The following is a 144,179-nucleotide window of genomic DNA, read 5'->3' as shown; positions in this document are numbered from 1 at the left end:
CCCTGCGCACACATCCTAAGTGGCGCAGTGACCTCCCTGATCAAGCCCGCACCCAACGGACGGCTATCTAGGGCATGAACGGGGAAAGGGACATCAATAGGGAGACGGGGGATCCCTAAGGCTAAACAAAACTTCTTATCAACAAAATTCCCAGCCGCGCCTGAATCTACCAGCGCCTTATGCTGGGAATGAGGTGCTACCTGTGGGAAACGCACAGGTATACATAAATGTGCAACAGAGAGCTCTGGGTGAGTGGGGCGCCTACTCACCTGGAAGGACTCCCCAGTGCGGGACCTGTCGTCCTCTCCCCTAGGAGGCCATCCCCAGCACCTAGCCGTGGTGTGTCCTCCCCGACCACAGTTGGTGCAGGAGATGGACCCCCTCGTAAGCCGACCCCTCCTCTCTCTAGCGCCAGCGCCCCCGAGCTCCATGGGGCACGGCTCGGAGGCGCTGGAGGGTGAAATGGACGGACCCCCCTCGGAACGTCCGCGGGTAGCTAGCAGGTTATCCAGCCTGATGGACATGTCGACCAACTGGTCGAACGAGAGGCTGGTGTCCCTACAGGCCAGCTCCCTACGGACGTCCTCGCGTAGACTACATCTGTAGTGATCGCTGAGAGCCCGCTCATTCCACCCTGCATCCGCCGCTAGAGTACGGAATTCTAAGGCGAACTCCTGGGCACTCCTCTTCCCCTGCCGGAGGAAGACCAGACGCTCCCCCGCCGCTTTCCCCTCCGGGGGATGGTTGAACACCGCCCTGAAGCGGCGGGAGAACTCGTCGTAGGTGATGGTGTCCGCGTCGATCCTCCTCCACTCTGCGTTGGCCCATTCCAACGCCTTCCCGGAAAGGCAGGAGATCAGTGCGGACACGCTCTCATGTCCCGAAGGCGCCGGGTGCACGGTGGCCAGGTAAAGCTCCACCTGGAGAAGGAATCCCTGACACCCGGCCGCGGTCCCATCGTAGGCCCTCGGGAGCGAGAGTCGAACTCCTCTGGCTTCCGGAGCGGGAATGGGCTGACTTGCCGATGGTGCTGGCAGAGAGGATGGCGGTGGAGGAGTCCCCCAGCCTCGGATGGTGGTGATCACCTCCTGCAGTGCGGACCCCATCTGCAGGATCTGGTCACTCTGTTCTCGGACCCTGTCCTCCAGCGTCGCCTGGGCTGCTGCGGCTCCTGCTGATTCCATTCTTGAAGGTGTGTGATTTTGTCAGTGATGCTGTAGGTGGGTGTAGTGGTGGAATCAAGCGCAGGACACCGAAGTACAGTCCAACAGACTTTAGTGAAATTCCACAAGGGAAAAATGAACAAACTGGCCCGAAGGCGAAACTCCGCACGTAGGCGGACAAAACAAACGGGCGCACTACACAGGTGCGTAAAACGCTCCAACACAGTGGAGAGATAGCTCAACCGAGCGAATAATGTAAACACGTCCAGTAACGCACGACAGACAATAAAGCAATCACACACAACACTGGACAAACACAACGAGTAACTTATAGGACGCTAATTAACCTAAACGATAACAGGTGTCACAACAAACAGACAAAAGCAAACGAACATAGAAACATGCAACGATATCAGCATATATAATCAACATATAATCCAACATATAATTTGGTAACTTGTCGACAAGTTAAAAGGCTATTTACTGTATTGCAAAAGTGATATTGAATTGTGTTTGGTTGTCAACAAATTCCAGTCTGTCTACAAATTAATAATTTATGTATTGGATTTATGTTCCCATCTCAAACAAGAATAGAAATGTAAGAATTGGACTAAATGAAATCAAAATGTATTTAAAGTGCATTTAAAGTTTTGATTTGATTTAGTCCTATACTTTAACTTCGATTTTTGGTTGAGATCGAGACATGAATCCAAATTATTAATTTGTAGACAAACTGGAATTAAAGCCAGACTCAGTGGCACAGATGGAACTATCCAAGCAGAAGATACAGTATGTCTCATTCAAATGTTGACATTTGGTTGCGTTGACAACCAACTACAATTCAATATCCAGTTGGTCTACAAATCTAATCTAATCAAACTTTCAATGCACTTTAAATAAAGTTTGATTTGATTTAGTCCTATTGTTTAACTTAGATTTTGGGTTGAAATGGAGATGTGAATCCAACATATTATTGATTAACTTGAAGATTAAATTTGAAATAAACCAAAGATTGAAACCCTATGCCTATATGTATTGTCTATTTTTAGTTTAACCCTGTGTTGAATTGAAACAATGTAGAAAATAGTAAAAATAAAGAAAAACCCTTGAATGAGTAGGTGTGTCCAAACCTTTGACTGGTACTGTATATGGACTTTCATTGGTTTTTGGATAAAAAATGCCAATATTAGCAGTTGGTAGCATGCTAGATAAACAAAACCAAAGTGTGGATTGCAGTCTATCCTTTTCCATACACTACTTTCAAGCTAAGGAAACAAATAACCCACTGGGCACACACTGGGTGAGTTAACATTGTTTCCACGTCATTTCAATGAAATTACCTTGAACCAATGTGGAACATACATTGAAATGACGTCTAAGCCCAGTGGGAAGTATTTTTTTTTTATTTGGGTGAACTCTTTAAATACATTATTATCTGCATTGGACCTTGATTGACACGTGGGCTAAATTATTTTATTCATACTGTATCTACTGTAAACACATGTAATTTAAAAGTTGTGCTATTGACCTATCACATACTTGTTCCTTAACCTTAGTGGCTGATGGTATACAGTGCATTCAGATAGTATTCATACCCCTTGACTTGTTCCACATTTTGTTACGTTACAGCCTTATTCTAAAATGGATGAAATTGTTTATTTTCCTCATCAATCTACACACAATACCCCATAATGACAAAGCAAAAACAGTTTTTTTTTTTTTTTTTAGCAAAGTTATTAACAGCTGAAATATCACATTTACAATAGTATTCAGACCCTTTACTCAGTACTTTGTTGAAGCACCTTTGGCAGCGATTACAGCCTTGAGTCTTCTTGGGTATGACGCTACAAGCTTGGCACACCTGTATTTGGGGAGTTTATCCCATTCTTCTCTGCAGATCCTCTCATGCTCTGTCAGGTTGGATGGGGAGCGTCGCTGCAAAGCTATTTCCAGGTCTCTCCAGAGATGTTCGATCGGGTTCAAATCTGGGCTCTGGCTGGGCCACAAGGATATTTAGAGACTTGTACCAAAGCCACTCCTGCGCTGTCTTGGCTGTGTGCTTAGGGTCGTTGTCCTGTTGGAAGGTGAACCTTTGCCCCAGTCTGAGGTCCTGAGCTCTCTGGAGCAGGTTTTCATGAAGGATCTCTCTGTACTTTGCTCCGTTCATCTTTCCCTTGATCCTGACTAGACTCCCAGTCCCTGCCGCTGAAAAACATCCCCACAGCATGATACTGCCACCACCATGCTTCACCGTAGGGATGGTGCCAGGTTTCTTCTAGACGTGACGCTTGGCATTCAGGCCAAAGAGTTCAATCTTGGTTTCATCAGACCAGATAATCTTATTTCTCATGGTCTGAGAGTCTTCAGGTGCCTTTTGGCAAACTCCAAGCGGGCTGTCATGTGCCTTTTACTGAGGAGTGGCTTCTGTCTGGCCACTATACCGAATAGGCCTGATTGGTGGAGTGCTGCAGAGATGGTTGTCCTTCTGGAAGATTCTCCCATCTCCACAGAGGAACTCTGGAGCTCTGTCAGAGTGACCATCGGGATCTTGGTCACCTCCCTGACTCCAGGAAGAGTCTTGGTGGTTCCAAATTTCTTCCATCTAAGAATGATGGAGGCCACTATGTTCTTGGGGACCTTCAATGCTGCAGACAGTTTTTGGTGTTCTTCCCCAGATCTGTGCCTCGACACAATCCTGTCTCGGAGCTCTACGGACAATTCCTTCGACCTCATAGCTTGATTTCTGCTCTGACATGCACTGTCAACTGTGGGACCTTATATAGACAGGTGTGTGCCTCATGTCCAATCAATTGAATTTACCACAGGTGGACTCCAATGAAGTTGTAGAAACATCTCAAGGATGATCAATGGAAACAGGATGTACCTGAGCTCAATTTCGAGTCTCATAGCAAAGGGTCTGAATACTTATGTAAATAAGGTATTTCTGTTTTAGTATTTTTATAAATGTGCAAACATTTCTAAAAACCTGTTTTTGCTTTGTCATTATGGGGTATTGTGTGTAGACATTTTAGAATATGGTTGTAATGTAACAAAATGTGGAAAAAGTCAAGGGGTCTGAATACTTTCCGAATGCACTGTATTTGTCACAGGAAACAAACCTGAGAAAGGAATCTAGAGAGCGCAGGATCTCAAAAAGTCCCACAAGCATGCCAACTGTGTGTCAGCTATGCAGTAGTAGTGGGGTTTTACTCCAACTCAGGACAATGTGGACTGGGTCGCATTCATTAGGCACCAATTGGATGAAAGAGGACTGAAACAGGGAGGGACTAGCTGGACTTGACCAATAAGAAAAGCTCATGTTTGTTTTTCATTGCAAAACATTTAAAAATGTTGCATGCCCTAATGAAAACGACACTCTTGTTTGCAGTTGGAAACCTTTGGCTTGACTACGCCCCAAAGTATTTGGTCCCACATTGAAGCAACAGCTGTGGGACTGAAAATGTCTCCTGAGTGGCGCAGTGGTCTAAGGCACTGCATCGCAGTGCTAGCTGTGCCACTAGAGATCCTGGTTCGAATCCAGGCTCTGTCGTAGCCGGCCGCGACCAGGAGACCCATGGGGCGGCGCACAATTGGCCCAGCGTCGTCCAGGGTAGGGGAGGGAATGGCCGGCAGGGATGTAGCTCTGTTGGTAGAGCATGGTGTTTGCAACGCCAGGGTTGTGGGTTCGATTCCAGTATGAAAAAAAACTCACTAACTGTAAGTCGCTCTGGATAAGAGCGTCTGCTAAATGACGTAAATGTAAAGAGGATACGGAATGTGTGCTTGGTTATATGGCGAGGGAAACAAATAGAGAGACCTATTGTGAACCACAGTCTTTATTGAAAACAAGTCATTTGTCGCTGAAGGATCCCAAATAAGTGTTTATTCTGGTTCTTCCATAACTGAACCAACATTGTACTTACTATACCTATAGCTTGGTCCATATTCAGTGGGGTGAAAATTTTCTGAAACGGGAGGCTACCTGAACTTTTACAATAAGACAAAATACAGATTTCTGTATTCTCTGGTGGCACATTCTGTGGTGGCAAAGCAGAAATTCCATTCTCACTAACAAAATAATAACTTAATTGGCTGTCAAAATATAATGTGTTGTCAGAACTGTGCAAATAAAATGATGATAAGGATTGAGTGAGTTGTTCGATACCTGGACAACTGTAAAACCTGTGAAATGCCTCACAATTACCTTTCTCACTGTAGTTATGGCTGCAGTTGGGTAAGTAATCCCACTCTCGAGTTTGTACTGTAGACTAGAAAAGCCTTTGTCCTTTGAGGGTTGTAGTTAGTCATTTGCTGAGGGGACAGTTTTATAGAGTTCTTTTTTAAATCGCATCTATCGTTATAATGGTAAACGTCACATTCAGAAATTCACTATTATGTTTCTCATATACTTAAGTTAAATTATCATGTCTATTTAGTGTGCTCACAGTATTAACCCTATAATTCCTGATACCCCAGCAAAAATCAGCTTTTCATTTATCTGACCTTTCATTTATTTGCATGTCCAGCCCTTTTATTTATCCTCACAATTAAGTGTTTTACCATTTTTTATTTTCAGGACAACCTGGGCTACAAATAGAACACAAAACAATTTCACAAACAGTTGCATTCATTAGTTTTATTGACAAATGTGAAGAAAAAAATAAGGTCAGCCAAACAAAAAACTTATAAAAATGAATTTATAGGAATGCTGTACGTACAGAAATAGTTTGCTCAGTGGGAAATTAATATCCAACTAGTCCGTGACAACTGTGTGGAGTTTGGAGTTTGTGACAGCAACTATGTGAGCTTATTACAGTATTCTAGACACTATGGCTTGGGATTACGTATGATCCTCTATGTAGAAGAACCCCTTACCTTTAATTACTCTTGTGTAGCATTGGATTTGTAATCACACAGACTAATAATTGGTACCAACGGATACAGAAGAAATAGACAAATCCAATAGTACAAGTCTGTAGCTCAAAGGTGTTAGAAGTCCTAAATCACACCAATGCAATAGTGGGACTCATTGGTTTAAAATTAAGTTCTTAAGAAGTTGTCAGTTGAAGCACCTGTTGAATAAATGAAAATAAAGGTATATGAACACAAATGTGTCTATTCTACCCTGTGAATGATCAATCGATGACATCCATCTGTAAAACCTTTCCTGTTGTTAGGTACAGTATGTTACCATACCGTATACTGTTGTTTTTACGGTAATTTACAGGCTGCCTGTAAGTTACCATAAAACAACAGTACAGAGCAATACTGTAATCTTTTTTACTATAATTGTAATGAATGAATAAATTAAATTGGGGTGTGTACTTTACAGTATTTTACCGTAATTGCATTGGATCAAGCAGGTTGGCTGCTAGGTCATGTATTTACATATTAATGCCCATTTGGAAGCCTGTGTTCAGGCCTCTAGGAGTGCAAGTGATATAAAATACCAAATGTTGGTATTTTATATAAATTGCACTTCTAGAGGCCTTAACAACAGCTTCCAAACTGGCAGTGACTATAGGGCAAAATAGACCAATGGACATGGCAAATTTGATACTTGCTGCTACTCCAATCTGTCCCCTATGCACATTTAATTGATTGTTGGGGCACTAGTACCACATATCAGTGAAAATGGTACAGCACTTTCACTAACGGTTGGCACAAATGTAGCCTCTTACAAGGCAAGCAATTTAAAATATGTCAATGAGCCAGAAACAGCAATACCATGAAACCCAACTAGTTGTCAAATGGTTTTTGGGCGGTCCAAAAATACGGTACGGTAGTGTATTCTGTGGGGTGGAATTACAGTACCATTCGAAATACAGCAATTCTTTCCCTGCCCACAACATTTTCCCACAATACACCATAATTGACAGTATGCTGCAGTATAATGCTTCACAGTATTTTACTGTTGATAAATGTACAAATGTACCATATTAATCACGGTTTTTCATTACAGTGTAATATTCTGTGTAATTAATTTAGTAAATCATAAAAATGTTGTACACACCTTGTTTGGTTGGTTCACTTCAGACCTTGCTGTCTCTCAATCCTACAATGCTGTGTGGTTACAGTAATGTACTGTTAAACCAAAGTTTCTTTGGAATTTACGTTATCATTTACTGTTTACGCCTAAAATCTCCCAAAGTGCATTGTCATTTACGGCAACTTACTGTAAATAATGAATACAGTACTCTACTGTCAGTTTTATTGTAAAATACTGTCAAAACAACACAAAAGTTTTACAGTGCCCTTGTAAGCCTCATTGACCAAAGCAACACTGGTGTAAATGACCATGAGTGAGGAGGTGTGTGGGCATGTGTCAGGTGTTCAGGCCCACGTGAGCAGGAAGAGCTTCAGGAAGTCTGAGTGGCTATGAATAGCATTTGGTGATGGCTTGAATCCACATTGACAGGAAATTAGGTTCTCTGGCTGCCCAGGGCTCCGTTGTGTGTTCCACTAGGTAAAGCAAATGTAATGCTTGCCCGACTACTGGTTTCTGTAAAAACAAACTTTTTTGTTGAGTTTGCACCTGTTGTTAAAGACACAATCTGAAACGGTCCCTGTTCAAGAGTATCTGGGTCGTTCCAAGAAATGAGTGCCTTTTGCGTCCCTTTGCTATTTTAAGTAAAAATTGTGCACCAATATTGCATTTTAAAAGCCTGTTATATTCAATGAAGTGTTCTTTAATATAGACCACATGGAGAATTCAATCAATCTGATTTTTAATATGAATAAAGACTTGCTAAAGTGCCAAATGTCTGCATTTCAACATGTTCCTCTGTGCACCCTCTGATTTCCTTGAAGATTTTAACCCGCTTAATCCTAGCTAAGAAGCTATTTTTGATTCTTTTTGACCATTTTAATTGAAAACAATCACAGTAAGGTACTTAATTGTTACCCAGACATTTTTTGATGTTGAGATCAAAATGGCTGCATTGGACCTTTAAGATCAACCCTGTTAGGTGAACTGAACTCTTGTTTTAATATGGTGAAACTATTCCTTATTTTTTTTCATTAAAAAAAAGAAACACTGAACATCAAATTTTTTGTGAAGCTTGCATTCAATTGCCCCTCCCTGTTGCACACAACAAGCTTCCATTCCCCCAGTCACAAGGGGATTCATGGCTGATTTAAGATGAAATCATCAACCCTGTTATGGTCAACCCTGTTACTTTATTTGGCACTTAATAGGCACTTACTATATTCTTTAAAAATAATTAACATCTTGAATTGGGAGAACTTGTTTTTTATTAAGTGAACACGTGCTCTTTATGACAGAATGTTAAAATAAGGTGAAATCAAATGTTTTTTTCACCAAGTTACACATCTCAAAAGGCAACGAATTGGTGGAACGACCCAAAATGCATTTGGTGCCTAAATGTAATGTACTCTGAATCATGAGGAACAATCACTTAATATCGAGAGGAAAACAATATGAACAGTTTCAATTGAGTGCTGCTATTTTCAACAATGTACATGACATGAATAAAGTGAAGGGAAAAAGTACTGTATATCCAAATAAGAATCGACTTTCGCAAGATGTGGGTCTGTATTGAGGCCTGCAAACCCTTCTTTGCTGTTACAACCTTAAACACACTCGTCTCCTTGTTTTTAGGGTGTTAAGTTAGAGCCATTACATAACTTGAGTAACAAGAGTTAGATTCAGGGGGACATGCAATTTGCAGGTTCACAAAGCTGACACTGTCCAGACCAACGGTTGCCCTAGAAAAAGAGGAACACACTGAACCGGTCATGGCCACAGACCTCCCTGGTGCTTTGGGCCAATCTCTGCAGGTAACACACATGTAATTATCAAAACCGATAACTGATGTATTCAAAAGGGCTATAATTATATTATATGTTCTGTTCTTTTGTTCATTCATGTAAGGCTAAATAATGATAAATTGTGTCTCACACTGCTACCATATTTAATAACAATAAGTAGACTATCCATATTTACTCAAAGTATTTATGTATTCAATGTATGTTTGTTTCATTCAGTCATTTACAAAACTTCCAGTTCAAAGTCGTTTTCCACCAGTTCAACCTTTACAATCATGTGTTCGTTGTTAAGTGTTTCTTGTTTTCTGTTGGTTGAGATGATTGGTGGTTAATAGACAGGTGACAAGGAAGAAAAAGAAAAGGCAGTGCCAGGCATTGGGTTCTAGGATGCGAACAGCGAGGAGGGAGAGGAGTTAAGTGCCGAGGGAGACGGTGTGTCGAGGAAAATCGGTGTCAAGTACAAACAGAATGAGTTGTACTCCAATAGTTCTGAAGGTGAATTGGACGAGAATGAGGATTAATTACCAGAGGAGGCAGGTGTGGTGAGCCGAGCTTCGCACCGATGGTCATGATAGAGATGATTCTGGTCCAGTAGAAATTTTGGGAGAAAGTGGACCCTTACCTTTCAGCTGACCAATATGTGGTTTCAGGTTGGGTGAAAAGGGAGTTGGGTACTGTTGAATCGGTGAAGGTAACCCGAAGTGGACTGAAGTTGAAGATTCCTGGTGTCTGTGACGGCTGCCGTTTGGTGCGACGCAGACCCGATGGTGAGCGAGGGGAAACAGAAGAGTCACTGTCTGTCCTTTTTAGTTTTGATTCTGAGTATCTACCTGACAAAGTAATTTTAGGATATATCAGTTATCCCGTAAGAGCATTTGTGCCGAACCTACTACAGTGTTTCAGGTGCCAAGCTTATGGTCATGTTGCAGCAGTGTGTAGGAGGGAGATTCCTATATGTAAGAAATGTGCAGGAGGGCATGGGACAAAGAAATGTGTAGTATCGGTGAAATAAGTGGTATGTGTTAACTGTAGGGGTGCCAATGTTGCTGGGGATCAGAAGTGTCCGGTGCGAGTGAGGCAGGTCTAGGTTGCCAGCGTCAGAGTTGTACAGAAAGTGTCGTGTGCTGAGGCAGTTAGGAGAGTAGAGGAAGATGGGTCAAGGGTGAGGGATCCTAAGAGGCGCCCTTTTAGCGTTCATTGCCATGGTTATCAACTGTACCGCAGAAATTGAATGTAAATCAGTGAAAAATAGGTGTTGTGGTAGCAGCTGCAGATAAATACTTGGGGTTACGAGATTTTACTGCAGAAGAGATACACGGTGTGTTGAATGTATGTGTCCCGTCCTCCCAGGCCGTCAGCCTGGTGTAGGATCAGATACGGTCAAAGTAGTGGAATGGGGTGCTGTAATTATTTTATTTTCTGAATAATATGAGTTGGCAAGGTCATTTTCTTTCCTTTTCCCCTTTATGTATCACAAAGTGTAATGGATTTACACTCCAGTCCAGTTTGTGGCGGTAATGTACCATTTTGTTTTAGAAGTGGCTGGAAGGACGTGGGTGGAATGGCGGATGGCGAGATGACGAGAGGCAGAAAGAAGGGTGCTAGGTACAAACCGTACAGATCTACATTGCTAAGTACATGTTCCTCTCCAGAAAACACTGAGCGGTGGCATGGTGGCAGGTAGCCTAGTGGTTAGAGAGGCGAGTCAGCAACCGGAAGATTGCCAGTTTGAATCCCGGGTCTGCTGGGAAGAATCTGGCGGGAAGGGAGCTAGCAATTGAAGGGTTGCTGGTATCAAATCATAGATGCCTGCTGTTGTGCCTTTGAGCAAGGCACTTAACACCCCACAACAACAGCTCCTTGGGTGCCCAGTGTGGCAGCCCCCTGCACCTCTCCAAAATGTGTATATGTACAGTGCCTTGCAAAAGTATTCATCCCCCTTGTCGTTTTTCCTATTTTGTTGCATTATAACATGTAATTTAAATGGATTTTTATTTGGATTTCATGTAATGGACATACACAAAATAGTCCAAATTGGTGAAGTGAAATGAAAAAAATGACTTGTTTAAAAAAATTCTAAAAAATAAATAACGGAAAAGTGGTGCGTGCATATGTATTCACCCCCTTTGCTATGAAGCCCCTAAATAAGATCTGGTGCAACCCAATTACCTTCAGAAGTCACATAATTAGTTAAATAAAGTCCACCTGTGTGCAATCTAAGTGTCACATGATCTGTCACATGATCTCAGTATATATACACCTGTTCTGAAGGGCCCCAGAGTCTGCAACACCACTAAGCAAGGGGCACCACCAAGCAATTAATCAGAGAGGCAACAAAGAGACCAAAGATAACCCTGAAGGAGCTGCAAAACTCCGCAGCGGAGATTTTAGTATCTGTCCATAGGACCACTTTAAGCCGTACACTCCACAGAGCTGGGCTTTACAGAAGAGTGGCCAGACAAAAGCCATTGCTTAAAGAAAAACATAAGCAAACACGTTTGGTATTCGCCAAAACGGATGTGGGAGACTCCCCAAACATATGGAAGAAGGTACTCTGGTCAGATGAGACTAAAATTAAGCTTTTTGGCCATCAAGGAAAACACTATGTCTGGCGCAAACCCAACACTTCTCATCACCCCAAGAACACCATCCCCACAGTGAAGCATGGTGGTGACAGCATCATGCTGTGGGGATGTTTTTCATCGGCAGGGACTGGGAAACTGTTCAGAATTGAAGGAATGATGGATGGCGCTAAATACAGGGAAATTCTTGAGGGAAATCTGTTTCAGTCTTCCAGAGATTTGAGACTGGGACGGAGATTCACCTTCCAGCAGGACAATGACCCTAAGCATACTGCTAAAGTTTAATGGGAAACATTTAAATGTCTTGGAATGGACTAATCAAAACCCAGACATCAATCCAATTGAGAATCTGTGGTATGACTCAAAGATATTGACTTTGGGGGGGTGAATAGTTATGCACGCTCAGGTATTCAGTTTTTTTGTCTTATTTCTTGTTTGTTTCACCAGAAAAAATATTTTGCATCTTCAAAGTGGTAGGCATGTTGTGTAAATCAAATGATACAAAACCCCCCAAAAATCAATTTTAATTCCAGGTTGTAAGGCAAGAAAATTGCATAAAATGCCAAGTGGGGTGAATACTTTCGCAAGCTCAGTGGCCAGTTAATTAGGAGCACTGCATCGGACCCCCCTTTGCCTCCACAACAGCCATTCTACAAGGTGTCGGAAACGTTTCACAGGGATGTTGGTCCATGCTGACGCAATGGCATTACGCAGTTGCTGCAGATTGGACGGCGGTACATTCATGCTGCAAACAGCCCGTTCCATCTCATCCCAAAGATGCTCTATTGAGTTAAGGTCTGTGGACTGCGCAGGCCACTCAAGTAAACAGGCAATGTTTTTCCACTCCTCAATTGTCCAGTGTTGGTGATCGCTGGAGCCACTTTTTCTTGTTTTTAGCTGATAGGAGTGGAACCCTGTGTCTGCTGCAATAGCCCATCCGTAACAAGGATCGATGAGTTGGGCATTCCGAGATGCCGTTCTGCACACCACTGTTGTATTGCGCCAATATTTGTCTGTTTGTGGCCTGCCTGTTAGCTTGCACGATTCTTACCATTCACCTTTGACCTCTCTCATCAACGAGCTGTTTTCGCCCGCAGGACTGCCGCTGACTGGTTGTTTTTTGTTTGTCTCACCATTCTCGGTAAACCCTAGACACTGTTCTGCATAAAAAGCCAAGGAGGGTGGCCGTTTCTGACATACTGGATTTGGCGCGGCTGCCACCGACGATCATATCACACTCAAAGTCGCTTAGGTCACTTGTTTTGCCCATTCTAATGTTCAAGTCGAACCGTAACTGAACGCTTCAATGCCTCTCTGCCTGCTTTATAGGAGCAATACATTTTCGGGAACGGGGGGGGGGGGGGGTGTAGCTAATAAACTGGCTGGTGAGTGTATGTGTGTCTTACGGAGGGGTTGGGTTAAAAAAGCGTAGGTCACATTTCGGTTGGACCTTGCGTGCAATTGAACAATAAAGTGATCTTAAAAAAATATATTTAAGAAAGGCAATGGAAACGCGAAAGCTCAGAAATTGAACCTGACAAAAGTGAAGAGAAAGAATCTGCGCCGACAGGACAGTTGAAGGCTTCTGAGCCTCACCCCAATGATCAGGAAAATGCCTGAGATGACTGACCCATTGGGAGTATGATTCATGGAGAAAGTGGATCCATGCCTTTTGGCCGATCTGTTTGTGGTATCAGGCTGGGTGAAGAAAGAGCTGGGTTCTGTCAATTCGGTCAAAGTATCCAGAAGTGGACTTGTGGTGATTTTTTGTCTGTCTTCTGACCAGAGGGAGAGGGCACTACGTGTTACAAGCCTCCGGACAAGAGCTGTGTCCTGCTATCCAGAGCAGAGAGCCACTGAAAGGAGTGATAACTGGCGAGTATAGAGGTGGATCAACTGAAGTTGAGGATCCCCGGTGTCTGTGATGAACACCATTCTGTGCGCAGACCAAGTGGCGAGCGTGAGACTGACCCTGTCTGTCCTTCTGAGTTTTGATGCAGTGTTCAGCGGATAAAGTCATGCTCTGGCATATAAATTATTCTGTGAGAGCTTTTGTTCGGAATCTAGGACGGTGTTTCAGTTGCCAAGGTTATGGTCATCTTGCAGCAGTATGTAGGAGGAAGATTTCGAGGTGTGAGAAGTGTGCAGGAGGGCATGGGACAAAGGAGTGGGTAGTTTCGGTGGAAAAAGTTGTGTGTTTCAATTGTGGGGTATTTGGTATTTGGTATTTAATTAGGATCCTCATTAGCTGTTGCAAAAGCAGAAGCTACTCTTCCTAGGGTCCACAAAAAACATGAAACATGACATAATACAGAACATTAATAGACAAGAACAGCTCAAGGACAGAACTACATATTTTTTTTTCTTCTAAAAAGGCACACGTAGGCTACATATCAATACATACACACAAACTATCAAGGTCAAAAAAATTGAGCAATATGAGATGGAGCAGAGTTCCATGCAATAATGGCTCTATAAAATACTGTACGCTTTCTTGAATTTGTTATGGATTTGGGGACTGTGAAAAGACCACTGGTGGCATGTCTGGTGGGGTAAGTGTGTGTGTGTCAGAGCTGTGTGTAAGTTGACTATGCAAACAATTTGGGATTTTCAACACATTAATGTTTCTTATAAAAAGAAGAACTGATGCAGTCAGTCTCTCCTCAACTCTTAGCCAAGAGAGACTGGCATGCATAGTATTTATATCAGCCCTCTGATTACAATGAAGAGCAAGACGTGCCGCTCTGTTCTGGGCCAGCTGCAACTTAACTAGGTCTTTCCTTGCAGCACTTGACCACACGACTGGACAATAATCAAGATAAGACAAAACTAGAGCCTGCAGAACTTGCTTTTTGGAGTGTGGTGTCAAAAAAGCAGAGCATCTCTTTATTACAGACAGACCTCTCCACATCTTTACAACCATTAAATCTATATGATTTGACCATGACAGTTTACAATCTAAGGTAACGCCAAGGAATTTAGTCTCCTCAACTTGTTCAACAGCTACACCATTCATTACCAGATTCAGCTGAGGTCTAGAATTTAGGGAATGGTTTGTACCAAATTGTAATGAATACTCGGACAGAGTGGTAAGATCCAATCGCAGAATAGCGATGCTTTATTAAAGTACAGACAAGGGAAAGGCTTAATCGTGGTCGGGCGGGCTGTGGTCAAAACCGGGCCAGGCATAGACAGGCAGGGGTACCAAAGGAGCAGGCTTAGTCGTAGTCGAGGTCACAGGCACAGGATCCGAGAACGGTAATCACTGGGGTAGACAAGTAGAGGATTAAGCAATACGGGAAGTCAACTAACAAGGCACTGGTCGGATACACGGGTAATCAAAACAACAAACTCTCTCTCTCTCACTCGGAACAAAACGCTTAGCAAGTCACAATGGAACAATACCTCGCGCCGACTGAGCTTCTGAGCACACCTTAAATCCTATACTAATTACTGACAGGTGTGCTCAGAACTCAGGTGAATCAGATCGAGTCTGATGACTCCCCCTCTCAGTAGATCGGGGAAGTGTCAGACTCTGTCTAGATCCTGCCAAACAAAATAGATGGTGTCCTGTTCATCCTCCAAAGGTGGTGTAGTAGGTTGTTGAGCGATTGGTGGATACATCGGGCTATAATGGACAGGTTTCAGCAGGGAGACGTGGAACGTAGGCTTTATCCTGTAGTGTCGAGGGAGGAACAGACGGCAGGTGACAGGGTTAATACGCCTCTGTACTTTGAAGGGACCAATGTACCTGGGTTGGAGCTTCTTGCAGCTCCGTCGGAACCGCAGGTCTCGGGTAGACAGCCACACTCGTTGCCCGGGTTGATAAATGGGAGTAGGTCTCCGGCGTCAGTCGGCGTCAGTCACACCTCCCTACGTTAAACGTAGGGAGGTGTGAATGAGTGAGTTCTGAGCATACTCTACCCAAGGAAGGAATCGACTCCACTCTTGCGGTTGCCGCGAACATTGTTGCCGTAGATATTTCCCAATTTCCTGGTTGAGCCGTTCTGTCTGCCCATTGGCCTGGGGATGATATCCGGAGGTTAGGCTAACCGAAATGCCCAAGCGTTCGCAGAACGCCTTCCATACCCGGGATACAAACTGGGGTCCCCGGTCGGAAACAATATCCTCCGGGACACCAAACTGCCGGAACACCTGGGTAAACATAGTCTCAGCCATCTGAGTGGCGTTAGGCAAACGGGTCATAGGTACTAACCGACACATCTTGGAGAAACGATCGATGACCACGAGAATTACAGTATGGCCCTCTGATTCAGGTAGGTCGGTAATAAAGTCCATAGCAATGTGCGACCATGGTCGTTGAGGAGTTGGCAATGGCATCAGCTTACCCTCCGGTAGTGCACGAGGTACCTTGGACTGGGCACATACTGGACAGGATAAGACATAGTCTCTGACGTCATCTGCGAGGGAATCCCACCAGTATTTTCGGCTGATGAGTCGTGTAGTTCGAGTGATTCCAGGATGACCAGATCCCAGCGACGTGTGGCACCATTCCATCAGTTGAGGGCGAAGAGAAGCTGGCACAAACACCTTAGACTCTGGGGTTTCTGGAGGGGCTGGTTCCGCTTGTAAGCTCTCCTGAATCGTGTCATCAATAGCCCACCTCACCAGTCCAGCACGGTAACTCATGGGGAGAATAGTTTCTGGCTCCACAGGTCTTTCCGTGCGCTCGAACCGTCGGGAAAGCGCATCCGCCTTACCATTCTTGGACCCGGGGATATAAGACACAGTGAATCGGAACCGGTTGAAGAATAAAGACCACCTGGCCTGTCGGGAGTTCAGTCGTTTGGCGCTGTGAAGATACTCCAGGTTGCGGTGGTCCGTGAGCACCTGGAACGGATGCTCTGCTCCCTCCAACCAATGTCTCCACTCCTCCAGGGCTAACTTCACCGCCAGTAATTCCCGATTACCCACGTCATAGTTCTGCTCGGCAGCATTCAATTTCCGGGAAAAGAAAGCACAGGGTCGTGATTTAGGCGGCTCACCTTGGCGTTGGGATAACACGGCTCCAACTCCAACCTCCGAAGCGTCCACTTCCACGATAAACGGTAAGGTAGGGTCCGGCTGACATAGAATAGGAGCGGTGGTAAAACGTTGCTTCAGCGTCTCAAACGCACGCACTGCCCCCTCCGTCCAGTTCAGACCGCGACCCTTGTAGCTGGTCATCGCCGACAGAGGCGCTGCGGTTGTGCTGAAATTACGCACGAACCGTCTATAGTAATTGGCAAACCCTAAGAACCTCTGGAGCTCCTTCACCGTCTTGGGTTGAGGCCAGTCTTGTACCGCTTGCACCTTAGATTCATCCAGCTTAACACCGTCGGGAGTGAGTATGGCCCCAAGGAAGGAAATCGTAGTGACGTGGAATTCGCTTTTTTCTGCCTTCACAAACAGAGAATGTTGTAGGAGCCGATCCAGAACCTGTCATACATGGGACACATGTTCACTCAGCGAGTTAGAATATATGAGGATGTCATCAATGTATACTATGACAAATCGATCAATCATGTCTCTGAAAATGTCATTCATGAATGCCTGAAATACTGAGGGCGCGTTGGTAAGTCCATAGGGCATGACACAATATTCGTAGTGTCCTCGATGTGTGATGAAGGCGGTCTTCCATTCATCCCCCTCTCTACTACGCACCAGATTGTACGCACTCCTGAGGTCCAGTTTACTGTACATGGAGGCCTGTCCCACCTGTTCAAGGGCGGCTGGAATCAAAGGAAGGGGGTAACGATTTTTTATGGTTATATCGTTCAACCCTCGATAGTCGATACAAGGACGCAGTCCGCCATCCTTTTTCTTCACAAAGAAAAAACTGGATGCGGCGGGAGACGTCGATGGGCGAATGGCCCCTTGCTGTAGCGCCTCATCAACATACTGACTCATCGCTTCTCGTTCAGGCTGTGACAACGGGTAGATTCTTCCACGAGGAGGTGTAGCTCCGGATAGTAGATCAATCCCGCAGTCCCAGGCCCGATGAGGTGGTAACACGGTAGCCCTCTCCTTGGAGAACACCTGCGCGTAATCCTGGTATTCTGTAGGGACCACAGTAGACACCGCACCCTGCGCATCCTCCACAGTAGACGTTTTGCACGGTAAATTGAGGCACTCTGCCCTACATACCTCACTCCAAGCTGTGATATCGCCAGATTTCCAGGAGATGACCGGATCATGGAGGACGAGCCAGGGGTGGCCGAGAACTAGTGGCTCCCGTGGAGCGGAGATGACGAAAAAAAAAATGTTCTCCTGGTGTATGGCGCCCACTTGTAACTTGATCTCCCCGGTACGGTGCGTAATGAACCCAGTGCCCACGGGCTCACCGTCTAGTGCGTTGACTCGCAGGGGAGGTTGAATAGGAATAAGTTGAACTCCCAACTCCTCAGCAAGACCCATATCCAGAAAGCTGGCCGCCGCTCCGGAATCAATAAGTCCTTCCAACCTGCGCACTTTCTCTCCGACAGATAAGGTAACAGGTACATACATTTGTTTAGCTGTAATGTTCAAAACGGGAGTCTCACTCACCGGTTTGGCCGTTCCGAGGCGATATCCTGAGGTACGGTTAGGTCGTACCGGACATTGACGCACGAAATGACCCGACTGACCACAATACAGGCATAGTCCGTCTTGCCGACGTTGTTGTCTCACCGACCCTTGTAGAGGTGACCGTCCCAGTTGCATAGGTTCCTCCTCAGATTCTCTCCTCCGCTCTGTCGCTTGCATAGGACCAGTGATCGAGGGCTCCCGAACTGAGGATGCCTTGTGTTGCACTATAAGATTATCAATAGAGATGGCAATTTTGATAAACTCATGTAGCGTAGTGATATCTCCTCGACAAGCCAACTCAGTCTGTACGTCTTTGCGCAGCCCTCTACGGAAAACTGTGAGCAAAGCAGTCTCGCTCCATCCGCTACCGGCTGCTATAGTACGGAACTCTAAAGCGTAGTCGGCTACTGTGCGACGGCCCTGCTGAAGTTCGCATAGCCGATCTCCCACACTACGCCCAGATACTGGGTGGTCGAACACCTCTTGAAACAGTCTCTTGAACTGAACTTCCTCATTCAGCTCGGGGACCTCAGCTGCCCAAAGCGCAGTAGCCCAATCCAGTGCTCTTCCCGTTAGCAGAGAAATCATGAAATCCACCCTGCTACGGTCATCGGAAAACATGGAATGATTATACGACATATACAGGGACATCTGGAGTAGAAACCCCTGACATTTGCCAGGTTCCCCGTCGTACCTTGTCGGTATAGAAATCGGAGGTGCATGACGAGGACTGACCATACTCGGGGTGGTGCCTTCCGCTGCACCAGCTTTGAGTAGCTGTAGGAGTTCATCCATGCGCTTCTCCTGTATCTCCCATCGCCTCTGTAATTCCGCTGGATCCATGGTAATGGCGAGGTATTCTGTAATGAATACTCGGACAGAGTGGTAAGATCCAATCGCAGAATAGCGATGCTTTATTAAAGTACAGACAAGGGAAAGGCTTAATCGTGGTCGGGCGGGCTGTGGTCAAAACCGGGCCAGGCATAGACAGGCAGGGGTACCAAAGGAGCGGGCTTAGTCGTAGTCGAGGTCACAGGCACAGGATCCGAGAACGGTAATCACTGGGGTAGACAAGTAGAGGATTAAGCAATACGGGAAGTCAACTAACAAGGCACTGGTCGGATACACGGGTAATCAAAACAACAAACTCTCTCTCTCTCACTCGGAACAAAACGCTTAGCAAGTCACAATGGAACAATACCTCGCGCCGACTGAGCTTCTGAGCACACCTTAAATCCTATACTAATTACTGACAGGTGTGCTCAGAACTCAGGTGAATCAGATCGAGTCTGATGACTCCCCCTCTCAGTAGATCGGGGAAGTGTCAGACTCTGTCTAGATCCTGCCAAACCCCGATCCCTTACACAAATACAATGCTCTTAGTTTTAGAGATGTTCAGGACCAGTTTATTACTGGCCACCCATTCCAAAACAGACTGCAATTATTTGTTAAGGGTTTCAGTGACTTCATTAGCTGTGGTTGCTGATGCGTATATGGTTGAATCATCAGCATACATGGACACACATGCTTTGTTTAATGCCAGTGGCAGGTCATTAGTAAAAATAGAAAAGAGTAGAGGGCCTAGAGAGCTGCCCTGCGGTACACCACACTTTACATGTTTGACATTAGAGAAGCTTCCATTAAAGAACACCCTTTGAGTTCCACAATCTTCTTATTATCAATTTATTTCAACCAATCATCAGTCATTTGTTTCAGTGCAGTACATGTTGAGTGCCCTTCTTTGTTTACAGAGAAATAGCATTGTATTTGGTCAAACACAATATTTTCCAACAGTTTGCTAAGAGCTGGCAGCAAGCTGATAGGTCTGCTGTTAGAACCAGTAAAGGCCAATTTACCACTCTTGGGTAGCGGAATGACTTTGGCTTCCCTCCAGGTCTGAGAAAAAATACTTTCCTCTAGGCTCAGATTAAAGATATGACAGATAGGAGTGGCTATAGAGTCAGCTACCATCCTCAGTAGCTTTCCGTCTAAGTTGTCAATGCCAGGAGGTTTGTCATTATTCATCGATAACAATAATTTTTCCACCTCTCCCACACTAACTTTATAAAATTCTAACTTGCAATGCTTTTCTTTCATTATTTGTTTGTTGTTGGCATTTCCTGCCTAAGTTTGCCCACTTTGCCAATTAAGTAATCATTAAAATAATTGGCAACATCAAATGGTTTTGTGATGAATAAGCCATCTGATTCGATGAAAGATGGAGTTGATTTTGTGTTTCTGCCCATAATTTCATTTAAAGTACTCCAAAGTTTTTTTTCCATCATTCTTTATATCATTGATCTTGGCTTCATAATACATTCTTCTTATTTTTGTTGAGTTTAGTCACACAATTTCTCAGTTTGCAGTAAGTCAGCCAGTCAGATGTGCAGCCAGACTTATTAGCCACTCCTTTTTCCCCATCTCTTTCAACCATACGGTTTTTCAATTCCTCATCAATACATGGAGCCTTAACAGTTCTAACAGTCAGTTTCTTAACAGGTGCATGTTTATCAATCATTGGAAGTAGCAACTTCATTCATTCATCAAGTGCAGCGTCTGGATGCTCCTTATTAATCACATCAGACCAATAAATATGTTTAACATCATCCACATAAGAGTCACAGCAAAATCTTTTGTATGATTTCTTATACACTATTTTAGATATAGCAACCATATTGTGATCACTGCATCCAATGTGTACGGACACAGCTTTAGAACAAAATTTTACAGTATTAGTAAAAATGTGATCGATACATGTGGATGATCTTGTTCCTGTAGTGTTTGTAAACACCCTGGTAGGTTGATTAATAACCTGAACCAGATTACAGGCACTGGTTACAGTGAGAAGCTTCCTTTTGAGTGGACAGCTTGATGAAAACCAGTCAATATTCAAATTCCTAAGAAAGTAGACCTCTCTTTTTACATCACATACACTACCTATCAAGCATTTCACACATATTATTTAGATACTGACTGTTAGCACTTGGTGGCTTATAGCAACACCCCAAAAGAAAAGGCTTTAGATGTGCCAAGTGAACCTGCAACCACAACATTTCAATAACACCTGACATAAGATATTCTCTAAGCATTACAGGGATATGGCTCTGAACATATACTGCAACACCTCCCCCATAAACTTTTCTGTCTCTTCTATAGATGTTATATCCTTGTATTGCTACTGCTGTATCATCAAATGAATTATCGAAGTGAGTCTCAGAAATGGCTAATACATGAATGTTATCTGATGTTAGCAAGTTATTGATTTCATGCACCTTATTTCTAAGCCTTCATATATTAATATGGGCTATTTTCAGCCCTTTCCTGGGTAGCTTATTAGAGCTAGACATAATACAGAAAAGCACAAACAAAGCAAGAGAAAAATATATACATTCAGCAGTCCATTAATCCATTGGTGTGTGTGTGTGTGTGTGTGTGTGCTGCGGGGTTGAAGCTACAAACCCATAGGCTTGGCTCTCTCATCCCTTCCAGGCTTCTGGGAGGGAGGGTGGACAATGAGCCTGTCATAGCGGATGTAAGCAATGTACCCATGCGCTCTGGCAGCTTTCATGGCTGGGATAAGTTCTTTCCTCTTCTGGCGCACAGCTTCAGGATAGTCCTCGTTGAGGAAGAAAAATGTTCCACTCAAGTTCTTGGCTCTTTCCAGAACAGCTACCTTGTCCTTGAACCTCAGGAACTGGGGGTGGCCATGTTGCCTGGTGTACGAACTGTTAGGGCCAAAGTAGTGGGAAGGGGTGGTGGATTTGTTGGGGATAGTGGTATATACAGTATCTAGGGTTAGATGGTTGTTCAATTTCTTTTTTCCCCCTTTTCCCTTTTTTGTGGACAAAATGTGCAATTCACTTTCCGACCTGTGAAAAGGCCAAAATACACAACAACGCGTCTAGAAGAAGAATAAGTGTGTAGGTTGATAGGGCATGTTTGAGTGGTAAGCCGATAGTAACCGACTGTAGACGGAAGTCCACAAGTAAAGTCGGGGGAGGGACATACTGTATGCACCGACAGCAATTCGGATAACTTCTGCTGATTCTAGGAAACCTGACAATGGCAGACATGGCATTCGCCTTTGTTATTGCCGATGAAGTGGATGCTATCGAAATTCCACTTCACCTACACGAAGCTGAACATGATCAACATGGCCCAAGGAATGAATATCCTGATAAGGAAATTAGATACCAGCCCAAGCTCTATCTAACATTCACAAGTCATATTTCGAGGAAACCATCACAAAAATACAAAACCAGGTAGTGAGTGCATAGGCTACTAGAATGAGAACATATAGGAGTTTTTGCAGCATATGGGATATGCACTTCCTCATTATTTTTTGTGATTGTGCAACATGGAATGTAACAGATGTGATTAAATGGAGTCCACAAAGATTCCTACTGTATGGTAATTGATTGCATGTCAGCATCACTACAGCCTGCAGTGTATGTCTTTAATTCTCAAACTTTATGTTGCTTTTGTCAGTAAGCATGTAAAGCATGTACATTTAATCACATGAAGGACAAAACACTCACTGTACAGAAAAGGATTAGACTATATAGAGTGCATTCGGAAAGTATTCAGACCCCTTGACTTTTTCCACATTTTGTTACGTTACAGCCTTATTCTAAAATGGATTAACTTGTTTTTTCCCCTCATCAATCTACACACAATACTGCACAATGACAAAGCAAAAACTGGGTTTTAGACATTTTTGCACATTTATAAAAAACAACCACCCTGAAATAACATATTTACAACAACAACAAAAAAAGGTCAAGGGGTTTGAATACTTTCCGAATGCACTGTATGTACAGTTCACATAAGTTACTGGGTAAACAATATGAAAAGGATTAGACTACACATGTACATCAGTTCACATAAGTTACTGGGTAAACAATATGCCAAGTTACTGGGTAAACAATATGCCAAACAATATGCACTTGGTATTGACCCCACGACTGGTGTCTGGGGTACTTGCTCATTCAGGGGCCGGTTTCCCACACACAGATTAAGCTTCTAAAATTGCCAGTGTAGAAATCCCCTACAATAACCTGATGTGTAGCCTACAATTTGTATTACATTTTATTCACACTTAATAGACAATTAACGCATTTGAATTTGTTTGGTGACAACAATATTACAGACAAGACCAATTGTTGGCTATAACATGGAACTCAACATTACAGTAACATCTAGATAAATATATTAGCTATATTGTCGCAAGTAGGATATTTCATTTATTTGTGTTAGAAATTTGGATCACATGTAGGCCTATGTAATTAGATTGTAAGGATGTGAGGATAAATATGTATTTAAGCTCTAAAACAGTAAACATGCATCAATAATAACCAATGATAGGCGGCAACATCAACCATTTATGAGCATGTAGTGCCTTTTGCTTCCAAAAAACAGAAGGTTGTCTCCCACAATGATTTGGTTCCGACTTCAAGTTGCAATTGGTGAGGAACAACTGCAGACATTTCCAGTTAATAACTTTAGATCACACGGTTGTTGTAAAGGTCATGCAGTTGACTTGTAGCAAAGATTATGGATATACTGACAAGATACGTCTCTCCGTCCTAACAATGGGAATCGTTGTCCACAAAGCGCCACGGCTGTCTAGCTCCCGCCTATCCTTTCTTTGGATTGGTGGATACATCTCATTATTGTAATCCTTTTTTGAATATTCGATGAGGGTTGTTGACGTCAACCGCCTGTATTCAATGGAGAGAGATGCTATGCTACTAGCCTCATGCCATGAATATGCATAGCCATCTCGAGGCAACTCCAATATAAAGTGTTCTTTCTCAAAGTTGCCGGAATGTCACAGGTCCTACTTATATCAGTACACTCGTAACAACGTAAGCAGTACGAAACTTCTATTCGATCAAATAAACCTCATGTAGCAAATAAACTCTCTCATTGACCTCCATACAAAAACTCCTTGCTTGGTGGGTGAAACAATGAAAAAACACCACCTGCTGGAGGGAGACAGATTTTCCACCTAGTTGGGCCTCTCTCTTCCTCTTCCTCTCTGCATGTAGTCAAAAGTCAGACAATGTTTATGCACATAATGCAACACACTTTGAAAGGAGGTGACCAACGTTGGTCAAGGTCTTGACAAAAGTGATCCGCTTGAACCAAGTGGTCAGGGTTCTGGTGTAGAAGCACGGTTTCAACTGCTCCTATAGCTTTGCTTCGGTACTGCAGTTTAACTGACACTCGGCCCAGAAAGACCATTTCCATAGATGGCCACATAGAGATGTCAGATTTGAAAATTCCTAATAAGACACTTTAGTCATCACCATTGTGCACAAAACCCTGAATTATCCATTGAATTGTTCAAATACTTGTTGCTGAGTCCGATTTTTTTCCATCACTCACAGCCAAAGATATTACATGTTATATTGATCCAATGTCTGCCATGTTTTTGGATGACATCATCGCTGCTTCCTGTGCACACTGAGTGTGCATGTGATGTTAGCCGGTATAAACCTGATGCAACTTGGATATAGATTGACCATGAATCAGGGTATGCAAGCGTGAGTAGATTACCTTGAAAACAATGACATTTTAGTCATTTAGCAGACACTCTTATCCAGAGCAACTTACAGTTTGTGAACACATATATATTTTTTTATCATTCTGGTCCCCCGTGGGAATCGAACCCACAACCCTGGCGTTGCAAACGCCATGCTCTATCAACTGAGCTACATCCCTGCTGGCCATTCCCTCCCCTATCCTGGACAACACTAGGCCAATTGTGCGCTGCCCATGAGTCTCCCGGTCGCGGCCAGCTGCGACAGAGCCTGGATTTGAACCAGGATCTCTAGTGGCACAGCGATGCAGTGCCTTAGACCACTGCGCCACTCAGGAGACAATGGTGGGACATCTTGGATGCAGTCTCCAGTTGTTATTATACCTCAGTGGCTCGAATGCCCCAATGTCTTTAAACCTGAGGGTGCCCTGGGTGTGTTTTCAGTTGCCAATGGTTTGTGCTTATTTATTGTTTAACTTTCTTTGCAGTTTTAAAATAAATCTACAACATTATTCTCAGTCATTGTTTTAAGCCTTTTGAAGTGGTATGACATGCTGACAGCCTTAAACAGGAGTCACTTATCATTAATTGTCAACCTTCTTTGAACGTTAATGTAACATTTTAGATGAGATTCGGACATTGCGTAAAGTTACGCAAAATACGCCAATGTATGCGCCTTTTACGGTATGTAGGCTAAACGTCACTGTTCTCTCGCTCCTCCCTCCCGAACCTCCCCCAATTCCCTCCTTCCCCTCTTCCATAGACCCTAATAAGTGATAAACTCTGGGACAGAAAATGGCGACGGCGGGGAGCCGGACCTCGTCGTCAGGAATATATGAATCGAATAACGGCACAAACGTTGGAAGTGGTCCTCAGGGAAACTCAAGCACTCCTGGTCTTCCAAGCTGTCCCGGAAAGGCGAAGAGTAGTACCGGGGAAAACTCGCAATGGAGACGTAAAAAGCTACGGAAAGTCCGAAGTGTGGATCTGGATAAACCTGAGTCGCAGCTCCTTTCTCCCGAGACTGGGACGGCTCCGATATCAGCGCAGCTGCACTTCTTGTCTATTTCCTCGCCTGGTGCTGTCCAGGCTACTTTATTACAGCAAACTCACCACATTCAGCAGAGCAACTCACTAACTGATCACCCTCTCTCAGATAAAACAAGTAATAGTTTGTCTACAGCCGCTCAGGAATTGTTGAAAACTTATTTAAAAAACAGCAACGACCATCTCAGTCCCGATAATGGTGCTACCCGAACTTCAATAGAAGTGAGCGATACACAAAATAGGTAAGGTTTATAAGATTGGCTCTCAGTGCATGGATGTTTGATTATCATTAATACTTTTTATCTTGTTGGTTGCATTCTGTCAGTTGCAGACATAACAGTTTGTAATTTGTAGCAAGGTGTTATATTGATTTGTGAGATTTCCTCATCTTCAAACTTGCAATATCTAGATTTATTAAATTCAAGTGCGTGTTTACTGTAAAGCATGATTTCTTTATGACAGTAAAACGTTTTATTGGTTTATAAATGATTAATTAATAATGATTATGCTTCTTATGTAGGCTATTTATATTTTATCATTATTCAAACGAATATCCCAATTCCAAGACCAGAGAATTCAAGGTCTGAAATGCTCCAACTCTAATCCAGTAGAAGGACTTTTTGTGTAAACTATAGAGGCAAAAGTGATACTTTTCACTGCCTATTTACAGATGTGCCATAGCAGCACTAGATTGCACTAGCAATTGGTTGTCTGAGAGTAAGATATTTAAATATCCTCACATTCCACTGAGAAAAAACGTATGTGAAAAGCAACAATATTTAAATATAATTGTTTTATTTATAAAATTGTTGGGGTGAAATAATTGATGTATGACAAACTCAGATTTATAGTATGTCACTTGCTTCAAGATGTTATTCCAATTCTGCTGTTGATCCTTTGCTATGCAATGTTCTACCATTCAAATAAATGTACACACACACACACACACTACAATATCTCTCTCAAAAACAATGTGACCTGTCATAATAATGTTACTAATTTACTCCTTGTTTTGTAATGGTTGCCATAAAAAATTAGTCAACTTCTAGATATTTATTTTTGTGAGTAGTGTTTAACAATCAACATCTTAGTGTCAGTTATGGTTCCAGGTTATTTTACAGGGCACGCAGGTGCTTAGGCTCACTGAAAACGTAGATTCTGTGTACCTTTACAGAACGAAGAGCCTCGGTTAATGAGTGATTATATAGTGCAAAGATCAGTGAACATAATCACGTGAGAAAGTTGAGAGTCGCCCAGGATGAATGACAGCTTTTTGGAAAATAAAGATTGTGAGACGACAATTTGTTGCAACATGAGACGTTGGCTTTTGGAACTGTACAGATAATGAAAGATGAATAGGATGTTGAAAGCTAAAGAAATTAATGGAAAGAGAGCTGGATTCCATTGTGGAGTTTCTTGTCCAGGATAATGGGCAAGGGCAAACCATCAGAATTCGCTCACCGCACAAACGTAGAATTCCAACAAACAACTGAACCCCATTCACCGAAGACCCACTATTGGACCTCAGAGGCCCAAACCCTTTTCTGACACAATCGTTTTCAAGGTTGAACTTCAGTCCTCTCTCCGCCTATCCTTTAGAAACAACACGATGAAATATACAGAACATTTAGACCTTTCTGTATTAATACAAGTTAACAGAACAGCATTAATAATTGTAAGCAGCATACAGAAATGTTGGTCATTTCACTAACCACGTTTCCTTCCGCAGTTTTTATGCGAGTAAAGTCATACTGTATAATTTTTTTTTAAAAACACGACAGCTGTGATGGAAACAGGAAGTTTCGGTACAATTTTATAAATGCTGACAGATCATTTGTTCGTTCGAGAAGATGGGATCTTTTTGTGTCTGTAAAATGATTTACGTGAGAAATGGTTGTGGAAACGCCTTTATGCACAAATATTGACATAATAACCATAATATCGAAGTAAACTTGGAGTCACTCGATGATATGGTGTGTGGTCCTCCCACTACAACTCGGGAAACCATGCAGTTTATTAGACTACAGATGAAATAAGTTATGATGAACTTCACAGGGTGGTGAAAGTGCACGGGGATGAGCTTGATGCTCCTTTCAAATAGATATCGAGGGTCTTATTCTGGTGACATGATGATTGATGCTCGACTGCCATTTGACAAATACAGTGCCTTCAAAAAGTATTCATACCCCTTGACTTATTCCACATTTCGTTGTGTTACAGCCTAATTTCAAAATGGATGAAATATATATTTTTTATCTCCCATTACTACACACAATAATACCCAATAATGACAAAGTGAAAACATATTTTTTAGAGGTTTTAGCAAATTTATTGAAAATGAAATACAGAAATGTCTCATTTACATAAGTATTCACACCCCTGAGTCAAAACACGTTAGAATCACCTTTGGCAGTGATTATAGCTGTGAGTCTTTCTGGGTAAGTCTCTTAAGAGCCTTGCAAACCTGGACTGTACAATATTTGCACATTATTCTTTAAAAAATTATTCAAGCTCTGTCAAGTTGGTTGTTGATCATTGCTAGACAGCCATTTTGAAGTTTTGCCATAGATTTTCAAGCCAATTTAAGTAACAAATGTAACTAGGCCACTCAAGAACATTCAATGTCGTCTTGGTAAGCAACTCCAGTGTATATTTGACCTTGTGTTTTAGGTTATTGTCTTGCTGTAAGGTGAATTTGTCTCCCAGTGTCTGTTGGAAAGCAGACTGAACCAGGTTTTCCTTTAGGTTTTTGCGTGTGCTTAGCTCTATTACGTTTCTTTTTATCCTTCCAAGATGGCGTAGCAGTGTGGTCATGTATTGTGTTGTGTCCTTGTGTAAATAGCCAGATTTTTAGTTTTTTGTATTTTTTTTGTATATATTTCTCTATCTCACTTCCCATCCTTTAACCAAATATACTTTCCTGCAACCCGCCTCACCCAATGTGGAACGGATTCTATTATTTATTTATTTTTATCAAGAACCTACGGCTGACTACTAGCTACTTGCTATTAGCCTCCGTTAGCGGTCTTCACCACTGTCCGTGGCCTGCACTACCTACCTACCAGCCAGCTCTGGACAATTATCGGTCTGCACAGCGTGCTATCGACCCAGAGCATATCGGATTTTCTGCCGGAATCACTGAATCACTGGACCTTAACACCGGATCATCGCAACTAGCTAGCTGCAACCGAATGGCTGTTGTTGGCTAATTCACCACTGTCCCGATGCACCAGTTAGCCTTGAGCTAGCCTCGAGCCAGGCCCATCTCCCGGCTATCTACCTCTCTGTCAACCGGACGGGACCTCCTAGTGTCGACACGGAGCCCCGCCGATCCATCATGACTGGTCTGCCGACGTAATCGTCTGATGTGGTTTCAACAGGTTTCCTGTTGCGACGACCACGAAGATCCATCTGCTAGCCCCGGCCCGCTAGCATGCGCAATCAACAGCCGTGCCTCCTGCTCGCCTGTGCTGTAGCAGCCTACAAACTGCTCCCGAACGTATCTATTGCTGTTCACTGGACCTTATGTTCACTCAGCTACACAGCTGATGCCTGCTGGACTGTTCCTTTACACGGTACCCTATCCTGTTTATCTGTTTAGCCTCAACCCAAACTTTCGTCGCCATTACCAGTTGTTGTCTTAGCACTCTCGAATAACACCTGTGATTGCGTTATGCCTCTCTCCCATTTCAATATGCCTAGCCTATTACTGTTTGGGCTAGTTCTTTTTGTACTATTTCGCTGTAGAACCTCCAGTCCCGCTCAACCAGCCTCAGAGAGCTCCTTTGTCCCACCCCCCATACACGCGGAGACCGGCTCAATCGGTACCTCCAGTGATGCTACCTCTTTCATCGTTACCCAATGCTTAGGTGTACTTCCACTGTACTCATATCCTTCCATATCCTTGTCTGTACATAATGCCCTGAATCTATTCTACAACGCCCGGAAATCTGCCCCTTTTATTCTCTGTACCCAACGCACTAGAAGACCAGTTCTTAAAGCCTTTAGCCATATCCTTATTCTATTCCTCCTCTGTTCCTCTGGTGATGTAGAGGTTAGCCCCTGTAGCCCCCAGTATCACTCCTACTCCCCAGGCGCTATCATTTGTTGACTTCTGTAACCGTAAAAGCCTTGGATTCTTGCATGTCAACATCAGAAGCCTTCTCACCAAGTTTGAGTTATTCACTGCGTTAGCACACCCTGCCAACCCTGATGTTCTAGCAGTGTCTGAATCCTGCTTAGGAAGGCCACCAAAAATTCAGACATTTCCATCCCGAAAAACAACCGTCTAGATAGAACTGCCAAAGGGGGTAGCCTGCAGTGCTCTATCATACTATCCAGGTCTGTGCCCAAACAGTTTGAGCTTCTACTTCTAAAAACCCACCTTTCCAGCAATAAGTCTCTCACTGCTGCCGCTTGCTACAGACCCCCCTCAGCCCCTAGTTGTGCCCTGGACACCATATGTGAATTGCTTGCCCCCCATCTATCCTCAGAGTTCGTACTGCTTGGTGACCTAAACTGGGATATGCTTAACACCCCGGCCGTCCTACAATCTAAACTAGATGCCCTCAATCTCACACAAATTATCAAGTAACCTACCAGGTACAACCCTAAATACATAAACATGGGCACCCTCATAGATATCATCCTGACTAATTTATCCTCTAAATACACCTCCGCTGTCTTCAACCAGGATCTCAGCGATAACTGCCTCATTGCCTGCATCCGTAATGGGTCCGCGGTCAAACGACCACCCCTCATCACTGTCAAACGCTCCCTAAAACACTTCAGCGAGCAGGCCTTTCTAATTGACCTGGCCTGGGTATCCTGGATGGATATTGACCTCATTCCGTCAGTAGAGGTTGCCTGGATGTTCTTCAAAAGTGCTTTCCTCTCCATCTTAAATAAGCATGCCCCATTCAAAAAATGCAGAACTAAGAAAAGATATAGCCCCTGGTTCACCCCGGATATGACTGCCCTTGACCAGCACAAAAACATCCTCTGGCGTACTGCATTAGCATCGAACAGCCCCCGCGATATGCAACTTTTCAGGGAAGTCAGGAACCAAATAGATAATCAGTTAGGAAAGCAAAGGCTAGCTTTTCAAACATAAATTTGCATCCTGTAGCACTAACTCCAAAAAGTTTTGGGACACTGAAGTCCATGGAGAATAAGAGCACCTTCTCCCAGCTACCCACTGCACTGAGGCTAGGAAACACTGTCACCACCGATAAAGCTACGATAATCGAGAATTTCAATAAGCATTTTGCCATTGCTGGCCATGCTTTCCACCTGGCTACCCCTACCCCGGCCACCAGCTCTGCACTCTCCGCTGCAACTTGCCCCCCCCCCCCCCCCCCCCCGCTTCTCCTTCACCCAAATTCAGTTAGTTGATGTCCTGAATGAGCTGCAAAATCTGGACCCCTACAAATCAGCTGGGCTAGACAATCTGGCCCATTTCTTTAAAAAATGAGCCGCCGAATTTGTCGCAACCCCTATTACTAGACTGTTCAACCTCTCTTTCGTATCGTCTGAGATCTCCAGAGATTGGAAAGCTGCCGCGGTCATCCCCCTCTTCAAATGGGGTGACACTCTAGATACAAACTGTTACAGACCTATATCCATCCTGCCCTGCCTTTCGAAAGTATTTGAAAGCCAAGTTAACAAACAGATCACCAACCATTTCGAATCCCACTGTACCTTCTCCACTATGCAATCTGGTTTCCTAGCTGGTCATTGGTGCACCTCAGCCGCGCTCAAGGTCCTAAACGATATTATAACCGTGATCAATAAAAGACAGTACTGTGCAGCCGTCTTTATCGACCTGGCCAAGGCTTTTGACTCTGTCAATCACCACATTCTTATTGGCAGACTAAATAGCCTTGGTTTCTCAAATGACTGCCTCGCCTGGTTCACCAACTACTTCTCAGAGTTCAATGTGTCAAATCGGAGGGCCTGTTGTCTGGACCTTTGGCAGTCTTTATGGGGGTGCCACAGGGTTCAAATCTCGGGCCGACTCTATTCTCTGTGTATATCAATGATGTCGCTCTTGCTGCTGGTGACTCTCAGATCCACCTCTACGCAGACGACATAATTTTGTATACATCTGGCCCTTCATTGGACACTGTGTTAACAAACCTCCAAACGAGCTTCAATGCCATACAACACTCCTTCCGTGGCCTCCAACTGCTCTTAAACGCTAGTAAAACTAAATGCATGCTCTTCAATCGAATGCTGCTTGCACCCGCCCGCCCGACTAGAATCAATACTCTCGGCGGGTTTGACTTAGAATATGTGGACATCTACAAATACCTAGGTGTCTGGTTAGACTGTAAACTCTCCTTCCATACTCACATTAAGCATCTCCAATCCAAAGTTAAATCTAGAATCGGCTTCCTATTTCGCAACAAAGCCTCCTTCACTCATGCTGCTAAACATGCCCTCGTAAAACTGACTATCCTACCGATCCTTGACTTCGGCGATGTCATTTACAAAATAGCTTCCAACACTCTACTCAGCAAATTGGATGTAGTGTATCACAGTGCCATCCGTTTTGTCACCAAAGCCCCATATACTACCCACCATTGTGACCTGTACGCTCTCGTTGGCTGGCCCTCACTACATATTAGTCACCAAACCCACTGGCTCCAGGTCATCTATAAATCTCTTCTAGGCAAATCCCCGCCTTATCTTAGCTCATTGGTCACCATAGCAACACCCACCAGCAGGTATATCTCACTGGTCATCCCCAAAGCCAACACCTCCTTTGGCCGCCATTCCTTCCAGTTCTCTGATGCAAATGACTGGATCGAACTGCAAAAATCTCTGAAGCTGGAGACACTTATCTCCCTCACTATCTTTAAGCATCAGTTGTCAGAGCAGCTTACCGATCACTGCACCTGTACACAGCCCATCTGTAATTAGCCCACCCAACTACCTCATCCCCATATTGTTATTTACATTGTTATTTATTTTGCTCATTTGCACCCCAGTATCTCTATTTGCACATCACCTTCTGCACATCTATCACTCCAGTGTTAATACTAAATTGTAATTATTTTGCACTATGACCTATTTATTGCCTTACCTCCATAACTTACTACATTTGCACAAACTGTATATAGATTTTCTATTGTGTTATTGACTGTATGTTTTGTTTATTCCATATGTATCTCTGTGTTTGTTGTTTTTATCGCACTGCTTTGCTTTATCTTGGCCAGGTCGCAGTTGTAAATGAGAACTTGTTCTCAACTGGCTTACCTGGTTAAATAAAGGTTAAATAAAAAAATACATTTTTTTAAATAATGAAAAACACCCTAGTCCTTGTCGATGACGAGCATACCCATAACATGATGCAGCCACCACCATGGTTGAAAATATGAAGAGTGGTACTCAGTGATATGTTGTGTTCGATTTGCCCCAAACGCTTTGTATTCAGCACATAAAGTTAATTTCTTTGCCACATTTTTGGCAGTTTTACTTTAGGGCCTTGTTGCAAACAGGATGCATGTTTTGGAATAGTTTTATTCTGTACAAGCTTCCTTCTTTTCACTCTGTCATTTAGGTTAGTATTGTGAAGTAACTACAATGTTGTTGATCCATTCTCAGTGTTCTCCCATCACAGCCATTCAACTCTGTAACTGTTTTAAATAAAGTCACCATTGGCCTCATGGTGAAATCCCTGAGCGGTTTCCTTCCTCTCCGCCAACTGCGTTAGGAAGGACGCCTGTATATTTGTAATGACTGGGTGTATTGATACACCATCCAAAGTGTATTTAATAACTACACCATGCTCAAATGGATATTCATAGTCTTTTTTAATTATTTTTACCATCTATGAATAAGTGCCCTTCTTTGTGAGGCATTGGAAAACCTCCCTGGTCTTTGTGGTTGAATCTGTGTTTAGAATTCACTAATCAATTGAGGGACCTTACAGATAATTTTATGTGTGGGGTACAGAGATGAGATAGTCATAATTTTTGTTTTTTTTAAACACTATTATTGCACAGTGAGTCCTATTGGCTGGGTGGGGTTGGGGGAATGGGATGGGATGGGAGGTTGGGGGTGGAGGCCCACTTCATTTTTGTTTTATTTTCCTGTATACAGTCGTGGTCAAAAGTTTTGAGAATGACACAAATATACATTTTCACAGTCTGCTGCCTCAGTTTTTATGATGTCAATTTGCATATACTCCAGAATGTTATGAAGAGTGATCAGATGAATTGCAATTAATTGCAAAGTCCCTCTTTGCCATGAAAATTAACTTAATCCCAACAAAAACATTTCCATTGCATTTCAGCCCTGCCACAAAAGAACCAGCTGACATCATGTCAGTGATTCTCTCGTAAACACAGGTGAGAGTGTTGACGAGGACAAGGCTAGAGATCACTCTGTCATGCTGATTGAGTTAGAATAACAGACTGGAAGCTTTAAAAGGAGGGTGGTGCTTGAAATCATTGTTCTTCCTCTGTTAACCATGGTTACATGCAAGGAAACACGTGCCGTCATCATTGCTTTGCACAAAAAGGGTTTCACAGGCAAGGATAATGTTGCTAGTAAGATTGCACCTAAATCAACCATTTATCGGATCATCAAGAACTTCAAGGAGAGAGGTTCAATTGTTGTGAAGAAGGTTTCAGGGCGCCCAAGAAAGTCCAGCAAGCGCCAGGACCATCTCCTAAAGTTGACTGTTGCGGGATCGGGGCACCACCAGTGCAGAGCTTGCTCAGGAATGGCAGCAGGCAGGTGTGAGTGCATCTGTACGCACAGTGAGGCGAAGATTTTTGGAGGATGGCCTGGTGTCAAGAAAGGCAGCGGGGAAGCCACTTCTCTCCAGGACAAACATCAGGGACAGACTGATATTCTGTAAAAGGTACAGGGATTGGACTGCTGAGGACTGGGGTAAAGTCATTTTCTCTGATGAATCCCCTTTCCGATTGTTTGGGGCATCCGGAAAAAAGCTTGTCCAGAGAAGACAAGGTGAGCGCTACCATCAGTCCTGTGTCATGCCAACAGTAAAGCATCCTGAGACCATTCATGTATGGGGTTGCTTCTCAGCCAAGGGAGTGGGCTCACTCACAATTTTGCCTAAGAACACATCCTCCGAGAGCAACTTCTCCCAACCATCCAAGAACAGTTTGGTGACGAACAATGCCTTTTCCAGCATGATGGAGCACCTTGCCATAAGGCAAAAGTGATAACTAAGTGGCTCGGGGAACAAAACATCGACATTTTGGGTCCATGGCCAGGAAACTCCCCAGACCTTAATCCCATTGAGAACTTGTGGTCGATCCTCAAGAGGTGGGTGGACAAACAAAAACCCACAAATTCGGACGAACTCCAAGCATTGATTATGCAAGAATGGGCTGCCATCAGTCAGGATGTGGCCCAGAAGTTAATTGACAGCATGCCAGGGCGGATTGCAGAGGTCTTGAAAAAGAAGGGTCAACACTGCTAATATTGACTCTTTGCATAAACTTAATGTAATAAAAGCCTTTGACACTTATGGAATGCTTGTAATCATACTTCAGTATACCATAGTAACATCTGACAAAAATATCTAAAAACACTGAAGCAGCAAACTTTGTGAAGGCCAATACTTGTGTCATTCTCAAAACTTTTGACCACGACTGTATACTGAATTTATTATTACTTAAACTTTAAAATCTGATAAAATATTATCAATACTTTGTAGTTACATTGAGGGAAAAAAGTATTTGATCCCCTGCTGATTTTGTATGTTTGCCCATCGACAAAGACATGATCAGTCAATCATTTTAATGGTAGGTTTATTTGAACAGTGAGAGACAGAATAACAAACAAAAAATCCAGAAAAACGCATGTCAAAAATGTTATAAATTGATTTGCATTTTAATGAGGGAAATAAGTATTTGACCCCTCTGCAAAACATGACTTAGTACTTGGTGGCAAAACCCTTGTTGGCAATCACAGAGGTCAGACGTTTCTTGTAGTTGGCCACCTCTCAGGAAGGATTTTGTCCCACTCCTCTTTGCAGATCTTCTCCAAGTCATTAAGGTTTCGAGGCTGACGTTTGGCAACTCGAACCTTCAGCTCCCACCACAGATTTTCTATGGGATTAAGGTCTGGAGACTGGCTAGGCCACTCCAGGACCTTAATGTGCCTCTTCTTGAGCCACTCCTTTGTTGTTTTGGGTCATTTTCAATGCCTGGCTGAGGGAAGGAGGTTCTCACCCAAGATTTGACGGTACTCGTCCCTTTGATGCGGTGAAGTTGTCCTGTCCCCTTAGCAGAAAAACACCCCAAAGCATAATGTTTCCACCTCCATGTTTGACGGTGGGGATGTTGTTCTTGGGGTCATAGGCAGCATTCCTCCTCCTCCAAACACGGCGAGTTGAGTTGATGCCAAAGAGCTCCATTTTGGTCTCATCTGACCACAACACTTTCACCCAGTTCACCTCTGAATCATTCAGATGTTCATTGGCAAACTTCAGACAGGCCTGTATATGTGCTTTCTTGAGCAGGGGGACCTTGCGGGCGCTGCAGGATTTCAGTCCTTCACGGCGTAGTGTGTTACCAATTGTTTTCTTGGTGATTATGATCACAGCTGCCTTGAGATCATTGACAAGATCCTCCCATGTAGTTCTGGGCTGATTCCTCACCATTCTCATGATCATTGCAACTCCACGAGATGAGATCTTGCATGGAGCCCCAGGCCGAGGGAGATTGACAGTTCTTTTGTGTTTCTGCCATTTGCATATAATCGCACCAACTGTTGTCACCTTCTCACCAAGCTGCTTGGCGATGGTCTTGTAGCCCATTCCAGCCTTGTGTAGGTCTACAATCTTGTCCCTGACATCCTTGGAGAGGTCTTTGGTCTTGACCATGGTGGAGAGTTTGGAATCTGATTGATTGATTGCTTCTGTGGACAGGTGTATTTTATACAGGTAACAAGCTGAGATTAGGAGCACTCCCTTTAAGAGTGTGCTCCTAATCTCAGCTCGTTACCTGTATAAAAGACACCTGGGGGGGTCAAATACTTATTTCCCTCATTAAAATGCAAATCAATTTATAACATTTTTGGCATGTATTTTTCTGGATTTTGTTGTTGTTATTCTATCTCTCACTGTTCAAATAAACCTACCATTAAAATTATAGACTGATAATTTATTTGTCAGTGGGCTAACGTATAAAATCAGCAGGGGATCAAATACTTTTTTCCCTCACTGTATGTACCTTTTTGTGTTTAAAAAAAAAAAGGTCTTATTTTTTCTTCTTCGGAGTGGCAGCCCACAGGTGCAATATGTGAAATAATGTATTGAAAATATTTGAATTGATATTAATTGAAATATTGTACCTGTAACCCCCCCACCCAACGAAAAAAGGACTAAATTAAATACAAATTTGGTGACACTTTTCTTTCTTTGTACACAATATTTGTGCACTTCAGACTAAACTAAAGGGAGGACTCGATGGGCACACTGAACGGCTCATGTCTCACAAGGCCCTTATTTTAATTTCTATAGAGGCCTAAAAGTTAGTATCTGAGGGAGATTCTATAATGGTAGGTACATTATAGTGGAAATGGCCTACCTTTTTGAGGAGTTGCATGGCTTCACTGTGTATGTTATATTATTTATGCCATTGGTGCTCTACATATCCTGACTGCGTTGTGAAGTTGAGGTCTACTGAAGGAGTAAAGCTATCACTTTCACTGCCTGGGGCCAGAACATCGCCCAACCACGTCCTCAGCAGATCACACAAACAAGAAAAGCTGCACCTCCATTGACTTTTCATCCATATCTTCTCAGCTCAGCCATTTTAAGTTGTTGAAGCTCTTGTTTGGCTCTGTGGTATGTTTACAATGAAACTGGATACAATTCACCGGGGCCTTAACCTCAACTGATCAGTTGGCACTTGAAAGGCTGATGATAGTGGAACCTGACTATTGTGATTTTTGAAGGACAGAAGTTTCCTTTGGAAAAGAAGATGCTGGTATGTGGCCAATGGTTGTTTCCTACCCATCGGGGGGTCGCAATTAATTTGCCTATGTGGCAGTAGTTCTGATATTCTGGTTTACAGTAGGCCGACAGTCTGATGAAGGATAAGTTCTGCCCCCCGTGTAATCCCTACCATGTTTTGTGGTTTAGCCATTGACCTTCTCCACTTTCTGAATTGTGTAATGTCACGTTTCTGAATTGCACTTGTAAAGTTTTAGGCTTCATCATTTGTATTCTGTTAGGGGACCTTTCTACTTCTGATAGACATGCTTATATAGTAGCCTATATCCTTTAATGTGGTTGTCGTGTTTGATTAGTGTTTTTACGCCTCTTTTAAACTCCTCACATCCTTGGCTGTTGGGGCTATTATACTTAACTGCATGAAGATGTCATGCCATTTTAGGTAAACATTGCTATTATCGGCAGCCTCATCTGATCAGGGGTAATTTGTGAAGCACACTTCCTTTGGACTGCACCCCTCCCAGCAATCACAAACTAAACATTTTGGGTGAAAAAATTTAGCTCCAAAATCCCCTCTCCATGCACGTCCCTTAGGATCCATAATTGAGAGTTTCCAGAAGTAATTTCACCTCTCACGTTTTATTTTGCTGACGCTGCTCCAGGCTTAGGTTTAAAACACTGCTTTACTAAATTCTCTTGAGTTGGAGATGTTGAAGATTTGAAGCAATATTTGGGCTTAGGTCATGGTTTTCTTTGGACATTTTCAGCCTGGGGGGCATTATTTCATTCATGTCTTGTCCGATCATCGTGGTGAATGAGTCATAGTGGCTCCAACACTGGGATGGTCACTGAACAGCTAGGGGTAGTGGCTCTTTTGGAGTCTACTTCAAATTAGTAGCTGGCTAACATCTGGATGGAAGTAGAGGGAAAGCCTTTAAAGTGCAAAACCCATGGCCACTTTAAAGAGTATGACCTCACATCAAATCTTTCAATAGATGAACTGCGGATGTCAGTATAGTCATATGCTAAAATGACACAAGCATGAGTGTAATATAAAGAAGTGTGAGTGGTCATCTAAGTGTTGTTAACCTATGCAGTAAGTCGAGGACCATGGATAAGGTCAATGATCAACCGAAGTTCTAGATGTTCCAAAGTCATTAAATGTTGTGGAGGGTAGGCCTCAGTTATGCTGAAAATCAAATGCGTTACAACAAAAACGGAGACCCTATTTTTATTATATAAACACTACCAGTCAAAAGTTTGGACACACCTACTCATTCAAGGGTTTTTCTTTATTTTTACTATTTTATACAATGCAGAATAATAGTGAAGACATCAAAACTATTAAATAACACATGGAATCATGTAGTAACCAAAAACGTGTTAAACAAATCAAAATATATTTTATTTTTGAGATATTTCAAAGTAGCCACCCTTTGCATTGATGACAGCTTTGCACACTTGGCATTCTCTCAACCAGCTTCATGAGGTAGTCACCTGGAATGCATTTCAATTAACAGGTATGCCTTGTTAAAAGTTAATTTGTGGAATTTCTTTCCTACTTAATGCGTTTGAGCCAATCAGTTGCGTTGTGACAAGATAGGGGTGGTATACAGAAGATAGCCCTATTTGGTAAAATACCAAGTCCATATTATGGCAAGAACAGCTCAAATAAGCAAAGATAAACGACAGTCCATCATTACTTTAAGACATGAAGGTCAGTCAATCCGGAAAATTGAAAGTTTCTTCAAGTGCAGTCGCAAAAACCATCAAGCGATATGATGGAACTGGCTCTCATGAGGACCGCCACAGGAAAGTAAGACCCAGAGTTACCTCTGCTGCAGAGGATACGTTCATTAGAGTTAACTGCACCTCAGATTGCAGCCCAAATAAATGCTTCACGGAGTTCAAGTAACCGACAGCTCAACATGAATTGTTCAGAGGAGACTGCGTGAATCAGGCCTTCATGGTCGAATTGCTGCAAAGAAACCACTACTGAAGGACACCAATAATAAGAAGAGACTTGCTTGGGCCAAGAAACACGAGCAATGGACATTAGACCAGTGGAAATCTGTCCTTTGGTCTGATAAGTCCAAATTTGAGATTTTTGGTTCCAACCGCTGTGTCTTTGTGAGACGCAGAGTAGGTGAACTGATGATCTCCACATTTGTGGTTCCCACCGTGAAGCATGGAGGATGAGGTGTGATGGTGTGGGGGTGCATTGCTGGTGACACTGTCTGTGATTTATTTAGAATTCAAGGCACACTTAACCAGCATGGCTACCACAGCATTCTGCATTGATACGCCATCCCATCTGGTTTGGACTTAGTGGGATTATCATTTGTTTTTCAACAAGACAATGACCCAACACACCTCCAGGCTGTGTAAGGGCTATTTTACCAATATGGAGAGTGATGTTGCATCAGATGTCCTGGCCTCCACAATCCCCCGATCTCAACCCAATTCAGATGGTTTGGGATGAGTCTGATGGCAGAGTGCTCAGCATATGTGGGAACTCCTTCAAGACTGTTGGAAAAGCATTCCAGGTGAAGCTGCTTGAGAGATTGCCAAGAGTGTGCAAAGCTGTCATCAAGGCAAAGGGTGGCTATTTGAAGAATCTCAAATATCAAATATATTTTGATTTGTTGAACACTTTTTTGGTTATTACATGATTCCATATGTGTTATTTCATAGTTTTGATGTCTTCACTATTATTCTACAATGTAGAAAATAGTAAAAATAAAGAAAAATCCTTCAATGAGTAGGTGTGTCCAAACTTTTGACTGGTACTGTATATATACTGTAGATATCATTGTTTTTTATTGTATTTTTTTTGTATTGTCACATACACCGGATAGGGTGACAGGGTATTATGTAACATCCCACTTCAGCCCTGCTCCTTTTTGACAGTGAGTGGAGAGCCTTTTGTGAACCAGACCAGAGGATCTCCTCTGTACCAATGTGCAATGCAGGGTCGGTAAAGTGGCATGTGAAATGCGACACTTTGCCTCTCGGGGATAGAACGGACCCTTTGGTGGAGTCAAGGTGAGCCACTGAGCTATTCCCACCGAATCACATGACTAGCGCTCTCACTGAGGCGCTGAGTAGAATGCGAAGAGTGCTTTGATGCTTTGATCTTGTCATCCAGAACTGTCTGGTTTGACCACTGCACCCCTATTTCCACTGCCAACTCCACCATCAAGATATGTTTAAAGGCGCTATGTTTATATTTTGTGGCGGAGATGGCCGCGTACAGATTGGTTTTCAATTACTCAGTGTAGCTTTCAACATTTAGTTTTCAGTGATTAGTTTTAATTCAAGTATTGGGGTTTTCCAGTCCAATAGAGATTTTGCAGAGAAACAATTAATTTTACTAGTATTTATTTGACACAGGTTCACATTCAATTTATCTCCTAGTTTAGAGGTCTTCTAGGACCTAGATGGAAACACTTCTTTGTTTTACAACAGTGTTTGATGCAGACCATTTCTAACAATTTACAGTGCCTTCATAAAGTATTCACACCTCTTGAATTTTCCACATTTTGTTGTGTTACAGCCTGAATTTAAAATTGATTAAATTGAGATTTTTTGTTCACTGGTCTACACACAATACCCCATAATGTCAATCATTTTTTTAAGCAAATGAATTACAAATGAAAAGCTGAAATGTCTTGAGTCAATAAGTATTCAACCCCTTTGTTATGGTAAACCTAAATAAGTTCAGGAGTAAAAAGTTGCTGAACAAGTCCCATAATAAGTTGCATGGACTCTGTGTGCAATAATAGTGTTTAACATGATTTTTGAATGACTACCTCATCTCTGTACCCCACACATACAATTATCAGTAATGTCCCTCAGTCGAGCAGTGAATTTAAATCACAGATTCTACCACAAAGACCAGGGAGGTTTTCCAATGCCTCGCAAAGAAGGGCACCTATTTGGTAGATGGGTAAAACTAAAAAAGCACGCATGAATATCCCTTTGAGCATGGTGAAGTTATTAAATACACTTTGGATTAATAAAAATATTCCAAAACATGCATCCTGTTTGCAACAAGGCACTTATGTAATACTGTGGCAAAGCAATTCACTTTTTGTCCTGAATACAAAGTGTTATGTTTGGGGCAAATCCAATACAACACATGTCTGAGTACCGCTCTCCATATTCTTAAGCATAGTGGTTGCTGCATCATGTTATGGGTATGCTTGTAATCATTAAGGAATTGCGAGTTTTTCAGGATAAAAAATAAATGGAATGGAGCTAAGCACAGGCAAAATCCTGAAGGAAAACCTAGTTAAATCTGCTTTCCACCAGACACTGGGAGATGAATTCATCTTTTAGCAGGACAATAACTTAAAACACAAGGTCAAATCTACACTGGAGTTGCTTACCAAGAATACAGTGAATGTTCCTGAAAATGGTTGTCTAGTAATGATCAACAACCAAATTGACAGAGCTTGAAGAATTTTGAAAAGAATGATGGGCAAATGTTGCACAAGCTTTTAGAGACGTCAAATCTAGACTTTACCGTGAAATGCTTACTTACAAGCCCTTAACCAACAATGCAGTAAAAAAAAAAGAGTTAAGAATATATTTACTAAATAAACTAAAGTAAAATAAAAAATACAAAAATAACAGTAACGAGGCTATATCCAGGGGGAACCGGTATCGAGTCAATGTGTGGGGGTACAGGTTAGTCAAGGTAATTGAGGTAATATGTAGATGTAGGTAGGGGTAAAGTGACTATGCATTGATAATAAACAGCGAGTAGCAGCAGCGTCAATGCAAATAGTCCGGGTAGCCATTTGATTCATTGTTCAGCGGGCTTATGGCTTGGGGGTAGAAGATGTTAAGGAGCCTTTTGGACCTAGACTTGGTGCTCCGGTCCGCTTGCCGTGCGGTAGCAGAGAGAACAGTCTATGACTAGGGTGACTGAATTTTTAGGGCCTTCCTCTGACACCGCCTGGTATAGAGGTCCTGGATGGCAGGAAGCTTGGCCCCAGTGATGTACTGGGCCATACGCACTACCCTCTGTAGCGCCTTGTGCCTCCGAGCAGTTGCCATACCAGGCGGGGATGCAACCAGTCAGACCTAAGGACCCATGCCAAATCTTTTCAGTCTCATGAGGGGAAATAGGAGTTGTCGTGCCCTCTTCACGACTGTCTTGGTGTGTTTGGACCATTATAATTTGCGAATTGGAGTGAGTGTAGGGTTTCTGGGATGATAATGTTAATGTGAGAAATGGCCAGCCTTTCAAAGCACTTCATGGCTACAGATGTGAGTGCTACGGGTCGGTAGTCATTTAGGCAGGTCACCAAGGCGTTCTTGGGCACAGGGACTATGGTGGTCTGCTTGAAACATGTTGGTATTACAGACTCGGTCAGGGACAGGTTGAAAGTGTCAGTGAAGACACATGCCAGTTGGTCAGCGCATTCTCTGAGTACACGTTCTGGTAATCCTTCTGGCCCTGCTGCTTTGTGATTGTTGACCTGTTTTAAGGTCTTACTCCCATCGGCTATGGAGAGCGTGATCACACAGTTGTCCGGAACAGATGGTGCTCTCACGCATGCTTCAGTGTTGCTTGCTTCGAAGCGTGCATAGAAGGTATTTAGCTTGTCTGGTAGGCTTTTGTCACTGGCAGCTCGTGGCTGGGCTTCCCTTTGTAGTCCGTAATTGTTTGCAATCCCGGCCACATCCGACGAGCATCAGAGGCGGTGTAGTAGGATTTAATCTTAGTCCTGTATTGACGCTTTGCCTGTTTGATGGTTCGTCGGAGGGCATAGCGGGATTTCTTATAAGTGTCCGGGTTAGAGTCCCGCTCCTTGAAAGCAGCAGCTCTGCCCTTTAGCTCAGTGCGGATGTTGCCTGTAATCCATGGCTTCTGGTGGGGACAACATCATCGAGGCACTTATTGATGAAGCTGATGCTTCCTGCTGGTACTGGTACTTCCTGATTTAGTTTTTGTTTGTAAGCAGGAATCAGCAGGATAGTGTTATGGTCAGATTTACCAAATGGAGGGCGAGGGAGAGCTTTGTACGCGTCTCTGTGTGTGGAGTAAAGGTGGTCTAGAGTTTTTATTCCTCTGGTTGCACATGTTACATGCTGGTAGAAATTAGGTAAAACGGATTTAAGTTTACCTGCATTAAAGTCCCCGGCCACTAGGAGCGCCACCTCTGGATGAGCATTTTCTTGTTTGCATATGGCCTTATACAGCTCGTTGAGTGCAGTCTTAGTGCCAGCATCAGTTTGTGGTGGTAAATTGACAGCTATGATAAATATAGATAGTGTGGTCTACAGCTTATCATGAGGTACTCTACCTCAGGCGAGCAAAACCTATTGACTTCTTTAATATTAGATTTCGCGCACCATCTGTTATTGATAAATAGACACACCACCACCCCTCGTCTTACCGGAGGTAGCTGTTCTGTCTTGCCGATGCACGGAAAACCCATCCAACTGTATGTCATCCATGTCGTCTTTCAGCCACGACTCGGTGAAACATAAGATATTACAGTTTTTAATGTCCCGTTGGTAGGATAGTCTCGAACAGAGCTCATCCAGTTTATTCCCAATGATTGCAACGTTGGCAAATGGGACGGATGGTAGAGGCGGGTTACCCACTCGCCGACTAATTCTCACAAGGCACCCAGATCTGCGTCCCCTGTATCGGCATCTCCTATTCAAGCGAATGACGGGGATTTGGCCCTTGTCCGGTAGCAGCAGTAAATCCTTCGCGTCCGACTCATTAAAGAAAAAATCTTCGTCCAGTTCGAGGTGAGTAATCACTGTCCTGATATCCAGAAGCTCTTTTCGTTCATAAGAGACGGTGGCAGAAAAATGATGTACAAAATAAGTTACAAAGAACGCACAATTGGTTAGGAGCCCGTAAAATGGCAGCCATCCCCTCTGGTGCCATTCCTGTAACAGACTTACCCAGAAAGACTTACAGCTGTAATCGCTGCCAAAGGTGCTTCTACAAAGTATTGACTCAGGAGCAGTGGCGGCTCCTGAAAAAATTCTCAGGGGGGGCAATTTTTCTGATGATTTAGGTGACCTACACACATTTAAAAAAATATATGTCCAGCAACAACATGAAGACAGGGGCAGCATATAAGTCAATACCAGAAGCATTTATTGACTGATCTCAAAAGTGTTGGCTTACAAAAGCAAAATAAGTTATCACAATAAAAATAATCAAGGGTGTTCTTTCACATTCCTCAACACTGCAGAAACAATATGCATTTCCATAAAACACCTCATCTAATTGTGCCACAAAGTTGACAAGTCCAAGAAAAATACCAGGGTTGGTGGAGCCCTCAGTTTCATCTTTGCCTCGTAAAGCTAACTCAAACACTCCGCAAAACTTCACACACTGGATTAGCCGGCTGAGGATGTGGCGGTTCTTGCTAACCTCATCGTTGTGGCGGCGGACAGCTAGCCTGTATCCCTCATCCAGTTGAGTGGCAATGTTCACTCTCCCCAAAGCAGACAATCTCAAACAGCTATCCATGTGGGTCTTTGACAGCTCATGTTTCTTAATCTTTTCTGAAAGATGGTGCATGTCCGTTACACCAGTCGCTGTCCAAGCGGTGCTGTCTGCCGTGCCGCCTTCAGGGTGAAAGAGTAAGCAGGGGTAGCAGAAGACTGCATTAGCTACATCGCAGCCTGCTAGCCAGGTTTTTCGTTCGTACCAATTTTTGGAAAATCCTCGGGTGTAGGACTTTCCCCCTTTAGTAAAAACCTGTTGAATTATTAAATTTGGTCTGGGAGGTCCTAATTGTTTCGTTGCCAATTTATCTTGATTTGTTCGCCGACAAAAAGGAACTTCTTTCAAAGAGACAATCGAGTTGCACTGAACGCTAGCCATCTTGACAGTAGTACGTGAATTGATTGACGCTGCTACCCGCTCTTTTCTTAGTTACGTTCATGGTTATGTTACGTATGACGAAAGCGCGTAAGTGCAAGCCCTCCCGGAACCCATAGAGATTGTATTGAAAGCTCTGATATTTGAAAAAAAAAGATTTTACATGAGAGTCTATGAGAGACTTCTGGGGCGATTTTCAACCTGACTGAAATCGCCCCAAAAGGGGCGGGGCCATTTTAAGCACGACTTTAGCCTGATTGGACATTTAGTGGCAGATCAGACGTCTAGATTAGAACACTGATAACTACTGTTGCCGTGATATAATTGATTAGAAAAAAAATCCCTTCCTTTTCCCGTTTGGCAGTGCGTCGCCCATATCGCCCTAATGAACACACCGCCCCTGCTCAGGAGTGTGAATACTTATGTCATGTTTTCTCTTTGTCATTATGGGTTATTGACTGTAGATGGATGAGGTATTTAAAACAAATATTTAATACATTTTGAATTCAGGCTGTAACACAACAAAATGTGGAATAAGTCAAGGGGTATGAATTAGGGTTTAATATTTTCCCGGTATTTTACAAATGTTCCATCCCAAGAATAAATCACTTTTCTCCCGGGTAACCCGGTATTTCCCGGCAAAACCGGAAGTGTCATTCAAAAGCATTATAAAATATAAATAAATAATTAATATAAATGAATTAATATATAAATAGGCCTATGTCTGGATTTGATTAGAGCTTTGATCGAAAATTCAAACCTGATGCAACCTGAGCCTGATTGAATACATCTTATGAGCACTACATTAAAGACATTTAATGAGCCCATGCCCAAAAAAGCCCAAATGATTGTGCCATTATCCAATACATAGGCTATATGATATATAGGCTACTGCACATTGCGCACGACAGAAAATCATGAAAGCACATAGATGTAGCAATGGTCTCTTAGGTAAATAAATGAAACAAGCTCCAGTAGGCTAATCTTTTTGACTGTGGATTGTATTAGTGTACTGTATTGTATTATACTATATTATATGACTGGAATTACGCACCTCGTTCAAACCATGATAAAGCAGGGAGAGAACATGTGATTCTGGTGCAGCTCATGCGGCTCACAGAATTACAAGTATAGGCTAGCGAATTTGATTTACATTTTTCGTAATATTTCCCCTAATGTTATTAGCCTACCTTCTCTTTCTCTCTCTAGTGTTGCTTCATTCTTTCCTCGCTTTCAACAGTTAAATGAAATACGTTTTTTTGTCCTTATCTTCATCATTTTAATGACATGCTTGTTACAGGAGTGGTTCGCAGTTCCGGAGCGACCCACTAGGTGTCAACCTCCGACAACCTTAGGCACCTCCTCACTCACAGTCTGGACTAATCATTATCCAATTGGTGTCACCTGTGTGTCTACCTGTTCACCGGTGTATTTATGCCCTCACTTCCCTGTGTTCCCTTGCTCTGTTTTCTCTGCTAGTTTCTCAATGCCCAACAGTACTAATCAGTGTCTGATCGGAGACCTATGTACAGGTACTTGAGAAGTGTTCTCCCTGTTTCATTGTTGTTTTCAGTCGTAGTTAGTATTTCGTATGTTTGCTGTCAGCCTGTTTTTGGAGACCAATTTGCTCTTCCTTTATTTTATTGTGAGAAGTCCGTTATTTTGTATCCTGGTTTTGGGACCACCAGTAAAGATCCTTGTTTCACCATCTCTGCCTACTGCCTAATGTGTATCCTGCACCGCACCTGGGTCACATCTCACACCAACCCTTACACATGCTTGAATAATATAGGACTAGAATGAGATGCAGAAGGCTTTCACTTCTCTTGACGAGGTTCGAATGGTTATGGGTCTGAATAAATAACTGCTATAGCCTACCGGCATTGCGCGTTCGCTCTTCTTTCAAGCTACCCCTGAGTTCTATTGGCTGCTGTATTTAACATTCAGCAAACAAGAGCTCTTCGAATAGTCTATTGGTATAAGAAATGCTAAAAAAATAATAATGTCTAAGCTAAGGAGCCTTTTTTACAGAGGGAGGCCAGCGGAGCACAGGTGCGTGCGTATTGCACAAGAGACAGAGGCTATAACTTAGAAGCTTATTATGCATAACCCATCATTCATTAGCTTAATATAAGGGTAATACTGCATTTAATTTATTACCTGAAAGAGGTAGGCTAGGACATCTACAGTATACAGTGCATTCGGAAAGTATTCAGACCCCTTGACCTTTTCCACATTTTGTTACATTACAGCCTTATTCTAAAATAGATTAAATCGTTTTTTCCCTCATCAATCTACACAGAATACCCCATAATAACAAACAAAAAACAGGTTCTTAGAAATTTTTGCAAATGTATTAAAAATAAAAAACTGAAATATCACATTTCCATAAGTATTCAGACCCTTTACTCAGTACTTTGTTGAAGAACCTTTGGCAGCGATTACAAGCTCAAGTCTTCTTGGGCATGACACTACAAGCTTGGCACCCCTGTATTTAGGGAGTTTCTCCCATTCTTCTCTGCAGATCCTGTCAAGCTCTGTCAGGCTGGATGGGGAGCGTCGCTGCACAGCTATTTTCAGGTCTCTCCAGAGATGTTTGATCGGGTTCAAGTCCGGGCTCTGGCTGGGCCACTCAAGGACATTCAGAGACTTGTCCCGAAGCCACTCCTGCGTTGTCTTGGCTGTGTGGTTAGGGTCGTTGTCCTGTTGGAAGGTGAACCTTCGCCCCAGTCTGAGGTCCTGAGTGCTCTCGAGCAGGTTTTCATCAAGGATCTCTCTGTACTTTGCTCCGTTCATCTTTCGCTCGATCCTGACTAGTCTCCCAGTCCCTGCCGCTGAAAAACATCCCCACAGCATGATGCTGCCACCACCATGTTTCACTGTAGGGATGGTGTCAGTTTCCTCCAGACGTGAAGCTTGGTATTCAGGCCAAAGAGTTAAATCTTGTTTCATCAGACCAGATACTCTTGTTACTCATGGTCTGAGAGTCCTTTAGGTGCCTTTTGGCAAACTCCAAGCGGGCTGTCATGTGCCTTTTACTGAGGAGTGGTTTCCGTCTGGCCACTCTACCATAAAGGCCTGATTGGTGGAGTGCTGCAGAGATGGTTGTCCTTCTGGAAGGTTCTCCCATCTCCACAGAGGAACTCTGGAGCTCTGTCAGAGTGACCATCGGGTTCTTCGTCACCTCCCTGACCAAGGCCCTTCTCCCCGATTGCTCAGTTTAGCCAGGCAGCCAGCTCTAGGAAGAGTCTTGGTGGTTCCAAACTTCTTCCATTTAATGATGGAGGCCACTGTGTTCTTGTGGGCCTTCAATGCTGCATTTTTTGGTACCCTTCCCCAGATCTGTGCCTCGACACAATCCTCTCGGAGCTCTACGGACAATTCCTTCGACATCATGGCTTGGTTTTTGCTCTGACATGCACTGTCAACTGTGGGACCTTATATAGACAGGTGTGTGCCTTTCCAAATCATGTTCAATCAATTGAATTTACCACAGGTGGACTCCAATCAAGTTGCAGAAACATCTCAAGGATGATCAATGGAAACAGGATGCACTTGAGCTCAATTTCATGTCCCATAGCAAAGGGTCTGAATACTTATGTAAATAAGTTATTTCTGTTTTTTATTTTTAATACATTTTCAAAAATGTCTAAGAACCTGTTTTCACTTTGTCATAAGGGGGTATTGTGTGTAGATTGAGGGAAAACATGATTTAATCAATTTTAGAATAAGGCTGTAACGTAACAAAATGTGGAAAAAGGGAAGGGGTCCTAATACTTTCTGAATGCACTGTATAGGCCTATATAGGCTATCAATATTAAATATGATTATCTATTTTAGATGCAATTTGAATTGAATTGATGCAGAGAGAGAATGACTGCAAGAGAGTGCTCACTCGTGCACTGATTTAAAGTAACGATATAGGAGTGTATTAAAACTGCAGCCGCAATAAAAAAATAATTGTTACAATTAAAAAAGAAGTTGACCCCCAAAAGCCAGATGGAGAAGTGTAAATTAGACACGCATTCGGTCTTTATGTTACTGTAGCATAGGCTATGCTGCAGCAAAAGTAGGCCTACCTGTCACAATAAGAAACCATGATGAGATGACAGTTCTACATGCTGAGGAGATGGGCTGTCGGTCCCCACCCTGAGCGTTGATGATTCATCATGCAGTGACCAGAGAGAAGGCTGTAGAGAATCCAGATTTAGACATTGCATATCATTTAACAGTTCCATTTCACGTCATGCTGTTCATATAAATAATTTATTATAATTTACCGGTTTCTCGCAGTTATTTATCCCAGGAAAAGGGAGTGGTTTTGGGCGGTAAATCTCGGTAACCGGGTTCCAGCCATTCAACCCTAGTATTAATATTTTCTGAAGGCAGTAGGGCTGGCAATTGCAAGGGACCTCACGATACGATATCACGATACTTAGGTACCGATACGATATGTATTGCGATTCTCACAATTTATATATTTATTGCGATTCAATACTACGCTTTTATTGCAATTTGATATTCCAAACATATTGCTCACTATATGTCTGCTGCAGAGAGATGAGAGAGCATGGGGAAATTAGTTTTGATCAGTCATGGAAATAGAAGTGCTGAAAACATGTTGTCTCACTATTTAAAAAGAAGAGCTATTACCATGACAAGCTATTTGGCGCAGGTACAGCTGGCTAGATCTAGCTAACGCTAACTAGCAAAATATATCAATAAACAATTATTGTATTTGAGTCAAAGTGTTGATTTATAATATCGTTCCAAAATAATATGTAACTGAATCGATTCTCCCCCTTCACTAAAGATATAGAAATGACATTTTATCACGAAAACAATGCAAACATTGCGTCAAACACTTTTGTTGAAAGGTAGGTATCACTTTTTCCCATACCATAAAACTCCTGGCCAAGGTTTAAGACTTGCCTGGGTAAATGTAAAGCTTTTATAAAGGTGACATGACAATGTTTATAACGAGCAGTTGCTCCGGGCTGTATTCTGAAATGCAGTTGCTAGGCCAACCGGGGCTAGAATGCTCTCAAATGTAATTCTTTACATGGGGGTCAAAAGCCACCTTTTTGTCCTTTGCCACTCTCCAACTCGTTCCGAAAAGCCTAATGCTATTTGTGGTAATTGGTATATGATTTGGTGGAGCCCATACCAGAAGTGAGTTCTTAGAAGTTTATGTTTATGTAATCCACAGAAATCACTTTCTTTGTCTTTTGAATATCTTTGCACTTTTTGGGGGGCACATTTCTTAACTAGGCTTGGGCGGTATACCGCATACTGGGGTATTTGGAAAAAGCCACAGGATGGTTTTTCAATAAAGTTGAAACTATTTATTTCAAGTTTTTTAATTCATGTGAATATTTGTAGCTACTTTTTAAGTAAGTACCTGCAGTCAACTTGTGCAATATGTTAGTAGATAAAGAAGATTGCATTCTTCATTTCACCTGTCACATAATTGTTCATTATGAAGCTTCCCGGCAGTCCCCAGTCACGTGGTGTTTGTTTACAAGCACTCAACAACGAGAGACCGGAGCCTTGTGAGTCACTCACTGTTGTGCTGCACGTGCCAGATGATCTAGTTGCTCTCTTGCTGGATCTCTTGCTGGATCAAGAGCCTTGCTGTCTAATGTTTGTTTTTTGCGTGCAGCAAACTGTGAGTATTTTTCAGTTACTTGTACACTTGTATAGTTTAGGTCAGAGACTGTATAAAATGTTTGTAATGGGATGCTAACCTTCGTATTACAGAGCCTCAGTGGGGTTTCAAAACAGCGCCCCTTGTGTTCGGTGCCGGTATTACCGAATATCCCGGTATGGCACAAGGTCGGTATGAAGGTATGAAAATCTGGATACCGCCCAAGCCTAGATTTAACGGCTATCTTTAACCAAGACCTTATCTGATATCCTTTCCAATGGTCATGCGTTGTTGAGAGAGAGGGAGAGAGAGCGAAGCCTGGTTGTAGGCCTGTTTCTGTGGCCCTGCCCCAGTGAGCTGTGGTAGCCTTGGACTCCTGAGGGTTGGAGGTGGGGTTTACATTTTGTCTAACCAGCCTGCCTGGGCCTCCCCACGGTCACCAGAACTGGCTGTTTAACGCCCGGGTTAACTCAACGCTCAGAGCTGGAGGCCGCCAACAAAAGGCCTGGATATTTCCATCCCCTTTAGGCGTGTCGGCAGGCCTAGGGTCACCCCTCCCAGATTCTGTTTAGTTAGCACCAGGACGAGGCAAACTGGAGATTACATGTGAAAAGTAAACACATGGGTCCCCGCCTTAACAGGGTCAGATTACCAGTTAAAACAACGGGTCTCCTGCAGGCCCTCAGTAGACGCATTCAACACAGCCCACATACACAGAGACGTGTATATACACACACACACACACGTTCACGTGACATGTTCTGAAAACAGGCCTCCAAAAATCATATGTCGCTGACACTACACACAACTGCAAAGTTGAGGCAGCAACTAAGGAAATAAGAACAAAGAGTAGGAAACATTATGTGAGTGTTCTAGAGGCTTATGGAGGTGAGAGAGGCCGGAGTCATATACTGTGTGTGTGTATGTATGTATGTATGTATATATATATATATATATATATATATATATATATATATATATATATATATATATATATATATATATATATATATATCTATCTATATCGAGGGAGAGAGAGAGAGTTGGGCCAGTGCGGTTTCTGTCTGAACGTTCCGAGAGCGCCACTTTCTCCTCCATAGCTGTTGATAAGTGATAATTGACTCTTACGTGTTGTACTGTTTATTTCTGATAGTTTTCAAAACCTATGAAGCTGTCCAGTGAAAGCAGATATGCTGATAGGAGTGGAACCCGATGTGGTCGTCTGCTGAAATAGCCCATCAGTGACAAGTAAGACGAGTTGTGCGTTCCGAGATGCCGTTCTGCATACCACTGTTGTACTGCTCCATTATTTGTCTGTTTGTGGCCCACCTGTTAGCTTGCACGATTCTTGCCATTCTCTTTCGATCTCTCCCATCAACAAGCTGATTTCACTACTGACTGGATGTTTTTTGTTTGTCACACCATTCTCGGTCAACCCTAGACACTGTTGTGTGTTAAAAGCCCAGGAGGGCGGCTGTTTATGAGCTACTGGATCATACCACACTCAAAGCTGCTTAGGTCACTCGTTTTGCCCATTCTAACATTCAATTGAACAGTAATTGAATGCCTTGATCTCTGTCTGCCTGCTTAATATAGCAAGCCACAGCCACGTGACTCACTGTCTATCCATTTTTGTGAACGGGGTGTTGTACCTAATAAACTGGCCGGTGAGTGTATATGGCTCTGAGAGAGGCTATCTTAAATGCTGATAAAGAATGCATGGCTTGTAGTTTCTGTTGAATATTTCAAAAAGACCGGGTCAAGGACACCTAAATATTGACAGGTGCCTCTAACTGTTAGCTGCCAAGTTCTGAACAGCCTTTTGTTAATATATTGCTCCACTCCTTTTCCTGGAACTTTGCTAATGTGGTGGGAAAGAAAACAAACAAGTTGTGCCAACTCTGTTCTACCCAAAGGAGTTTTGAGTCGCATAACTATAGCTGGCCATTTATGCGGATGAGGACCTTGCTTTGAATTGTCTGTAATAAAAGATATATGACTAATGACTTCCTAGTCTTTCTGATGTATTTATACCAAGTAACACTTTCATTTATTACTTTAATAAGGGCTTAATAAGGGCCTGAAAGTAGCTTTATTAAGAATCGTTCAATTATTGAACACTATGAGGCTCTAAGGAGGGGGACGGAAGAGGAATTGTGAGTTACGTGCGCTGGGAGTGAACCCCGAGTTAAAAACAGCGTCAGGCCGGTGAAATGACTGGCGTGTGAGATCCAAAAGGTGATCAGTGGAGGCATACAGTTGTGGAAGAAACTTAAGTGCTCAAAGCTACTGTAACCTCAGTGGGGAATCCTGTAATGTCAGAACAAATGGATCAATAGCTATTGTGTTTCATCGCAGAGGCTGTTGTGTCCCAGATTGGCAAGTATAATTTTACAACCGCATTACGTGTTGATGATAAACTGAAAGTTGTAATAGTAGGTTGGGTGATTGATTGTTATTTTTCCCTCCTGATCCCCTCTGGGTTTCGCCATGGGCGATCCGCTTGTAAACAAGACGGTGTCAGAGCCAATTGATTGGTCCTCTCCCAGGCACATGCTCCATGTATGTCCATAGGGGGGTAGCTGGCAGATCAACACTGGAAAAAAGGCATACATTGTGGGGCCCTCTCTTCTGATTGTGAGCCTGTTTTAACGTAACGAGGAGGGTCCCTTGACTCTACCACTTTACCCCAGAGTGGCAGCCCTCCCCCACCCCATTAGTTACAGCCAGAGCTGTTTATGTAAGGGCTTGGAAATGCTTACTTAGCCACGCCTTTCTTCCACAGTGCGTTCATCTGGGCAGCTGCCTTGGCCTCCACACACTCCCCCAGGTCAAGTTGTTTTGTTTGAAGCCATGTTTCCTCAAGTAGATTGCTGAAAACCGTGGCTTGTGCCTGGCTGAATGCTGCGTTATTCACCTTTTCGCCCTCATTTGAGTATCCCTGCCTTTGACGACATCGAGGGTAGCACTTTTCTTCAACTAGCCACTAGCCAGTTTGAGTGAGTCTCGGAAGACATTACACATGTTGTTCGAGGCTCTGCTTTTATTAGCGAGATACTAGCCTGTCTCACGATGGAGCTGTTGCCTGGTAGTCTAGTCAAACACAACTTCTGGTGGCCTCTGACAGTCAGCCTCACATGCTGCTCTGACTTCACTAATATGGTTTGTTTGCTCTGTTTTGATGTCTAGTGTCTCAGACTAAACGTTCTGGCTGTACCAAAGCTCGTATTTGATGGCACTCTCGCTGCTAGCTGTCAAAATATTGACGCCGAAAGCGACGTCCAACTGATATTTTGCAATGATGTTCTCAGGCCGAAGGGCTATTTGATCACTGAATAAAAATACTACAGCACCATGTATCTATAAAGGTATGAGCCAAATGTGATTGTATGAAAATATCAGAGGCAGGAATAGCCAGATGCACTTTCTAATGTCCTAGGCGAAGCAAAAAAACAAAACAGGGATGGGGAGAGAACTTTGCAGTTCTACTGCAGTGCCAACTTTGCATATTGCTCTCCCTCTCGGACTCTCTCCTTCTCTCCTTTCTCTCTTCCTCCCTGTCAGTAGTGCTGGGGGAGAGGCCATGCATGTAATTCTCTGGGTAGATTTGGCCCAGATTCTCCCATGAATCGCTCTCGCATGTGACTGGGGAGGGCCCGCTGAAATCCTGTGAAATGTGCTGCTGCGGTTGCCTCTGCTCACTGTGAGGACGGATGAGTGGAGCGAGAGAGAGAGTGAAAGAAAGAGGGATAGTTAGAGGGTAGGGGGGTGTCAACCACTGCCCCATGCACTAGCCAGCCTTGCCCTGAGAGGGGCTCCCATGGGGTTCTGTGTTTGGACATTTATTTTGAAGCGTTAGGCGGGAGAGGTGCTTTGCGTTTCATGCATGTACCCCTATGGGCCTTGTGCAGCGCCATTGTTTTCCCCCTGTTAGTAATGTAATAATGTAATATGCCATTTAGCAGATGCTGTTATCCAAAGCGACTTACAGTCATGCGTGCATACATTTTTGTGTATGGGTGGTCCCGGGGATCGAACCCACTACCTTGGCGTTACAAGCGCCGTGCTCTACCAGCTGAGCTACAGAGGACCACGTTAGCTTGCATCTCCCGCGAGGATCCTGATGTGCACAAGGACAGCGGCTCCAAACATTATTTTTATTTATTTATTTTATTTTATTTATTTTTAATTTTATTTATTTTTGTTTTTATTATATATATATTTTTATTTATTTTTTTATATATTTTTATATTTTTATATTTTTATTTATTTTTTTTGGTCATATCTCCGAGAGAGGCCCGCTCATGACTGCAGCAGCCAGTATCTCATCCAATATAAATGAGGCAAAGTCATGGGCAGTTCATGAACTATATCTACAGACTCCCATACTAGCAACACAAGCTCCATTCCGCTGATCTATGTGCCTGTGTGTGTGCACGTGGGTGGAGTGGGATTTTTGGAGTAGCGGGGACACCATTTGGTAACATGATATCCTCGCCGGTCCCACTCCCATTCACAAGGGGGCGATAACAAGGAAGAGTCGCCTTCCCTTGCTAGTAGTAGCTAGCTGGCAGCCTGGCTAGCTGGCAGCTTGGCTAGCTGGCTTTAGCTAGGCTAAAAACATAGCAAGCTAGCTAACCTTTTTAGCTTCCCACATCTCTGTGTGAAATAATCACATTCATACTTAAATAATATGCCCTGGCAAATATTCTTATACTTGCCTTTGTATCCTACAAAATTATCGCAGTTTAATATGCTGCTTGAATGTATTCACTTCCATATCAACTAAACATAGAATGTCATCATGTTTTGGTCGTGGAGAAAAAGCACATATTTCGCAGCTATTTTTACAAGTAGCCTGTAATCTCTAGTTATTACTTCCAAACAAAATACATTGTTGGAGGGATTCTAATAAAGCTACAATGTTGTTTGGTTTATTGTTTGAACAGTCGCTGAGATTATATTTGCTTATAAATGCAAAATAGGCTAATTTGATGCATAGCCTATAGATCAGATCAAGGAACCAAGAAAGCTTCATTGCTTGATGAATACGGCATGGTACAATTTTCATGTGGCACAGGAGTACGTCGAATGTTGGAGCGCACTACAAGGAGGCGCCCCTTTTGTTCCGTTTGCATATTCTGTGTAGACCCCTTAAGAGTGCTCTAACAAATATCCTAGGAACAGTATCCTAGGGAGCAAAGCCAGGGCTGGAAATGGCACCTGCTTAGGTTACCATGATGATAATATTCCCAGGTGAATTGGGAACCTGTGACACTAGCACACTTGGATGTTAATATTTTAAATGGTGGATGCATAGGCTGTCTTGATGTATGAACAATGTGTCATTTTGAGTTCTATTGTGATTACATAGTTTGCAGAAGACAATTTCCAGTCTGTTTGTCCAACAGCTGGCCAGTCGGTTGAAGAATTACAGTCAAGGCCGGCCCATTAATTGCGACAGTCTAATAAGAAAACGGCAATTAACCGAAACGCCTTTGAAATTCACAGAACACGGCATGTGGTTTTACGAGCTTTGTACTACTTATGTATCCACTGAAAGTATTTATTAACTTGGGGAAATTACAAATGTCTGCTAGGTTTGCTCTTTTATGGCCTTTTCTTCTGAACTCCACTATACTCCTGAGGCAGCAAAGTGAATATGTAACATCTGCCATGTTTGCAGGTCAGATAGATAGGAGACCGGTAGCTGTCTACTTTAGCTCCGGTATGACTAGAATGCACGGCAGAGGAAGTCATGTTTTGTTTGTGAAATTAACATTCAAGTGGGACTACACCGTGTAACACTGAACAAAGAAACCATGGAGTCTCATTAGAGAGACATTATTGTTTTTGTGAACTTTAGACCAAGGTTGGCCCTCAAAAGGGCCTCTAGCACAAGTTTGTTTGGTGGTTGTGTGTATCTTTGTCTAGAATGTTCCAGAGACCTTGAGATTTGAGTCTTTTAGCATTATTTGGAGAACTGATGTTCTCATAGTTCTCTGTGGCTTGGGTTTATGTGTGTTCTATTTCATCAGGAGCCATATTGACTGCATTTCCAGCTAGGAAATAGCTACTTTGCATAGTTCTTCTCTTTGCGGCTGCTGTTGGAATGTCTTCTACAGTGTCCTCTACCTGCCGTTGACACGTGCGTTGGGATTGTCCAAGCCTCATTTGAAAAGGGAGAGAGAGCATGAGATTGAGGCCCCCCTCCCCCTCCCCCTCCCCCTCCCCTCCTAAAACCAGTGTTCATCCTGCCTCATGAGCACCACCACCACAGTGGGGGCCGAGCGCTCTGAACGACTCTGGGTGGGAGGAAATTCTCTGCATTCCAGCTACATTCCAGAGCCAAGCAGTGGGCACTGAACTAAGCAACGTGCACACAAAGCTCCCACTTGCCACCTGCGTCAGCTGTAGTGGTATGACACATACAAACTGATTGTGTAGCTACTTTTGTGACTTTAAATTGTATATTGGAAGTTTATCAGGCGAGACCATGGCATGCTGCCTTACTAGCACTAAATTCAGAAGTTAGCTGCACTTAAATGAAAACTTCAGATTATCTCCAAATATAAGATCTAGAGAAAGTGAATACCCGATGAGTTAATTCCGTCAGCACCCTAAATCTTATGTGATTATCAGACATCACTCATGTTAATGGAATAGAGAGATCTTTCAAAGGCAGGGTTACAGCTTTAGTCCAACATTTGATCCATTTCTACTCTTGTATTTGTTTCAAATCAAAACTAGAGAACTCAGCTAGCAAAATCTTGGGAAACAAACTAAATTGCTATTAAATGGGTAGACCTGACATTACTCAAGCATAGTTGGGCATTAACTCTCAACTGTGAATTGAACATGTCTTGTTGTAAGATACTTAGAGGCTAAATTCATTATTTGCCTAAAACTAAGGATTTGTGTGGTTTCATGAGATGAGAAATTGGTAAATATATTATATAACTTCCATAATGTGCATCTTTAAGTGCTCTGAACCAAATATGCTGATACATACTGTATGTCAATGGCAAGTTGGATTAGGTTTTGTTTTCAGAGCACTAAAAGAGCACTTGAGGTCAATCTATTGTAGTCAAGATATCAATATTGTTGTGATTTCAGCAGAGAGTCGATGTTTCTAGAGGTTGGTTGGTTCGTCAAGTCTCCAAAGGGGCGCCCTGAAAGGTACACCAGAGTCCAGTTTCCTGTGTTGCATAATATTTGACATGAACTCAGCTTTTACCTCTTGCATGGTGACCCAGTTACACTCACTAGGGATGGATAAGAGCGTCTGCTAAATGACTAAAATGTAATGTAAATGGATGCGATTTGGACCCAAACCTCTTCAGGCAAGCAAACAAAACATCAGTTTATGTCAGAGAGGGACAAAATGAGTGTGTGCAGATATGTCCAACAGACTCTCTGCTCAAACATTTTCATGGTTTTGGCCTTCTTAATAAGTCGTGGTTGTGTTTGTTGCATCATCTTTAGGAAACCAATTTTTTTCAACATACCTACCAGTAGAATTTCCGCCCAATGACATCACCTCTGTCTGTGGTAAATCCCCCCCCCCCAAAAAAACCTGATTTCCCCTCTTTGCATCAGATTGCTATTGAGGCCCTCAATCAATTTTTCTCTGCTTATCTTACCAACCCTTTATCTGAATTGACAGGGGTGGCAGTGTATGGTTTCAAACCGGCAACTTGTGGAATGCATCTTTCAAAATCTTGTGAAATATCTCAGGTCATGCTGTTGTTTTTTCCCTCGCCTGTCCACATGATCTGAAGCGGAAGTGGGGACCTGCTCCTCTTGGTATTGGTTGACCAGTTTCGGTCTGTCGGACATGTGTGGCAGGATATCTACTTGGACGTATTTCCCCTCGCCGACCTAAACTGCTGTTTTGTTTGCTAATCTGAGAGGCAGTTAATGCCGAAGACAGAGCTTCAACACGACTTCTGAAGTGGCCCTCCAGCTCAGGTTATTACAATTGACGATAGATTTTCATGTTCGTCTAGTTCAGACGGGCCATTTGCTTGTGTTGGAATGGTATGTCAATGGGTTTGTTCCCCCGGACCTGTTGTTTCCCTAGAGAAAGAGGGACTTGTGATAGATGCTAAAATGTCCATGTTCACATGCTCCCCAGCTCTAGATAGAGGGGAATATGGGTGGGCAGGCTACCTGATGCTGAAGATAACATTCAGTAAAGCAGAATTCCCCTCTCAGTGTTTCAGTGGGTACTGTCTTCACTCTTAGGCCCCAATGCCCATTATATTGGGAACACTGCAGCACTATGTCAAAATAGATCTTCCATGGCTGAATCTCTCAAAATGGAAACGATGGACAGAATCCTGCTTTGAAACTGCATTCATTTGATTTCTCTGGCTGTTTACAAGCAACATTGCTGATGTGCTTTGAATCAGCATTAATAAGACTAATGGGTGTAAAAGCAGCCATATTCATCAGCCAAATGGCTTAAATAACATTGATTGATTTGAAAGCACTCATTTAAAATGTCATCCCAATTTAAGGTGCACTTAAAACTACCTCCACCAGGTTGTTTAGTCTCATGACTTAACAAGTTGTTGTGGGGATTGCATTGCCTTTTTCAGTTCAGTTTCAGCGGTCTAACTGGTTCACTACCTTTGGTTCCCAAATTATAATAGAAACATTGCCTCAGATCTCAGGTCAACTTTTATTGGTCTGTCGAGGAGATCTCCCAGGATCCATTAGTTGACCATTGGTTGCTCGCTTAGGTGGTCTGTGGAGTTAGATCACCCACCTCATGGTGATGATGCAAGCCAGCTGTAAAAAGGCTGAAGTTAAGCTACCCCCTTCCCCCCATACTAAAGTCATGGGGGGGGCTGATCCATAGAGAGTTACGGAGGCCTGCTTAGTATAGGGCTTAGGCTATGGTCCTCACAGCATTATTGATAGTGATTCGTTTTATGGGAGCGTCAGATTCCACTCAATATTTAGAGGCGCTGGAAATGTCATTGTGTGTCATTGATTAATTTACGGTTACGCGGAATCAGATCTTTGTCGAGCTCGTTTTCCATGACATATACAGTCAGGTCAATAAGTATTTGGACAGTGACACAATTTGCATAATTTTGGCTCTGTATGGCACCACAATAGATTTGAAAGGAAACAATCAAGATGTGCTTTAAGTGTAGACTTTCATTTTTCATTTATGGGTTTTGTCAAAGTTATTGTATGAACCGTGTAGGAATTACAACCATTTTTATACACAGCACCCCAATTTTAGGTGCTCAAAAGTTATTGGACAAACTAACATAATCATATATTACATTTTGAGTTGTAATACTTTGTTGCAAATCCTTTGCAGTCAATGACTGCCTGAAGTCTGGAACCCATAGACATCACCAGATGCTGAGTTTCTTCCCTGGTGATGCTCTGCCAGGCCTTTACTGCAGCTGTCTTCAGTTCCTGCTTGTTCTTGGGGCGTTTTGCCTTCAGTTTTGCCTTCATTAAGTGAAATGCATGCTCAATTGTATTCAGGTCAGGTGATTGACTTGGCCATTGCAGAACATTCCACTTCTTTGCCTTAAAAAAGTATTGGGTTGCTTTCGCAGTATGCTTTGGGTCATTGTCCATCTGCACTGTGAATCGCCAAGTTTTTAAGCATTTGGCTGAATCTGAGTAGATAATATAGCCCTAAACACTTCAGAATTCATCCTGCTGCTTTTGTCAGCAGTCACATCATCAATAAATACAAGGGAAGTTCCATTGGCAGCCATACATGCCCACGCCATAACACTAGTTCCACCATGCTTCACAGATGAGGTGGTATGCTTCAGATCATGAGCAGTTCCTTCAAGTTGATCTTTGTCTCATCTGTCCATAGGGTGTTGTTCCAGAACTGTACAGGCTTTTTTAGATGATTTTTGGAAAACTCTAATCTGGTCTTCCTGTTTTTTAAGCTTACCAATGGTTTACATCTTGTGATAAACCCTCTGTATTGACTCTGTCATGGGAACAGTCTTCTCTTGATTGTTGAATTTGACACAGATATGCCTACCTCCTAGAGAGTGTTCTTGATCTGGCCAACTGTTGTGAAGGGGTTTTTCTTCACCAGGGAAATCATTATTCTGTCATCCACCACAGTTGTTTTCCGTGGTCTTCCAGGCCTTTTGGTGTTCCTGAGGCCACCAGTGTGTTGTTTCTTTTTAATGTACCAAATAGTGGATTTGGCCACACCTAACGTTTTTGCTATCTCTCTGATGGGTTTGTTTTTATTTTTCAGCCTAATGATGGCTTGCTTCACTAGCAGTGACAGCTCTTTGGACTTCATATTGAGGGTTAACAAATGCCACACTTAACAAATGCCACACTTGAAATCAACTCTAGACCTTTTATCTGCTTACTTGTAAATGAACTATTGAGGGAATAACACACACCAGGCCATGGAACAGCTGAGCAGTCAAATTGTCCAATTACTTTTGGTCCCTTAAAAAGGGGGGGGGGGGGGGACCACATATAAAAAGTACTGTAATTCCTACACCGTTCACCCGATTTGGATGTAAATACCCTCATATTAAAGCGGAAAGTCTGCACTTTCAGCTCATATTCATTATTTAATTTCAACTCCAATATGCTGTGGTAGACAGCTAAAATAATAATAACTTGGTCAATGTCCAAATATTTATGGACCTGACTGTATTAGTCAGAACAGTTTACCTTTTTGTGGCATCGGTTAGTCATGTGGATATGTTTCTTTCCCTTTTAAATGTAACAGTTTTTTTTGTTAGGCCAAATTAAATTGCTGCTTTTTGTTTTGTCTAAAATGTTAGCTATGCTGTGTCTGTTTGAAGTTGTGTTTAAAGTTGTTGTTGCGTCTTCTTAGCCTTGTTTTGACCAGAAACACCAGGCTCCGTCTGCCATTATCTTACATTAAGCAGCAGTGGCTCCGCTGTCCCCTCCAACAGAGGCAGGGATTGTGTGAACAAGCAACTTGATTTTTGGGAGCGCAGAGGCTCATGGGAAAGTGTGTGTGCCCAGCGAGCTTGGCTCTGTGTGCGTGTGTGTGAGTGATGCAGTCTGGGATTATGTGGAGGTTTGAAATGGACTCCCAGCCTGCCGGCCCTTCCACGTCCCACCTGCACAGCCCCACAATGCCCCTTTGTTCCCAGACCACAGCACTGTGGGATAGCTGTTATTTGAGAGGCGATGGCCACACCGCCGACTCTTTATTCAGAGGAAAGATGATAAACTCCTGCTATCTGGTTTCATTGTCCCCACTCACCCACTCACTCACTGCCACTCATGAAATACACACAAGACTTCCCACTAGTCCATAGGCTACAACTTTCAAGGCAGCACACTTTGAGCCCCCCTCTGTTTGCGACCAACATGTCATCCACAGAGGAAAAGCTGGCAAATAACTTAGCGTTACCTCATCATAATCAGTACAACCTTAAAAAAAGGTTTTACAAACATCATATGTGTCCATTACAATCTATGCAAGAATTGGAATGCATGATTTGTCACCAGTAATTGAAAAGGTGAATAAAACAGTAAATACATTATGCTCCATACATACGGTATGCTGTAGTAGAACCGACAACACCATATACAGAAAATAAGGCACTTACTTTGATAGGAACGCACATCCAAAGTTATTATTTGTAAGGAAAACAACAATAAAGGCAATGCGGCACCAGCCAGAAAATGTGCCAGGGGGAAAATGTTTGTGCAAGGCCTGTTCTGACTAGAGATGTGCACTGGGGAAGTGCTTGGGCTGTCGTCGAAGAGAAAAGTTTGTCCAGCTCAGTAAAGCCTCAAGCATAAATTGTCTGCAACAGTGAAATGGGCTACTTCTTATGTGAATTAATGTGAATTAATGAGGAGGCGGAACACACCTCAATTTTTGTTAGAAAATACAACTTGTTAGAAAATAATTTGAAATTGACAAGTTGAAACATAGCCTACAGATTATTAGCAGGCAGAATTCCTTGGTTTGAGGGCAGCGCAGCTCGTAACAATACTTTTTTGGAACAGTGAGTACATTCGCACATAAAAATACTCACACTGTTAGAGATATTTGGAACTCACACGTGAAAAGATTATTCGGCAGACCTAGACCCTGTCACACGTCACTCTGAATGAGCCAAGACGTCTGACATGGCATAAGACAACTAAAATCGTACAGTCTGTGTGGGCCTTAAACTTACACATTAAAATGATAGTTCTGGATTTTGTCAATGAAGCCCTTTATCTACTCTCCCAGAGTCAGATGAACTTGTGGATACCATTTGTTATTTTTCTGTTTGCAGTTTGAAGGAAGTTAGAGGTAGTTTCGCGAGCCAATGCTAACTAGCGTTAGCTCAATGCCTGGAAGTCTATGGGAACAGCTAGCACAATAGCTGTTCCTATAGACTTCGCATTGCGCTAACACTAGTTAGCATTGGCTCGCGAAACTACCTCTAACTTCCTTCATACTGGACGCAGAGACATAAAAATGGTATCCACGAGTACATCTAACTCTGACCCTTTAAGCAATTCGAGTAACAATTAAAAACCATCAACCTCATATAAACGTTAGCGGCATATTGTTGACTTAAACCCCAGTCCACTTCCTTGTTGCTACATCTTCCACATCAAATTACTCTTCAATTCTCAGAACAGGAAGACTCCTCTCTTCCTGTCCTCCCAACCAACCAACCACTTGTTAGTGTCGAACCAACAGCAATTTCTTGCCGCAGCAAGTCGAGCCCCCTATTCAATCAACTAACAGAAAAGGCCAGAGGCATTGATCAGAATGTCAATTAATGATGACTAGTGGCCGCAGCTGGCCCTGGTCTGCGTGTGACTCCCCACGGACATTTGGGTCCAAAGCTTAGCCCGCTGGGTGAGTTCCTTTCAGGATGAGGGATCCACCTCGCTGGGTCGTTCACTCCCTTCGTTAAGTGAAGGGGTGTGTCCCAAATGGCACCCTATTCCCTTGATAGTGCACTGCTTTTGACCAGCCCTGGTAAAAAGTAGTGCACTATATAGGGAATAGGGTGCCATTTGGGATGCAGTGAGGTCTGGCTAACAACGGTATCCAATGGAGGGATTTTCCCTCTCAGAGGAAAGGCTGATATAATTGATATGAGATTTTTACCCTCCAATTTTAATCTTCTGACCGACAACCAATGATAACAGTTTTGTGAGAGACTTTTGATGTTTCGGCTAGATGTGGTATTTTCTTTCTCAGGATATTGTAATTTTCCCAAGTGGGAGGTCTTGACTGGTCATCAAGGCCTTTTGTTTGTTCAATGGCTTAGTAGTTCTAGGGACTTTGTTGTCCTTTTTTAACTTTTTCTATGGTTCGGATGAAATTGAGAATTTACATTTGAAGAAGTGAAAATTGTTCATGAACTCTATCTTTTAATTTGAGCAAGCTTCATGCACTTTTGACCAGTGAGTGACCAGTCCACACCTCCAAGTCTAGCCAATTGAAAAATACTCCAAGTTTGTTGTTGTGGAGCGGTGAACTGACCTGACCACAGCACTCTGAGACGAGAGAGGTTTGTCGGGCAACTCTGTTTTTTTTTAAAGGCAAAGTTTGGACCTGAAAGGGGTCCAAGGGGGAGGCTCATTCACAAAGCAGCATGGGGAGTGCAGCGAACAATGCTGTCAGTTCCCATTTGTATGATGTACTGTAAATCTAACAGGCTCAGACTGCTGCGTCTCCTTATCATAACATCCTCTTGTGTGAGGCGGAATATTTGTTCTGAAGCACTACAACACGACAGCCTTAAACACAGACCGGCCAGGGGTAGGAGTAGGATTTGTTTGCGCTGGGTTTGTATGGGGAAGTATACATAAGTTAACATAATACAAGTGGAGCCCCCAGAGTTCACAAGGCCCATATACGAATGCTCTCGTTCTGTTTGGGGAAGATGGCTGAATCAGAAGGTTCTTGTTTTGCATGAAGTTTGGATCCCATGGAGAAGTTTGTGTTAGGGATGTGACAAATGTAAACATTTTCATAACGTTTAAACTGCTTTTTTATTTTCCTCCGCTTAAACGATAAGAACAAATCATAAAATGACGATAATTCACAATTCAGAAATGGTTCTGCGTATGACCGTTAAGGGGCAATGCTCTACCTACCAGACAGCGCTCACCTTACTGCTGTCCCCCACCCACTCCGCAACGATGGTAGTTAATGCCGTTTTAGGTTCTCTGCTGTGTGCCTCTCCTCCATGTTCTCAGTTGTCAGTACATGGGACTTCATGTCACACTTCTCATCAATGTGATGGCTTGTTGCAGTGCTGAATGACAGCGTGTTCATAGACGTCCAACAATCTGTTGTTAACGCCACATATGGTGTTTGAGTGCTCGCTCTTTGCACTTGCAGAGAAATCATTGTATAATTTCTCCATCCGGGCCGTCACATTTTTTCGACATGGCATCTTTTAGTCTGGTTCTAGATATGCCATTAGGGCACTGAAGCAGGCATCCTCTACCATTGACAATGGCTGCATATCAACTGCAATCATTTCTGTAATCAGCGCTGTGATTTTCTCAATCCGTCCGTTATCGCACTGGTACCAGCAACGGGTTGGTTCTCACAGTGCCTTTTCATTTTGTTTAGGGATTCTTTTTCAGTTAGGGATTTTTTCAAAATGTTAATAATCCCAATTTAATTTCAACGTTTAAATGTCACACCCCTAGTTTGTGTCATGAAACTTGTATTGCCGTCTGTTCATGTAGATTCCCAAAACAGTATGTTTGCGAGAGTAGATATTGGTATCTTGTAAGTAGTTCATTTGAGATGCATTTGGATTTTTTATCATGCTTAATGTTGTGACACTTTCCACTCTTACATTTACACAATCAAAACAGAAGCATACCGTCTTTGTTCTGAAGTCATGTTTTGGGATGGAGTGAAGTCAACCTACAGTATGAAAAGTGGAATCTTGTCATAGCCAAGTGTTTTAGCAGAATTACTTTTATGTACTGGTTTAGAACTTCCCTTCAATAGAGTTTATCGCTGGCACATTATGGAGATTGACTCTTTCATCAGAGAAATGTATGCTAGTGTGACTGACTGCTTTTGAACCCGGGTCTCCAGTGTGACAAGCCTATGTTATCCTGCTGAGCTAAAGCCTAGGCACTAGCTTGGGGAGCTACAGTGAGGGAAAAAAGTATTTGATCCCCTGCTGATTTTGTACGTTTGCCCACTGACAAAGAAATGATCAGTCTATAATTTTAATGGTAGGTTTATTTCAACAGTGAGAGACAGAATAACAACAAAAAAATCCAGAAAAACGCATGTAAAAATGTGTATACATTGATTTGCATTTTAAGGAGGGAAATAAGTATTTGACCCCTCTGCAAAACATGACTTAGTACTTGTCTCCTGAGGGATCTCCTCCCAAACCTGGACTAAAGCATCCGCCAACTCCTGGACAGTCTGTGGTGCAACGTGGCTTTGGTGGATGGAGCGAGACATGATGTCCCAGATGTGCTCAATTAGATTCAGGTCTGGGGAACAGGCGGGCCAGTCCATAGCATCAATGCCTTCCTCTTGCAGGAACTGCTGACACACTCCAGCCACATGAGGTCTAGCATTGTCTTGCATTAGGAGGAACACAGGGCCAACCGCACCAGCATATGGTCTCACAAGGGGTCTGATGATCTCATCTTGGTACCTAATGGCAGTCAGGCTACCTCTGGCGAGCACATGGAGGGCTGTGCGGCCCCCCAAAGAAATGCCCACCCCACACCATGACTGACCCACCGCCAAACCGGTCATGCTGGAGGATGTTGCAGGCAGCAGAACGTTCTCCACGGCGTCTCCAGACTCTGTCACGTCTGTCACATGTGCTCAGTGTGAACCTGCTTTCATCTGTGAAGAGCACAGGGCGCCAGTGGCGAATTTGCCAATCTTGGTGTTCTCTGGCAAATGCCAAACGTCCCACCTGTGGACGTCGGGCCCTCATACCACCCTCATGGAGTCTATTTCTGACCGTTTGAGCAGACACATGCACATTTGTGGCCTGCTGGAGGTAATTTTGCAGGGCTCTGGCAGTGCTCCTCCTGCTCCTCCTTGCACAAAGGCGGAGGTAGCAGTCCTGCTGCTGGGTTGTTGCCCTCCTACGGCCTCCTCCACATCTCCTGATGTACTGGCCTGTCTCCTGGTAGCGCCTCCATGCTCTGGACACTACGCTGACAGACACAGCAAACCTTATTGCCACAGCTCGCATTGATGTGCCATCCTGGATGAGCTGCACTACCTGAGCCACTTGTGTGGGTTGTAGACTCCATCTCATGCTACCACTAGAGTGAAAGCACCGCCAGCATTCAAAAGTGACCAAAACATCAGCCAGGAAGCATAGGAACTGAGAAGTCGTCTGTGGTCACCACCTGCAAAACCAGTCCTTTATTGGGGGTGTCTTGCTAATTGCCTATAATTTCCACCTGTTGTCTATTCCATTTGCATAACAGCATGTGACATTTATTGTCAATCAGTGTTGCTTCCTAAGTGGACAGTTTGATTTCACAGAAGTGTGATTGACTTGGAGTTACATTGTGTTGTTTAAGTGTTCCCTTTATTTTTTTGAGCAGTGTATTTTATACTTTAAAAAACATTTTTTGTCCTCCATCCCCTTGTATCAGGTTTCTTCAACATTCTAAAGGCCCCATTATGATATAATCACTTCCAACATTCCAATCACTGTAAATACAACAATACAACTTTTTACACAAATCAGCTACTTTGAAGCCTTTTTTTAAACAATTTAGACAAAAAGTTAGAGAGTATGACATCTTGGTCTACATCTCTTCTATTCAAATCTCAAATCACAACAGAAATTTCCGCTACGGTCTAACAATACAGCTGTTTTAGTAACCACATCAACATTTGTAACTTTTTTGCAAACAACTGCCGTTTTGACCACTCCCCAACAAGTCAGACGAAAACAGAGGGTGTGAAATCTTCCTCTACTTCTCTGCTTATGAAAACTGAAGAAATATTAGGAATAGCTTCTACCAATCAATAGAACAAGCTGTTTTAGGAACCCATCAACTGCTCTCTTTCTAGATGCAGCAAGTCATGTCAGAAGCTAGCAGATTCATTACTTACCAACAACAGCTTCCAATTCCAATAAATCTACATCATGTTTTGAAGTTCACTTTCCTTGCTTTGTCTAACAACACTATCATGAATCTAGCAAATACGTTTTGTGGGTCAGAGTGCAGTATTTATTTAGTTTAAAGAAAACGTTTGTTTTAGTTTACTTTAGTCATAAGGGAGCAGTGTTGACAAGGCTACTGTTGCCTAGCAATGCTTGACTCGTAGGGAGAGACCATCTTCATAGCTGACCACATAAATACTGACCACAACTCCTGATCACAGCTACTAACCACAACCACACAACTACTGACCATACCCACACAACTGCTGACTACACCTACTGAACCACACAACTACTGACCACAACCACAGAACTACTGACCACAACTACTGAACACAACCACATAACTCTTTACCACAACCACACAATTACTGACCACACAACTACTGACCACAACTACTGACCACAACCACACAACTACTGACCACAACCACACAACTGCTGACCATGTCTAGTGACCACAACTACACAACTACTGTCCACAACCACACACCCTCTGACCACACAACTACTGACCACACATCTAATCACCATACCTACTGGCTACAACTACTAACCACAAATACTGACCAAAATTACTGACCACAACTACTGACCACAACCACACAACTACTGACCACAACTAATGAACCACAACTACTGACCACAAAACTACTGATCACAACCACTGAACAAAACAACTGACCACACCTACTGACCACACAACTACTGAACCAGTCAATTACTGACCATAACTACGGACCACAACCACATAACTACTGACCACAACCACATAATTACTGACCACACAACTACTGACCACAATTACTGACCACAACCACACAACTACTGACACAACCACACAACTACTGAACAACAACTACTGACCACAAAACTACAGACCACACCTACTGACCACACAACTACTGAACCACTCAACTACTGATCACAACCATTTAACAAAACGACTGACTACAACTACTGACCTCAACCACACAAATACTGACCACAACCACACAACTTTTGACCACACAACTACTGACCACTCAACTACTGACCGCAACCACACAACTTCTGACCACAACCACACAACTGCTGACCACATCAAGTGACCACCACCACACAACTACTGACCACACTTCTAATCACCATAATGACTAACCACCACAACTACTGACCACAACCACCTGGCCACAACTACTGACCAAAATTACTGACCACAACCACACAATTACTGACCACAACCACACAACTGTTGACCACAACCACACAACTACTGAACCACAACTACTGACCACAAAGCTACTGACCACAAAACTACTGACCTAACCTACTTACCACAACCACACAACTACTGACCACACTTCTAATCACCATAATGACTAACCACCACAACTACTGACCACAACCACCTGGCCACAACTACTGACCAAAATTACTGACCACAACCACACAATTACTGACCACAACCACACAACTGTTGACCACAACCACACAACTACTGAACCACAACTACTGACCACAAAGCTACTGACCACAAAACTACTGACCTAACCTACTTACCACAACCACACAACTACTGACCACAACTACAAACCACAACCATACAACTACTGACCACACAACTACTGACCAGAACCACACAACTACTTACTCACACTACTGACCACAACTACTGGTCACAAAGACACAACTACTGACCTAACCTACTGACCACAACCACACAACTACTGACCACAACTACAAACCACAACCATACAACTACTGACCACAACTACTGAACCACACAACTACTGAACCACACAACTACTAACCACTACTACTGACCACAACTACTGACCACAACTACTGACCACTACTGACTATTGATGGGCATTTGAAATGATTTCATAATAATATAATTAAAGTACAACTTTTTTAACTACTACAAAAATCATTTTAGAGCTTTAGCAAGCCCCACAACATTACTTGTAAAGTTACAATCTTGTTGACTCAAGACATTTGAGCTTTTTGTTTTTTTATTAATTTGTAAATATTTCTAAAAACATAATTCCACTTTGACATTATGGGGTATTGTGTGTAGATATGTGACACTTTTAAGATTAATTTATTGAAACCGTAATACTAACTAGTTATTATGTTGTGGAACACAATCTTCAAAAAGGCGGTAACCTCAGCAGTGGCACTTGCTTGTAAGAAGCCTATGGCTGTGCAATGGCATAGCCTTGCTTTGTTAATTTAGCAGATAAGACCCTCTTATTTCCCGAGCCCGTATCACAGTCAAGACACCTATTTAATAGTAAAAAAACAAGATGTAATATAACAGAATAAAATAGAACAGAATATTCTTCTAAATGAAAAAAGTTGCCACTGCAAAGTGATGCGCATATCGCGTTTGGAACAGTTATTCTCAAAGAGTCGTCATTTGAAACTGGGCTCAATTTGGCGAGTTGATAGACTGTTTTCATAGTTACAAAACAAAATCTGTCTTCTTTTCGATATATACAGATGTTCGATTTAGTTTATTCTGCCTGTTCTTTGGAATTTTCAAAATGGATGAAGAATTCCACATTGAACACTGCATGGTGATGAATTACGGCCACAACATCTGGTTTGGTGAGTAGGCCTAGGCTTAATGATTCTGATAAAAAATTTGCTTTTTGTCTTTATCAAACAAATGTTTTTGTGTGTTTTCAGTGTGAAACCTGTCTATGTTTAGGGGTGTTATAGCCTAGGCTAACCAATTCTAAATGGCACTAGCAGTTCGCAAAGTAGCCTAAGCGGAAAATAGACAGGATACAATTGTTCCAAAACTGCAGCTCGTTGTAGGAACACCAGTCCATTTTGAATTGGTGATAAACCTGTCGTCATTTGGCAAGGAATTTAGCTTGTGTATCCCATCAGTTAGATATTTTTTTTATAGGCATTTATTTCTGTAGGCCTAACGGGAGCTTGTGTGCGCATTCAGCGGGTATGTGTGTAGGTATTGGTCAGAAACCAATTCAGTGATTGGGACATGGAGGGGAAAGGGAAATTAGGGAGAAGAACTGTGTGATGCTTGGCTTGGTTTCTTTTTTGTTCTGCCCCGCAAATGCACATGCACAAATGGAACACTAATGTCAAAGCAAATTAACGTTGACTTCAAGACAAATTGTTGTTTTTTTTGGGACACATTTTCACTTACCTGTTCAGGCAACCACAAAGCAGATTCCACCAATTAATTTTACAGTATTCAAAGAAAAAGATTGATCTCTGGTTAAAGGTCGAGCTTTGACGTCTGTTCGATTACTCGATTACTCATGCCCATCGCTACTTCTGTTACACTAGCACACTTATATAACATTATATAACATATAACATTTTAGAATGTTTTCTCATAATTGTTCTGAATAGCCGAGTGAATGCAGGGTTCGCACAAGGTGCTTGAGGTGCTTAAAGTACTTTAATTTGGCACTCTGAAATTCAAGTACTGGAATACCTTGGAAACCAGACATTTTCTCAAGTTGGTACTTAAAAAGTACTTGAATTAAAATGAGAGGAGAACAGAAAATTCTAAAATATGTTAATATAAAAAATATTAGAACTACCGATTTTTATTTCCTCATGTGTTTCACGCTCTGGTTGCCAGGCGAGCTCGCTCATCCCCCCCCACACTGCCACTCAGCCAGGCAGGTACAGAACTGACTGTCACATCGATAGTTAAAATGCCGGGCAAATGTAGATTCTATCCTGTCTGGCAGAATATTGATGTTTATGAATGGGTTTTGCCTGACCCAACCAGGGATGTAGTGGAGTGTAAACACCGTTTACGCACCTTTTTATTTGTGAAATAGCGTTTACTCACCCTTTTACTTTGTTAATTATATTTGTTAATGATCATTTACCCACTTATTATTGCGTTGCCTGCGTTGATCAACGCTCAGAAGGCTTCTTGATCAGAGTTCTAATCGCACATACCTCGGCAAACAAGTGAAATCATGAATGATTCATGTTTGCTCGTTATGTTCGCCTACTCCCCCGGATTTGCCTTGTTAGCAGCGCCATTCACCACTCTGTCCAACGGGAAACTCCGCCCACGACATAGGCTGAGAGGTGAAACTAACTCCCTCAGCCCAGCCCTACAGTGGCAAGTAGCAGAAAGACGCCGCTGACATTGGGAATTATTTGCACTGTCTCTATGTACTCCTGCCCTGTCAACAGACACCCCCCCCCCCCCTTATGCAGGAGCAGTTGACTGAAATTAAGCTAGCTATAATCAAAAGATGGGCTACTATAAGTTCTCATAACAAAATACCTTTTCTTTATAGAGAGTAGTGAGACAGACAGTGTTGAGTCAGGCTGCAATGAAGGAGGCAAAGGAGATACACAGAGAGAGGAAGCATTGAAGCAAGCAGGGAGAGAGGTTAGTAGTACAGTGGTTCTCAAACTGGGTGTCCGGACCCATTTGGGGTCCCCTAAAATGTTAATAGTGACCCCTGAGAGAGTCTTTAATCTTATCAAACACATTAATAACTTGTTTCTCTTCAAATGGGTACATAATACAGTATTTTAGAGTCAACTAAAGGCCTTTTACACTGTCAGAATTCACTTTCACGTCATTATGTTGGGACAGCCTGTGGGACATAACATTTTGTGAAATAGGAAGAACATTTAAATAGAAAGACAATTTCATATTATTATGTACACTGAACAAAAATATAACGCAACATGCAACAATTTACAGTTCATATAAGCAATCAGTCAACATAATCAGTACTGACTTACCACTCCTGTATGTAGTAAATAAGTAGTGAGACACGTATTATTGAGTAGAACTTGTAAGGTAAGTCGCTCTGGATAAGAGCATCTGCTAAATGACATAAATGCAAAATGAATTGTAAGTTAGTTTTTTTTTTTCATGAGGTTGTGGTGATATACTGCCATCTGGTGGTGACTAGAAACAATTGCATAATAGGAACGATTACAAATGGATGGTCCTTGAAAATAAATATTAGTGCATGAAAAAAGTACTTGAAGTTGACTTGCCACTGTCTGTACGAACCCTGTGAATGAGACTTGGATGTGTGGTATGGCGATACTACATATTCTCTTACTCTGCTCCCTTTCCCTTTGGCAGCGTTTTGAGCTAAAGCCTAGGCATTAGCTTGGGGAGCTAACGCAAATCTTCAGGTCTTAGACAAGGTTACCCATACTCTGTAGAGTTCTTTAACTCTGCTCTCTCTGCGGGCTCTTTAGTCACGACGTGTTAGCTTCCCAAGCTCCAAGTTTTCAGGTCTTAGACAAGGTTACTCATCATGCAAGCATGGTTCACCAAACCACATCCGTACACTAACACATTAAGCCCACTCTGTAGAGTGTATTGTTTAACTCTGCTCTCTCTGCGGTCTCTCTGTAGTCGCGACATGGAGAGTAAGGACACCCTGCGGGGCCTGCAGAAGATTGAGGACCGCCCCGAGGAGAGGATGATCCGGGAGAAGCTCAAAGCCACCTGCATGCCCACCTGGAAGCACGAATGGCTGGAGAGACGCAGCAGGAGGGGCCCCGTGGTGAGCTGCTGCAGCTTGACACACACACACACACACACACACACACATGCCCGAGCACACCGACACACACACATGCGCAAGCACACAGACACACTCACACACACACACACACACACACACACACACACACTCAGGGCCGTGATCTGCCCAACAATGGCTCTCTTCCAGATCAACTCAATGCATTTTATGCACGCTTCGACAATAACAACACCATACCGTGCGTGAGGGCCCCCACAGAGCCAGAGGACTGGGTGATCTCGCTCTCCGAGGCCGACGTGAGTAAGGTCAACACTCACAAGGCCGCAGTGCCGGAAGGTATTTCAGGGTGCGTTCTCAGAGCATGCAGATCAGCTGGCAGGCATATTCACTGTAATTCACAACATCTCCTTGTCCCAGTTTGTAATCCCCACGTCTTAAAATGACTACCATTGTTCCTGTTCACAAAAACTCTAAGGCTTCATGCCACAATGACTACTGCCCTGTAGCACAGATCTGTAATCATGAAGTGCTTTGAAAGGTTATGGCATCTACTCCATCATCCCAGATGACGCAATCTCAATTGCACTCCAAACTGCCCTCACCCACCTAGATAAAAGGAATACCTATGTGAGAATACTGTTCATTGACTACAGCTCAGTGTTCAACACCATTGTCCCCTCCAAGCTCGTCACCAAGCTTAGGACCCTGGGACTGAACACCGTCCTCTGCAACTGGATCCTGTACTTTCTGACGGGCTGACCCCAGGTGTTGAGGGTAGGCAACATCACCTCCACCATGTTGACCCTCAACACGGGGGCCCCACAGGGGTGTGTGCTTAGTCCCCTCCTGTACTCCCTGTTCACCCAAGACTGCGTGGCCAAGCACGACTCCAACACCATCATCAAGGTTGCTGACGACACAACGGTGGTAGGCCTGATCACTGGCGACGATGAGACAGCCTACAGGGAGGAGGTCAGTGTGGTGCCGGGACAACTACCTCTCCCTCAACGTCAGTAAGACCAAGGAGCTGATCCAAATCACTAAGGGCTTAAAATGGTCCGCTCACAGTCGTGAAGAAGGCGCGACAGCACCTCTTCCCCCTCAAGAAGTTGAAAAGGTTTGTCATGGGCCCTCAAATCCTCAAAAAGTTATACAGCGACACCATTGAGAGCATCTTGACTGGCTGCATCACTGCTTGGTATGGCAACAGCACCACCCTCGATCGAATGGCGCTACAGAGGGTGGTGTGGACAGCCCAGTACATCACTGGTGCCGACCTCCCTGCCATCCAGGACCTCTATATCAGGTGGTGTGAAAGGAAGGCCTGGAAAATTGTTAAATACTTCAGCCACTCAAGCCATAGACTGTTATCGCTGCTTTCGCACGGGAAGTGGTACCAGTGCATCAAACCTGAAACCAACAGGCTCTAACAGCTAAGACTGCTAAATAGCTAACAGAATGGCTACACCGACTATCTGAGTAGACCCTTGTATTTTTATTCTTATTTTTGCACTGTCTCTATGTACACTGACAGGACTCTACACACTCACCCACACTGATACTCCAACACACACATAACATGCACACACATTTATACTGACTACACACACGCACACACACTCACATACAGTGGGGGAAAAAAGTATTTAGTCAGCCACCAATTGTGCAAGTTCTCCAACTTAAAAAGATGAGAGAGGCCTGTAATTTTCATCATAGGTACACGTCAACTATGACAGACAAAATGAGAGAAAAAAAATCCAGAAAATCACATTGTAGGATTTGTAATGAATTTATTTGCAAATTATGGTGGAAAATAAGTATTTGGTCAATAACAAAAGTTTCTCAATACTTTGTTATATACCCTTTGTTGGCAATGACACAGGTCAAACGTTTTCTGTAAGTCTTCACAAGGTTTTCACACACTGTTGCTGGTATTTTGGCCCATTCCTCCATGCAGATCTCCTCTAGAGCAGTGATGTTTTGGGGCTGTCGCTGGGCAACACGGACTTTCAACTCCCTCCAAAGATTTTCTATGGGGTTGAGATCTGGAGACTGGCTAGGCCACTCCAGGACCTTGAAATGCTTCTTACGAAGCCACTCCTTCGTTGCCTGGGTGGTGTGTTTGGGATCATTGTCATGCTGAAAGACCCGGCCACGTTTCATCTTCAATGCCTTTGCTGATGGAAGGAGGTTTTCACTCAAAATCTCACGATACATGGCCCCATTCATTCTTTCCTTTACACGGATCAGTCGTCCTGGTCCCTTTGCAGAAAAACAGCCCCAAAGCATGATGTTTCCACCCCCATGCTTCACAGTAGGTATGGTGTTCTTTGGATGCAACTCAGCATTCTTTGTCCTCCAAACATGACGAGTTGAGTTTTTACCAAAAAGTTCTATTTTGGTTTCATCTGACCATATGACATTCTCCCAATCCTCTTCTGGATCATCCAAATGCACTCTAGCAAACTTCAGACGGGCCTGGACATGTACTGGCTTAAGCAGGGGGACACGTCTTGCACTGCAGGATTTGAGTCCCTGGCGGATTTGAGTCCCTGTGTTACTGATGGTAGGCTTTGTTACTTTGGTCCCAGCTCTCTGCAGGTCATTCACTAGGTCCCCCCGTGTGGTTCTGGGATTTTTGTTCACCGTTCTTGTGATCATTTTGACCCCACGGGGTGAGATCTTGCGTGGAGCCCCAGATCGAGGGATATTATCAGTGGTCTTGTATGTCTTCCATTTCCTAATAATTGCTCCCACAGTTGATTTCTTCAAACCAAGGTGCTTACCTATTGCAGATTCAGTCTTCCCAGCCTGGTGCAGGTCTACAATTTTGTTTCTGGTGTCCTTTGACAGCTCTTTGGTCTTGGCCATAGTGGAGTTTGGAGTGTGACTGTTTGAGGTTGTGGACAGGTGTCTTTTATACTGATAACAAGTTCAAACAGGTGCCATTAATACAGGTAACGAGTGGAGGACAGAGGAGCCTCTTAAAGAAGAAGTTACAGGTCTGTGAGAGCCAGAAATCTTGCTTGTTTGTAGGTGACCAAGTACTTATTTTCCACCATAATTTGCAAATAAATTAATAAAAAATCCTACAATGTGATTTTCTGGATTTTTTTTCCCTCCATTTGTCTGTCATAGTTGACGTGTACCTATGATGAAAATTACAGGCCTCTCTCATCTTTTTAAGTGGGAGAACTTGCACAATTGGTGGCTGACTAAATACTTTTTTCCCCCACTGTATAATTCTCTGTATCACAATTCCAGTGGGTCAGACGTTTACATACACTAAGTTGACTGTGTATTTAAACAGCTTGGAAAATTCCAGAAAATGATGTCATGGCTTTAGAAGCTTCTGATAGGCTAATTGACATAATTTGAGTCAATTGGTGGTGTACCTGTGGATTCCATTTCAAGGCCTACCTTCAAACTCAGTGCCTCTTTGCTTGATATCATGGGAAAATCAAAAGAAATCAGCCAAGACCTAAAAAAAAAATGTTGACCTCCACAAGTCTGATTCATCCTTGGGAGCAACTTCCAAACGCCTGAAGGTACCACGTTCATCTGTACAAACAATAGTACGCAAGTATAAACACCATGGGACCACGCAGCCGTCATACCGCTCAGGAAGGAGACGCGTTCTGTCTCCTAGAGATGAACGTACTTTGGCGCGAGAAGTGCAAATGAATCCCAGAACAACAGCAAAGGACCTTGTGAAGATGCTGGAGGAAACAGGTACAAAAGTATCTATATCCACAGTAAAACGAGTCCTATATCGACATAACCTGAAAGGCCGCTCAGCAAGGAAGAAGCCACTGCTCCAAAACCGCCATAAAAAAGCCAGACTACGGTTTGCAACTGTACATGGGGACAAAGATCGTACTTTTTGGAGAAATGTCCTCTGGTCTGATGAAACAAAAATAGAACTGTTTGGCCATAATGACCATCGTTATGTTTAGAGGAAAAAGGGGGTGGCTTGCAAGCCGAAAACACCATCCCAACCGTGAAGCATGGGGGTGGCAGCATCATGCTGTGGGGGTATTTTGCTGCAGGAGGGACTGGTGCACTTCACAAAATAGAAGGCATCATGAGGAAGGAAAATTATGTGGATATATTGAAGCAACATCTCAAGACATCTTTCAGGAAGTTAAATGTTGGTAGCAAATGGGTCTTTCAAATGGACAATGACCCCAAGCATACTTCCAAAGTTGCGGCAAAATGGCTTAAGGACAACAAAGTCAAGGTATTGGAGTGGCCATCACAGAGCTCTGACCTCAATCCTATAGACAATTTGTGGGCAGAACTGAAAAAGTGTGTGCGAGCAAGGAGGCCTACAAACCTAACTCAGTTACACCAGCGCTGTCAGGAGGAATGGGCCAAAATTCAGCCAACTTATTGTGGGAAGGTTACCCAAAACGTTTGACCCAAGTTAAATAATTTACAGGCAATGCTACCAAATACTAATTGAGTGTATGTAAACTTCTGACTCACTGGGAATGTGATGAATCATTCTCTCTACTATTATTCTGACATTTCACATTCTTAAAATAAAGTGGTGATCCTAACTGACCTAAAACAGGGAATTTTTACTAGGATTAAATGTCAGGAATTGTGAAAAACTGAGTTTAAATGTATTTGGCTAAGGTGTATGTAAACGTCCGACTTCAACTGTATATAAACATGTACAGTACCAGTCAAAAGTTTGAACACACCTACTCATTCAGCGGTTTTTCTTTATTTTTAATATTATTTACATTGTAGAATAATAGTGAAGACATCAAAACTATGAAATAACACATGTGGAATCATGTAGTAACCAAAAAAAGTGTTAAACAAATCAAAATATATCTTATATTTGAGATTCTTCAAATAGCCACCCTTTACCTTGATGACATCTTTGCACACTCTTGGCATTCTCTCAACCAGCTTCATGAGCTAGTGACCTGGAATGCATTTCAATTAACAGGTGTTTCTTCTTAAAAGTTAATTTGTGGGGTGGGGGGGGGGGGGGGGGGTATACAGAAGATAGCCCTATTTGGTAAAATACCAAGTCCATATTATGGCAAGAACAGCTCAAATAAGCAATTAGAAACGACAGTTCATCATTACTTTAAGACATGAACGTCAGTCAATACGGAACATTTCAAGAACTTTGAAAGTTTCTTCTAGTGCAGTCGCAAAAACCATCAATCACTATGATGAAACTGGCTCTCATGAGGACACGACACGAATGGAGACCCAGAGTTAACTCTGCTGCAGAGGATAAGTTAATTAGAGTTACCAGCCTCAGAAATTGCAGCCTAAATCTATACTTCACAGAGTTCAAGTAACAGACACATCTCAACATCAACTGTTCAGAGGGAACTGTGTGAATCAGGCCTTCATGGTCGAATTGCTGCAAAGAAACCACTACTTAAGGACACCAATATGAAGAAGAGATCTGCTTGTGCCAAGAAACACGAGCAATGGACATTAGACCGGTGGAAATGTGTCCATTGGTCTCTGGTCCAAATTTGAGATTCTTGGTTCCAACCCCTTTGTCTTTTTGAGATGAACGGTGTGGGTGAACGGATGATCTCCGCATGTTTATTTCCCACCGACTTAAACAGCATGGCTACCACAGCATTCTACAGCGATACACCATCCCATCTGGTTTGGGCTTAGTGGGACTATGACCCAACACACCTCCAGGCTGTGTAAGGGCTATTTTACTAAGGAGAGTGATGGAGTGCTGCGTCAGATGACCTGGCCTCCACAATCCCCCGACCTCAACCCAATTGAGATGGTTTGGGAGGAGTCGGACTGCGGAGTGAAGGAAAAGCTGCCAACAAGTGCTCAGCATATGTGGGAACTCCTTCAGACTGTTGGAAAAAGTATTCCAGGTAAAGCTGGTTGAGAAAGGGGAGGCTATTTGAAGATTCTCAAATATTAAATATATAAAATATTTGTTAAACATTTTTTTGTTTACTACATGATTCCATATGTGTTATGTCATAGTGTTGATGTCTTCACTATTATTATACAATGTAAAAAATAGTAAAAATAACCTTGAATGAGTAGGTGTGTCCAAACTTTTGACTGGTACTGTATGTTCATATAAATATACACTCACATGCAGGAATGTTACACACATGAAGTATTCAAACAGATACACACACGAACGTCACAGAAAAACACATAGAGTACATATGTGCTTTGCTTACTGTGTCACACTCAACATTTATAGATACAAGCAACTATCAAATATTCCCTACTCTACTAAAGACTGATATGATACTGTTAATGCTTTGAATAATGATTAAGTGAAATCTAACAGATTAAGGGAATTTGACATTTTCCAACCCTGGGCATTGTACTATTACATTGCAGCCAGTCTTTCACAGCAGACACAAATGCTGACTTCTAAATTGACCTCTAGTCTAGACACTGCATTCTAGTCTAGGCACTAATCTGAGATCTGAGAGGATTAGATAGATATACACTAAGTATACAAAACAATAAGAACATTTGCTCTTTCCAATCCAGGTGAAAGCTATGATCCCTTATTAGTGTCACTTGTTAAATCTACTTCAATCAGTGTAGATGAAGGGCAGGAGACAGGTTAAAAAATGATTTTTAAGCCTTGAGGCAATTGAGACTCACCTCAATATTAGGAAGGTTTTCCTAATGTTTGGTATACTCAGTGTAAGGATTATGGTAATATAGCTACAGTGGCTTGCGAAAGTATTCACCCCCCTTGGCATTTTTCCTATTTTGTTGCCTCACAACCTTGAATTAAAATAGATTTTTGGGGGGTTTGTATCATTTGATTTACACAACATGCCTACCACTTTGAAGATGCAAAATATTTTTTGGGGTGAAACAAACAAGAAATAAGACAAAAAAACTGAAAACTTGAGCGTGCATAACTATTCACCCCCACAAATTCAATACTTTGTAGAGCCATTTTTGCACCAATTACAGCTGCAAGTCTCTTGGGGTATGTCTCTATAAGCTTGGCACATCTAGCCACTGGGATTTTTGCCCATTCTTCAAGGCAAAACTGCTCCAGCTCCTTCAAGTTGAAGGGGTTCCGCTGGTGTACAGCAATCTTTAAGTCATACCACAGATTCTCAATTGGATTGAGGTCTGGCCTTTGACTAGGCCATTCCAAGACATTTAAATGTTTCCCCTTAAACCACTCGAGTTTTGCTTTAGCAGTATGCGTAGGGTCATTGTCCTGCTAGAAGGTGAACCTCCATCCCAGTCTCAAATCTCTGGAAGACTGAAACAGGTTTCCCTCAAGAATTTCCCTGTATTTAGCATCATCCATCATTCCTTCAATTCTGAACAGTTTCCCAGTCCCTGCCGATGAAAAACATCCCCACAGTATAATGCTGCCACCACCATGCTTCACTGTGGGGTTGATGTTCTCGGGGTGATGAGAGGTGTTGGGTTTGCGCCAGACATAGCGTGTTTCTTGATGGCCAAAAAGCTCAATTTTAGTCTCATCTGACCAGAGTACCTTCTTCCATATGTTTGGGGAGTCTCCCATATGCATTTTGGCGAACACCAAACGTGTTTGCTTATTTTTTTCTTCAAGCAATGGCTTTTTTCTGGCCACTCTTCCGTAAAGCCCAGCTCTGTGGAGTGTATGGCTTAAAGTGGTCCTATGGACAGAAACTCCAATATCCGCTGTGGAGCTTTGCAGCTCCTTCAGGGTTATCTTTGGTCTCTTTGTTGCCTCTCTGATTAATGCCCTCCTTGCCTGGTCCGTGAGTTTTGGTGGACGGCCCTCTCTTGGCAGGTTTGTTGTGGTGCCATATTCTTTCAAATTTTTTGTAATGGATTTAATGGTGCTCCGTGGGATGTTCATATTTTTTTTATAACCCAACCCTGATCTGTACTTCTCCACAACTTTGTCCCTGACCTGTTTGGAGAGCTCCTTGGTCTTCATGGTGCCGCTTGCTTGGTGGTGCCCCTTGCTTAGTGCTGTTGCAGACTCTGGGGCCTTTCAGAACAGGTGTATATATACTGAGATCATGTGACACTTAGATTGCACACAGGTGGACTTTATTTAACTAATTATGTGACTTCTGAAGGTAATTGGTTGCACCAGATCTTATTTAGGGACTTCATAGCAAAGGGGGTGAATACATATGCAAAGTTAATTTTTTCATTTCACTTCACCAATTTGGACGATTGTGTGTATGTCCATTACATGAAATCCAAATAAAAATCAATTTAAATTACATGCAACAAAATAGGAAAAATGCCAAGAGGGATGAATACTTTTGCAAGGCACTGTACGTCTTGCCTTCTGATTGACTGGGTGGGAATGTCACCATAATACTTCCACCTTGCCAATTCTCTAAGATCTACAGGAGTGGGTAGGCGGATTTTTCATTAAGCCACTGTAATGGGACTACTGTTATTTGGCCCCCAAACCACATACTGACTTCCCACTCCCCTCTCCCCCTCTCCCTCCTTCCCCCCTTAGGTGGTGAAGCCCGTCCCCATGCAACTGGACGGGAGCGAGGCAGGCTGCAAGGGGGCCGAGGCGGAATGCGACACGCCTACCAGCGCCTCCCCCCAGCAGAGTAGTGGCCGATGCAGCCCCTCCCCCGGACCCCCCTCTTCCTCCTCCTCTTCCTCTGGCAGGGCCTGTGGGAAGCCTGAGTCCCCAGGGGTGCACAGGAAGAGGGCCTCGCCCGTGCCAGTGAGTAGCCACACACACATACATACACTACCAGTCAAAAGTTTGGACACACCTACTCATTCAAGGGTTTTTCTTCATTTTTGCTATTTTTTACATTGTAGAATAATATTGAAGATATCAAAACTATGAAATAACACATATGGAATCATATAGTGACCAAAAAAGTGTTAAACATTCTCTCAACCAGCTTCATGAGGTAGTCACCAGGAATGCATTTTAATTAACAGGTGTGCCTTCTTAAAAGTTAATTTGTGGAATTTATTTCCTTCTTAATGCGTTTGAGCCAATCAGTTGTGTTGTGACAAGGTAGGGGGGGTATACAGATGATAGCCCTATTTGGTAAAAGACCAAGTCCATATTATGACAAGAACAGCTCTAATAAGCAAAGAGAAACGACAGTCCATCATTACTTTAAGACATGAAGGTCAGTCAATACAGAACATTTCAAGAACTTTGAAGGTTTCTTCAAGTGCAGTTGCAAAAACCATCAAGCGCTATCATGAAACTGGCTCTCATGAGGACCGCCACAGGAATTGAAGACCCAGAGTTACCTCTGCTGCAGAGGATAAGTTCATTAGAGTTACCAGCCTCAGAAATTGAAGCCCCAATTATTTTTTTGATTTCACCTTTATTTAACCAGGTAAGCCAGTTGAGAACAAGTTCTCATTTACAACTGCGACCTGGCCAAGATAAAGCAAAGCAGTGCAATAAAAACAACAACACAGAGTTACATATGGGGTAAAACAAAACATAAAGTAAAAAATACAACAGAAAATATATATACAGTGTGTGCAAATGTAGCAAGTTATAATAATAATATGCCATTTAGCAGACGCTTTTATCCAAAGCGACTTACAGTCATGCGTGCATACATTTTTGTGTATGTTATGGAGGTAAGGCAATAAATAGGCCATAGTGCAAAATAATTACAATTAGTTTTAACACTGGAATGATAGATGTGCAAGAGATGATGTGCAAATAGAGATACTGGGGTGCAAATGAGCAAAATAAATAACAATATGGGGATGAGGTAGTTGGGTGGGCTAATTTCAGATGGGCTGTGTACAGGTGCAGTGATCGGTAAGGTGCTCTGACAACTGATGCTTAAAGTTAGTGAGGGAGATAAGAGTCTCCAGCTTCAGAGATTTTTGCAGTTCGTTCCAGTCATTGGCAGCAGAAAACTGGAAGGAATGGCGGCCAAAGGAGGTGTTGGCTTTGGGGATGACCAGTGAGATATACCTGCTGGAGTGCATACTACGGGTGGGTGTTGCTTTGGTGACCAATGAGCTAAGATAAGACGGGGATTTGCCTAGCAGTGATTTATAGATGGCCTGGAGCCAGTGGGTTTGGCAACAAATATGTAGTGAGGACCAGCCAACAAGAGCGTACAGGTCACAGTGGTGGGTAGTATATGGGACTTTGGTGACAAAACGGATGGCACTGTGATAGACTACATCCAATTTGCTGAGTAGAGTGTTGGATGCTATTTTGTAAATGACATCGCCGAAGTCAAGGATCGGTAGGATAGTCAGTTTTACGAGGGCATGTTTGGCAGCATGAGTGAAGGAGGCTTTGTTGCGAAATAGGAAGCCGATTCTAGATTTAACTTTGGATTGGAGATGCTTAATGTTTACAGTCTAACCAGACACCTAGGTATTTGTAGTTGTCCACATACTCTAGGTCAGACCCGTCGAGAGTAGTGATTCTAGTCGGGTGGGCGGGTGCCGGCACCGTATGATTGAAGAGCGTATGATTGAAGAGCGACATCATTGATATACACAGAGAAAAGAGTCGGCCCAAGAATTGAACCCTGTGGCACCCCCATAGAGACTGCCATAGGTCCAGACAACAGGCCCTCCGATTTGACACATTGAACTCTATCTGAGAAGTAGTTGGTGAACCAGGCGAGGCAGTCATTTGAGAAACCAAGGCTATTTAGTCTGCCAATAAGAATGCGGCGGTTGACAGAGTCGAAAGCCTTGGCCAGGTAAATGAAGACGGCTGCACAGTACTGTCTATTATCGATCGCGGTTATAATATCGTTTAGGACCTTGAGCGTGGCTGATGACCAGCTCGGAAACCGGATTGCTTAGCGGAGAAGGTACGGTGTGATTCGAAATGGTCAGTGATCTGTTTGTTAACTTGGCTTTCAAAAAACTTTCAAAAGGCAGGGCAGGATGGATATAGGTCTGTAACAGTTTGGATCTAGAGTGTCACCCCCTTCGAAGATGGGGATGACCGCGGCAGCTTTCCAATCTCTGGGGACCTCAGACGTTATGAAAGAGAGGTTGAACAGGCTAGTAATAGGGGTTGCGACAATTTCGGCGGCTAATTTTAGAAAGAAAGGGTCCAGATTGTCTTGCCCAGCTGATTTGTAGAGGTCCAGATTTTTCAGCTCTTTCAGAACATCAGCTGTCGGAATTTGTGTGAAGGAGAAGCGGGAGGGGAGGGGCATGGGCAAGTTGCAGCGGAGGGTGCAGAGCTGGTGGCGGGGGTAGTGGTAGCCAGGTGGAAAGCATGGCCAGCCGTAGCAAAATGCTTGGTGAAATTCTCGATTATTGTAGATTTATCGGTGGTGATAGTGTTTCCTAGCCTCAGTGCAGTGGGCAGCTGGGAGGAGGTGCTCTTATTCTCCATGGACTTTACAGTGTCCCAAAACTTTTTGGAGTTAGTGCTACAAGGATGCACATTTCAGTTTGAAAAAGCTAGCCTTTGCTTTCCTAACTGCTTGTGTATATTGGTTCCTAACTTCCCTGTAGAGTTGCATATCGTAGGGGTTATTCGATGCTAATGCAGTACGCCACAGGATGTTTTTGTGCTGGTCAAGGGCAGTCAAATCTGTTCTTAGTTCTGAATTTTTTTAATGGGGCATGCTTATTTAAGATTGAGAGGAAAGCACTTTTAAAGAACAACCAGGCATCCTCTACTGACGGAATGAGATCGATATCCATCCAGGATAACTGGGCCAGATCAATTAGGAAGGCCTGCTCGCTAAAGTGTTTTAGGGAGCGTTTGACATTGATGAGGGGTGGTCGTTTGACCGCGGACCCGTTATGGATGCAGGCAATAAGGCAGTGATCGCTGAGGCCCTGGTTGAAGACAGCGGAGGTGTATTTAGAGGGTGCCCATGTTTACGGATTTAGGGTTGTACCTGGTAGGTTCCTTGATAATTTGGATTGTAGGATGGCCGGGGTGTTAAGCATATCCCAGTTTCGGTCACCAAGCAGTACGAACTCTGAGGATAGATTTACATGTACATTTTAGTCATTTAGCAGACGCTCTTATCCAGAGCGACTTACAGTTAGTGCATACTTTTTTTTTTTTTTTTTCATACCCCCTGTGGGAATCGAACCCACAACCCTGGCGTTGCAAATATAAGATATATTTAGATTTGTTTAACACTTTTTGGTTACTAAATTTTTCCAAATGTGTTATTTCATAGTTTTGATGTCTTCACTGTTATTCTACAATGTAGAAAATAGTCAAAATAAAGAAAAACCCTGGAATGAGCAGGTGTGTCCAAACTTTGCACTGGTACTGTACATAGCATGCACACACACACACACACACACACACACACACACACACACACACACACATATATGAGAACGTCAGCTACGTGTTTAAGCGTACTTCATAGTATTTGAGAATACATAAACATATAGTTTCAAAGTGTATTCGCCACGTGCACAGGATAGAACAGGTGTAAAACAGTACAGTGAAATTCTTACCTTGACTTCAGAGCTCTTTCCCAAGAATGCAGTGATAATAATAATAATAATATAACGATGAACTACGATGTGAGTTAATGAAACACGAGAATGCAAGACATTTGATAATAATATACCATTGATTGGATATTAATCCTCTTCACTTTGGGTTTGAAGAACTGTTAAGTCCTAAGTGACTATTTATTAGACAATAAAGCAAACCCATATAACTATGAATGGGAGAGGATTAAGACTAGTTTTTGTCTGAGGCTGTCTTGATCTAATGTTGATGTAATTTTGTTGTTGTGTAGTTTCAGAGTGGCAGGGTGACGCCCCCTCGCCGGGTGCCCTCCCCAGACGGTTTCTCCCCCTACAGTCCCGAGGAGACCAGTCGCCGTGTCAACAAGGTCATGAGAGCACGCCTCTACCTACTGCAGCAGATAGGCCCCAACTCCTTCCTGATTGGAGGAGACAGCCCTGACAACAAATACAGAGTGTTCATTGGCCCACAGGTAAGAAGTGCTCGCTGTCCACTCAGACCAATGAAAAAAGATTAGACAGAATTAAAAGACTCACGCTCAATTTCAAATCGACTCCCTCTACCCTCTAGGTAATTACAATTATTGGATAGGTGTTATCAATATTACAGAATTTCCACCTAGCCTATCAGAAGGAAGGTCACCATATTGCCTATTATACTTATACAGTCCTTTCAAATGTATACGTAGCTAGACTTGGGGTTGATTTGGAATTTGGCGTTTTGTGTCAGTTTGATTTAGCTGATGCAAGTTTGCGAGATTCCAACTGTCTGGCTAGATTGAGGCTAGGCTGCAACAAGGACCCCAGCTTTTACCAAATTGCATTTACAGCAATAGATTTGAGTTTTAAAGGGATACTTGGACTTTGGCAATGAAGCCCTTTATCTACTTCCACAGAGTCCGATGAACTCATGGATACCATTTTTATGTCTCTGCATCCAGTATGAAGGAAGTTAAGAGGTAGCTTCGCGCGCCAATGCTAACTAGCGTTAGCGCAATGACTAGACATCTATGGTATCTACTAGCATGCTGACAGTTACCATAGACTTCCAGTCATTGCGCTAACATCAGTTAGCAATTGCGCTAACGCTAGTTAGCAACTTCCTTCAAACTGCTGGCAGAGACATAAAAAAATATATCCATGAGTTCCTCTTACTCTGGGGAAGTAGATAAAGAGCTTCATTGCCAAAATCCTGAAGTATCCCTTTAAGAATTTACTTCACTTGTACATTGGCCAGCTTGTTTTGTTTACCCAGCCATTTGCTACTATAGAGCTGGATTGATGTAGAGCTCCATTGCCTCTTACTAACGCAGTGCTAGCTGTGCCACTAGAGATCCTGGTTCGAATCCAGGCTCTGTCGTAGCCGGCCGTGACCGGGAGACCCATGGGGCGGCGCACAATTGGCCCAGCGTCGTCCAGGGTAGGGGAGGGAATGGCCGGCAGGGATGTAGCTCAGTTGGTAGAGCATGGCATTTGCAACGCCAGGGTTGTGGGTTCGATTCCCACGGGGGGCCAGTATGAAAAATATAATGTATGCACTCACTAACTGTAAGTCGCTCTGGATAAGAGCGTCTGCTAAATGACTAAAATGTAAATGTAAATGTAAAGGTCTAAGTCCCAAATGGCACCCTGCTTCCAATATAGTGCACTATTTTTGTCAAAAGTAGTGCACTATATGGGGACTATGGTGCCATTTGGAATGCACCCAATGATTATTAATCTCTGTATATGAAATTGGGCTCTCCTGAGTGACTTGTGTGTCTGTTTGGCAATTTATGACCTCGTGCATGTGACCATAATGGAGTGTGTGTGTATCTGTGTCTGACCATTTATGACCGTGTGTGTATGCACGTGTGTACAGTGGGGGAAAAAAGTATTTAGTCAGCCACCAATTGTGCAAGTTCTCCCACTTAAAAAGATGAGAGAGGCCTGTAATTTTCATCATAGGTACACGTCAACTATGACAGACAAATGGAGGGGAAAAAAATCCAGAAAATCACATTGTAGGATTTTTTATTAATTTATTTGCAAATTATGGTGGAAAATAAGTACTGTACCTGTCCACAACCTCAAACAGTCACACTCCAAACTCCACTATGGCCAAGACCAAAGAGCTGTCAAAGGACACCAGAAACAACATTGTAGACCTGCACCAGGCTGGGAAGACTGAATCTGCAATAGGTAAGCAGCTTGGTTTGAAGAAATCAACTGTGGGAGCAATTATTAGGAAATGGAAGACATACAAGACCACTGATAATATCCCTCGATCTGGGGCTCCACGCAAGATCTCACCCCGTGGGGTCGAAATGATCACAAGAACGGTGAGCAAAAATCCCAGAACCACACGGGGGGACCTAGTGAATGACCTGCAGAGAGCTGGGACCAAAGTAACAAAGCCTACCATCAGTAACAGGGAATCAAATCCTGCAGTGCCACACGTGTCCCCCTGCTTAAGCCAGTACATGTCCAGGCCCGTCTGAAGTTTGCTAGAGTGCATTTGGATGATCCAGAAGAGGATTGGGAGAATGTCATATGGTCAGATGAAACCAAAATAGAACTTTTTGGTAAAAACTCAACTCGTCGTGTTTGGAGGACAAAGAATGCTGAGTTGCATCCAAAGAACACCATACCTACTGTGAAGCATGGGGGTGGAAACATCATGCTTTGGGGCTGTTTTTCTGCAAAGGGACCAGGACGACTGATCCGTGTAAAGGAAAGAATGAATGGGGCCATGTATCGTGAGATTTTGAGTGAAAACCTCCTTCCATCAGCAAGGGCATTGAAGATGAAACGTGGCTGGGTCTTTCAGCATGACAATGATCCCAAACACACCGCCCGGGCAACGAAGGAGTGGCTTCGTAAGAAGCATTTCAAGGTCCTGGAGTGGCCTAGCCAGTCTCCAGATCTCAACCCCATAGAAAATCTTTGGAGGGAGTTGAAAGTCTGTGTTGCCCAGCGACAGCCCCAAAACATTATTGCTCTAGAGGAGATCTGCATGGAGGAATGGGCCAAAATGCCAGCAACAGTGTGTGAAAACCTTGTGAAGACTTACTGAAAACGTTTGACCTGTGTCATTGTCAACAAAGGGTATATAACAAAGTATTGAGAAACTTTTGTTATTGACCAAATACTTATTTTCCACCATAATTTGCAAATAAATTCATAAAAAGTCCTACAATGTGATTTTCTGGAATTGTTTTTCTCATTTTGTCTGTCATAGTTGAGTTGTACCTATGATGAACATTACAGGCCTCTCTCATCTTTTTAAGTGGGAGAACTTGCACAATTGGTGGCTTACTAAATACTTTTTTTCCCCCACTGTATGTGACCACTGTATGTATATACATACACATTCGTGAGTAACCCCCGGTCTGCGTTCATCCTCCCCTCTCTCTGTAGACCTGTAGCTGTGGCCGAGGGGCATTTTGTATCCACATCCTCTTCGTCATGCTCCGAGTCTTCCAGCTGGAGCCCTCAGACCCCTTGCTCTGGAGGAAAACCCTCAAAAACTTTGAGGTAACCTTCCAGTAACCTACCGATGTGCCCACTAACCAATCTGTATAATTCCCCTTTCTCACTACTGAGCTGTATAGTGCTGGCCTGGTTATGGATCCACCATAGTGCTGGAACTGTGCTAGACAGGACAATGTGGTAAGGCAATATCCGTGCCAGCACAGTATGGTTCGGGTCAGCACAATAGTGTGAAAGGGTGAACATGATTTGTTGAACCCATTGTTTGTAATGACCAATTTTCAAAAAACTTCAGAGCTAGAGTACATTGAGGGGAAAAAAGTATTTGATCCCCTGCTGATTTTGTACGTTTTCCCACTGACAAAGACGTGATCAATCTATAATTTGAATGGTAGGTTTATTTGAACAGTGAGAGACAGAATAACAACAAAAAAATCCACTAAAACGCATGTCAAAAATTTTATCAATTGATTTGCATTTTAATGAGGGAAATAAGTATTTGACCTCTCTGTAAAGCATTCCTCCTCCTCCAAACACGGCGAGTCGAGTTGATGCCAAAGAGCTCGATTTTGGTCTCATCTGACCACAACACTTTCACCCAGTTCTCCTCTGAATCATTCAGATGTTCATTGGCAAACTTCAGACGGGCCTGCGGGCGCTGCAGGATTTCAGTCCTTCACGGCGTAGTGTGTTACCAATTGTTTTCTTGGTGACTATGGTCCCAGCTGCCTTGAGATCATTGACAAGATCCTCCTGTGTAGTTCTGGGCTGATTCCAGGCCGAGGGAGATTGACAGTCTTTTGTGTTTCTTCCATTTGCGAATAATCGCACCAAATGTTGTCACCTTCTTACCAAGCTGCTTGGCGATGGTCTCGTAGCCCATTCCAGCCTTGTGTAGGTCTACAATCTTGTCCCTGACATCCTTGGAGAGCTCTTTGGTCTTGGCCATGGTGGAGAGTTTGGAATCTGATTGATTGATTGCTTCTGTAGACAGGTGTCTTTTATACCGGTAACAAACTGAGACTAGGAGCACTCCCTTTAAGAGTGTGCTCCTAATCTCAGCTCGTTACCTGTATAAAAGACACCTGGGAGCCAGAAATCTTTCTGATTGAGAGGGGGTCAAATACTTATTTCCCTCATTAAAATGCAAATCAATTTATAACATTTTTGACATGTGCTTTTTCTGGATTTCTTTGTTGTTATTCTGTCTCTCACTGTTCAAATAACCCTACCATTAAAATGATAGAGTGATTATTTATTTGTCAGTGGGCAAATTTACAAAATCAGCAGGGGATCAAATACTTTTTTCCCTCACTGTATGTCAATTTTAGAATATTTACATTTACATTGAGGATAACTTTCAGTGACTTGCAATGTCTTGAATGCACTTTAGATATATACGTAGATACTTCATGATGGTTAAGGTTGACCTCTATGACTAACTGGTTCCGGGGTGAAGTTTCCCCTAGGTACAGATCTACGATCAGCTTCCTCTGCCCCAATCCCAGCCTTAATCATAAGTGGGGAAAATGCTAAACTGACCCAAGATCCGCGTCTAACTGTGTCATTTTCTCTACGTCATCCAGGTGGAGAGCTTGTTCCAGAAGTACCACAATCGCCGCAGTTCACGCATTAAGGCGCCATCGCGCAACACCATCCAGAAGTTTGTGTCGCGCATGTCTAACCCCCACACGTCCTGTCCATCCAGCACCTCCGGCACCTCCAGCAACGAGAGCAGGTAGAATAGACACACGCACACACGCATGCACATGAACAGTCAAATCGCACACAATGCACACAGATACATACACCAGGTACAGATGTTGTACTGTAAAATGTATTTTACCAGAAGGCCCTTGAATACGTCCAAGTTGTATTTTGATACAAGTTTTGATAGATGTTTTAGATTTTTACATTAAAAGTCTTTGGAGAGAAAATGTGTCTAATTTGTGTCTAATTTAGCCAGTATCTGTATCTTTCCTCTCTTTTACCGTCTCTCTGTCTCTTAATCTTTCTCTCCCATCTCTCTCTCTCTCTCTCTCTGTCCCAATCTCCCATGTCTTTCTTCATCCCTCTTTCTTTCCCTTTATCGATTTCTCTCTCTCTCTATCCATCTTTCCCTCTCTCCCCCCTCTCTGTCAGTAGTCTGAAGGATGAGGAGGAGCAGATGTGTCCTATCTGTCTGTTGGACATGCTGGACGAGGAGAGTCTGACTGTGTGTGAGGAGGGCTGCAGGAACAAGCTGCACCACCACTGCATGTCCATCTGTGAGTACAACTGTACATTATCAAAAACAGTGGAAGCTGGTGACTTGACAAATTGAGGAGGATGGGAGACCCACGGTATAGGCGCGGAACGCACAGAGACGACAAAGTGTGTTTCAAATGATTTTAACCTAAAACATTTAATAAAGACATTTATAGTCAGATATTATGGGGTGTTTGAATGAGAGGGCTACTTACAGGGTTGAGAAGGGATCACAGCAGTGATTAAATGAGGGTATGAGGCATGAGTTGGGGTTTTTAGAGGCTTGACTTCAGTGCAGAGGCTTGACTTCAGTGCAGGACAGGGGTTGAGGTGTTCAGAGGCTTCAATGCAGGACAGGTTCATCATGGAGGGATGGTGTTGGAGAAGAGCTCTTCCTCTTCCACTGAGAGCAGGACAGGAGTTGACTGGGGAAACAAAAAACAACAACACAACACAGTTAAACAGAATAGCTAAGAATGAGTTAGTCCAAACAAGGAGTGAAATCATTGATGTGTATGTGTAATAATTAGATTGTGTTAGTTGCTGGTCTACTATGGTATTTATCCAAACAAGAGATGGCTACTTACACAGTGTTGGGAAGGGATCACAGCAGTGATTGAATGAGGGGATGAGGCATGAGTTGAGGTGTTCAGAGGCTTTTGACTTCAGTGCAGGACAGGGGTTGAGGTATTCAGAGGCTTCAGTGCAGGACAGGCTCATTATGGATGGATGGTGTTGGAAAAGAGCTCAACTCTTCCACTGAGGGCATGACCGGATTTGACTGAGAAGGCAAAAAACAATAACACAACACAGCTAGACAAAATAGCTAATAATGAGTTAGTCCAAGTGAGGATTAAAATCACATTGATTTGTAATAATGTGATTGTGTTTGTGTATGTGATTGACTACATACAGTAATGAGAGAAAATTGACAGGGCCACTCACAGTGCTTGGAGAGGAAACATTCAATGCGCCAGTGGATGAGAGGGCACATGAGACATGGCTTCAGTTTTTTAAAACATTTTAGTCATTTTAGCAGACGCTCTTATCCAGAGCGACTTACAGTTAGTGTGTGCATACATTTTCATACTGGCCCCCCGTGGGAAATGAACCCACAACCCTGGCGTTGCAAGCGCCATGCGCTACCAACTGAGCTACAGGGGGCCTGTTCATATCAAAGAGTTGACACTGATATTTGAGTGTAGTGGTCATCCCCTCTTAACCCTTTGACACGTACCAACAAATGGGTGTGATCATTCTATAGTGGTCCCTGCAGCGTACACTCAAACCGGTGTGATTAGGACGCTTATTTAGAATGTCCAGTTTCGATTGACGCAACAGTCAGCGTTTGAGCTGGCTACACTGTTTTTTCACAGAAACATCTTGCACAAACACAGTCCTTACAAAGTTATGTCCTGAATGTGACCAGTTTATTTTTGGATGCAATGTTCAGACATTCACAGAAGTAGCGACAGCATAACAAAGGTCATCCAAACCGGAAAATGTAGGCTACATTAGTCCTAGCGCTAACTGAGGAAAGATTGGCGTAACACAAGCGGTCATATTTAGCTAACTCTCGGCTGACAGAAACCACAATATGAATTAGCTAATAGCAATTATTATTTACAATTCATCACATCACGGGTGAGCTCACAATTACATTTACATTTACGTCATTTAGCAGACGCTCTTATCCAGAGTGACTTACAAATTGGTGCATTCACCTTATGATAGCCAGTGGGACAAGCACTTTACAATTTATTTAAATGTTTTAATTAAATGTTTAATTATTATTTTATATATTTTGTGGGGGTGGGGTGGGGGGGGGGGGGGGGGGGGTAGAAGGATTACTTTTATACTATCCCAGGTATTATTTAAAGAGGTAGGGTTTCAAGTGTCTCCGGAAGGTGGTCAGTGACTCCGCTGTCCTGGCGTCGTGAGGGAGCTTGTTCCACCATTGGGGTGCCAGAGCAGCGAACAGTTTTGACTGGGCTGACTGGGCTGAGCGGGAACTGTGATCGAAACAATTGATCGAAATAATTGAGTAAAACACTTTCTAAGTAATCCGAGGATGGGTAGTTTGTGCGCCCCACTATGTTTGTTTTTTCACGTCAACCAAAGATAATAAGAGGAGACAAGATGAGTTTGGTCTGTTTGCAGGATGCATGTTGAAGGGGGTGTGTCATCTACAATCATTCACTTCCCTTCATTCACTTCCGGAAGTTTACTCGAAACATGAGTGAAACATTCCTTCACCTCATTATAACATCTTTGGTTTGACAGACGTTTACGTGACACCCAGAATGCATTGTATAATGTCAACAAACATGGCGCCACACATAGCTGGCAAATAGCTTAGCATTAGCTCATCATAATCAGTGCAACCTTCAAAAAAGTATTTTACACACATAGGTGTCCATTACAATCCCTGCAATAATCGGAATGCATTATTTCAAATGAAATAAAATAAAATGGTATTTGCGACATGCGCCGAATACAACAGTGAAATGCTTACTTACAAGCCCTTAACCAACAATGCAGTTTAAGAAAAATAAGTGTTAAGTAGAAAATAGATTAATAAAAAATAAAAATAATTAAAGAGCAGCAGTAAAATAAAATAACAGTAGCGAGGCTATATACAGGGGGTACCGGTACAGAGTCAATGTGCGGGGGCACATGTTAGTCGATGTAATTGAGGTAATATGTACATGTGGGTAGAGTTAAAGTGGCTATGCATAGATAATGGTCCTCTGTAGCTCAATTGGTAGAGCGTGGCGCTTGTAACGCCAGGGTAGTGGGTTCGATCCCCGGGACCACCCATACGTAAAAATGTATGCACAAATGACTGTAAGTGGCATTGGATAAAAGTGTCTGCTAAATGGCATATTATATTATTATTATAATATACAGAGAGTAGCAGCAGCGTAAAAGAGGGGGTGGGGTGGGGGGACAATGCAAATAGTCAGGGTAGCCATGATTAGCTGTTAAGGAGTCTTATGGCTTGGGAGTAGAATCTGTTAAGAAGCCTTTTGGACCTAGATGGCACTCCGTTACCGCTTGCCGTGCGGTAGCAGAGAGAACAGTCTATGACTAGGGTGGCTGGAGTCTTTGACAATTTTGAGGGCCTTCCTCTGACACCGCCTGGTATAGCGGTCCTGGATGGCAGGAAGCTTGGCCCCAGTGATGTACTGGGCCGTACGCACTACCCTCTGTAGTGCCTTGCGGTCAGAGGCTGAGCAGTTGCCATACCAGGCAGTGATGTAACCAGTCAGGATGCTCTCGATGGTGCAGCTGTATAACTTTTTGAGGATCTGAGGACCCATGCCAAATCTTTTCAGCCTCCTGAGGGTGAATAGGCTTTGTCCTGCCCTCTTCACAACTGTCTTGGTGTGTTTGGACCATGATAGTTTGATGGTGATGTGGACACCAATGAACTTGAAGCACTCAACCTGTTCCACTAAAGCCCCGTCGATGAGAATGGGGGCATGCTCAGACCTCTTTTCTGTCCTGTAGTCCACAATCATCTCCTTTTTCTTGATCACGTTGAGGGAGAGGTTGTTATCCTGGCACCACATGGCCAGGTCTCTGACCTCCTCAATTATAGGCTGTCTCATCGTTGTCGGTGATCAGGCTTACCGCTGTTGTGTCATCGGCAAACTTAATGACGGTGTTGGAGTCGTGCCTGGCCATGCAGCCATGAGTGAACAGGGAGTACAGGAGGGAACTGAGCACACACCCCTGAGGGGCCCCCGTGTTGAGTATCAGCGTGGCCGATGTGTTGTTACCTACCCTTACCACCTGGGGGCGGCCCGTCAGGAAGTCCAGGATCCAGTTGCAGAGGGAGGTGTTTCGTCCAGGGTCCTTAGCTTAGTGATGAGTTTTGAGGGCATTATGGTGTTGAACGCTGAGCTGTAGTCAATGAATAGCATTCTCACGTAGGTGTTCCTCTTGTCCAGGTGGGAAAGGGCAGTGTGGAGTGCAATAGAGATTGCATCATCTGTGGATCTGTTGGGGTGGTATGCAAATTGGAGTGGGTCTAGGGTTTCTGGGATAATGGTATTGATGTGAGCCATGACCAGCCTTTCAAAGCACTTCATGGCTACAGACGTGAGTGCTATGGGTCGGTAGTCATTTAGGCAGGTTATCTTAGTTTTCTTGGGCACAGGGACTATGGTGGTCTGCTTGAAACATGTAGGTATTACAGACTCAGTCAGGGACATGATGAAAATGTCAGTGAAGGCACTTGCCAGTTGGTCAGCGCATGCTCGGTGTACGCGTCCTGGTAATCCGTCTGGCCCTGCGGCCTTGTGAATGTTGACTTGCTTAAAAGTCTTACTCACATCGGCTACGGAGAGCGTGATCACATAGTCATCCAGAACAGCTGATGCTCTTATGCATGCTTCAGTGTTGCTTGCCTCGAAGCGAGCATAGAAGTGATTTAGCTCGTCTGGTAGGCTCGTGTCACTGGGCAGCTCGCGGCTGTGCTTCCCTTTGTAGTCTGTAATAGTTTGCAAGCCCTGCCACATCCGACGAGCGTCAGAGACGGTGTAGTACGATTCAATCTTAGTCCTGTATTGACTCTTTGATGGTTCGTCTGAGGGCATAGCTGGATTTCTTATAAGCGTCCGGGTTAGAGTCCCGTTCCTTGAAAGCGGCAGCTCTACCCTTTAGCTCAGTGAGGACGTTGCCTGTAATCCATGGCTTCTGGTTGGGGTATGTACGTACGGTCACTGTGGGGACGACGTCATCGATGCACTTATTGATGTGACTGATGTTGTGTACTCCTCAATGCCATCGGAAGAATCCCGGAACATATTATAGTCTGTGCTAGCAAAACAGTCCTGTAGCTTAGCATCATACATAAATACAGTGGGGAGAACAAGTATTTGATACACTGCCGATTTTGCAGGTTTTCCTACTTACAAAGCATGTAGAGGTCTGTAATTTTTATCATAGGTACACTTCAACTGTGAGAGATGGAATCTAAAACAAAAATCCAGAAAATCACATTGTATGATTTTTAAGTAATTCATTTTGCATGACATAAGTATTTGATACATCAGAAAAGCAGAACTTAATATTTGGTACAGAAACCTTTGTTTGCAATTACAGAGATCATACATTTCCTGTAGGTCTTGACCAGGTTTGCACACACTGCAGCAGGGATTTTGGCCCACTCCTCCATACAGACCTTCTCCAGATCCTTCAGGTTTCGGGGCTGTCGCTGGGCAATACGGACTTTCAGCTCCCTCCAAAGATTTTCTATTGGGTTCAGGTCTGGAGACTGGCCCCTGTATTGTCTTCGCTGAGTGCTTAGGGTCGTTGTCCTGTTGGAAGGTGAATCTTCACCCCAGTCTGAGGTCCTGAGCGCTCTGGAGCAGGTTTTCATCAAGGATCTCTCTGTCCATCTTTCTCTCGATCCTGACTAGTCTCCCAGTCCCTGACGCTGAAAAACATCCCCAAAGCATGATGCTACCACCACCATGGTTCACCATAGGGGTGGTGCCAGGTTTCCTCCAGACGTGACTTTTGGCGTTCAGGCCAAAGACTTCAATGTTGGTTTCATCAGACCAAAGAATCTTGTTTCTCAATACCCCATCATTAAAAATAAAAAACTGGTGGCATTATCATGCTGTGGGGATGTTTTTCAACAGCAGGGACTGGGATACTAGTCAGGACAATGACCCTAAGCACACAGCCAATACAACGCAATAGTGGCTCCAGGACAAGTCTCTGAATGTCTTTGAGTGGCCCAACCAGAGCCTGGACTTGAACCCGATCGAACATCTTTGGAGCGACCTGAAAATAGCTGTGCAGCGACGCTCCCCATCCAACCTGACAGAGCTTGAGAGGATCTGCAGAGAAGAATGGGAGAAACTCCCCAAATGCTTGTAGCGTCATACCCAAGAAGACTCGAGGCAGTAATCGTTGTCAATGGTTCTTCAACAAAGTACTGAGTAAAGGCTCTGAATACTTATGTAAATGTTATATTAACGTTTTTTTTTCTAAAAACTTGTGTTTGCTTTGTCATTATGGGTATTGTGTATAGATTGATAATTGGAAAAAAACAGTTTAATCCATTTTAGAATAAGGCTGTAACGTAACAAAATGTGGAAAAAGTCAAGGGGTCTGAATACTTTCCCAATGCACTGTACATATGCTACAGTAGAAACGACAACACGATATACAGAAAATAAGGCACTTACTTTGATAGGAACGCACACATGTCCGAAGTTATTATTTGTAAGTAAAACAAATGTCTGCATACTTGATCTGTGGTAATAGTGGGGAAGTGCTTGGGCTCTCCTCGAGAGAAGTTTGTCCGGCTTAGTAAAGCCTCAAACATAAATTGTCCGCAACAGTGAAATGGGCTACTTCTATGTGAATTAATGAGGAGGCGGAACACACCTCAATTCAAACTGTTGTTAGAAAATAATAATAATAATTAGAAATTGACTATTTATTATTCAAATAATTAGAAATTGACTATTTGAAACATAGCCTATAGTTAATTAGCAGGCAGTGCGGGTTAACTGTCCTGTTGCGTAACAATCACATTTTGGAACAGTGAGTGCATTCTGACATCACGTGCATAAAACAACTCACACTGGCGCGACCGCTAGAGATATATGGAACTCACGCGTGAAAAGGTTAATCAGGGAACAGGACAGGACTTAGCTGCAAATACAAATAGCAGATACATTCCATTACAGAAGCGCCATCAAAGGTTTGGGCAACAAGTTTCTCTATGAAGTTAATCTCAGACATCCCAGAATTCACAAAGTCAAACACAGACTGCACATCTCGCCCACTTGACACATCAAAGTAGGTTTCATTCTTTTGCCCTGCATCAACCTCTCTTTTAATCTCACTTTTAATGAATGATGCGGTGGAAGCTATCAAATCATTCTGAATTGATTTCGATATCCCAGAGAAGACAGTAGAAACTTCCTTATGCTCAGCAAGTAAAGCACTGTATCGTGCAATTACCTCTGCAAGCTCCTTGTAGTTTCCCTTGTTTCCCTAGATCTTTCCCTCTCATTGTGCCCCTGATAGGTCCGATTTGATAGCAAGGGGTTAACCTCTGAACGTTATTTCTACTATACAGTCCACGAGAGGGTTGGATGGATATAAGTGGCGGGCGTTCGAGCTTTGGTGCCAAAATAAAGGAATTGTTCATTTTCAGAGCTCTCGAGCAGGGCCGTTCATTCTCCACCTTGAAGGTGTATATGGCAGCTATTTCAGCGTGTCATGTGGGAATTGATGATGCCACTCCAGGGGCTCATCCTCTGGCGTGCGGTTTTTAAAAGGTGTGTGACCTGTTTCTAAACCTATCGTGCCCACTTGGGATTTGGCTTTGGTTTTGGATGGGCTGTGTGAGGCCCCCTTTGAACCGATGTAGTCTGTGGATCTGAAGATCCTCTCCTACAAGACCGCTGTGCTCGTGGCTTTGGCCTCTGCTAAACACATTGGAGATCTCCACGCGTTATCCTTTCACCCCTCCTGTATGAAGTTCAACCTTGGGGACTCTAAGATGTTGTGCGTCCTAATGCAACCTTCGCCCCTAAGGTCATGATTATGTCCTACAGGTCTCTAGCTTTTGAGCTTTTTCCCTTTTTGCCTCCGCTGTTTGCTTCTGAGTAGCAGCGGTTACATGCCCTCTGTCCGGTACGAGCGTTACACATGTACATTGAGCGGACCAGGGGTGTATGTTTGTGTGACAAACTTTTTGTCTGTTTTGCTAATCCAGCTCGTCGTGGAGTGCTTTCTAAGCAGCGTCTCTCCCACTGGATTGTGGAGGCTATTGCTCTGGCATATGACAGCAGAAGGCAGGAATTACCTAACGTTGTACGCGCCCACTCCACCAGGGGTCTGGCGGCGTCTTACATTTACATTTTAGTCATTTAGCAGACGCTCTTATCCAGAGCGACTTACAGTTAGTGAGTGCATACATCATAAAAACATTTTTTATACTGGCCCCCCGTGGGAATCGAACCCACAACCCTGGCGTTGCAAACGCCATGCTCTACCAACTGAGCTACATCCCTGCCGGCCATTCCCTCCCCTACCCTGGACGACGCTGGGCCAATTGTGCGCCGCCCCATGGGTCTCCCGGTCGCGGCTGGCTACGACAGAGCCTGGGCGTTGTTTAAAGGGTTACCTATAGGAGATATTTGTTCTGCGGCGAGTTGGGCATCACCACACACTTTTGTGAGGTTTTATCGCTTGGATGTCACTGCCCCCAGTGTAGCACACAGTGTGCTTACGGCTGGGGCAGGAGTGGGACATTAGACAGCATGCAGATTGCGCAATACCTGGGTGCCGCAGGTTTTCCTGTCGGGTTGGAACTCTTGGTGGTCTGCCGTAGGCCATTTCATTCAGTGTCCGCTGGGGTCGGCTTGGGGCGTGATTTCATATCCCCATAGCTGTGTTGTACCGAGTTGACTGACTGAAAGCTGAACGTACAGTTATGACTATAACTACTGTTCACTGAAGTAGGGAAACGAGGTACAACACCTGTTTCGGCCCCACGCCGCCCAGTTCTGGGCATGGTGAAGAGCGGTACTGATTTGAAGGAATTAATATGTGCCTCGGGTTTATCATCTGTGGAAGGCGGGGCTTCCAGTGAGACACGGTGTTCATTGGCCTTGTCAGGTATGATTCTAATGTCCTTCAGTAGAGGGCACTAGCGTGCAAACTCCCCATACCTGTGTTGATACCTCGTATCCCTCCTTCAGGTTAAACAGTGCCTAGGGCGTTCACCTTACACACACACATATGCAATGCACCACTCCAGTTACTCCTGTCCCATTTCCCCCTACACACACACACACAGCCAACGCTATATAGCCCCCTCGATAGAAGTCTGATATGTTCGTGCCAAGGCCCTGGCCCTTCTCTTCTCTCTATAAACTCCAGTCTAATTGCTGCTCCATTTTATCGGAGCCTTGACTTCCTTGACAGCCAGTCGTTGCATTGTCTCCTATCTAAACTGGGGGTATAGCTAATTCTGTCTGTCTCTCTGTCTGTCACTCTGTCCGTCTCTGTCTGTCTGTGTCTGTCTGTCTCGCAGGGGCTGAGGAATGCCGGCGGAACCACGAGACGCTCATTTGCCCCCTCTGTAGAGCCAAGTGGAAGTCCCATGATTTTTACAGGTAATTTTAACTAGGATCTAGGAACTCCTGGAAATACTCCTGGAATGGGGGGTGGATTCGGCAGCCCACCAGCTGGTATCTGGTATTGTTGTGTGAAAGACGGGGGAAGCGGCTTCACTATGTTTGTGTCTGGGAGGAAAGGAAACACCTGCCTCAGTCTGAGACGACAGAACAGCTGTGCAGTTTTGCAAATCTCATGCGAGCTCAATGCGAGTTATGGTTATGGCTAACTTACAGTTAGCAAACTATTAAATGGTTTATAAGATGTTTATACTGTATGCTCACAAAGTGTTAGTGATTTAGACTAGAGCATATTGTGTGGAAATCCACTCAAACCTGTGATGGATTTATTGTAGGCTACATCAATGGCACACAGTAGCCTAGAGACAGGAAAGAGCCTTGAGTGTTTAGCGGTGAGATAAGCTATGTTAGACTTCAGATGGCTAACAGTGTGCCATTACATTAGCATTTTAGCGTTGCGCTAGGCTATATTAGGCTAGACCATACATGGCTAACAGTGTGGCAAAGCTATACATTAGCATGTTAGCGGTGCGCTAGGCTATAGTAGCCTAGGCCACACTGGGCTAACGGTGTGTCATAGCCAATAACATTAGCATGTTAGAAGAGTGCTAGGCTATATCATGCTAGGCCACACAGGGCTTAGCGAACAGTGTGCCATAGCCATTCAAGTTTCAAGTTTTAATGTCACGTGCACAAGTACAGTGAAATCCCTTTCTTGCAAGCTCTAAACCCAACAATGCAATAATCTATAACAATGTAAGACTAAAAATAACATAAGGTAAAACATGCGATCGAGGGTGGTGCTATTGCCATACCAAGCGGTGATGCAGCCAGTCAAGATGCTCACAATGGTACAGCTGTATAACTTTTTGAGGATTTGCGGGCCCATGCCAAACCTTTTCAATCACCTGAGGGGGAAGAGGCGCTGTCGCGCCTTCTTCATGACTGAGCTCTCGACCCGCTCCACTGCAGCCCCGTCGATGGTGGGGCTGCAGTGGAGGGGCTGCAGTGGAGCGGGTTGAGAGCTCAGTCGTTTCTTGTAGTCCACAATCAGCTCCTTGGTCTTACTGACGTTGAGGGAGAGGTTGTTGTTCCTGCACCACACTTCCAGGTCACCTGACCTCCTCCTTGTAGGCTGTCTCATCGTCGCCTGTGATCAGGCCTACCACCGTCGTGTCGTCAGCAAACTTGATGATGGTGTTGGAGTCGTGCGTGGCCACGCAGTCGTGGGTGAACAGGGAGTACAGGAGGGGACTGAAAGGGTCTACAGACAATACGCAAACAGGGCTGACGTAGCGTAGTGCAGTGTTGCAATGTCGTTTTTCGTCACAACAGTTGTGGCTCCTTGTAATACGCTCCGTCATTTGACACAGTTTTTTTCGACCTGGAAATTGAGACCTGACGTATCGTTCCTTACGAAGACTGAGGGGCAGTACTAAGTGAGTTTTGCAATGGAAGTCCCGCCCCTGTGTCTACATCACATATTTTCCAGTATCCCTTCTGGTATGAACACAGAAGAGATGGATGTTCTGCTACTTCGCCTCTACTACTTGCAAGTTTCCTTTTTTGTGCTTTTTATTTCGAGATTTGCTAAGAGCAATTATGTCTGTCCAGTTTTGAGAAGCGTCTGTGTGAGCTGGTGAGACAATACGAGAACCTTAACAACCCTTCGATGCGGTTGTATTCGGACGAGCAAGCAAAAGACAGCAGCTGGAGGGAGATATCACGAAATTTGAACACCGATACTGATATCAAAGAAACATTGAGAAAGATTCGGGACCGGTATGTTCGCAATCTGAAAAGGGTGAAGGAGTCGAGGAGTGGGGCTGCCGCTGGTGTGTGTCCCACCGATTGTCAGACAACTGGATTGGCTTGATGTTCACGTGAAACATCGTCAGACAGACACCAATATGCCAGATATGGTATGTACTCGTCATGCAGCCAAGTCCTTTTGTACAGTGTGTGTGTTTGTGATCTTATCTTTAGTAGACCTAGTTAGAACATGTGAAATCAGCTCTTTTCTGGATGGGAGAAATTGTGAGTGGAAAATATTCAGTGCCTGTGTTGTTATCATAATGATTAGCAGGGCTAGTTCAAACATCTGACACACATGCACTGTAGTGTGTTTGTGTGTGTGTATGTGCTAATTAGATTGAGATGTTTATGAAATAAGTTATTTTGGGTAAATGTTTTAACTCAAAAGGATCCCATGGAGATGTTTTAAGATTGCTTGCATTGTATTATAATGTATTCGCCATCTGCTTGTAGGTGTTGGAGGGGGGTGGTGTTTTGGACAGTCTAGAGACAGAGCTGAGCCCTTAGGGCCACTCTACAGGTGGTTCATCGCCCCTTGATTCATCATCTCCCCGACCTGGTTCATCACCTATCAGGCCCCTCTCCCCAACGCCCAGGCCCTTCTCACCAACACCCATCCCACCGTCCAGGCGCGCTCAAACCGATCTCCCCGACCTCCAGCTCCAATGGCCGGAAAAGGAAGATGCTTAGGATCCTTTGGACACTGTCATTATGCAGCAGGTGGATGAGTTAAAGGAACGGCAGCAGGAGTTACAGAAACAGCAGCAGTGTCCAGCAAAGTCTGTCTACGATGTCATGGTACCATGGATTGTGTCTATTCCTGCTGACCAACGTCTCCCGTTTGTCTCACCCCAAAAAATTGTTGCTGTGTGCTTTTTTTTCTTATTCATATGCTAGGGTAGTGGGTCATTTATTTGTTGTGCAGTTTTTTCTTTCTTCCTCATTCACGTTACTGGTGTTTACTTTGTGTTTTTTCTCTTATTTCCCCTTTCATCACACTTTTCATCTGTGTATTACATTGTTTTACATTATTTTACATTTCCTCTTGTGATGGTAAATAAATATCTAAAAGGTCTGCAAATGTATTTATCTAGTTATTTTTACTTGTGGCAGAAAATATTACTGTTTTGAATCAGTCACTCAGTAAACTTGTACTGCTTTGTACATCTAGATGAGGTTAATGTCTTGTGGGTCTGCCCTTATTGTCTACAGCGGGCCCCTGTGTTGAGGATTAGCTAAGTGGAGGTGTTTGCCACCTGGGGGCAGCCCGTCAGGAAGTCCAGGACCCAGTTGCACAGGGCGGGGTTCAGACCCAGGGCCCCAAGCTTAATGATGAGCTTGGAGGGTACTATGGTGTTCAAAAGTACTTCATCATAGCGGATACATTTCTTGAAAATAAAGTAACAAATAAATGACAAAAGAATCACAAAATAGCAAAGTTGGGTCAGAGCTTGGGTCAGAGCTTGTAAAACATTGGCCATCCAGTGAAGGCTAATAGAAGCCAACAACTGAGCCCAGGGTAGGAGTTCAGGAATCAGGCCCCAAATTAGACCCCCCCCACACACCACCATTAGAGACCTCTTAGCTCTCAATCCTTACAGCCAAGGGATGAAAGACACGACACCTAAACAACCACGGGGGGCCAGTATGAAAAATGTATGCACTCACTAATTGTAAGTTGCTCTGGATAAGAGTTTCTGCTAAATGACTAAAATGTCAATTGGATCACTCAAAATATGTAGCCAGACACTGTAAAACATTATAGAATTAACTAAGAACGATAGACATTTCAATGTATTAATGCCCTGTTCTACACAATATATGTATATCTGAATGCTCTACTACTGTATAATATTGCACTGAATGAGCTCATGTCCTACCATAAGTACATGTATGTATGCTAACTACACTAGCCTCAAGAATCTATTTGAACTTTAAGTACCACAGGGTAAAGTAGAATGCTCAGCAGGGTGTACCCAGGGCCTATGCTGGCGCCCTGGCTCTCTGTGTGAGTGTGTGTGTGTTTATGCGCGTTTATGCGTGAGCCTACGTTTGTGTGTGCTCGTAGGTTTGTCGTGAACTGGATCCTCTCCACGGCGCGGTTAGGTGAGCTAGACAGCGAGGCACCAGCCCTTGTTTTGTGCGTCTGCCTGGGAATGAAATGATAGAAGCCCATTTCTTGTTGTTTTCCCCCCTCAAGACATGAATACAGTCAGAAAGGGTCTGTGTTACCCTCTTCGCCACCTCCCTGCTCTGAAACTGTACCCGGTTGTTTTTCGCAGAGACATTTCGAACCGCAATTATGATAATGACCCTTGTGCCAGTCCAACAGGAAGTTTCGAAAGATGGGATTAGGATTTTTTCACCGGTTTGATGCCTGCTGTCTTCAGAAAAGGGAATTTTTCCCACCCTCTCCCTTGACAAATTCCCCCCATTTCATCCTGTTTGGAAAACTATATTCCTGACCATGCCTATATCAGCATATTCTTGACCAAGGCTGATTGTAATATCAGTTGCTCAAAACATGAAACTGCTAATGCTGAAATGTACAATTCAAACCTTGAGTCTACTGCCACCATTTTAAAAAGTCCCCCAAATGTCGCTAAAACATCACTGACTGACTTTGGCATCTTTCTCGGCAGCCATGACCCCTCCTCTGTCTCCATTGAGAACGCGGCGGCGGTGGGTCATCCCCAGGCGTCATCATCGTCCCACAGCGAGGGGGACTCCAGAGGGGGGTCATCTTCCCAGGATGGAGACTTCACCCAGCCCCAATTCGGGGTCCAGCAGATCCCCCAGACCTACAAAGAACTGGCCGAGCCCTGGATCAAGGTGAGAGGGGTGGAAAGATAGATGTGGGGTCTAATAATGTGTACCAGACCTGGATCAAATACATATGTACAATACTTTAAAATACTTGATTTACCTTTTGAGCTTGTATTTTGGGACTGTTCCATTCTATTTTGGGACTATTCCATTCTATTTTGGGACTGTTCCACTGCACTAGGCAAACCAAACCAAATGTCTTCATGCCTTTGCATACCAAGAGGGTTTACATGTAGTTGATGTCTGTATCAGATCAGTGCCATATTCCGTTCGTAGTTATCATTTTGTGTGTCCTCCTCTCCAGGTGTTTGGCATGGAGTTGGTGGGCTGCCTGTTCTCCAGGAACTGGAACATCCGGGAGATGGCCCTGCGGCGACTGTTGCATGACGTCAGCGGCGCGCTCCTCCTGGCCAATGGCGAGCACTCCTGCCCGGGGGCCGGGCTGGGGGCCGGGGCGGGCTGTACAGAGGTGTCGGGTGATGTGGTGTTGGAGTCATGCTGTAGCGTCCTCTCTATGGTGTGTGCCGACCCTGTCTACAAGATCTACGTGGCCGCACTGGTGAGACTCTTTTTAATATTACTGTACCCACAGAGATCCTACGAAATTAAGAATGAAGTTTTACTATATAATTATGTAACTGTACCGTACTCCAGAAGTCAGGGAAAGCATTTTGGACCCCTTAAAGTCTTAGATCCCATTCAGAAACAACCCCTAGCCCAGGGTTTCCCAAATGTTTATCTTTATTAGGATCCCCATTAGCTGATGCCATGATGACAGCTAATCTTGGGGTTGGGACCCCATGTATTAAATGAGAGATTATCTAACTAACCTCTGTAATTTGATCAAAGGAAATAATTGGATATGTCTAAGAAATATGGTTGTAGATCCATCTAGTGGTTGTTTCTGGACTGGGCCTTTTGATATTCACACGTGTTCCTTATACTGCACTTCACTAAAGTGAGAGGCCCATATATTGAATATATCTTCACTCTCAAAGATATGGTCAACAACCTCAATAGGAATGCATTTCCAGGAATCACCATCACTTCAAAGATAAATGATACACTGTACTGTACAGTGATTGCAATGCATAGATGGTCAAGTAACTTCAGTTCATTGCCAATCACCCCAGAGTGATGAACACAAGAAAAGTATTGTTATCGGTACTCTGGAATTGATTAGTTAGCACTACCAGATCTCCGCTTTCACCCTTCTCCCTCCCACCCAACATTGATGAACGTTATCTCTTAAATTGTGCTGAAGTTCACTTCAACAACAAGCTAGTCTGGCTAGCTCTAAAGTCCACTGAACATCCAGGAAGTCTCAACAGAGTCAAACCAGGGACAGACTAAACAAGGTCTTTCTCACTATTTCTTTTACATGATCTCTTTGAACAATAGTTTTGTATTTAATTTTTTTCATTAGTCATTTAGCAATCATTCTTACCTAGAGCGACTTACAGTAGTAAGTGTATACATTTTTCATACTTTTTTTTACTGGTCTCCTGTGGGAGTCGAACACACAATCTGGCATTGCAAGCGCCATGCTCTACCAACTGAGCCACATGGGATCCTAGTTCTTGGTGCGTGTTTTAAAAAATGCAGGCCGTCTGGAAGATCGACATTTCCCCGCAGCACTTTGCTTCAGCAGAGCAGCAGTTATGGAAAACAAAAAAAGTTCTGTCCTCTCGGGGGGCTTTCCAGGGTGTTTAGTAGCAGACAGACTTTGGTGTTTGCTGTATTCTTCAATCAAGACCAAGAAGGGGATGGTGGTGATGGCGGGTGGACAAAGAATACCACAGGCACCACCATATTTGGAGGAGTGGGCCAGATCGACTTAAATCGTCGCTTTGAAAATGCTCTATTTTGTTCCAGGTTAAAGACCGCGCTCGCATCGCGGGGCAAAGTCGTTAGCTTGTAGCAAGTGAAAACGCCAGAGCCAACATTTCAAGAACTTTGAGAAGTTGGGGCTCCTGTTTTATTACCTTTTCATACCATGTGAGGTGGCCTTCCCTATTGGAAGTTTGTTTGTTTTGCCGAAACGCTTGTTTATTGATATGATCTGTCTCCTAAGAGTGGAGTAGACTGGGGAACATGGAGTAACGGGGGTTGAGAGGGAGAGATAGTGTGTGCGAGTGTGAAAGAGCGAGTGGGACAAAATAGTTATAGTGAGGGAAGCGTGATGGGAGGAAAGACTAACCTTGCCTGCCTGGCAGAGGGAGAGTGAGAAAGAACTTTGAATCTGTCTCTGGACAGCGTTCCATTGCAACGCTCTATCAGTCACCACTCCCCACGCCTCCTCTCTCTCTGGGAGTCAGGCTGCATCGCCTGGACCCCAGCACCTCCACCCCTCTCCTGGGGCGGAGCACCACCAAGTCTCCACCTCCTGCCGAGGCCACAGAGGCCTCACTAATGGCCTTGAGGTCAGGCCCAGGCAGCCATATTGTCACAGGAATAGACAGAGTCATAACTCGGCGGGGTCAAAAGTGCAATTCCTCCCAGTCTGGGGGAGAGGTGGAGGTGCGCCACAGGGATGAGCATTGTGCCCAGTGATATTTTGTGACTTCGAAGTTTTGATCTTGTAGTCTTGAGCTCACAGCCTTGGTGGGTGCTTATTTTGTTCTATTTCACACATGTACAAGTGTGTATTATACACGTGTGAATTGGCAATGTTTTTTTTGCATATCCCAACTCTCCCTGAGACACCCTCGGAGAGTGGGGTCACGGCCAGGGTCTGCCATTATCAACGGCGACCCTGGAGCAATTAGGAAAAAAGGAGGAAAATTAAAAGTCCACTGTTCGAATCCCGTCTCGGCCAGAATTAACATTTCTAAACAACCACTATAGTCTCCAAAAGTGTTGTTTTTCACATTTGTGAATTTAAGATCGCCTAAGTTAATGGAACGATTATGGTTGTTCTAATGAGGTTGGTTTATTACTGTACTATACTCCCGTTACGTTGTTTATGCAATTAGTATCTTCAATTATCAGTTAACCAGTAAAGTCCCACCGCCGATCCACAGTGTTACGTTAGGGCGCTCCAAGAGGTCTTGTGTTTCTCATTGACTCTGCTAAACGCCCAGGGATTTGTTTTCTCTCCGTCTCGTGTTTTCCAGTAACTTTAACTTTTACGGTAATTTTATTTTCATGACAGTCTTCATCAATAACCGTCGGTTACACAGATAATTGTGCCAGCCCTATTTAGGCCTAGACTTTTTTTGCTTGATATAAAGCGTTCTAAACTCATACTTGATAGTAAGTTCTCAGCCATTGGTTTGCCAGCTAATATTTTGTGATGAAGCTTTACACTATATATCACCATACTTATCTCTTTTTTATCTTTATTTTAATTTTACTGGACACACAGTAACAATATCGGTGCTATATGTTTAAGTTGTAGATGTGAACCCTGGTCTCTTGTCCCCTTCCTGTAGAAAACCTTGCGGGCCATGCTGGTGTACACGCCCTGCCACTCGGTGTCTGAACGCTCACGGCTGCAGCAGCTGCTCCGGCCCGTGGTGGAGACTATCCTGGTCAAATGTGCAGATGCCAACAGGTAAAGTCTGTCTCAAACAAACGAGTGGGATAGATATGAGAGCCTGTCAGTGGTTCACCGCAACTGCTAGTAGCTAGTGCCCTCTGGTGGGCAATACAAAACATGACATGCACTTGTTTGAACTCACCACACTGATCATACTGGATGATATACTGTATATCTGAGGTATTCAAATCTAAGCCTGGAGGTGCAGAGCACTGCTTCTTTTCTGTTCTACCTTATAATTAATTGCACCCACCTGGTGTCCCAGCTCTAAATCAATCCTTGTTTAGAGTGGACAAATGAAAATCAGCAGTGGAACTGGCTTTGAGGTCCAGATTTGAATTAGCCTGATACACTGTAGATCTTCAAGAACTGACTCAAACATGGCCACCTTTTCTTGTAATATAATACTGTATTCATTAGGTTGATAGTACATGAATAAACAGATTATATTCCCCATGTCTCATTTCAATATGTCTCAATTGCACAATGTATAATCTTGGTTAACCCAGAACTACAATCTCGCTGGTCTGATATATTTACGTAGTCTGTCCACGAGAGATTACAAACTGTAGAAAAAGTATGATTTCAAAATTAATTAAAAGCATTAGCAGTCTAGCATGGACATAAATACATTTTGAGTGTTGTTTCTCTGTGTCATGTCCAGTCGTACCAGCCAGCTGTCAGTGTCAACACTACTGGAGCTGTGTAAAGCCCAGGTGGGAGAGCTGGCCGTGGGCAGAGAGCTCCTCAAAGCAGGTAAGAACTACAAATCCCATTTATCCCTGCTGGGAGCTCAGCGGAAATGTGAAAAGCTCTCCCCATATCACTCAAATTGATGTATGTGACTGTCACTCATGTCTTAACAACAGTTTACAAATAAAAAAACGATCCAACTGACTACTCACTATAAACGTCTCTCCCTCTCTCCCAGGGGCCATCGGTATTGGCGGGGTGGATTATGTCCTGAACTGCCTCCTGGGGCCCCAGACGGAGGCCAATAACTGGCAGGCCCTGCTGGGCCGTCTTTGTCTGATTGACAGGCTCCTGCTGGAGTTCCCCGCCGAGTTCTACCCCCACATAGTTTCCGGAGGGGACTGCCACCAGTCTCAGACCCTGGCGGAGAGGTCCGTGATTTTATAGTCATATCATATAGCCTTGAGCGCACAGCTGTGAGTTGGTGACCTTGTCCTTGTATAGCTTTGGTCACCTAGCTGCTGACTAGAGTCTCCGACTCTGTGGGAGAGGTGGTGGTGCGCCACAGGGAAGAGCATTGTGCCCAGTGATATTTTGTGACTTTGAAGTTTTGATCTTGTAGTCATGTAGCCTTGAGCTCACAGCCTTGAGTTGGTGACCTTGTAATAATAATTATGGGTGCTTATATTTGTTCTATTTCATACATGTACAAGTGTGTATTTTACACGTGTGAAATGGAAATGTTTTGTTTTTTTGCATATCCCAAATCTCCCTGAGACACCCTCGGAGAGTGGGGTCACGGCCAGGGTCTGCCATTATCAACGGCGACCCTGGAGCAATTAGGAAAAAATAAGGAAAATTAATGGTCCACAGTTCGAATCCCGTCTCGGCCAGAATTAACATTTCTAAACAACCACTATAGTCTCCAAAAGTGTTGTTTTTCACATTGGTGAATTTAAGATCGCCTAAGTTAATGGAACAATTATGGTAGAATAATCATAACATATAGAAGTGTTGTTCTAATGAGGTTAGTTTATTACTGTACTATACTCCTGTTACGTTGTTTATGCAATTAGTATCTTACATTATCAGTTATCTGTTGCGGTTTCTTGTGGACTGCATATAATTATAAATATACAATTTCAAAGATTTTACTGAGTTACAGTTCATAAAAGGAAATCAGTCAATTGAAATAAATAAATTAGTCCCGAAACTATGGATTTCACATGACTGGGAATACAGATATGCATCTGTTGGTCACAGATACCTTTAAAAAAAGGTAGGGGTGTGGATCAGAAAACCAGTCAGTATCTGGTGTGACCACCATTTGCCTCATGCAGCGCGACACATCTCCTTCGCATAGAGTTGATCAGGCTGTTGATTGTGGCCTGTGGAATATTGTCCCAGTCCTCTTCAATGGCTGTGCGAAGTTGCTGGATATTGACGGGAACTGGGTCACGCTGTTGTACACATCGATCCAGAGCATTCCAAACATGCTCAATGGGTGACATGTCTGGTGAGTATACAGGCCATGGAAGAACTGGGACATTTTCAGCTTCCAGGAATTGTGTACAAATCCTTGCGACATGAGGCTGTGCAAAGGGCTGTGGTGGTCATTTTGTCAGCCAGTTATTGTCATGCAAAAGTCTGCTGGTCTTATGGTAATTGACCGTTAATTAACTTTAACAGGTTTAGCATATCCAGGCCTCTAGGCATACAAGCCGCTGATGCGTGCCTTTTGAACGTCTACATTTAAAAAAGTATAATAAATCAATTTAATATACACCATCACAATAAACCCATAATTTATTTTTTGTCAGATCTAAAGAAACATTATGATATGAAGAGAATGTATTTCCAAATAACAGAATATGTGTTGGCCTACTGTAGACCTATGTTATCTGGCTATGCTCCATGCCAAAGGCTGTAGGCTTGTTAATTTAGCTGACAAGATATGCTTATAAGTCCCATGCCATTATTTTATTTTATCTGATTTTATAATAAGAAGAATATAATTGAACTTAGCTTAATAAAATATACATAATATTTTTCCCATTACAGAGCGAGTGCGCATATGAAGTGGCTATGTTGAGCGTACAAGTGATCATTTGAAACAGGTCCTATATGCTAGATTTAGAGTTATTTGGCAACTTTAGTTGTGAATGATACAAACCTTAGAATGTCTTAGAAATCAAAACATACAGTGGGGGAAAAAAGTATTTAGTCAGCCACCAATTGTGCAAGTTCTCCCACTTAAAAAGATGAGAGAGGCCTGTAATTTTCATCATGGGTACACGTCAACTATGACAGACAAAATGAGAATTTTTTTTCCATAAAATCACATTATAGGATTTTTAATGAATTTATTTGCAAATTATGGTGGAAAATAAGTATTTGGTCAATAACAAAAGTTTCTCAATACTTTTTTATATACCCTTTGTTGGCAATGACACAGGTCAAACGTTTTCTGTAAGTCTTCACAAGGTTTTCACACACTGTTGCTGGTATTTTGGCCCATTCCTCCATGCAGATCTCCTCTAGAGCAGTGATGTTTTTTGGGCTGTCGCTGGGCAACACAGACTTTCAACTCCCTCCAAAGATTTTCTATGGGGTTGAGATCTGGAGACTGGCTAGGCCACTCCAGGACCTTGAAATGCTTCTTACGAAGCCACTCCTTCGTTGCCCGGGCGGTGTGTTTGGGATCATTGTCATGCTGAAATACCCAGCCACGTTTCATCTTCAATGCCCTTGCTGATGGAAGGAGGTTTTCACTCAAAATCTCACGATACATGGCCCCATTCATTCTTTCCTTTACACGGATCAGTCGTCCTGGTCCCTTTGCAGAAAAACAGCCCCAAAGCATGATGTTTCCACCCCCATGCTTCACGGTAGGTATGGTGTTCTTTGGATGCAACTCAGCATTCTTTGTCCTCCAAACACGACGAGTTGAGTTTTTACCAAAAAGTAATATTTTGGTTTCATCTGACCATATGACATTCTCCCAAGCCTCTTCTGGATCATCCAAATGCACTCTAGCAAACTTCAGACGGGCCTGGACATGTACTGGCTTAAGCAGGGGGACACGTCTGGCACTGCAGGATTTGAGTCCCTGGCGGCGTAGTATGTTACTGATGGTAGGCTTTGTTACTTTGGTCCCAGCTCTCTGCAGGTCATTCACTAGGTCCCCCAGTGTGGTTCTGGGATTTTTGCTCACCGTTCCTGTGATCATTTTGACCCCACGGGGTGAGATCTTGCGTGGAGCCCCAGATCGAGGGAGATTATCAGTGGTCTTGTATGTCTTCCATTTCCTAATAATTGCTCCCACAGCTGATTTCTTCAAACCAAGCTGCTTCCCTATTGCAGATTCAGTCTTCCCAGCCTGGTGCAGGTCTACAATTTTGTTTCTGGTGTCCTTTGACAGCTCTTTGGTCTTGGCCATAGTGGAGTTTGGAGTGTGACTGTTTGAGGTTGTGGACAGGTGTCTTTTATACTGATAACAAGTTCAAACTGGTGCCATTAATACAGGTAATGAGTGGAGGACAGAGGAGCCTCTTAAAGAAGAAGTTACAGGTCTGTGAGAGCCAGAAATCTTGCTTGTTTGTAGGTGACCAAATACTTATTTTCCACCATAATTTGCAAATAAATTCATTAAAAATCCTACAATGTGATTTTCTGGATTTTTTTTTCTCAATTTGTCTGTCATAGTTGACGTGTACCTATGATGAAAATTACAGGCCTCTCTCATCTTTTTAAGTGGGAGAACTTGCACAATTGATGGCTGACTAAATACTTTTTTCCCCCACTGTATGGGCTGCATGGTGCGACTATAGGCTATTGATGATTTGAGAAAGTAGCAAAAACAGCTTGCTCTGTTCCATGCCTCAGGCTGCACAGCTATTCTCTCATCAAGTTATCATATTTTCACCCATCAGACTATTCTCAATTTAATCTTGTCTTTACTAATATGTTAAATTATTTTTGATTTAGAATGGACCATTATCAAATGGTACAGGAACAGGGGGAAAAATACATGTCATATGTATGCACTCCAATAGCCTAGTGAAGGGAGGATGCGCTCTTTCCTGCCGGCCTGTTTTGTAGGCTACTTCGGTTTTATAGCGGAGCATGTGCTTAATATGAGCAGCTGAGAAATAAATATAAGAACACTTATTTCACTCTATGCATCAACCACTGTTTGATGAGCATGCTCTCGCTGCCCGATAGGTGATATTCTCCCAAACTCTGTATGCCATGGGCGCTCTCCAACATTGTTCCTGCAGCTACCCAGTGCTTAGTTTGGGAAACCAAGTGAAATATGTTTGGGAACATCAATCGTAGCATGTTTTCGCAACAAAACATATTTCATTAAAATGTTGACAGCCTGTCTGTGCGCTCAAGACAGGAGTAAAGGAGAGATAGGAGGAGATGGAAATGCATAGTGGTGACCGATTCTTTATAGCTGTCGGTCAATTAATTATGAAAAGATAAAAAATGTCCTATTAATAGCCTATTCAAAATCAAATACAAATTCACTAATTATACACTAACTGTAAGCAGCCCTGCACAATCAATGAACCAACAGCATCGCCTAGGGCTATACGTTCTCTCCCAGACTCTTTGGAGCATAGCATAAGGTAACCAGTCCATCCAGTATGCATAATAATACACTCCACACTCAACAGTGATTACTCAAATTTGTTTAATTTTGGAGTATAGGCTAGACTAATTATGTACCAAAACCATCTTAAATGAGTTGTATGTTTTTCTGCCATGCATAATATGCCGTAGGCAGTTTTTTTTTAGGCTTGTACTCATATGGCAATGCATAAGCTCTAATATGCATAACAGAAAAACATAAAACTGATTTAAGGTTTGAATTCATCATCACCTTAGAAAGCACTGTCCATTTCGTTGTGTTAGGCTTTGAAACAACATCCACAACAACCATGTTTTACACTGTTTCAACCTGCTGTTGGAGTTCTTTCTTCAAATGTATCATCACAGTGAGGTGAGTTTTAAAAGTATGATAGGGCTAGTGTTTTGATGATAAGTGTTTGATGTGATTTTTTATCGCATTTGCTTTGATGTCAGAGTGGTTAGAGGGACAATAGAGCCCTGAGTACCAGGCCATTAGGACCTGATGGTAGTTAGCAAGTTGGGTACTACAAATATCACGTTTCAGGGTAAGACCCAGATGCAGACAGTGTCGAAGTAACAAACGTTTATTACAAAAACAGGGGGCATGCAAACGACAGGTCAAGGGCAGGCAGACATCAGTAATCCAGGAGACAAGAGACAAAGGGCTGTGAGACATGGGTTTGAGCCTAGACACATGAAAAGTGGGATGTATACGGAGGGTTCGGGGCAACAGAAGACGAACAGCAGAGGGGCTAATGATCTTGGAGATGGGGAAAGGGCCGATAAACCGGGGGGAAAGTTTTGCAGGACTCCACGTGGAGGGGCAGATCTCGGGTGGACAGCCATACCTTCTGCCCGAGACAATACCGGGGAGCCAGGGTCCGGTGGCGGTCCGCTTGTTGTAGAGTATGCCGACCTCTTGCTCCGGGAAGAGCGGGGGCTGATAACCCAGAGAACCCGTGGCAGAGCAGGGAAGGGTGTTGCGGGCGTATTCAACCCACACTAGTTGCTGGCTCCAGGTGATGGGGTTGGCGGAGACCAGGCAGCGCAGAGTCGTCTCCAGGTCTTGGTTGGCTCGCTCCGACTGGCCGTTGGACTGAGGGTTGAAACCGGAGGACAGGCTGGCCGATGACCCAATGAGTGTGCAGAACGCCTTCCAGAACTGGGACGAGAACTGAGGACCCCGGTCGGAGACCATGTCCACTGGGAGTCCATGGATCCGGAAGACGTGATGCACCATGAGCTGGGCCGTCTCTTTGGCGGAGGTTAGCTTGGGGAGAGGAATGAAGTGGAGGCGGCGATGAACGCGGAGACGTCAGGAACCACGGTAGGCCATCAAAAGCGTTGTCGCACAAAGGCCAGGGTCCGAAGGGAGCCCGGGTGGCAGGCGGGTGGCAGGCAAGTCTGGACCGTGGAGCGGAAAGCGTCAGGAACAGACATCCGGTTATCTGCCCCCCCCCGCTGCGCCTCCCGGACCTGCTTCCCTACTCCCCAACTGAGTGCCATTGTGGTAGGCTGCCTAACAGACAACCTGCGGAAATGCTCCAGCAATGTGTTAAATGCGTTCGGCCAAGGTCTGGAACCCTTCCATGAGACCACAAAGCAATTCCTCGTGCCTTCCAATGGTGGCTCCTTGGGAAGAGATGGCGTTGCAGAGCTGGTCTGAGTCTGTTGGGTCAGTCATGGCCAGTTTGTACTATCACGTTTCAGGAGAAGACCCAGATGCAGACAGTGTCGAAGTAACAAAAGTTTATTACAAAAACAGGGGGCAGGCAAATGACAGGTCAAGGGCAGGCAGAGGTCAGTAATCCAGATCAGAGTCCAATAGGTACAGAATGGCAGGCAGTCTCAGGGTCAGGGCAGGCAGAGGTCAATAATCCAGGGTGGTGTGACAAGGTACAGAACGGCAGGCAGGCTCAGGGTCAGGGCAGGCAGAATGGTCAAAACCGGGAAAACTAGAAAACAGGAATTTGAGAAAGACAGGAGCAGGGGAAAAACGCTGGTAGGCTTGACGAAACAAAACGAACTGGCAACAGACAAACAGAGAACACAGGTATAAATACTCTTGTGATAATGGGGAAGATGGGCGACACCTGGAGGGGGGTGGAGACAATCACAAAGACAGGTGAAACAGATCAGGGTGTGACAACAAAGGCATGTCCAGAGTGCATAAAAGAAGATTACTGTTACTCAATGGTCACATGGACATTTATGGTGTGGCGGTAATACTGTCACCGCAACAGCCCAAGCCGTGCATTATCATGCTGAAACATGAGTTGATGGCGGCAGATGAATGGCACGACAAAGGGCCTCAGGATCTCGTCACGGTATCTCTGCATTCAAATTGCCATCGATAAATTGCAATTGTGTTCGCTGTCTGTCGCTTATGCGTGCCCATACCATAACCCCACTGCCACCATAGGGCACTCTGTTCACAATGTTGACATCCGCTAACCGCTCACCCACACGACGCCATACACGTGGTCTGCGGTTGTGAGGCCGGTTGGACGTACTGCCAAATTCTCTAAAACAACATTGGAGGCGGCTATGTAATGATCATGCTGTTTAATCAGCTTCTTGATATGCCACATGGTAGAGCACGGCGCTTGTAACGCCAGGGTAGTGGGTTCGATCCCCGGGACCACCCATATGTAAAAATGTATGCGCACATGACTGTAAGTCGCTTTGGATAAAAGCGTCTGCTAAATGGCATATTATATTATATTATTATTATCTTGGCAAAGGAGAAATGCTCACTAACAGGGATGTAAACACATTTGTGCACAACATTTGAGAGAAATAAGCTTTTTGTGCGTATTAAACATTTCTGGGATCTTTTGTTTCAGCTCATGAAACATGGGACCAACACTTTACATGTTGCGTTTATATTTTCGTTCAGTGTACATCACATCCCATTGGGTACAGATATCAATTCAACGTCTATTCCACGTTGGTTCAACGTAATTTCATTACATTGATGTGGAAACAAAGTTGATTCAACCAGTGTGTGCCCAGTGGGAAGGAAGGGAGTGGTTTGTGACACACAAGCGCAACCTTGGGTTAATGCTGGATCTGATTGAATCAAGCCCTTAATTGTAGAAAGAAGATGAAAAGGACTGGAGTACAGCAGAGTCTAAATGGAAACTAGTGATGCGTTGCCACTATTTTACTTGGACAGTTCTCTTACCTATGAAAATGAGAGCTACTCTAACTTTACTGTACTGTTACCATGCTAGCTAGCTAGCTTGTCAGGCAGCTAAGCTAAGCAGCAGGTATTGATAGCCACATGTTAGCAGTTGCTATTTAAATGATACCGTTGGAAAACAAGTTGGCTCTGGTTAATATCACCATTGCAGTATAATTCATGTTTTTAATCTTACCTTGTGGTATGAAAAGCTGATAGTCCAGGAGAAAGTTGGAGAAGGTTGGCTAGCTAGCTAGCTACAGTTCTGTCTCGATCATCTGGACATCGCTCTTTTTTCCCCAAGTGGTTGGCTGAGTCATCCAATAGCGTCACACCCCTCCATTGTTCAAAAGATGGAGTGGTGTGAGGCTGTGTCCTTTTTCCAAAGAATGAGAACCAATACATGATTGGCTTTTGAAACATGGCCATGGAGATGGTGATTGGACATGGTTAACAGCCTAACGTGAGTTAAAATAGCGCCACCTGCCGCTCCTCTAGGCGCATCGGGTCCAATTTTTTACAGTCTTTGGTATGACTCAGCCGGGAATCGAACTCCCAATCTCAGGGCGGACACTCTAACCACAAGGCCACTGAGTAGGTATAGCCTGGTTTTTCCTCGACCACCGAGACAAGGTCAAGACCTTTTAGACTGGAGTGCGTAGCCTTTGACACGACCTGGTCCATTAATCTAAATGTTCATTGTCAGGCTCCTAAGGTTCTATTATATATTGTATGGGCCTTTTAATAAACACCTCACACTTTATTAGAAATGGTTTCCTGATTTGTAGCTTGTTATTCAGTAGTTTGGGCTATTTGTAATGTTGGTGGCATTATGGAAATTCAAAATCTTTTTTCCAAGTAAGAATAAATAATCATAACCACTCTCCATTCTGGAAAACACTTTCTTGAATCATACATTTGTATCTCACACAGTTCATTAATTGAAAAAAATTGTACACTCTCTAGGGAATAGGGAGTCATTTGAGACACAGCCTTTTAAGTTGTCCCTTTTAAGTTGTCCTTCTCCTCTCTCCAGGTATCAGAAGCTGCTTCCTCTGCTGAGCTTCGCGCTGCAGTCCATCGACAACTCCCACTCCATGGTGGGTAAGCTGTCTCGCCGCATCTTCCTGAGCGCCGCGCGCATGGTGGCCCGCGTGCCGCACGTCTTCGTCAAACTCCTGGATATGCTGAGCATCACCAGCTCCACGCATTACGCCCGCATGCGCCGCCGCTTGCTTGCCATCGCCGAGGAGATGGACATCCTGGACGCCATCAACCTGGGCCTGGAGAGCATGGAGCACAGCGCCAGCGAGGCACACGAACAGGCCAGCGCCGCCTTCATGGAGCCCTCCACACCTCAGAACTCGCCCAACGTGACCGAGAGCAACACACCAACGCATACGGTTCAGCTAGCCAGCGGAAAGGGAGGGAGAGGTTGCTTTGGCAAGGTGGGAGCGAGTCCTGAGGATATTACTGAGAGGTTAGCGGCCATTTCGTCTAAAACCGGGCATCCCAATATGGCAGCTTCCGCGTGCGGTGGGGCCCCGGCCGAGCACCCAAAGCCCCCCGTTCGGGCACGTAGCCAGTGCCTGAACTCCCCCTCTTCCAGACAAGCCCCCAGCCTCCCCTCGCCCTCCACCTCCTTCCCGGGTCCTGACAGCAGTCCCAAACCCCAACCCCAGAGCTTCGTCCCCAGCAAGCTGGCATCTTCTGCCTCCTCCTGCTCCCCCGGCACCCAGCGCAGGTTCCCCCAGCAGAAGCCCTGCAGCAGCAAGGACCCCGAGAAGCATCTCCCCTCCCCCTGCTTCACCCAGGCCCGACCCCTCCCCTCCAGCCAGATCCACAGACCAAAGCCCTCCCGACCCACCACCTCCGAGAGGGCCAAGGCCCTCTGCACCCCGCCCACCCCAAGAGCCTCCAAGAACAGCATGAAGCTGGACCTCCAGGGAGAGTTGGCCAGCATTTCTACCAGTGCCTCCGGAGGTGAAGGCCTCTCCACAGGAGGCCACATGGGGGGAGCCACCACCCTCATCACCAGCGAGGACAGCTGCTTTACCCCCGTGGAGGAGAAGTTCCGCGGCCTGGACGCCTCGGCCGAGCTCAATTCCTCCATGGAAGACCTCCTGGAAGCCTCCATGTCGGCAGCCGGCTACGCCACAACCGTCACCTTCCAGTCGGAGGTGGCCGTGCTGTCGCCAGAGTGGGTCGGGGACGTGCTAGGGGAAGGGGGAGCTGTCGGGACGTACAGCGAGGACGTGACGCAGCACCAGAAGTGCAAGGAGAAGATGGAGGCGGAGGAGGAAGAGGCGCTGGCCGTGGTCATGGCCATGTCGGAGTCACAGGATGCGCTGCCCGTCATCCCCCAGCTACAAGTGGACAAGGACCAGGACTGCATCATTGTCCAGGCAGATGTGAGTTAATTAAAACACCCTCAGGAACTTATGTACCTATAAGGCCGGTTTTCCAGACACAGATTTAGCGTAAAACTGGACAAAGAAATACTTTGAACTGAGAATCTTCATTAAGCATGCTTCTTAGTCCAGGTCCGGGAAATTTACTGATAAAGGTTTAGACTCAACAAGTTGTTTTACCATAACAATACAAGGCCGAGTAGACATAATAACTGGCAGATGAGTAGAGAACATTGAACATTGTTACACCAAAGCTCATAGCCTACATCTGAATCTTATCATACATATCAACCTGTTGACTGCTAAACCATATTATAAACCAGGTAGTTTGGGTCCTGGATGCTGATTGGTTGAAACAGCATTTCAGCCGTGTGAATATCAGACAATATACCACGGGTATGACACAAAAATACTTGCTTACTGTTTTATTTAGGTTGGTAACCAGTTTATAATAGCAATAAGGCACCTCAGGGTTGTGGTATATGGCCAATATGCCACGGACAAGAACAGCCCTTAGCCGTGGTATATTGGCCAATATACCACACCCCCTCAGGCCTTATTGCTTAAATAAACCATGATTTACAAATAGTATCCCCCACCAAGCCCAAAAAATTCTAACCCACAGCATGTACAGGTAACTTCTAAAATAATGGAAACGCTTGAGTAAATGAGGGATACAAAGTATACTGAAAGCAGGTGCTTCCACACAGGTGTGGTTCCTGAGTTAATTAAGCAATTAACATCCCATCATGCTTATGGTCATGTATAAAATGCTGGGCATGCCATTATTTTGGCTACCATGGCTATGCTCCCATAGGATGACAATGCCCTAATCCACAGGGCACGAGTGGTCACTGAATAGTTTGAGCAGCATGAAAATGATGTAAACCATATGCCATGGCTGAAAAGTATTGGTTGGTTACAAAATCGAAGGACCATTCAAATAGATAGAAAACTCAGGTGCTGACTTCCAGGCCGGTAGTAACCACTGCTGTGGGAGGTCTCGACCTATCGGCAGGAACAGTGGTCTTATGCTATCCTGCTACTCGTGGGCCCGTGAAAAGCTCAACGAATTGTGTGAGGGGTGGGAATGGGCGGATTTCTCGATTCCTTTCTCCGGCCGGCCGTTGTATTGGGCAGTTCAATGGTGAGAAATGTCTCAGTCCCTGAAGCAAAAACTTTACAAAAGCACGAGTACAGGACATCAATAAGCTGCTCCCAAACATTTTAAACCAGCATCAGGAAATTAGAGTCTATCATAGTTCATGTGGGATTCAATGACACTATGAAGGGCAGCTCAGAAGAGCTGAAGATGGATTTTAAGAACCTGATTGGGTCTCTACTTGACAACAACAAACGCCCCAAAATATCTGGCCCTCTGCCTTCCCTAAATTGTGGCATTGAATGGTTCGATATACTTTTAGCCCTCCATAACTGGCTACGAGACTATTGCAGCTCTGTGGGTGTAACATTTATTGACAATTTTGATACCTATTGGAAACAAAGCTCGTATTATAAGGAGGATGGGATCCACCCAAATCATTTGGGTTCCTGGATCCTTTCACAGCATTATACGTCAGCGTTGAGACAATGACTTATCAATGAACCAAGCCCAGCTCATTTAATCCATACCATTGTGTCGCTGATTTGTCATAATGCTTCAGCAAATGTACATTATCCCAGGGACGCTGGAAGACACAATGTAAGTAACCTAATTTATGTCCCTCTTACTTCCCTGAATGCCTCTGCTGATCCTACAGCTATTGTTTGCAGTAATCATGTGCCTATGAACCAGAGTTATAATGTTAGCACTGAGGCGGTGTGCCCTAGCAGGAAGTGCACTGTGTGCAGCGCACCCTGCACTAACATAAATAACCTGAGCATGTCTACATCTGCTAAACTTCCCAGTAAAGCAATAAAAACAATCAAGCATCCCAGAAAAGTGCTAAAAAATAGCCCACATGAACATATGTAGCTTAAGAGACAAGGTTAATGAAATTAATAATTTGCTAGTAATAGATGACATTTGTATTCTGACAATCTCTGAAACTCACTTAGATACTACCTTTGATGATACAGTGGTAGCAATACATGGTTAAAGGATCTACACAAAAGACAGAATAACAACAAAAAAATCCTGAAAAATGCATGTCAAAAATGTTATAAATTGATTTGCATTTTAATGAGGGAAATAAGTATATGACCCCCTCTCAATCAGAAAGATTTCTGGCTCCCAGGTGTCTTTTATACAGGTAACGAGCTGAGATTAGGAGCACAATCGTAAAGGGAGTGCTCCTAATCTCATTTTATTACCTGAATAAAAGACACCTGTCAACAGAAGCAATCAATCAATCAGATTCCAAACTCTCCACCATGGCCAAGACCAAAGAGCTCTCCAAGGATGTCAGGGACAAGCTTGTAGACCTACACAAGGCTGGAATGGGCTACAAGACCATCGCCAAGCAGCTTGGTGAGAAGGTGACAACAGTTGGTGCGATTATTCGCAAATGGAAGAAACACAAAAGAACTGTCAATCTCCCTCGGCCTGAGGCTCCATGCAAGATCTCACCTCGTGGAGTTGCAATGATCATGAGAACGTGAGGATTCAGTCCAGAACTACACGGGAGGATCTTGTCAATGATCTCAAGGCAGCTGGGACCATAGTCACCAAGAAAACAAATGGTAACACACTACGCCGTGAAGGACTGAAATCCTGCAGCGCCCGCAAGGTCCCCCTGCTCAAGAAAGCACATATACAGGGCCGTCTGAAGTTTGCCAATGAACATCTGAATGATTCAGAGGAGAACTGGGTGAAAGTGTTGTGGTCAGATGAGACCAAAATCGTGCTCTTTGGCATCAACTCAACTCGCCGTGTTTGGAGGAGGAGGAATGCTGCCTATGATCCCAAGAACACCATCCCCACCGTCAAACATGGAGGTGGAAACATTATGCTTTGGGGGTGTTTTTCTGCTAAGGGGACAGGACATCTTCACCGCATCAAAGGGACGATGGACGGGGCCATGTACCGTCAAATCTTGGGTGAGAACCTCCTTCCCTCAGCCAGGGCAATGAAAATGGGTCGTGGATGGGTATTCCAGCATGACAATGACCCAAAACATACGGCCAAGGCAACAAAGGAGTGGCTCAAGAAGAAGCACAATAAGGTCCTGGAGTGGCCTAGCCAGTCTCCAGACCTTAATCCCATAGAAAATCTGCGGAGGGAGCTGAAGGTTCGAGTTTCCAAACGTCAGCCTCGAAACCTTAATGACTTGGAGAAGATCTGCAAAGAGGAGTGGAACAAAATCCCTCCTGAGATGTGTGCAAACCTGGTGGCCAACTACAAGAAACGTCTGACCTCTGTGATTGCCAACAAGGGTTTTGCCACCAAGTACTAAGTCATGTTTTGCAGAGGGGTCAAATACCTATTTCCCTCATTAAAATGCAAATCAATTTATAACATTTTTGACATGCGTTTTTCTGGATTTTTGTTGTTGTTATTCTGTCTCTCACTGTTCAAATAAACCTACCATTAAAAATATAGACTGATCATGTCTTTGTCAGTGGGCAAACGTACAAAATCAGCAGGGGATCAAATACTTTTTTACCTCACTGTAGGCACTCCCTTTCTCTGTTGTTATTACCCTTTGCCCCAAGTCAATATATCCTGTCCAACAATCATGCTATCCTAAACATCAGTAATCTCCTTTGACATAATGGAATGTAGACTTTCTGTCTCCTAACCACTTATCTAGTAACTCTAACCTGTTCCCCACGATACTATGACATTACATAATTACACCATAAAAACATAATATCAGTAATGCTGCGGAAATTAGCATGAAAGCATTATCCAAATCCATCAGATGTAGTGATCACAATATGGTAGCCATATCTAGGAAAACAGAAGTTCCAAAGGCTGGGCCTAATATAGTTTATAAGAGGTCATACAATACGTTTTGTAGTTATTCCTATGTTGTTGATGTAAATAATATTTGTTGGTCTGTGGTGTGTAATGAGAAGCAACCAGACGCTGCACTTATGAAATTGCTTATACCAGTTACTAATAAGCATGCACCCTTTAAGAAAATGACTGTAAAAACGGTTAAATCCCCGTGGATTAATGAGGAATTTAAAAATATTATGGTTGAGAGGGATGAGGCAAAATAAATGGCAAAGAAGTCTGGCTGCACAACCGATTGTCAAACGTACTGCAAATTGAGAAATCATGTGACTAAATTGAATAAAAAGAACAAGAAACTACACTATGAAACAAAGATAAATTACAGTGCCTTGCAAAAGTATTCATCCCCCTTGGCATTTTTCCTATTTTGTTGCATTACAACCTGTAATTTTTAATGGATTTTTATTTGGATTTCATGTAATGGACATACACAAAATAATCAAAATTGGTGAGGTGAAATGAAAAAAAATAACTTGTTTAAAAAAAAATGCAAAAAAATAGATAACGGAAAAGTAGTGTGTGTATATGTATTCACCCCCTTTGCTATGAAGCCCATAACATAAGATCTGGTGCAACCAATTACCTTCAGAAGTCACATAATTAGTTAAATAAAGTCCACCTGTGTGCAAACTATGTGTCACATGATCTCAGTATATATACACCTGTTCTGAAAGGCCCCAGAGTCTGCAAAACCACTAAGCAAGGGGCATCACCAAGCAAGCGGCACCATGAAGACCAAGGAGCTCTCCAAACAGGTCAGGGACAAAGTTGTGGAGAAGTACAGATCAGGGTTGGGTTATAAAAAAATATCAGAAACTTTGAACATCCCACGGAGCACCATTAAATCCATTATTAAAAAATTGAAAGAATATGGCACCACAACAAACATGCCAAGAGAGGGCCGCCCCTAATGGGGGTCCATAATAAATACAAAATACAAATACTACAGCAATGTCCATCCAGAACAACGAGGAGACCGTATTTCCAGTTTAAGGGGGTTTAATGATAATCCACACACACACACACACATACATCCAAGACCACTCTGAGTCTGATTTGTGACTGACAATGATTGTGGTTCTGAAAATAAATAATAAATACACTTCGGCTGTAGCACTGATATGCATGACATGAAAGTACAAGCTAGCATACAACATTGTAATAAGGCCTTGCATAAATGAACTAGTAAAAAGGCTCCATAAGCTAGAGGTCTTGTACATAAACAAATGTATAGCAAATACAGCAATGTAGAAATGTCTACAGAATATAACCAGAATATAACCCAGATTATAAACTGGGTGGTTCGAGCCCTGAAGGCTGATTGGCTGACAGACGTGGTATATCAGACCATATGCCACGGGTATGACAAAACATTTATTTTTACTGCTCTAAGTACATTGGTAACCAATTTATAATAGCAATAAGGCACCTCCGGGGTTTGTGATATATGACGAATATACCACATCTAAGGGCTGTATCCAGGCGTTGCGTTGTGCTTAAGAACAGCCATTAGCCGTGATATATTGGCCATATACCACACCCCCTCGTGCATTATTGCTTAATTAAATATAGCATGAGCGATATACACAAATAATATAGCATAGCACCATGCATGAGAAATGCTAACAAATGGGTACTCGCTAGGATGCATTCTAAGTCCTAATACATTCTGAATACAAATGTTAATGCTAGAGCTAACGCTAGCGAGACCGCAAGCTATCTAACAACCTCAATACAAACGGTAGTTATAACAATAGGCAATCTTGAGCTCCGAAAACAACAAGACGTAAACATCTTAAGGCACTTTTAGATGCACGCACAATAAAATATCAGACAGCAAAGGTATTGTGACCGTAGGAGAAAGAGTAGTAGGAGGGAAACCATGAAATGCTGTCAGGATGGTGAAAGTACGTTTCTGACTGAAAGCACGTTTCTGCCCTGCTTGTGCTACATTGAAAGTCCCGTGAATACTAACTACTGATAGGCTAACATAATACTGACTGGCGTGACCTTGACCGATAAGAACTAAAGAAGTTTGGGTCTTGTGAATAGGAGGCTGAACTGCCTATGTAGAAAGCACTAAATAGCTGACTGAAGCTGGCCGTTTTTACAATGGCTGTCTCAGTCACCAGATATCAACCTAATTGGACACTTATGGGAGATTCTGGAGCGGCGCCTGAGACAGCGTTTTCCACCACCATCAATAAAACACCAAATGATGGAATTTCTCGTGGAAGAATGGTGTTGCGTCCCTCCAATAGAGTTTCAGACACTTGTAAAATCTATGCCAAGGTGCATTGAAGCTGTTCTGGCTCATGGTGGCCCAACGTCCTATTAAGACACTTCATGTTGGTGTTCCTTTATTTTGGCAGTTACCTGTATGTGTATAGGCAATAGGCCTAGGCCACGTTCAGTCGACAGACGTGAAACGTTGCAGATAGAAACGTCATAAATAGAGCTGACGTGATTCCTGGCTACAGGTCATAAATGTTTGTTCTACATAACATCTATCTGAGTGTTCCACAACATTGTATCCTGACCTGGTATGGGATGGCATACTGACATGATGTCTTCTATGGTTCCCCAGACCCCAGAGACTCTGCCTGGCCTTACCAAAGCAAAGCAGCCCTACAGGGAGGGCCACGAGTGGCTGAAGGGCCAGCAGATCGGCTTGGGGGCCTTCTCCTCCTGCTACCAGGCCCAGGACGTGGGCACTGGCACCCTGCTGGCAGTCAAACAGGTGAGAAGAGGAGACACACACAAGGCAATCAGAGATCCTATCCTAGGGCTGATTTTCCTATGCTGAATTCCAAACAACCCCTATTCACTCCTGTTGATATGATAGAAATTGATAAATTCATCCTAGCCGTTCAGAGGGCAAGGAGGAGCTGTTACCATATTGTCTAAACCTATTACATTATTTCGGATCTGCAGGAGTGTCTAGGATTGGGGGCTAGGTCTTGTTTCTAAGTGGGGCCTATGGGTCCCTTTTGTCACCCAGGTTGTGGCTTGTGTCCCCTGGTGCAGAAACACTGGGGATTCCAATGTCGGAGTTGATTCAATTTTAACTAGTGACATCAAACTGAGATGTAGCCCTTAAAAAGAATGTCCAGCTCTCTCATCCCCTAATAACCATGAGTGTGTGTGTCCTCTCCATCTAGGTGACGTATGTGAGGAACACGTCGTCGGAGCAGGAGGAGGTGGTGGAGGCTCTGAGGGAGGAGATCCGGATGATGGCCCACCTCAACCACCCCAACATCATCCGCATGCTGGGGGCCACCTGCGAGAAGAGCAACTACAACCTGATGGTGGAGTGGATGGCAGGTAAGGGCCTTTGATGATGACACATCCAACGTTGAAAAAACGTTTCCTGCTTTCATCCTTTGTTCAGTTCAAAACAATCCAGTTTGATTTAGTTCATTTAAAAAAATAGATATAATTTTTGTTTCCTGCATTTTAATCTTTGTGACATGATTATTCATTAAAAAAAATTTTACTTTTCAAAATTGATAGTATTAATTGAACTTTTGTTACTAATGAGTGAACTACCAAGTCATGGGATGAATATGTATCAGCAGCAATAACTTAATGTATCTAATTAAGAAATGCCAGAAGTTGAACTTCATAGTAGGAATTGTAACGTTTGACCCTATCCTACTATGAAGCATTGTCCTCCCTCCTATAACAATCACACTTGTTGCTCCCTTAGAAATAGAATGACTAGATTATAGTCATTCTATTTCTATGGTTGATCCTCTCTCTGTTGTGTACAGGTGGGAGTGTGTCCCATCTTCTGAACAAGTACGGGGCCTTCAAGGAGGCTGTGATCATCAACTACACGGAGCAGCTGCTCCGAGGCCTGGCCTACCTCCATGAGAACCAGATCATCCACAGAGACATCAAAGGTGAGTGCACACACACGCACATGCACACGCAAACACACACACACACACACACACACACACACACACACACACACACACACACACACACACACACACACACACACACACACACACACACACACACACAAATGACCTCCAGCACACAGGAAATCCCTGCTGCTATTGTGCTGCCTGTCTCAGGGCTGAAGGAGGGGGGATGGTGAGCCCCTATGTGCTAGACCGAGGACACACACACACTCATTCATGTGTTCCACCTTTTAGCTTTGGGGTGGAACTTTAGGGACTGTGGGGGCTTACTATAATAAGGGCTTGGGATTTTTACTGGTCAGGACAGGTCAGGAAGAACACACTCACACTTTCTTATACTCACACACCTCACCTATCTCTCCTGTTATGGCATTCAATAACTACCCTTCCCCCACTCCACTCTATCTCTCTCCCCCAGGTGCCAACCTGCTGATTGACAGCACAGGTCAGAGGCTGCGGATAGCCGACTTCGGGGCTGCCGCCAGGCTGGCCTCTAAGGGCACTGGAGCAGGGGAGTTCCAAGGCCAACTCCTGGGAACCATCGCCTTCATGGCCCCCGAGGTACATATGGATGAGAGAGAGAGACTAAATCTGTGTCAGAATTAGCGTTCTCTTCCCAGGCCTTTATAGTGCACTACTTTTGACCAGAGCCATAGAGCATTTCAGACACACACACACTGTGTACAAGTGATGGCTGGCATGAAGCTTGCGGGCATAAAGCAAGTAAATTCTGCCACTTAAACCAATGCCCTAAGATCAAAACCCCTCAATCCTCTGTATCCTGTTTGTGGAGAGGCTCTGAAAGAGAAAGTAGAGACAGCGGCAGAAGCAGTAGCCTTCTGTGGGGGCTGTTTTATTTTGAAGAGGGCCCTGAGGATGCTGATAATGAACTGGGCTACTGTGCTGTGGTAGGCCTGAGCAGCTGAACTCCCTCCTAATTAAACAAAGTTTTGGGAGCCACAGTGATAACAAGGCATTAAGGGTCCAGACTGGGGGCCCGCTCTCAATAGGGATTACAATTTTCTTTCATTTGGGAGTTACTGAGAAATCTAAATCCACTTTAGTTCAGCGGATACGTGACTCTGAATGGCCTGCATAATGGCGGCTGGGTTTCGCCGTTTAAGAAAAGCTTTGTCGGAAGCCATTGACATTTAAATATCCTACCCCAAACGTAAGAAAGCAATATTTCGCCTCAGAATTAATTGAAGCCATAGTCATGTGATAAAGAATGAAGAAAGAGTGCAACTAAATACAGACGCAACAAAACTTAATGGGAGGCTCCGTGATACATTTAACTCGTTGGCCGAGTCACATCCTTTGGTTTGACGTTATGTGTCCATCCACCAAAAATAAGTCTGTTGTGCAACTATGCCACTCCTCAACAACAAAACCCAGACAAGTGCTGTAAAAAAATGGCTTGCCATTTCAGTCCGTTCTGCTGCTATTTGCACATTAAAGACTATGAATGGATTAGAGTTAAGTGTGCTTGTGTAGTGGGTGCGTGCATTAAATACTTAAATTCAATAAACATCATGTATTTGTCCATATGTTGATACCTTCTGTGTATGGTTGACTCTGTAGGTGCTACGTGGGCAGCAGTACGGCCGGAGCTGTGACGTGTGGAGTGTGGGCTGTGCCATCATCGAGATGTCGTGTGCCAAGCCCCCCTGGAACGCTGAGAAACATTCCAACCATCTGGCCCTCATATTCAAGGTACCGTCAATACAAGTAGTGGGGTCCTGTATGGCTCAGTTGGTAGAGCAATGCGCTTGAAATGTCAGGGTTGTGAGTTTGATCCCTGGTGCCACTCAATGTGAAAAATGTATGCACGCATGACCATAAGTCTCTTTGAATAAAAGCGTCTGCTAAAGGGCATATATTATTATTATTATTATTATTATTATTATTATTAGTTAGGATTTTAAGGAAACCATGTCCATTCAGTTAGATATGTGATCAATATGTCTTCAGGACCAGAAATATCCTAGAAATGTTATTGTTGCTATTTAGCATTATCATGGACTATGCAACCCACAAAGATGGAGTTGGCACTCTCTGCTTGTAAGGCTTGAACTGAACAAATTCACAGGATATACTGCCACAACATTACTTTATATCGATTGATGTACACACATACAGCTTAAAAAGCACACATATAGCTGTAAAGACTCACGTATGGTTGTAAAAGACATACAGAAAGTATTCAGACCCCTTGACTTTTTCCACATTTTGTTAGGTTATAGCCTTATTCTAAAATTGATTAAATTGTTTATTTTCCCCCTCATCAATCTCCACACAATACCCCATAATGACAAAGCAAAAACAGCTTTTTATAAATTTTTGATAATTTATTACAAATAAAAAACTGAAATATTACGTTTACGTAAGTATTCAGACCCTTTAATCAGTACTTTGTTGAAGCACCTTTGGCAGTGATTACAGCCTCGAGTCTTCTTGGGTATGACGCTACAAGCTTGGCACGCCTGTATTTGGGGAGTTTCTCCCATTCTTCTCTAAAGATCCTCTCAAGCTCTGTCAGGTTGGATGGGGAGCATTCCTGCACAGCTATTTTCATGTCTCTCCAGAGATGTTCGATTGGGTTCAAGTCCAGGCTCTGACTGGGCCACTCAAGGACATTCAGAAACTTGTCACAAAGCCACTCCTGCGTTGTCTTGGCTGTGTGCTTAGGGTCGTTGTCCTGTTGGAAGGTGAACCTTCGGCCCAGTCTGAGGTCCTGAGCGCTCTGGAGCAGGTTTTCATCAAGAATCTCTCTGTACTTTGCTCCATTCATCTTTGCTTCGATCCTGACTAGTCTCCCAGTCCCTGCCGCTGATAAACATCCCCACAGCATGATTCTGCCACCACCATGCTTCACCGTAGGGATGGTGCCAGGTTTCCTCAAACAATCCTGTCTCGGAGCTCTACGGACAATTCCTTCAACCTCATGGCTTGGTCTTTGCTCTGACATGCACTGTCAACTGTTAGACCTTATATAGACAGGTGTGTGCCTTTCCAAATCATGTCCAATCAATTGAATTTACCACAGGTGGACTCCAATCAAGTTTTAGAAACATCTCAAGGATGATCAATGGAAACAAGATGCACCTGAGCTCAATTTCGAGTCTCATAGCAAAGGGTCTGAATACTTATGTAAATAATGTATTTCTGTTTTTTATATGTAATACATTTGCAAAAATTTCCTAAAACCTGTTTTCACTTTGTCATTATGGGGTATTGTGTGTAGATTGCTGAGGATCTTTTTTTATTTAATCCATTTTAGAATAAGGCTGTAATGTAACAACATGTGGAAAAAGTAAAGGGCTCTGAATACTTTCTGAAAGCACTGTACGTATTCACACCCCTAAGTCAATACTTTGTAGATGCACCTTTGTGTCACGATCGTCGTATGGAGTAGACCAATGCGCAGCGTTAGTTGCGAACATACTTCTTTATTGAATGAATGCACGAACAAAACAAGAAACGATACGTGACGTCCTCGGTACAACACAACCGACACGGCAACAAACCAAAACGGAAACACCCAACAGGAACAAGATCCCACAAACACAAAGGGAAAACAGACAGTTTAAATATGGCTCCCAATCAGAGACAACCAGCCACAGCTGACACTCGTTGCCTCTGATTGGGAGCCACTCTGGCCAACATAGAAACACAACAACCAGAACTCCCGACATAGAAATACAACACATAGAATGACCACACCCTGGCTCAACATATAGAGTCCCAGAGCCCGGGTGTGACACTTTGGCAGCGATTACTGCTGTGAATATTTCTGGAATAGTCTCTAAGAGCTTTCCACACCTGGATTGTGCAACATTTGCCCATTATTATTTTAAAAAATTGTCAAGCTCTGTCAAATTGGTTGTTTATCATTGCTAAATTGGTTGTTTATCATTGCTAGACAACAACTCGGCCACTCAGGAACATTCACTGTCTTCTTGGTAAGCAACTCCAGTGTAGATTTGGCCTTGTGTTTTAGGTTATTCTCCTGCTGAAAGGTGAATGTATCTCCCAGTTTCTGGTGGAAAGCAGACTGAACCAGGTTTTCCTCTAGGATTTTGCCTCCATTCCATACATTTTTTTATCCCCAGTCCTTAACAATTACATGCATACCCATAACATCATGCTGCCGCCACTATGCTTGAAAATATGGAGCGTGGTACTCAGTAATGTGTTGTATTGGATTTGCCCCAAATGTAACACTTTGTATTCAGGACAAAAATGTAATTGCTTTGGCACATTTTTTGTAGTATTACTTTAGTGCCTTGTTGCAAACAGGATGCATGTTTTGGAATATTTGTATTCTGTACAGGCTTCCTTCCATTTCACTCTATCGATTAGGTTAGTATTGTGGAGTTACTGCAATGTTGTTGATCCATCCTCAGTTTTCTTCTATCACAGCCATTCAACTCTGTAACTGTTTTAACATCACCTTTGGCCTCATGGTGAAATCCCAGAGCGGTTTTCTTCCTCTCCAGCAACTGAGTTGGGAAGGACGCCTGTATCTTTGTAGTGACTGGGTGTATTGATACACCATCCAAAGTGTAATTAACTTCAGCATGCTCAAAGGGATATTGAATGTCTGCTTTTTTTATTTTTACCGATCTACCAATAGGTGCCCTTATTTGCGAGGCATTGGAAAACCTCCCTGGTTTTTGTGGTTGAATCTGTTTTAAAATGTACTGCTCGACTGAGAGACCTTACAGATAATTGTATGTGTGGGGTACAGAAATGAGGTAGTCATTCAAAAATCATGTTAAACACTATTATTGCACACAGAGTCCATGCAACTTATTATGTGAATTGTTAAGCACATTTTTACTCCTGAATTTATTTAGGCTTGCCATAACAAAGGGGTTGAATACTTATTAACCCAAGACATTTCAGCTTTTCATTTGTAATGATTTTGTAAAAATTTCGAAAAACATAATTCCACTTTGACATAATGGGGTATTGTGTGTAGGCCAGTGAAAAAAAACTCCATTTAATCCATTTGAAATTCAGGCTGTAACACTACAACATGTGGAAAAGTTAAGGGGTGTGAATCATTTCTGAAGGCGCTGTAGCTGAAAAGACACATACAGTGGGGTCCGAAATTATTGACACCCTAGATAAAGATGAGGAAAAGTGACTGTATAAAATCAATAATTCAAATACTGAGCTATGTTGTATGCTACATTTTTTAAATAAATTATATTATTTCATACTAATACAATTGCTAAGAGAAAGAGATTGTTTTAACAAGTAATATTAGTTTTTTCTCAAAAAGCTATGGGTCAAGATTATTGACACCCCTGTTTTCAATACCTTCAATACCTCACCTGGCGAGGATAACGGCACTGAGCCTTTTTCATATAATTTATGAGATTTGAGAACACATTGTGAGTGATTTTAGAACATTCCTCTATGCAGAATCTTTCCAGATCCTTGATATCCTTCGTCTGCGCTTATGGTCTGCCCTCTTCAATTCAAACCACAGGTTTTCAATAACCTGGTTTCCATCCAACCATTTTATGCGAGTAAAGTACATTTTGGATTTTAAAAAATCATGACAAGCTTGATGGAATCAGCAAATTTTTCGGTAAACTTTCCACATATTGACAACAACAAAGAATGCTGGACAAGGTGGGAACTTTTTTATGCGAGAAATGGCGGTAGAAACACTTTAATGCTCAAATACTGATATAACAACCATCATATCGAAGTAAATTCGAGTCACGCAATAATATTGTCTGGTCCTCCCACCATGACTTTGGAAAGCATGCAGTTTATTAGGCTGCAGATTAAATAAGTTATGATGAACTTCACAGGGTAATGAGCTTCACGCTCCTTTCCAATAAATATCAAGGGTCTTATTCTGGTGACATGATGATCGATTCTTGGCTGCAGTATGACAAATAAAAATAATCTTGCTCTTTTGTCCATAATAATCTAATCTTGTATATAATATATAATATAATAATAATATAATATGCCATTTAGCAGACGCTTTTATCCAAAGCGACTTACAGTCATGTGTGCATACATTTTTACGTATGGGTGGTCCCGGGGATCGAACCCACTACGCTGGCGTTACAAGCGCCATGCTCTACCAATTGAGCTACAGAGGACCACAGGTAGCCTACCCGCACTGTATCTGCGAGCTGTTGGCTAGAGCGCACGTGCCAAGACCAGAGTGGGCACATTCGCTATATAACAGTACAGTTGAAAATGCAATGAAAACCTATTTAACTTGTATTTTTTATGGGAATTTTACAGCAAGTGCGTGATGCACAGCGCACAGCCTTTTATCTGCAACAAGTCAATTTGATGGAAACATCTCTGGTGGGAAAATGTGCATATTATTTTTATGCATTTTTTTAAATATTCGCATGAAAATCTGTTGCCAATTGGATGGAAACCTAGCTAATGGTGTTCAAGTCCGGAGACAGATGGCCATTACAAAATGTAGATTTTGTGGTCAATTAACCATTTCTTTGTGTATCTTTCTTTCGACACAAAACCCACCACTGGTGTGTGTGGCCAAAGAACTCTATTTTCATGCCATCCCAAAAAAGTTAATGCCTGGAGTTTTCTAAATGGCTTTGGCACTTAGACTGGGACCGGTACTATGATCAGATGACATGAAAATAGAGCACTTTGGCCTCTGGTCTGATGAAACAAAAATAAAACTGTTTGGCCATAATGACCATCGTTATGTTTGGAGGAAAAAGGGGGCTGCTTTCAAGCCGAAGAACACCATCCCAACCGTGAAGGACGGGGGTGGCAGCATCATGCTGTGGGGGTGCTTTGCTGCAGGAGGGACTGGTGCACTTCACAAAATAGATGGCATCATGAGGAAGGAAAATTATGTGGATATATTGAAGCAACATCTCAAGACATCAGTCAGGAAGGTAAAGCTTGGTCGCAAATGGGTCTTCCAAATGGACAATGAACCCAAGCATACTTCCAAAGTTGTGGCAAAATGGCTTAAGGACAACAAAGTCAAGGTATTGGAGTGGCCATCACAAAGCCCTGACCTCAATCCTATAGAAAATGTGTGGGCAGAACTGAAAAAGCGTGTGCGAGTAAGGAGGCCTACAAACCTGACTCAGTTACACCAGCTCTGTCAGGAGGAATGGCCCAAAATTCACCCAACGTATTGTGGGAAGCTTGTGGAAGGCTTCCCGAAATGTTTGACCCAAGTTAAACAATTTAAAGGCAATGCTAACAAATACTAATTGAGGGTATGTAAACTTCTGATCCACAAAAAAAAATCATTCTCTCTACTATTATTCTGACATTTCACATTCTTAAAATAAAGTGGTGATACTAACTGACCTAAGACAGGGAATTTTTACTAGGAATAAATGTCAGGAATTGTGAAAAACTGAGTTTAAATGTATTTGGCTAAGGTGTATGTAAACTTCCGACTTCAACTGTATGGAATAAGGTACTCTGGTCAGATGAGACAAAAATTGAGCTTTTTGGCCATCAAGGAAAACGCTATGTCTTGCGCAAACCCAACACCTCTCATCACCCGAGAACACCATCCCCACAGTGAAGCATGGTGGTGGCAGCATCATGCTGTGGGGATGTTTTTAATTGGCAGGGACTGGGAAACTGGTCAGAATTGAAAGAATGATGGATGGCGCTAAATACAGGGAAATTCTTGAGGGAAACCTGTTTCAGTCTTCCAGAGATTTGAGTGGGACGGAGGTTCACCTTCCAGCAGGACAATGACCCTAAGCATACTGCTAAAGCAACACTCGAGTGATTTAAGGGGAAACATTTAAATGTCTTGGAATGGCCTAGTCAAAGCCCAGACCTCAATCCAATTGAGAATATGTGGTATGACTTAAAGATTGCTGTACACCAGCGGAACCCATCCAACTTGAAGGAGCTGGAGCAGTTCTGCATTGAAGAATGGGCATAAATCCCAGTGGCTAGATGTGCCAAGCTTATAGAGACATACCCCAAGAGACTTGCAGCTGTAATTGCTGCAAAAGGTGGCTCTACAAAGTATTGACTTTGGGGGAGTGAATAGTTATGCACACTCAAGTTTTCTGTTTTTTTGTCTTATTTCTTGTTTGTTTCACAATAAAAAATATTTTGCATCTTCAAAGTTGTAGGCATGTTGTGTAAATCAAATGATACAAACCCCCCAAAAATCTATTTTAATTCCAGGTTGTAAGGCAACAAAATAGGAAAATTGCCAAGTGGGGTGAATACTTTCGCAAGTCACTGTATATAGCTGAAAAAGCACCCTATTGGCCTTCCTCTTTCATTCAAAGACCTTGTGGTTGAAAGGTTGTTTCTATAGTATCATAACTTCACCCTCACCTCCTCTCTCCCTCTCCCCCAGATTGCGAGTGCCACCTGTGCACCCTCCATCCCTCCCCAGCTGACCCCGGGCCTGAGGGACGTCACCCTGCGCTGCTTGGAGCTGCAGCCCATGGACCGCCCCCCGTCAAGGGAACTCCTCAAGCACCCCGTCTTCCGTCTCAACTGGTAGCCCCCAACATCCTCCCCCATTCCCCTACCCTCCCAATCCCAAAGCGTCCGCATGGAAATACTACTGAAGGCCCAGCCAGCCTACCTTCTCTTCTCTCCTCATCTAAACGCTGCCAATCAGACCACCCTCCCTAACCGGTCCCCTTACTGCCTTCCTTGCACCCCAGACCCTCCCCAGTCATGAGTTGAGGGCCTGGGATGGACAGTAGTATCTGGACTCTCCTCTCTCCCTCCCTTCTACTATGGCCTCAAACTGCTGTACCATAGCACAAAAGCAAGTCGCAAAAGTTCAACTACGAAAAGGGTGCATTCTTAGTCGGAGGACCATGTTGGTATACTGTAGTCTGTATTGCTCTTCAAGGCTTTCTTCTGGTAATGAAATGGTTCCTTAAGCACTTTGGTAGCCATTTTGCAGCGCCTCAAAGGTTTCGAGAAGTTATTCCCATTTTAACCCGTGAGTCAAAAATAAGTCCTTAGAACCACAAACGGAAGACGATGGAGTAAAGATGGCTTTTATCACTTATGTTGTATCGTCTGGTCATAAGTCTCAGACTCAGTTTTTGTTTTTAGAGTATCCTATGTGTAGAAGAAAGGCGTAATGGAGCGGTTTAATCGGTTGATTTTGTGCATAACTGCGTTACTACAAAGATGCCTTTAAAATGTGCATTTTACTGTTGGGCCATGAAGCTTAGTCGAATAATCATGAAGATCACTTAAGTGTTTCAGGGATTGGTGACATATCTAACAGAAACTTTGCTAGTTTGGCTAGCTTAACACTGAATGTGAATTCTTATGATGCTGGTATTTGTCTCAAATGTTTTTTGGTTTTTAAGATTTTGTTTTTAAGACATGAAAAGACATGTATATATATATATATATATATATATATATATATATATATATATATATATATATATATAACAGTGCATTCGGAAAGTATTCAGACCCCTTGACTTTTTCCACATTTTGTTACGTTACAGCCTTATTCTAAAATTGATTAAATAAACATTTTCCTCATCAATCTACACACAATACCCCATAATGACCAAGTGAAAATAGGTTTTTAGACATTTTTGCAAATGTATTACAAATAAAAAACGGAAATACCTTATTTACATAAGTATTGCTATGAGACTCGAAATTCAGATCAGGCGCATCCTGTTTCCATTGATCATCTTTGAGACGTTTCTACAACTTGATTGGAGTCCACCTGTGGTAAATTCAATTGATTGGACATGACTTGGAAAGGCACACACTTGTCTATTTAAGGTCCCACAGTTGACATTGCATGTCACAGCAAAAAAAAGAGAGAAAGACGAACGGAGCAAAGTAGAGAGATCCTTGATGAAAACCTGCTCCAGCGCGCTCAGGACTTCATGACTGGGGCGAAGGTTCACCTTCCAGCAGGACAACGACCCTAAGCACACAGCCAAGACAACACAGGAGTGGCTTCGGTACAAGTCTCTGAATGTCCTTGAGTGGCCCAGCCAGAGCTGGGACTTGAACCCAATTGAACATCTCTGGAGAGACCTGAAAATAGCTGTGCAGTGACACTCCCCATCCAACCTAATGAGAGGATCTGAAGAGAAAAATGGGAGATACTCCCCAAATACCCAAGAAGACTCAAGGCTGTAATCGCTGCCAAACATGCTTCAACAAAGTACTGAGTAAAGGGTCTGAATACTTACATAAATGTGATATTTCCGTTTTTTTTGTTGTAATAAATGTGCAAAAATATCTAAAAACCAGTTTTTGCTTTATCATTATGGGGTATTGTGTGTAGATTGATGAGGGGGAAAAAAACAATTTAATGAATTTTAGAATTAGGCTGTAACGTAACAGAATGTGGAAAAGGTGAAGGGGTCTGAATACTTTACCGAAAGCATTGTGTATATATATACACATACATTCAGTGTACACAACATTAAGAACACCTGCTCTTTCAATGACAAATTGACCAGGTGAATCCAGGTGAAAGCTATGATCTATTATTGATGTCACTTGTTAAATCCACTTCAATCAGTGTAGATGAAGGGCAGGAGACAGGTTAAAGAAGGTGACCCTAATGTTTGGTATACTCACTATATATATATATATATATATATAAAAACAGATATGTTTCTTAGCTTTTTGGATGTTATTCTCTTTTCAAAGCTATCCTTAGAAATTGAGTCATCTGTTGAGTATGGAGGTAAGGTTTCCCAACAACATTTTGATGTTGGGCAATGGTGTTAAAAGAAAACACCCCGTCGGCCTCTTAACTTTTGCTGTTACGATTTAGCCGTGTGCATCACGCATATTTTTGTCTTTTTTAATAATTTCATGAACCTTCAAAACCTCTATTATATCATTTTGGTTCTGTTCCTTTGTAGAATGTCACACTCCAATTCATCTATTTCTGATCTGGGAACAATTTTTTAAAAATATGTTATAAAATCTGTGTGCATCTGAGGTTTTTCTAAGACTTGTACTTTCCATTGGGAATTTTCTATATGATGAATATAAATGCTGTACAATGTAGTTTTTTTTGGTGGATGGATATTTCTGAACTGAAGCTAGACTTTTCAGCTTATAAACTTTTTTTTCTCTTTTTTTTATTAGAATTCTCAAGCATGTTCCTAAATTGTGTTACTTGTATAAACTATAACTTTTTCAAGTGTTCTTGTTCTGGTTGTAATCAGTTAAAATAGTAAAATTATGATAATTAAGATGAAGAATGTTTCTAAATTCAACCTTTTTTAGAACTGGGAATATGCATTTAATTGCAATTTTTATATTTGAATCTCTAGCTTGAACGGCTGAAGAGTTTGAATCCCTTAATGGCAAGGGTTTGAGACAATTTCAAAAATACTTTTTTTTGCAGAAAATTTTATCTATTTAATACTAATCATATTTCTTTATGTGGAGTACAAGCTGATCAAGCTTGAAGACTTAAATGTAAATAAATGTGAAGTTTGGTAGCTAAAATTATTGTACTTGACTGTATTTTTATATCACACTATTTTCCATAAATATTAGTTTTTGTTCCAGCTTCTGGTTATTTTTCTTATCTTACTTTTCAATGTCTTTTTAAAAGCTTTAAAGTTATGCAGTCTTGTCTTTTATATATACTGGAAGAAAAATCAGTTTCTGTCAAATTCATAAAAGCTAATCAGTATTACTTCAATTTGTCATGTCTATAATTCTTATCAATCTCTCAATGCCTTCTGAATCCTCCTCTTATCCGCCTGTGTCTCAGCCAGCTTGCTGGTCTTTATGCATTGTATTTTCTTATTTTATGCTGATGTGATGTAATCTTATGTCCTTTTTTGGATCTGAGCTGGACTTAAATTTTTGTGTGAAATTGTATGCTGTTTCCTGTGCCACCTGGTGGTACTTTTTTATTTGTAAAGAACGTCTATTGCTGTTTTATTCCAGTCTCCACTACCTCAGACTCTCTCTTCTACCAAAGTTCACTTTCTCAATATATATAAATGTACAGTATATTATTTTTTGTTGACTATTTTGTTTTTTGGTTTCTCTTCTTCAAAAATGTCCAGGGCTTAAGGGCTAACTTATATTAGCACATTTTCGTGCAAATAAACTCATGAAATCTCTGGGTTATGAAAAACAAAAATTAAGCTGTATCCTGTAAGTTAAAATATATAAAGATATTTTAATTATTAAAATCTTTACCCCATTCGAAGCATTTTATAGCATAAATTTGAACTTATTTTGGTGTTTGTCTTTATAGTAAATAAACAAAAAATTGGGGAAAAAGTTAATTGTTCCTCCTGTCGTTTTGCCAATGTACAATATGTTACATTTATCAATACAGCCAAGTATTATTCACTTGAATATGAATTACTGAAGCAGAGCCCGGAGTCTGGGGGTGGGGATCCCTGCATACACATTTATTCTCCCTCAATTCTGTTTCCCTGCTTCTGCTCCTATCCTGTCATAAAAATAATACAAAAGGCGTTAGGAATGTGGTTCTCTTTAAACAAAACAAACATATACTTCAGACAGAGTCCTTTTCAGCCAAACCTGGTCAACTGAGTTTCCGAGATGAGGGGGGAAAAAGATGCACAAACAGTAATTACAGTGCATTTGGAAAGTATTCAGACCCTTCACTTTTTCCACATTTTGTTACATTCCAGACTTATTCTAAAGTGGATTAAATTATTTATTTTTCCTCATCAATCTACACACAATACCCCATAATGAAAAAGTGAAAACAGGTTTTTTGTGTGGTTTTTTTTGGCTTCCGGACAAGTCTCTGAAAATCCTTGAGTGGCCCAGCCAGAGCCTGGACTTGAACCCGATCTAACATCTCTGGAGAGACCTGAAAATAGCTGTACTGTGACGCTCCCCATCCAACCTGACAGAGCTTGAGAGGATCTGCAGAGAAGAATGGGAATGTGCCAAGCTTGTAGCGTCATACCCAAGAAGACTTGAGGCTGTAATCGCTGCCAAAGGTGCTTCAACAAAGTACTGAGTAAATGGTCTGAATACTTATGAATGTAAATGTGATATTTCCGTGTTTTATTTGTAATAAATGTGCAAACATATCTAAAAACCTGTTTTTGCTTTGTCATTATAGGGTAGTGTGTGTAGATTGATGAGGGGAAAAAAACGATTTAATCAATTTTAGAATAAGGATGTAATGTAACAAAATGTGGAAAAAGTGAAGGGGTCTGAATACTTTCCGAATGCACTATATAATACACACAAGCAATCTAAGTTGGGTCAGTGTGAACATAAAAAAAAAATGTATGCACGCATGACTGTAAGTCGCTTTGGATAAAAGCGTCTGCTAAATGGCATATTACAATATATTACAAAATAATGACAAAGCAAAAATTGTTTTTTAGGAATGTTTGCTAATTTATTAAACAGAAAAAACTGAAATATTACATTTGCATAAGTATTCAGACCCTCTACTCAGTACTTTGTTGAAGCACCTTTGGCAGCGATTACAGCCTTGATTCTTCTTGAGTATGACGCTACAAGCTTGGCACACCTGAATTTGGGAATTTTCAATGGAAACCGGATGCACCTGAGCTCAATTTCAAGTCTCATAGCAAAGGGTCTGAATACTTATGTAAGTAAGGTATTTCTGTTTTTTATTTGTAACAAATTTGCAAAAATTGTAAAAATCTGTTTTCGCTTTGTCATTATGGAGAATTGTGTGTAGATTATTGAGGATATTTTCAAATGTAATCCATTTTAGAATAAGGCTGTAACGTAACAAAATGTGGATAAAGTCAAGGGGTCTGAATACTTTCCGAATGCACTGTATGTATTAACTGTGTGTGTCGCTCTCTCTCTCCCCCCCAGAGAGAGCATCCTGAAGACAGCCAAGGCGCTGATGGAGGACATCAAGCTGCTGGTGTCGAACACCTCAAACTTCGATATGTCTGTCCATAACCCTTTTTTCCAATCTTCCTCTGTCCATTGTCTGTGTTCTTTTGCCCAATCTTTTGTTTTTATTGGCCAGTCTGAGATATGGCTTTTTCTTTGCAACTCTGCCTAGGTCAGCATCCCGTTGAGACTGGTGTTTTGCGGGTACTATTTAATGAAGCTGCCAGTTGAGGACCTGTGAGGTGTCTGTTTCTCAAACTCAACACTCTAATTTATTTGTCCTCTTGCTCAGTTGTGCACCCGGGCCTCCCATTCCTCTTTCTATTCTGGTTAGAGACAGTTTGCGCTGTTCTGTGAAGGGAGTAGTACACAGCGTTGTACGAGATCTTCAGTTTCTTGGCAATTTCTTGCATCGAATAGTCTTCATTTCTCAGAACAAGAATAGACTGATGAGTTTCAGAAGAAAGTGATTTGTTTCTGGCCATTTTGAGCCTGTAATCGATCCCACAATTGCTGATGCTCCAGATACTCAACTAGTCTCAAGAAAGCTAGTTGTATTGCTTATTTAATCAGCACAACAGTTTTCAGCTGTGCTAACATAATTGCAAAATGGTTTTCTAATGATCAGTTAGCCATTTAAAATGATAAACTTGGTTTAGCAAACGTGCCATTGGAACACAGGACTGATGGTTGCTGATAATGGGCCTCTGTACGCCTATGTAGATATTCCATAAAAAATCATCAGTTTCCAGCTACCATATCCATTTACAACATTAACAATGTCTACACTGTATTTCTGATCAATTTGATGTTATTTTAATGGACACAAAAATTGCTTTTCTTTCGAAAACAAGGACATTTCTAAGTGACCCCAAACTTTTGAACGGTAGTTTATGTTCTTGGGCTACCGGCCTTTGTCAAAGCATTGAAGTGAAACACATAGACCACACTTGACATGACTATAGTACAAATATCACATTAGTACACAATCACGTTTTCTTTCCTCTCTTCACTCTTATGGAAGAGGTCATTTTTTCTTCCCAAGGGCCCGATCTCTGTATGGATTTGGTACTCTACTCCCTTGTCATATGAACTGACTCAAACTGTCTTCTGTCTGTCTGTGCTCTTTGGTGAGCCCATATGTTCTAGTTTGTACACTACACTACTACAGACTCCAAATATGTGGTTGTGTTGTGGTTGTGATTGGGTGTGCTTGGTCCGACCGTGACGCGATGAGGTCCATTAATTCTGTTCCCCAACTTCGGTCCTGGAGAGCTACTGAATGTTCAGGCATTTATTCGGCCAGTATCCACAAAGTGTCTCAGAGTAGGAGTGCTGATCTAGGATCTGTCCACATAATCGTATGCATTATGATACAAAAGGCAAAACTGGTCCTAGATCAGCACTCCTACTCTGAGAGACTTTGTGGATATGGGCCCAGATTCAAATAATCAACTAATCATGGTCTTCAGTGTTACTGCAGGGCTGTATCGAAAGCTTGCACGCACAGTAGCTCTTCATGACCGGCGTTAGAGAGCCCTGCTTTAGTGCTTTTGCTGTATGTAGCGGCAGGGGGTGCCAATGTATCAGCCTGCAGTGTGTGTCTTGAGTTGATGATAATGTTCTCTATGCCCCACCCTTCAAAAGCTACATTAACCACCAAATGCCTCACACCTGCAATAAACAAATTGAGTTTGAGTTTTGAACTGTGGTGGACTTCATACTTCAGATTAAGTAATTAAGGGTTCTCTATTGAATTCCTTATCATGGTTTCTATGCCTAAGCATAAAAAGATAAGAGAAACCACCATTGTGTATTAAGTTGCCAAAAGTGCCACATCAGCATATGAGCTTCCTGTTTAAAAAGTCAGCTAGCCCTGCATTATAAAATAAAAAACCACCCTCTAGGCATTTGTGCAGTCTGTTCATTCTGATGGTTTTGAAGGGTGTGCTCTCATCTCTCTAACTTACAGCATTTTAAACGTTTACGTTTATTTGCTGTCGGCCTCTGACTAACCAGCCACCCTCGCTTTGTACAGCTTCGATTGGATTGGGTTTGATTGGCTCATACTGAGTTGTGTAGTCATTTGGTGAGAGGGAACAAATTGTCTAGTCTAGTGGTCCCACCTTTATCATGACTATTTATAGTAATCAAAATGTAACTGCTTTTAATTGCTGTACTTTTCCATCAAGTTTGTT

The 144,179-nt window shown here is 43.2% G+C and overlaps 1 protein-coding gene across 4 annotated transcripts; it reads left to right on the top strand.

Annotated features, from left to right (window-relative positions):
- Positions 1-25,433: 25,433 nt before the first annotated feature.
- On the top strand, positions 25,434-142,097 carry LOC311100102 (mitogen-activated protein kinase kinase kinase 1-like). Of its 4 annotated transcripts, XM_084140848.1 has the most exons (21): positions 25,434-25,933; positions 73,656-73,806; positions 82,262-82,480; positions 86,502-86,702; positions 89,629-89,745; positions 91,287-91,438; positions 91,843-91,967; positions 101,021-101,102; positions 105,581-105,770; positions 106,069-106,323; positions 109,199-109,320; positions 109,970-110,061; positions 110,237-110,429; positions 118,857-120,231; positions 126,780-126,932; positions 127,354-127,516; positions 127,966-128,097; positions 128,543-128,685; positions 129,706-129,837; positions 136,490-136,635; positions 141,958-142,097. In XM_084140848.1, coding segments are annotated over exons 1-21 (4,638 nt in total). In that variant the 5' UTR covers positions 25,434-25,439; the 3' UTR covers positions 141,959-142,097. The 4 variants fall into 4 exon arrangements, with proteins under 4 accessions (XP_083996974.1, XP_083996973.1, XP_083996972.1 ...); XM_084140847.1 differs by lacking the exon at positions 141,958-142,097 and having other exon boundaries at positions 91,846-91,967; positions 136,490-140,326; XM_084140846.1 differs by lacking the exon at positions 141,958-142,097 and having other exon boundaries at positions 136,490-140,326.
- The last annotated feature ends 2,082 nt before the right edge of the window (positions 142,098-144,179 follow it).

This window comes from Coregonus lavaretus (genome assembly GCF_964263955.1).
Source record: "Coregonus lavaretus genome assembly, chromosome: 24".
Taxonomy (NCBI): Eukaryota; Metazoa; Chordata; class Actinopteri; order Salmoniformes; family Salmonidae; genus Coregonus; species Coregonus lavaretus.
The sequence above is the reverse complement of the archived record's forward strand: the minus strand, read 5'-3'. Positions and strand labels throughout refer to the sequence as shown.

Excerpts from the sequence above, each read along its gene's own strand:
- LOC311100102 (XM_084140846.1), top strand. The coding sequence starts at position 25,440 with ATGGCGACGGCGGGGAGCCGGACCTCGTCGTCAGGAATATATGAATCG. Across the intron at positions 110,062-110,236 it reads CAGAGAGCTCCTCAAAGCAG|GGGCCATCGGTATTGGCGGG; the intron begins GTAAGAACTACA and ends CCTCTCTCCCAG. Across the intron at positions 110,430-118,856 it reads TCTCAGACCCTGGCGGAGAG|GTATCAGAAGCTGCTTCCTC; the intron begins GTCCGTGATTTT and ends TCCTCTCTCCAG.